At 42.0% G+C, this 122,205-nt stretch overlaps 1 protein-coding gene across 6 annotated transcripts; it reads left to right on the top strand.

The window, feature by feature from the left end:
• Positions 1 to 366: 366 nt before the first annotated feature.
• On the top strand, positions 367 to 98,161 carry ttc39a (tetratricopeptide repeat domain 39A). Of its 6 annotated transcripts, none has more exons than XM_078561135.1 (19): positions 2,846 to 2,955; positions 3,254 to 3,412; positions 18,328 to 18,432; positions 44,532 to 44,663; positions 49,395 to 49,471; positions 52,149 to 52,216; positions 55,652 to 55,716; positions 57,134 to 57,233; positions 58,348 to 58,413; positions 60,823 to 60,931; positions 72,536 to 72,603; positions 72,699 to 72,758; positions 73,992 to 74,153; positions 76,571 to 76,662; positions 80,855 to 80,975; positions 81,595 to 81,706; positions 85,518 to 85,632; positions 88,467 to 88,583; positions 94,895 to 98,161. In XM_078561135.1, exons 2-19 carry the CDS (start codon positions 3,354 to 3,356, stop codon positions 95,010 to 95,012), a joined length of 1,746 nt encoding a protein of 581 aa, XP_078417261.1. In that variant the 5' UTR covers positions 2,846 to 2,955; positions 3,254 to 3,353; the 3' UTR covers positions 95,013 to 98,161. The 6 variants fall into 6 exon arrangements, with proteins under 6 accessions (XP_078417256.1, XP_078417261.1, XP_078417257.1 ...); XM_078561134.1 differs by lacking the exons at positions 2,846 to 2,955; positions 3,254 to 3,412 and adding exons at positions 15,610 to 15,796; positions 26,199 to 26,288; XM_078561130.1 differs by lacking the exons at positions 2,846 to 2,955; positions 3,254 to 3,412 and adding an exon at positions 367 to 2,441.
• The last annotated feature ends 24,044 nt before the right edge of the window (positions 98,162 to 122,205 follow it).

A 122,205-nucleotide genomic window follows, 5' to 3' on the forward strand; every position in this document is an offset into this window, starting at 1 on the left:
GTACAATTTACAAGATGCACTGCAGCAACCCACCAAGACTTCTTCAACAGCGCCTCTCAAACTCATGACCTTTACCACCTAGAAGAACAAGGGGAGTAGGGATTGGGAAAACCACCAACTGCAATGTCCCCTGCAGTTATGTTTCTGGACAATGGTGTCCTATTATGGCACAGCTGATGGTAAATGCTGAGTTGCTCAAAACTTGAAACAAATGCCACAACTGTTTTGCAATTCGTATAAATTTTGAGATGCATGCCTTGAATTTAGTAGTAATAAGACTACCAAGTTTTATAGGTTTCTTTCAAAACTAAATTATACCTTTATTAATAGAAGAAATTATTTTAGATCTACAAATATGAAAACTTCTAAATCCACTAATCTAATTCCCAGTTACACTTTCATTGAGGCAACAGTAAGACACATAGATTTCAAAAGACCCAGGCAAAGAAACACAATACCCTGAACAAACGAATTCAAAATGAGTTTTCTTAACTTCAGTTCTTTGTAGACAGCAGCTTGAGGCTTAGATGCTGAAGGCTTTTGACACTTATTTAGATCTTAGAATGCTTGCCCTTTCACACAACCTTCACTCCTTTATACATATTTCCCCCTTTGAATGCAAATTCCCATTGTTTCACTATGTCTTTGGACTTTACCTCTCTGATAATAAAAATCTCTCATAGTACCTATTTTACCAGTAATCTTGGGAAAAATAAACACACTGTTTCTGAGCTTCACCTGGCTAGGTGACACATTTTACCCCTCCTTTGAAATCAATCTAGCCTGGTTTATTTAAAAATGCAAATTTTCCCTTTACACTTATGTCTACCTACTTAACATTCAAACCTAGCTTATCTTCTAATACATCAAAGTCTTCAGAACAGCTGCCTTTAATTCAATCAAGTCACACAAACACACACATACAGCCATAGGCCCCACTATTACTCTACTTTACAATAAATTCCAATAACATTATGACAATTATTATCTCTTCCTGACATGTCCCCAGAATGTTAATGGTAGGAGATTCCATGATGATAACGCCATTGAATGTCAAGGGGAGGTATTTGGATCTTCTCTTGTTGGAGATGTTCACTTTCTGGCACTTGTGCAGCACAGATGATACTTGCCACTTATCAGCCCAATGGTAATTGGGATGTTGTCCTAGCCTTGCTGTACTGATTCACAAGATGATGGATGGTTGTAGATGGTAATCAGCAGTAGGATGTTTGATAATAAAATTCCATTGGAGTCCAGAACAATGTTCCACTCTGCAATTCAGAATTACCATGTAGGGATAAACAGTCAATGCAGAAGAAGTGATCCCTTTAAGGTATGCACATGTGTGTCTGCACGGCAATCTTAAAGGCACCAAAAAGTATACAATGAACGGAAACTGGAGGGAACACTGCTCCAGAGCTAATGTTGAGAACTCCCAGGCCCACTACCTCCCAAATGTATACTGAAGTGCCACCACCTCTGGTAAGTCTGTAATGCTTACCAATGGTTGGTTGAAAGGTATGTTTTGGTGAGTATGACTATGTCAGGCTGTTGCTCTGAGGGTTTTTGCACAAGATGGATTTCTTCCCTAAAGGACCTTGGGGAACCAGATGGGTTTTCACGACATTCTGATGGTTTCTTATTCACCATTACTTCTGCTAGCTTTTTAAAAAAGTTCACATTTATTTAATTAACTGGATTCAGATTCTCTGACTGCCATGGTGGGACTTGAATCTCTCTCTCTGGATCATTAATTCAGGCCTCTGAATAGCTAGTCCAGGAACATCACTACTATGTTACAGCTGTGCGCTCATGGGGTTGGGGTAACAGAGAATGAGCAGGTGAATCACACTAATATACCACCTAATGGTTAGTTCAACAGCAACACTAACCAAAACCTAGGAAGAGGTTGGCTAGTGAAGTATGTAATCCATCAAGAAAATGTTAAAATATGACTTTTGAAAAAAGGCATAATTGTGTGGACTACTTTTAATTTTGATAGAGTGAGAGGATCCTTAAGGACACACAGGCAGGCCTGGGCATAGGTGATTGAGATGATCAGGGTCAGTGCTAACCCTTAGGACCTGACTTCAGTGTAGAAAGAGGTTCAATGACCTCTGTATGAATGAGTACAGGATGCCACCTCCCTAGGTTATACCGAACAAGTGTTGTTTTATTTTTTAAATTATAGAACTGGTTAGACCACTAGGCAGTAGGAAATCTGCCCTGATGCCATTCCCTCTGAAATAGTGGCACGTGCCTGCAGGGAAATAGCTGGGGTGGGGATCGTCAGCAGTTGCAGTGCAAGTGATGTCTGATGAAATAAATACAGCTTTAATAAGTCATCCAGAAATACTGAAACGTAAACAGAAAATGCTGGAAAAACTCAACAGGTTTGACAGCATCTGTGGAGAGAAAAACAGAGTTAACGTTTCGAGTCCGTATGACTCTTCTTCGGAGTTCTGTTCAGCCGCAAGTGTGAAGATATTTGTCAATAATCTGAGGTTGACATTTAGGATGTAACAAATCAAATACAGACCATCTTTCATGATAATTAATTCAGGCCCTTTGTTGGATTTGAGCAATGGTTTTCAACTTGTGAAACTTCTGAGCATTTATATTTCTATATATCTTACCTAAGCATCTGAAAGGCAGGATTTATCTGTTTTTTTGTTGGTGTACAGCAACAGAGCTAATGTACTGCTGAATCAACAACAGTTAAAAAAAAGCATGATGCCTGATCATTGATGGCCAAGTATTATATTACATAGCATTTAAGTGCAAAAACAGGTCTATGCCTATAATTATATAACTCATTAACTTCCTCCTACCCTGTTTCATTGAACCCCATAGCCGACTCCTTTCTCGTGTGGTTACTCAACTTGCCCTGAAAGACATCGCTCTTCACCCCAACCCCTCCTTGTGGCAGCAAGCTCCACATTTTATCCACTCTGGGTAAATAGGTTTCTCCTGAATTCTTCATTTTTATCATTAAACAAAAGGAATTGTTGGTCTCATCACGGAAGTGGGGCGATTTAAATGTGCAGCAGGCTCAGAAAACCTCTGAATTTTGATTTATATTCATTTAAGCCATCACCCAGAGAGATTTTATATCGCGAAAGTTTTCAGCTCATGAATAAACTAGTTCGTATGGCCGAGATAATGAGCGAGGGTGGGATCTGAGTGGAAGGCGGCTGCTGGGAGTGGCGCATCTGTGGAATGAAGACAACATTTCTCACGTCATTCACTTCAGACAAAGAAGTCACAGGGGCAAGAAATCATTCAGAGCTTTAAAACAACTCCATATCACTTTCGTGCTCCGTTCGCAGAAATTGGATCCGTTTTCTAAATCGATGTCCGCACTCATGAACTTCACATCGCTTTGGAAACAGAAGAGTAAGGCTGACATGAGGTTAGTGGCTGAACAGGATCTCGGCGTGTCCAAGCACATCATTAATATCTGTGCGTCCACTCGTACCATATCCCATTCGGTGTGAGGGTGCATTCGTTTAAAATAAAGCTGTTCGTTAAATCATTTATATTTATCCGCACACGCGGGAAACAAATGTAAATTGTAGAACCGAGTTTTTAATGTCTCTATTTCCGCTCTAATTTTCGTCGACATTCTGGAATGTAAACTATCAGGGCATGTTGCCTTTCCACTGTTTGAGTTTTAGTGACCCTCCTTCGCTGCTTCTGGTCCTTCATTCCCACCTGCACACTTCTGTAAAAAAAAGAAATTCAGGCAGTGTAGTCATTTAATATCTCCTATCCTTTTGTCGTCCTTTAACAATGATTTTACCCACTGTGTGTTTTATAGATTCCTTTGCAATTTCCCTTTATATTACCTATCATGCATATTTCCTTTAGTCCATGTGATTTTTCTAGCCTCCGGTATTTTCTTGATTTTCTATTAGGTTTAGATTTGTTAATGTCCTTTTTCTTAAGTCTTACTTTAATGTCCCGACTCATCAAGAAATTCTGCTTTGCTGCACTCATTCTTTTGGGATTAAGTCCAGTTTATAAACCTAGTATCTCCTGTTTAACAGTTTCCCATTGTTTGTCCACTCTTAGTTGCCAGCTTTCTTCCCAATTTATCTCTATTAGTTCCTTTTTCATGTTATTAGAATTTACTGTTTTTCTACTCAAGTGTCTTTGTTTTGATTGCTTCTTTTCGTTTTTTTTAACAGTAAATCTAACTGTTACAGTTGCTGTTCCATAGATATTCCCCTATTATTACCTTCGTACATCAGTTTATTTCCTAAAGCTAGATTCAGTGCTTAATCATGGAATTATACAAAGGGGTTCCAAAAACATTTTATCTTTTAGTTTTAGCTAAGAATCACTTGGTTAAAACCATCAATCTTCATTAACTTCAGTTAGCTTTAACATCGATGTCATCATTATGCAATAGTTAACAACAGCAACTTGGTTATATGTAGCATCTTTAAAGTATTAGAACATCCCAAGGCACTTCACAGGGACACTGAGCCACATGAGAGACCTTAGGGCAGCTGACCAAAAGTTTGGTCAAAGAGGTACTGTTGAAGGAGGAGTGCCTTAAAGGAGGAAAGTGGGATGGAGAAATTTGAGGAGAGAATTTCAGAGTTTAGGGACTCAGTAGCTGAAGGCATGGCTGTTAATGGTGAAGCAATTAAAATTTGAGATGGTCAAAAGATCAGAATTAGAGGAGCACAAATATCTTGGAGGATTGCTGGGCTGAAAGAGATTACATCGACAGGAAGGGGCAAGGCCAGAGAGAGATTTGGAAACAAGGATGACACCTACTTAAATGGGTGCCAGTGTAGGTTGGTGAGCACAGATGTAATGGACAAATGGTTCTTAGTGCAAGTGAGGACATAGGCAGCAGAGTTTTAGATAACATTAAGTTTATAGAAAGTGGAATGTGGGAGGCTGGCAAGGAGTACATTAGAATAGTCAAGACTACAGGTAACAAGGACATGGATGAGAATTTCAGCAGCAGATGAGCTGAGATGGGGTGGAGTTGTCTGATGTTATGGAGATGGTACTAGACAGATTTAGTGATGGCCAGGGTGTACAATGGGTGTGGAGAGGATGTGTATCCAAGAATCTGTCAGATTTTGACATTTAGGATCTGCTGAAGGATGCGTAATTATTTCCAGTCAGTCTTGTACTTATACAAAGCCTGCAGATTCACAAGTGTTAGGAACATAATTTTTCTTAGTCTAAGAATTCCTAAGATCTCTTCTACTTGGCCTTCTACTATATGGGTAGTCACATGTTAGAACAATAATGGAGGTTCGACAAATAATAGCAATGAATCTCTACCATTTAGTTAACAAAAGATCCAAACATAATGTGTGGAGCACCCTTGGTGGAAAGCTTTGGGAACCAGAGGCCCAAAGTCACATTATCCTTCTAAGCATATCACACTTAACCATATATCATTATTTATGTACTGTATTACCAATAGAATCTATCCCAAAATAACATTTTCTGAAATAAATTATCCAGTTTCTACTTAATGAATCAACATTATATACCTCTACCGTCCCCCTAGGGAGCCTGTTCAATAGTTACCTTTGGTTTGATGAAATAATGCTTCTATCTTCATGTTAGAAGTTTACAACTGTGTTGCATCAATTCACTTACTGTAAATTGCAAAGGATTTGATGATCCACTGGACTGAGACTGGTGTGTTTCACAAAGGCTCGATTATGGTGGTTGCTGTGGGCTGAGGAGTCAATGAGTGTAGTTAATAGTTTAAATATTAGGTTGGATGCATTGTTGTCACCAGTCTTAATTAGTGCACTGGTGCCAATTTGCCACAGGAAACATTACACTTAAGCCAATAAATTATAATGTTGTGCAATATTCCTAATTTATCACCTCAAGTTGGTAGCATCACAAGTGATTGACACGTAAGCATCAGTGTTTCACCTTCATGTAACACAGCTTAAAATATTCTATCCAGCTTAATTTCAGGTTCTGGGGGGTTAAAATCTATTGGGTTGCTGGGTGATTTTCAAAGTTCAAGTAGACATAGTGGGAAAATTTCTTACACCTGCCACAACAATTTACATTATCCTTATGACAACATGGAAATGCTTGCATTAGACTGATAACTTAGTACCATCTCATGCACAAACCTAACCCTGCTCCCTTACTGTAAGGATGTTAGATTAGATTCATTCAACAGTGGCTTTCAATATAGTGAGTGCAATTTAAAGTAACTTTCAAAAGGAAATTGGATGTATCCTTGAAGCCGAAACATTTGTAGGATTTTGGGGAAAGAGCAGGGGAGTAGTAGTAATTGGAAAGCTAGTTCAAAGAGCTGACAGTAGCAAGACAGGCCAAATGGCCGTCTTCTGTGCTGCAAGACTCTATGTTTCATCTTGATTTGTACTGGGTATAATCTCTGTGTAGGTAGTGATGAAATCGGTACATGCAACGTGTTTAGACCTGCTTTCTGCATTTCTGTTTCAAAATCAGCATGCAGCTGGTTCAAAGCCACCCAGTTAAAAGTTCCATGTTCAACATTTCTCTGTAAGAAAGGGAGTAGGCCATGAAGTCCTCAGTCTGTTCCGCTGTTCAATTAGGCCATGGCTGGTGTGTAGAAAGAATCCTAAGTGGCAGGTTTTGATGGTGAAAGAAGGGAATACATAACCTACGCAGGAGAGTGTGTGCTGAAGGTATGATGTCAAAATTAAAATGGGGGCAAAAACTGAGTGAGAGTGGGTGCCAGATATGAGGAGGAGTTTAAACCTGGAGAATGGAGACCTTTATGTCTAATGGACCCAGAGCATCAATAGTACTAGGGAGAAAGGAACTTTTTCCTACTACTTTCAAAAGCTCTGAGTACCTGTCCAATTTTCAGTGGAAGCTCCAGGTTCTGCCCATTTTCTGATGAGTGATGGAATCTATATACTCTGTTTCATATTCATAATCCAGAAGCTCTCAACTGAGGCTCACTTTCCTTGCTGAATCGGAAGGTTATGGGCTCAAGTTCCACTCCCGAGAATGAGCATAAAGTCTAGGTTGATGCTTCAGTATAGTACTGAGGAAGTGTTGCACAGTTGGAGTTCCATCTTTTGGATGAGACGTTAAACAGAGACCCCATCTACCTTCTGTGATGGAAACAAAATATGCCATGGCATATTTCTGAGAGCAGGGGAGTTATCCCTGGTGGCCTGGCCAATATTTATCCCTCAACCAAATACATTATCTGGCCACAATCATATTACTGTTTAAAGGAGCTTGCTGTGTACAAATTGGCTGTCGCATTTCCTGCATTACAACAGTGACTACATTTCAAAAGCACTTCATTGGTTGTAAAGCTTTCTGGGATGTCCTGAGCCCATGAAAGATGCTATATAAATGCAAGTAATTTTTTTAATTGATCTGAACCTGGTGGTGATAACTAATGTCTGCAAGAAGTTCATCTGTGAAACACTGAATATCAATTGGCAGCAATTTACCTGGACAAGCTAGCATTTAAAACCAAATACTTTCTTGTCTGTGTTATGTGTTGAAAATCAGACACCCCTATTGTGTCAATCTGGAATTACTTTTAATCAGTAGGTATCTGCATTATTGCATGACTATCCCACCAGCAGCCCCCATGTTTACTATTGAGCAACCATGTTATCATTGATTGGACCACATCAGCCTTATATTCCAGGCCCCAAAATATTTCCTGCTTAATGTGGACCAAAAGCTTATGGCTGGATTCAAACTGAATAAGGTTTGGGAATTTTCACAATCAAAACCCTACAAGATGCTAGTCATGGATTTGCTGTAATTGTATTATTTGCATTACTGAAATTCATTGAATTTTAAGATTCAAAAGAATACGTAAGAAATGGTGAGAAACAACACATTAAAGAAGTTGCTAGGAGATTTAATTTGCACACAGTAATGATGTTTTTGCAGTAATGCTTATTGTCAGGTCCAGCATTGTGAGGCAAATAGAAAGTTTAATCTGCAACTGTTCCAGATAACATTTTGACCTTCCAGGTACCAGGGGCACATGAGAAAATCAATATTTGCATTTGTTACAGAGAGGAAAAGAGAATGCAAAGACAGAGGGTTCCCATAGTCCATATCTGTAAAATATTTAAATTTAATAATGTCTGTTGAAACAATAGTGTAGATACTGGGGTAATAGTTGCTGTAAAGCTTATTTAAAATCTGATACACTTACCATACTCACCTTGTACTGAAGGCCTCAGAACTTTAACTGGTAGTGTGCCACATGTTCTGTCCTGCTACAGCATACTTGAACCTAACCCTACCATGCCTTTCTTCTTGCTGAATCGGAAGGTTATGGGCTCAAGTTCCACTCCCGAGAATGAGCAGTCACAGATTGCAACTCTTTTTGAGTACAATCACAGTTCTTGGTTTCCGGGAGTGGGACATGAACCCACAACCCTCTGATTCAAAGGCGAGGGTGCTATGAACTGAGCCACAGCTGACACCTCCCACCCCTCTCTTCAAACTCTTTCGAGTTATCAACAGTCACAGATTGCAACTCTTTCGAGTACAATCACAGTTCTTGGTTTTCCGGGAGTGGGACATGAACCCACAACCCTCTGATTCAAAGGCGAGGGTGCTATGAACTGAGCCACAGCTGACACCTCCTAAAATTCTTTCGAGTTATCAACAGTCACAGATTGCAACTCTTTTTGAGTACAATCACAGTTCTTGGTTTCCGGGAGTGGGACATGAACCCACAACCCTCTGGTTCAAAGGCGAGGGTGCTATGAACTGAGCTACAGCTGACACCTCACCCCTCTCTTCAAGCTGTACCTACCCAACAGAGTGGCAAATTGCCCAAGTATTCCCTGTCCTTAACAAGCAGAACAAATCCTATGTGATCAATTACTGGCCCATTAGTCTACTCTCAGTTATCAGCAAAGTGATGGAAGTTATTGTCGACACTGCTGTCATGTGGCACTTACTCAGAAATAACCTGCTTACTGGTGCTCAGCTTGGGTTATGCCAGAACCATATGCCTCCAGATTACATTACAGATTGCATTTGTCCAAATGTGAGCAAAAAAATTGAAACCCGGAGCTGAGGTCAGGGTGACTGCCCTTGACAACAAGGCAACATTTGCCTGAGTGTGGCATCAAGGAGCCCTAGTAAAATTGAAGTCAGTGGGAATCGGCAGGGGGTGGAATCTCCACAAGTTGGAGTCATATCTAGTTGGATGATTGTTGGACCCCAATCATCTCAGCTGCAGGATATTACTGCAGGAGTTCTTTAGAGTAGTGTCCTAGGCCCAGCCATCTTAGCTGCTTCATCAATGGCCTTTCCTCCATCATAAAGTCAGAAGTGGGGATGTTCACTGATGATTGCAAAATTTTCACAAGGTAATGAATCAGTCCGTGCCTCTCTGCAGCAAGACCTTAAGCTGATAAGTGGCAAATAACATGCACAGCACACATGTGCTAGGAAATGATCATATTTAACAAGAGTTTAACTACCTCGCCTTGACTTTCAATGGTATATTCCCTTTGCTGATCTCCACAATCAACAAACATCTTGAGGGTTTCCATGGATCAGCCACATCAATAATGTGGCTATAAGAGCAGGTCAGAGGCTGGATATTCTATGGTGAGTAATTCCTGACTCTAAAATCCTTTCCACCATGTACAAGGCACAAGGGGAGGCAATGGCTTAGTGGTACTGTCGCTGGACAAGTAATCCAGAGACCCAGCGTAATGCTCGGGGGACCTGGGTTTGAATCCCACCACAGCAGATGGTGGAATTTGAATTCAATAAAAATCTGGAATTAAAAGTCTAATGATGACCATGAAACCATTGTCAATTGTTGTAAAAACCCCATCTAGTTCACTAATATTCTTTAGGGAAGGAAATCTGTTGTCCTTACTTGGTCTGGCCTACATGTTACTCCAGACCGACAGCAATGTGGTTGACTCTTAAACGCCCTCTGAACAAAGGCAATTAGGGGTGAGCAATAGACGCCCACATCCTATGAACGAATAATATTTAAAAAGTTCAATATTCTCCACTTTCCTGGATGAGTGCAGCTTCAACAATACTCAAGAAGCCAAGAAGCTCACACACCATCTACAAGGCAACAGACTGCTTGATTGGCACCCCACCCAGCAGCTTTAACATTCCTTCTCTCCACTACCACTAGTGTGTAGCATCTACAAAATGCACTGCAGCAACACACCTGCAACTTCTACTGCCCTAGAAAAACAAGGGCAGCAGATGCATGACAACACCATTACCTGCGTTTTCCCTCCAAGTCATACATCATCCTGACTTGGAACTATGTAGTCTTTCTTTTACTGTCACTGAGTCAAAATCCTGGAACTCCCTCCTGATCAGCACTGTGGGTGTATCTACAGGACACAGACTGCAGCAGTTCAACAAGGCAGCTCACCACTGCCTTATCAAAGGCAATTAGGGATGGGCATTAACAACAACACCCATATCCCACAAATGAATCTAAATGCCAGCCATAACCTCAGACCTCCTTGAAGTATGAAATTCATACCTTCAGCATTGAGATTTCTCTTTAGAATTGTTTATCTTCAAAACCTAGTGATTTTGCCTTTTCCCATCTGGCACACATGATGGCATGTTAAAAATACCTGCTTCTAAACTCAGCAAGCCCATCTTCCAATGCACTTTTCAGCTGCCATTCAAGTTGTTTATTACACCAGTTAGTGTTGGTCATTTACCTTTATTGAAGCTATTTGTCAGTTAGTTTTTAAGGTTGGCATGTAGTGTAAATTGGATAGGAATCAACTGTTCACAGTAATTTAAACTGATTTGTTAAAATCTCAGTTAACTGTTTTTCCTCCAAATTTCCATCAGGGACAATTTTCCGTGGCTACTTGAGGTGCTAAAGAGCCTCTAAAGTAAGCAAGATAAGATCTTAAGCTGCAATGCCAGTTTAGGAACAGGAATAGGCTATTTAGTCCATGGAGCCTGTTTTCCCCATTCAATGAGATCATGACTGACCTGTGTTCCAACTCCATATATTTGCCTTTTTCCCCCCCCCTATCCCTTCATATCTTTGATAACAAAAATCTATCAATCTCAGCTTTAAATTTAACAATTAATATAGTGGCAATTGTTGTTTGCAGAAAAAGTTCTAAACTTCTACACTCTTTTGTGTGTCTGGCTCTAATTTTTAGACTATACCTCCTGGACTCTCAAAGCAGCAGAAATGGCTTCTCTCTATCTTACCAATTCAATTTAGTATCCTGGAAACTTTGATCAAACCACCCCTTAAACTTATAAATTCCAGGAAATGCAACACTAGTTGGTTTAATATCTCCCTGTAATTTAAACCTTAAAGTCAAGGGATCACTCTGGTAAACCTACACTGCATTCCCTCCTTCCTAAGGTGTGGTGCCCAGAACTACAAACAATACTCCAAGTGTGGCCTACCCAGGGCTTTGTATATCTGGGGCATGCTTTCTACCTCAATATAATATAAAAGCAAAAAACTGCGGATGCTGGAAATCCAGAACAAAAATAAAAATACCTGGAAAAACTCAGCAGGTCTGACAGCATCTGCGGAGAGGAACACAGTTAACGTTTCGGGTCCGAATGACTCTTCATCAGAACTAAGGAAAAATAGAAAAGAGGTGAAATATAAGCTGGTTTAAGGTGGGGGGGTGGGACAGGTAGAGCTGGATAGAGGACCAGTGATAGGTGGAGATAGCCAAAAGATGGCATAGACGAAAGGACAAAGAGGTGTTGATGGTGGTGATATTATCTAAGGAATGTGCTAATAGGTGACATTAAGGGTAGAAAGCAGGACGAGCAAGGCACAGATAGCCCCGGTGGGGAGAAGGGATCGAAATAGGCTAAAAGGTAGAGATAAAACAATGGATGGAAATACATTTAAAAATAATGGAAATAGGTGGGAAAAGAAAAATCTATATAAATTATTGGAAAAAAAAAGGAGGATCGGAAAGGGGGTGGGGATGGAGGAGAGAGTTCATGATCTAAAATTGTTGAACTCAATATTCAGTCTGGAAGGCTGTAAAGTGCCTAGTCGGAAGATGAGGTGCCGTTCCTCCAGTTTGCGCTGAGCTTCACTGGAACAATGCAGCAGGCCAAGGACGGACATGTGGGCATGAGAGCAGGGTGGAGTCTTGAATTGGCAAGCGACAGGGAGAGAGGCTTTCTACCTCCTTGTATTTCAGTCCTACACAAATAAAGGCCAGTATTCCATTAGCTTATTACCTGTAACTGTTCATGACATTTTAATGATCTATGTGCCTGGGCCCCCAAGTCTCTTTAGTCCTCCACTGTTCTTATCTTTTCAACATTTAGAAAGTATCCTGATCTATCCTTTTTAGGTCCAAAGTGGATGACTTCAGATTTGCCTACGTTGAAACCCATATACCACAGTTTTGCTGATTCAATTAATCAATCAATTTCTCCTTGTAATTTTGCACTGCCATCTATACTGCTTACAATGCCACCTATTTTCGTGTCATTGGCAAATTTGGATATGTGGCCTGCTGTTCCATCATCTAATTCATTAAAATATATGGGGAATAGTTGAGGCCCCAACACAGATACTTGCAGGACACCACTAGTCACATTCTGCCAATTAGAGTTCCTGCCCATTATCTTTACTCTCTGTCTCTTGATGCTCAGCCATTTTCCTAACAAGGTCAATAATAAGCCTTCAAACCCATGGGCCTGAATTTTTCAGGCGGTGGGCAGCCTCGCTGGGGCGGGGGCGGCTGCGGAGACGATCACCGCCTGGGATCAGCTCCGCGCCGCCATTTTATGCACGCGTGCGAAAGAACGCTTCAATCTCCCTGAGGCATGGAGCTGCCTCGGGGAGATTGAATCGCTAATGTAAATAGTGAATAAATGGTTTAAAAATTTATTTAAACATGCCCCCTCATGTGACTATGTCACATGAGATGGGAGATGTTTTAATATTTATGAAATTTTTAAAATTTAATTAATAAAAACTTTAGAAAACCTCATCCCGCTCGTGGATGAGGTTTCCTAAAAAACGCAAAAGCCTGCCCGCCAAGCTTAAGGTTGGACGGGCAGCGTTGACAATTATCTTAATCAGTTCCTTAATGGCCTTAATATACCGTTTACATATCAGCGGGCGCGCAGCCGACTCTGGACGAAACCTCACGAGACAGCGCGATAACGTCGGGACTCTTGCCCGATGCTCTCGCACTTCATTTTACGTGTCGGCGTGTTGGGCCCGCACACGCACACTGACTGAAAAATCCTGCAGATGAGGTTCAATTTTAATTATGCGCCTTGAATGATGGACTTTATCAAATGTGCTCGGGAAGACCGTACTTCTTATTTGTTCTTGGGATGTGAGTGTCGCTGGCAAGGCCAGCATTTTAGCCATTGCATATTTGCTGTTGAACAGGTGCTGGTGAACTGCCTTCTTGAATTGCTGCAGTCCATGCCGTGTGCTGTTGTGAGGGAGATCCAGCATTTTGACCCAGTGATAGTGAAGGAACGGTGATATAGTTCCAAGTCAGGATGATATGTGACTTGGAGGGGAACTTGGAGGTGGTGGTGTTCCCAAGCATCTGCTGCCCTTGTCCATCTAGGTTGTAGAGGTCAGGATTTGGAAGGTGTTGTTGCAGGAGCCTTGGTAAGTTGCTGTAGTGCATCTTGTAGATGGTAAGGAATGGAATGTAAGATGGAATGTTTAAGGTGGTAGTTGGTCAAATGGGCTACTTTGTCTTGAATGTGTCGACCCTCTTGACTGTTGTAGTTGCACTCATCCAGGAAAGTGGAAATTATTCCATCACGCTCCTGACTTGTACCTTCCAGATGGTAGACAGGCTTTGAGGAATCAAAAAGTCAGCTACTCACTGCAGAATTCCCTGCCTCTGGCCTGTTCTTGTAGCTACAGTATTTATATGGCACAGTAAGGTTTCTGATCAATGGTAACACCCAAGATGTTGATGGTGGGGGATTCAGCAATGGTAGTGCCATTGAATGTCAGTGGGAGATGGTTAGATTCTCTTTTGATGGAGATGGTTATTGCCTGGCACTTGTGCACCACGAATGTTACTTGCCACTTATCAACCCGAGCCTGAATGTTGCCCAGGTCCTACTGTATGTGGACATGGACTGCTTCAGTATCTGAAGAGTGCTGAATGGTATTGAACAACAACTTATATTTGTAAAGTTCCGTTAACATGATAAAACGTGCCTATATGCTTCATAGCAGCTTAATAAAACAAATTATGACGTTGAGCTACACGAGATATTAGGTCAGATGACCAAAAGATTGGCCAAAGAGATAGGTTTTAAAAGTGTCTCATAGGACGAAAGTGAGGTACAGATGCAGAAAGGTGTAGGGAGGGTATTCCAGAGCTTGGGGCCTAGGCAGTTGAAGGCATGGCTGCCAGTGGTGGCATGATTAAAATCGGGGATGCAGAAGAAGCTAGAATTAGAGGAGTGCAGATATCTTAGAGGATTGTAAGGCTGGAGGAGATTACAGAGATGGGGAGGGCGAGGCTATGGAGGGATTTGACTTAGTGTGTGTTAAGTCACAGGCTGAAAAGTTTTAGATGACCTGCAGAAGGTAGATTTGGGGAGACCAGCCAAGAGTGCATAGTCAAGTCTAGAGGTAACGAAGGCAGAATAAGGGTTTCAGCAGCAGATGGACTGAGGCAGGAGCAAGTCGGGCGATGTTATGGGGGTGGAAATAGGTGGTCTTTGCAATGTCACGAGTATGATGTCACTGTGCAATCATCAGCAAACATCCGACTTCTGCCCTTATATTGGAAGTAATGTCACTGAAGCAGCTGAAAATGGTTGAGCCTAGCTTACTATCCTACAGCATTGTCCTGGGGCTGAGAGAATCGTCCTTCATCAGCCACGATCACCTTCCTTTGTGCTCCCTCCCTAACAGCACTGTGGGTGTACCTACACCACATGGCCTGCAGCGGTTCAAAAAGGTGGCTCACCACCACCTTCTCAAGGGCAATTAGAGATGGGCAATAAGTGCTGGCATAGCCAGCGACGCCCACACCCTGTGAAAGAATAAAAAAAGAGGTATGTGTTAGGAAATAGAGACAATTTAAGTAAGTAATATTTGTATTTGTGGGTGCTAGGAGTGAGTTTTAGTGTTAAAGTTTAAGTTTGATTTGTATTTCTGTACATGTGTGTTAAGAAAAGGTCAAGTTGAGTTTTAGTTTCACTTTAAAAGGTGCCTGCATTTCCAATGAGTTTAATGACTCCAAGAGAAGTTAAGCAAACACAAGAGTAGAAAAAAATTGTGCTGTTGTCTGGCAACAGGGGTCCAGAGAGGCAGGCCCCACACACATGCATACACAGGAAAAAACTAAAGAAACAGCAGTTTTGAGTTCAGTTATTTTGAAGACAGCTGCTAGGAGAGTCTGGATGTTGGGAGGGGAACTACAGAGAGAGTAGATTTCCCGAAGGAACCAAAAGGTCCCAAGGCCAAAGGGGTGAGACAGAAATAGGAGAAAGTTCCAAGAAGACCATCCAGTGAAAGGAAGGACAGGAACCTGGAAAAGGCCCTGTTAAGTGAAGTTAATAGTGAGGAGCAGGGGAAGGCTCCAACCTTCAAGTTAAAGAGACAACAGAAGGTCTGTAACTCTTTGCTATGGGCATATGAAGCAGTGGTGTACTGTTGACAGCTAAGTCAGTGAGAGAGAGTGCGTGGAGAAAAGCTTCAATGCATGTGGTGACCCAGGGGAGAGGAACATTGGAAGGAGAGTTTGAAACCGTGGAGGCGAATCTTTGCGGAAGGCGTCTGAGAGAAAACATTGATTTGGGAGAAAATTCCAAGGTGAGTTCTTGGAGAGTGGAGATTGGAAACCCTTGTGTGAAAGATGGAGTGCAGTCACGCTCATGGTGCGACAAGCATCTGGGGGAAATTGATGAGAAATCCAAAGCATCTAGTTGAGATGGCATCTGTCACTTGGTTTCAGAGTGCGGTGTGTCTGACCACAGGTCGCCTATTGGTTTTAGACTATGCACTTACTGAGGACATTAGAGTATAAAAGAGCTTTTGTAACTTGCGTTAGCCTTACAAATCTGTATATATCTGTAAAGGTATAGTTATGGGTGAAGGAGTATTGTAATATAACTCATCTTTTTTTTGTTGAATAAATGTTAAGTTAATCAGCTGACTCCTGTGACTATTCAGTAGCTACTCTCCATGTGTCGAAACAAACAAAAATAAAAGTTAGGATCTATCAAGCTGGGCTCCAACCTGGAATCAGGCTTGTCCAGTAGTAACATCAGCTGGGATCATAACATATGACTCCAACAATTGCAGTACTCAGCCAAGAAGGTCTCAAGATTCGTGATGATTTGCTACATGTTCCACAGTCTGGTGATCATGAGAGACCAGCAGTTCCCATCAGCAATTGTGTCAGAGGTTCAAGCACAGGAGCCACAAGAGGAGGGGTACAAGGGGAGCACCAGAGGCTTCCAGCTAGACAGGATGCGCTGTGGAGAGACACTCGTCACCATCTAATTGAGCACTTTTGAGACACATGCTCCACCCTCAGACTCCGGATCACCTTTGCTACATGATATACCTTCCAGGAGGAAAGATCCACCAGGCAGCCCAGCATCTGCAGTCAATGATTTCAACCCTTTTCCCATGAAGATCACAATAAAAAAGACCATTGTTTCCCTCACTACCCAATGACCATCACACTGCATCAAAAGCAGTGGAAACATGACACAAACAGTACATACAAGTATTAAACTATTCACCCCAGTGTTTACTGTTAGTATTTATTAAATGCTATTGCATTATCTAGTGTTTCTATGAAATGTAACCCCACTGACAGCAGCTAGCGAGATGGATGGCTGCTGAGAATCTGTTCAGTTCAGATGTCCTCTGGACACCTTTGAGAGGCTGTGGGCCAAGATAGCCCATCTCGGCATTCTAGGATGCATGGCTGGCAGGTAACGACAAGAGCAGTGGTGAAGGGGGTGGCAGGGGTGGGGAGGGTAGGTAGCGGGGATGCTCAATGCGAACATCCAGAGATAGTCCAATAAGTTCCTGTTCCATGATTCCCACACCCACCACCTCGGGGCCTGTGCTCAGCCTGCCCAGTATTCTGGTGGGGAACAGACCTCTGGCCATCAATAACACAGAGGAGCTCAGAGTCACCCTGAGCTTCCATTACAGCAGGTTAATATTCCATGGAATACACAAGTGGTGTAGTGGAAGCTTTAGTAATTACATTGGAAGCTGCAACCTCGGTCATCAGATACTGCATAAAGTTGGGTTCCACAGTTTACAGGCTGGAATTGACCAGCTTCTTCATGCTGGAGAGAATAGGTTCAGACTTAGCATCAAGCTACAGACCAAATTGTCACCTGGAAGTGAGGTTGGCTTTGGGGGGCAGGTTTGGAATCAGCTTACTTGTGTATCTGTAAGTTAGTTGGCATGACCAGCTGTAGATGATACACCACCTGCTCTGCCTTTAGACACAGCATTTCCCATTAGTGTTAGCCCTGTTAGTGCTATCTTTTCCTGAAAGAGAGAGATTGGTGACAGATGTGTTTGTGTGTAATGCCTCACATGGTTGAAGAGCTGTAAGATGCATCTGAGGTGTGAGTAGTGCCTGTGTAGTGTGAAGTATGGGAATATCAGTCTATTGTTAGATGGTGGATGTGATGTGTGAGTGGTGATGGTGCAGTTATTGAGAAGTGTGTTTGCGATCTTACCTTGAACACTCATGTCAAGTCACTAAATTTCTTGTGACACTAAGCGATGTCCTGTTGCCAGGCTCCTGCTGTCACCTCCTGTGCTATCTCCTTGATTGTGCATCGCATTAGCTGCTTCCGTGGCCTCTTTCCACCCTGTGAATAGAGGACATCCTTCCTCCTCCGTACCTCCTCCACCAAGACCTCCAATGCCAGTTGGGAGAACCTGGGTGCCCTCTCTTTAGGCCCTTGAGAGATCCTTCCACGTTGGCTTCTCTTACAGCCAGTACATTCCCACCTTCAGTGAAAGTGGTTGAATGTCAGTTAACATATACAGTTCCAATTATGTTCAATCTGTGCTTGAGTGACATTTTTAGGGAAACTTTCAGGAGCAAATTGGAAAGCTGACTCACTTTTTCAGAATAACTCCAATGCGATGGATTGAGCAAATTTTGAATATTTCAGCACATAATAAAGTAGCAGCAGATATCAAGGGATGTTTTATGTTGTCATTTAATTGCAAGCTTTAGTGTTCAAATATCAAACATGGCAGCATTTTTTTCATATCTGAGATTCTCAAATAGATATGATTGTGTACATAGATTGTATTGTTTGTGTTTTCATTTATTTCTCAAAATTCCTTTTATGCAGGTCACCTAAGCCAGACTTGAAGGTGTCTTTGGATGAATGTGTGGCAGCCCTAGACCTGTTTCTTAGCAACAGATTTGAAGAAGCTCTGACCAAACTTCGCTCAAAGTGAGTAACGTTTACAACTTTGATCAAATTATTTTTCTGAATTGTTTTATAAAAGAAGTTGAGAAATCAAGTTCAAGTTTCCCCTGATGTCTCATGCATCAGTTGAGAAGTGCATTGCCCAGTTTCTGACTCATACACACCAAGACAGCAACACAACGTACATTTATATAGCATAGTAAAACGTACCAAGGCACTTCATAGGAGTGCCAGGATACAACAAAGCGGCAGTTTTTAATAAAGGTCTTAAAGGAAAAAAGAGGTGACGAGGCTTGAGAAGGAAATTTCAGGGTCCACACAGGTGAAGGCAAAGCTTGAAGGGTTGTAGGACTGGCAAGGTTTACAGCAATAGGGCTGAGGTCATGGAGGGATTTGAAAACAAAGATGAGAATTTTAAAATCGAGGTATTACTGGAACCAGGATAGGCCAATAAGCACAGGGGTGGTGTGAGTAATTAGGAGTTGATTGAGTTAAGATATGGGCAGCAAAGGTTTTGGATGAGCTCAGGTTTATGGAGGGTGAAGATGGGAGGCAGGCAAGGAGCACATTAGGATAGTCTAGAGGTAATAAAGGCATGGATGAAAGTTTCAGCAGCAAATGACTCATGGCAAGTGCGGAGATGGACAATGTTACGGTGATGGAGGTAGGCAGTCTTGTCAGTGGAGCTGATATGTGGTTGGAAGCTCAGTTCAGTGTCAGTTAGGACGCTGAGATTGTTAAATGTATGGTCCAGCCTCAGACAGTTGCAGTGGAGAGGGATGAAGTCGGTGGCTAGATAACGGAGTTTGTGGCAGGGAACTAAGATAGTAGGGATATGGAGATCGAGTGGGGAAGTGGGACTAACTGGATTTCTCTGAGGAGAGCTGGCATGGACTTGATGGGCCAGATGGCCTCCTTCTCTGCCATGAATGACTGTATGACAATGGCTTCTGTCTTCCCTATATTTAGTTGGATTTCTGCTCATTCAGTACTGGATGTCAGATAATTATAGGCAGAGGAGGGGTAAAGAGAGGTGATGGCCAGGTAGAGTTGGGTGTCGTCAGTGTACATGTGGTACCTGACATTACATTTTTGTTGGAGGGGCAGCATGTAGATGAGAAATAGAAGGGAGCCAAGGATAGATCCTAGGGGAAATTCGAGAGATAACTGTGCGGCAGTTGGGTGAGAAGCCATTATAGGTGATTGTCTGGTTATGACTGGATAGGTAGGAATGAAACCAGTTGAATGCAGTTCCACCTAGTTGAACAAAAGAGAGGCATTGGAGAAAAGGGTGTGGTGAAATGTGTCATTGGCTACAGACAGGTCAAGAAGGATAAAGAGGGATTGCTTATTCTGGTAATTGTCACATTGGATGTCATTTGTGACGCTGGGAATGGAAATTTCATGCTGTGGCAAGAGTGGGAACCTGATTGCAGGGGTACAAACAGTTAAGATGGGCAAGCATTCGGGAGGCAAAAACCCAGTCAAGAACTTTGGAGATGAAAGGAAGGTTGGAGTGATGACAGCAGTTGCCAGGAGGCAGGGTCAAGGATGAGTTTTCTGAGGAGAGTGGTGATGATGGCAGATTTGAAAGGGCAGAAAGGTAGGTGGAGCCTGAGGAGAAGTTTGGCTTGGTGGGCTAGGATAGGGGAGAGAAGCAATGTAAGTAGCTGAACACATGGTGTCATAATAACAAAGAAGTCCATGGCAACTGCAGGTTCAATCCCTGGTTTTGTGAAGCTAGCTGTCCTGACCTGTCTACATTAAGAGATCTACATTTGTTCTCATTGCAGTTTGGACTAGTGAGGGAAAAAAAAGCTAGTTGTTTTGCTTCTGTTTGCTACTCAGCGATTCCTACTGAAAAATATAGATGTTTGATGAGGGCAGGACCAGTTTTAGCTGTGATTTCCCCTCAGGGTTTAATAGCTTGTTTAATTCATCTGAAGAACAACCACTTTATTAAAGTATCAAAGAGTTATTGGCACCCTTAGAGCTGGGCCTCAGCATGAGTCTATGTTCTCAGGGAAAAATAAAGAAAAAAATCTGAAAAACCAGATATTTACTGCTCAGAGGTGAAAAACTACCATTTTATGATAGTGCCACTAATTGTCTTGTGTACTTTAGTGTGGTTTGCTTTTGATAAATCAAAGTTTAAGGGGTCTACCTGTGTATACACAGTTCAACAATTACTTCGTTTCATAGTAAATATCTTTTAAACCTTGAATTGACATTCAACATTGAAGCTCATTATTAATTGAATGAAAAATCAGGCATATTTATAGATGTATGAATATTCATGCCACCATTGTTGTGCACTCAGATTTAAAATTCACCAATTTTACTCTGTTTAATGAACAGACCACAACTTTTAATGAGAAAAAAACATTCCAGTGTAATTTTGGGGTCCAATGGATCAACGTTGCGGCAAATAGTTAGTTAGCAGAATTAAAAATAAATTTGTGCACTTGACATTTCATTCAGTAGCACTGAAGATAAATTTTCTTAAAGGTGTGAAGGAAAAATTGCAGTTGCTAAACCACCAACTGTTAAATTACTAGTGTTGTTTAAGCTGTTGTGATACTGTGGCAATTTAATTGTTCGCTGATTAATCCCTATACAATATTCCTTTTGTTTCTTTTTATAAAAGTTGTATTTTTATGTGAAAATTTAAGAATTACTTTACTGAACGAGACTGCTGGTAACATGGTTATTGGAAACACCACCATCACTATCCGTGGGTATGTCCTGTCCAACTGGCAAGATAGACCCAGCAGAGGTGGCGGCACAGTGGTATACAGACGGGAGGGAGTTGCCCTCGGAGCCCTCATTGATTCCAGCCCCCATGAAGTCTCATGGCATCAGGTCAAACATGGGCAAGTAAACCTCCTGCTGATTACCACGTACCACCGCCCCCCACCCCTTCAGCTGATGAATCAGTGCTCCTCCATCTTGGAGGAAGTGTTGAGGGTGGAAAGGCTGCAGAATGTACCCTGGGTCAGGGACTTCAATATCCATCATCAAGAGTGGCTCGGTAGCGCTACCATTGACCGGGCTGGACGAGTCCTAAAGGAGATAGCTGCTAGACTGAGTCTGCGACAGGTGGTGAGGGAACCGACAAGAAGGATAAACATACTTGACCTCATCCCCACCAGCCTGCCTGCTGCAGATGCACCCATCCATGACAGTATCGGTTGGAGTGACCACTGCACAGTCCTTGTGGAGCTGAAGTTCCATCTTCACTTTGCGGACACTCTCCATTGCGTTGTGTGGTACTACCACTGTGCTAAATGGGACGGATTTTAAACAGATCTAGCAACTCAAGACTGGGCATCCATGAAGCGCTGTGGGTCAGCAGCAGCAGAATTGTACTCAAACGCAATTTGTAATCTCATGGCCTGGCATATCCCCCACTCTACAATTACCACCAGGCCAGGGGATCAACCCTGGTTCAATGAAGAGTGCAGGAGGGCATGTCAGGAGCAGCACCAGGCAAACCGAAAAATGAGGTGTCAACTTGGCAAAGCTATAAGACAGGACTACTTGCATGCCAAATCACATAAACAGCAAGTGATAGACAGAGCTAAGCAATCCCACAACCAATGGATCAGATCTAAGCTCTGCAGTCCTACCACATCCAGTGGTGAATGGTGGTGGACAATTAAACAACTCACTGGAGGAGGAGGCTTCACAAATATCCCTATCCTTAATGAAGGAGCAGCCTAGCACATCAGTGAAAAGATAAGGCTGAAGCATTTGCTACAATCTTTGGCCAGAAGTGCCAAGTGGATGATCCATCTCGGCCTCCTACATGGTTCCCAGCATCACAGATGCCAGTCTTCAGCCAACTCGATTCACTCCACGTGATATCAAGAAACGGCTGGAGGCACTGGATACTGCAAAGGCTATGGGCCCTGACGACATTCTGGCAATAGTACTGAAGCCTTGTGCTCCAGAACTTGCCGCGCCCCTAGCCAAGCTGTTCCAGTACAGCTACAACACTGGTATCTACCTGGCTATGTGGAAAATTTGCCCAGGTATGTCCTGTACACAAAAAGCAGGACAAAATCAACTCAACCAATTACCCTCGCCCCATCTGTCTACTTTCGATCATCAGTAAAGTAATGGAATGGGTCACCAACTGTGCTATCAAATGGCCCTTGCTTAGCAATAACCTGCTCACTGACACCCAGTTTAGGTTCCGCCAGGGTTGCTCAGTTTTTGACCTCATTACAGCCTTGGTTCAAACATGAATAAAAGAGCTGAACTCCCGAGGTGCGGAGAGAGTGACTGCCCTTGACATCAAGGTAGCATTTGACCGAGTGTGACATCAAGGATCCCTAGCAAAACTGGAGTCAATGGGAATCAGGGAGAAAACTCACCGATGATTGGAGTCATACCTTGTGGTTGTTGGCAGTCAATCATCTCCGCTCCAGGACATCACTGCAGGAGTTCCTCAGGGTAGTGTCCTCCACCCAACTATCTTCAACTGCTTCATCAATGACCTTCCTTCCATCATAATGTCAGAAGTGGGGATGTTCGCTGATGATTGCACAAAATTCAACACCGTTCATAACTCCTCAGATACTGAAGCAGTCCGTGTCCAAGTGCAGCAAGACCTGGATAATATCCAGGCTTGGGCTGACGAGTGGCAAGTAGCATTTAGGCCACATAAGTGTCAGGCAATAACCAACAACAATCTCCAACAAGAGAGATTCAAACCATCGATCGTTCAAATTCAATAGCATTACCATCATTGAATCCTCCACTGTCAACATCCTGAGGGTTACCATTGACCAGAAACTGAACTGGACCAGCCATATAAATACTGTGTCTACAAAAGCAGGTCAGAGGCTTGGAATCCTGTGGCGAGTAACTAACCTCCTGACTCCCCAAAGCCTGCCCACTATCTACAAGGCACAAGTCAGGAATGTGATCGAATACTCTCCACTTGCCTGGATGAGTGCAGCTCCAACAACACTCAAGAAGCTTGACACTATCCAGGACAAAGCAGCCCACTTGATTAGCACCCCTTCCACAAATATTCACTCCTTCCACCACCGACGAACAGTGGCAGCAGTGTGTACCATCTACAAGATGCACTGCGGAAACTCACCAAGGCTCCTTAGGCAGCACCTTCCAAACCAATGACTGCTACTATCTAGAAGGACAAGGGCAGCAGATACATGGGAACATCACCACCTGGAAGCTCCCCTCCAAGACACTCGCCATCCTGACTTGGAAATATTCTGTTCCTCCACTATTGCTGGGTCAAAATCCTGGAACTCCCTCCCTTACATCACTGTGGGTGTACCTACAAGTGGACTGCAGCGGTTCAAGAAGGCGGTTCACCACCATCTTCTCAAGGGCAATTAGAGATGAGTAATAATGCTGGCCTAGACACCAATGCCACATCCCGTAAATGAATAAAAAAAAAGTTTGAATCCCAACCCACATCACTACTGATGGTGATTTTAACTCCTTGGGAACTAATTTTGGCTCAATGGTAGGATTGTATCACTGTAATTGTGTGGTGACTTGGTCAAAATTCTTGTAATGGTTGATGGTTGTGAGGTGTACATGCTCCGTAAAATTCATTATATAACATTATATGACCTTCACTTGTGGCTTTAAGCATGAGTTTCTTGGGTTTCATGTTATAGCCTAATCCAGCCATGGGAAGTGGACCCACTTGAGATTTGGGGCTGTTCTCTCCCCTCTGATGTGACCGTGTTATCCCAGTTTCCTTACAAGTGGAAGGATCCTTTTAAAACAAATTAAGAGAGCTATTGGTCCTTCCATTTTCTTTCTTAGTTCCATTGGGCAAATTGTTGGTTTCCACTGGATAATTGCCCAAGGTGTGAAAATAACTTTAGAATCTCCCTGTATGGGAGTTTGTAGGCACTGCCCTGTATCCTATCACTCAGTAATTCGGTATGCAGTGATATTTCAGAATTCCTTCTAAGCCAGATGTTGGTTGGGATTTTGCCTCTTAAGAAGAAAGACTTGCATTTATGTAGCATTTTTCAGAATCACTGGACATTTCAAAGCACTTTATAGCCAAATAAGTATTTTTGAAGTGTAGTCACTGTGCTAATGTAGGAAAAGTGACAGCCAAAATGAGCACATCAAACTTCCGCAAACTGGAATGTGATAATCACCTGATAATCTGTTTTCGTGATGTTGACTGAGGGATAAATATTGGACAGAAAACTGGGGATTACTCCCCTGCTCTTCTTCAAAATTGTGCCGTGGGATCTTGTACATCCACCCAAGCAGGCAGATGGTGTCGTAGTTTAGGGGGCGGAAGTGTCCCAGATTTGCACTAAGTGCCGGAGCGAGTGGGTAATACAATGTTTTACCTGCCAGCTGCGATGGCGGGTTTTCATGCCGTATCGTCCCAAACCCACCACATTAATTATGCATTCCTGGGAAATACACCATTTCCATGGCGGCGAGGCTCTCATTCACCTGCCCACCATCACCTCGCTGCTTCATTACGCCGGGCGCCATATTTAAAGTCCAACCATGCGCACATATCTCAGCGCTTCCAGCCCACAACTACTGCAGGGAAGATGTCCACGAAAGGCAAAATGACTGCAGCCCTCAGGTGTAATGACGATCACTGGAATGCCATTTGGACATCATGAAGGCCCGCCGTGATGTCCTCTACTACCGCTTCGGCTGCAGGACGGGCAGCGGCATTGCCAATTCAGCATGGTAGGCGATGGCAGTGATGGTCAGTGCCAATGCTGCACAGAAGAGGTTGGCCATCCAATGCAGAAAGAGGATGAATGATCTCATCCATGCAGCCAGGATATGGCAACCACCTCATCACTCTAAACTCACACACTCAAACCTATCACACATTCACTGGCCTCACTCACTACCAGCTCAAGGGACATCACCACCTATTCTCACACACATACCCTCACATGTCCATCTGGCCTCACCACCTCTGGAGACTGCCTCCTCAGCCCTCACCATCTTGAGGCCTCTTGCACAGATCAACATGTGACCCCACACACACCCTGGGATACCCTCCTTCCCCAGTACAGCTCTTGCTCTGCAGCCTCTTCCTTTGCCTGAGGCCACTTCTCCCCCTTCACCAAGCAAGCCCTAGCCCTGCAGCCATTGAAAAGCCACCCACATAAGCCTGATCTGGTAGGTAGAGACCTACCCGTGAGCCCCCCTAAAAGTGATGTCGGGCTGTCTGTGAAGCCTGGCACTGATGACTGTGAGTGCTGACCGAAGCAAGGTAGACAAACAAACCTTGAAGTCCCAAGTGAAGTGAAGCCTGCCAGATGCATGCCACTTATGTGCTGTTGTGAAACGCATTGGCGTGTTTTCCTGCTGATGTGGGCGGATGATCCAGAGGGAGGGAGGGATGAATCCAGCGGGCTGGCCTTATAATAATATGCTGATGTATTACAATAAGGTTCCCGACATCCGATGGTGGGAAATGTGGCCTGCCATCGGCGGGCTGAGCAGACGAGTGCAAACTGGTTTCACACCATCGTGAAACCAATCACACCATATTGTCTGCTCATGCCACCGAACATGCCCGATGCTGGCCAACAGCTCATCTGAAATATGGCATCTCCGACAGTGCAGCCCTCCCTCAGTACAGTACTGGAGGTTCAGCCTCGATTTTTATGCACAAGCCCTGGAATTGGACTTGAAACTATGACTCAGAGGCACGGAGGCTACCAACTAAGCCATGGCTGACACTCTTAAACAAAAGTGAGTAATTGTACCCCATATCACCTCAATTAGCTTGGAGATAAACATAGATAGGAATGAAGGCGGTGGAGATGGTTACAGAAGAGAAAGGCACGGAGAAGAAACTGTAAGCAGCAGGAAGATATCAATGGACTGGTCAGGTGGGCAGCAAGTGGTAAATGGAATTCAATCTAGATAAGTGTGAGGTAATGTATTTGGAGAAGGCAAACAAAGCAAGGGAATACACAATAAATTGCAGGTTACTAAGAAGTCTAGAGGAACAGAGAAACCTTGGAATTCATGTCCACAGATCCCTGAAAGTAACAGGACCGGTAAATAAGGTAGTTAAAAAGGCATGAAGGATATTTTCCTTCACTAGCCAAAGCATAGAATATAAGAGCAGGGAGGTAATGCTAAAATTGTAGAAAACGCTCATTAAACCAAACACTGGTTAAGCCACAGCTGGAATACTGTGTACAGTCGCAGTCACTGCATTACATAGAAGAATGTGATTGCTCTACAGAGGGTATAAATAAAGATTAAAGAAGTCTTGCTACAGTTGTACAGGATTTTGGTGGGATTGCATCTGGAGTACTATGTGCAGTTTTGATCTCCACATTTAAGAAAAGATATACTTGCATTGGGGGCAGTACAACAAAGGTTCATTAGATTGGTTCCTGGGACGAGGGGATTGTCATATGATGAGAGGCCAAGTAAATTGGGTTTATATTCTCTGGAATTTATAAGCATGAGAGGAGACCTCATTGAACCCTACAAAATTCTGAGGGGTTTGACAGGGTAGATGCTGAGAGATCATTTCTGCTGGTTAGGAACACTAAAACATAGGGGCGCATCCTAGGATAAGAGACCAATCATTTAGGACTTAAATAAGGAAAAATTACTTCACTCAGAGGGTTGTGAATCTTCTCTGCCCCGGAGGGTTGTATGCTCCATTGTTGAATACATTTAAGGCTGGGATAGACAGATGTTTGATCTCTCAGGGAATTAAGGGATATGGGAGCGGGCAGGAAAATAGAGTTGAAGCCCAAGATCAGCCATGATCATATTGAATGGTGGAGCAATCTACTCCTGCTCCCATTTCTTGTGTTCTTGTGGTACAGAGAAGATTTATGAGAATGTTGCCAGGAATGGAGAGTTTTAGCTATCAGGAAAGATTGGGTAGGCTGGGGCTATTTTCCTCTGAGCACAGGAGGCTGAAGTCAGATTTCATTGAAATGTACAAAATTCTGAGGGGCCTAGAGAGAGAAGACAGGAAGAACATATTTCCCTTGGCAGAGAGGTCAATAAACAGGGGGGATAAATTTTAATTGTCATAAGGATTAGAGACAGGCTGAAGAGAATTTTTTTTTCATTGAGGAGATCTGGAACTCACTGCCAGAAAAGGTAATAGAGGCAGAAACCCTCACTGCATTTAAAAAACAACTTGAATATAGGCTTAAAATGCTGTAACTTACAGGGCCATGAACCAAGAGCTGGAAAGTGGGATTTATCAGCTGGCACAAACATGATCGGCAGAATGACCCCCTTCTGTGCCAGAAATCTTATGTTTCATGTTTTCTGTGCTTTCATGTTTAAGTTGCAGCAATTTGGCTCTAAACCAATATATCTATAATCGACTATTTGCACAAAATAGAAAGGAATGCATGTTACATAAAAGCAGTTGTTAAGAATGCAGTGACGCAATTTTTAATATTTGTTTTGTGTGTTTCTGTACTTCACTAAAGGGTGGAGATATCAGTCATTGTGTTGAGCTCCTTTCTTTTTTCTTCCATGAAGAAATTTCCACTAGGTCGGGCAAGTGAATGATTTATGAATTTTAATTCCCGTCTCATGAAATCATTTTATCTAGCTAAAGAAACAAAACACTTCCTGTAATAAGTAAGGTTCACTTCTCAAGGACGATTAGTGATGGGCAACAAATGCTAGGCTTGCCAGTGACACTTACATCACATGAACGCATAAAACAAATGCATTGTCATTTGCAACAGGAAAAAAATAGCTGCATCCTTTAAAGAAATGTTGTGATGTATACCATTGGATTGTACTTTACAATACATTCTCTTCCATTTGTTAAACATCCTTGGTATTTGAGAAGATTTTTATGCATATTTTGTCTAGCTCCCAAAAAAAATAAAGATTTGTAATGCATACAGGGTAGTGGAATTTGCTGTGACTTAAAACCTAACTGCAGTGTGAATCAAGTATCATTTCAGCTTTTACTCATGACAATTACATCAACCTGCTTGAAATTGTTTTCTGATTCTTTTTTGAGTTTATTCCCCTTATTTAAAATGAGCTAAAACAATATATTTCAGCTGAAACAAACTGCGGAAAGGAAAATATGGGCAAAAATTGTAAAACAAATTAAAATAAATTAAGATGCATGTAAGAAAATAACAATAATGAAAAACTGTGTAATTGTGAAAGACTTTGTAGTCAATTCCTATAGCTACATGCACACTTGTCTTATTGAAGGGTGTGCCAGCTTCCCACTCAATTGGCATATTCTGGGAACTTGCACTTCAGACCTTGAACCACCTACGCAGGCCTTTGAGAACAAAGTGTAACATTAACTAAGTATCATATTACAGAAAGTCACTTCCATTGCTATCAGTTGGTTAGCAAAACAATAAGGACCAGTGTCATTGTTAAACTGTATCCTCTCATAAATTTAATTACTGAGTTACCTGCCCAGTAACAGTCAGCCTCACCTATCAAAAAGCTTCTTTGTTATTATTTCTTTAAATATCAAAACAGTGCGTGGTGCACAGAGAAGTTAACTGAGGCATAAATAAGATTAATTGAGATTGTTGGAGAATAAATTTACAATCAGGATATTTGTCAGGATGCAAATCTGTCTTGTTTTGTTACATATGTTAACAGAGTTTGCTACCATATAAAGCATTATAATGTAAGTGAGGGCAATGTTTCAGGAATGGAGAGATCCAGAATAGGTTCCTTTTCTTAAAGGTAGGAGAATGTAAAAGAACAGGAGCAAGAGAGACAATCAATATTAATCTCAAGCTTATTAGCCTACAGCTATGATTAATGTTTCTCATTGTGTACTCAATTATACAGCAAAACTGTATCTTTCACCACCTTTGGTCAGTAGCAATAAAACGGCTGCTAATACTTCAAGTAACCACCACAACTGTAGCATGACTCCATACAATTGGTTGCGGTGCTCTTGGGACATGACAAAGCAAACTTGGTTGAGCTGTGATGTCAGGGTTTATTCCGAAAACAATCATTTAGAATTGGGATAAATGCATTGAATCTTTCAGCATGAGGGTCAGTCTTTAACATATTTCTTTACAGTAATTAGTTTAGTATTATTATGTTATATAATTGATTACTACGGAAATAACAGCAAAAGATAAGTAACTGTATTCACAAACTGTGGAGAATGTATATTAAAAGATAAGATAAACGGAATGATTACAAGGCATTGATTTCCTGTGGAGAATTGCAGTTATAATTGTCATCTGAGCCCCTCCATGAGATTACTTCATGCTACATTATAATTCTCAGTATCATGGGTGTTGAGAGTCAACTTCAGCATTTTCTTAAAAAATATGAAATTAAATATCATAGTTAATATTGTAGCATGAATGGCACCATGCCTTGATATTTACTCAGTGCCAGGAATAGAGTGGGGGTGAATAAGCAAAATTCACTTCTCAAGCGTGATTAGCGATGGGCAACAAGCACTGGCCTTCTCAGCGATACTTCCATCCATGAACGCATTAAGAAAAAAGTGAATGTATTATAATTTCTAACAGGGGAAAAAAAGGTTGCATCCTTTTAAGAAACCTTGTGATGTATACCTTAGGTTGCACTTTACAATACATCCTCCACATTTGTCAGACATCCTTGGTATTTGAGAAGATTTTTATGCATATTTGCCTAGCTCCCAGAGAAATAGAAATGTGTAACATGGGAAGATTTACCAGCAGGATGTCTTTTAAATTTTTTTCAGCAGTTTCCTGCCTGTCAACCAGCCAGCTTGACAGACTGTGTTAGGCTGGAAAGCAGCCAGGTAACAGGTATCAGGTAAGCTTGACATTGGTGGGGCATGGAAGGAATCTGACTTCATGGATGGGTCGGACATCACATGGATACAGACATTGTTCGGCGGGGACATGGACCTGGGGGTTGGAATGAATCCGATATCGCTGGTGGGGGTGGGGATGGCAGGAGATCTGACATAGTTGTGGATTGAGGATGCTCATCTGATTCCTAGGGCCTGATTGTGGGGCAGTAAAGTTGTTGGGCCTGGGATAACACCCCTGCACCTCTTGGCTTACAGGTAATGTAATGAAGGAACTTACTTTCTAGACCTGGCTCTTCTCACTTCCTTTAACATGGTTTGGGAATCCTTCTATTAAAAATAAAAAATTGAATTGAAATGCAAGCACGCAGCCTGTTTAAACAATTTTAGTGACTGATCTGCCTCCAGAGAGCAGGTTGGTCACTCACCTCTCTTAAAACCAAAAGTGGGTGGGTTGAGTTTGGGGTTGAGAATTTCAAAATTTTACCTTCAGACCTATCCACAACCTAACTATCCCATGGGCTAAAATTCCCTATGTATCAAATATGGAAGGGACAGATTTTAGACCACATAGGATAGTAGTTAACAATAAGTATTATGACTGAAAAAAGTAGTCCAAAATAGGAAGTTAAAGGAAGCAAGCAGATGTGATGTGCCTGAAAGTAGATAGAAGTGACGCTGCTGTGAAACACAATGAAGGAAGCAAAAGAAGAAGAAAAATGGGAAAAGGCTACTGGGGAGTATGAATGTGTCAGAATTTCAATATTTCTATGTAAATATAAAATAAAGTTTTGGTAGCCAGAAGCATTTGTTTAGAATAGCGGGATATGATGTTATAGAATCATAGAGTCATAGAGGTCTACAGCACAGAAAAAGGCTCTTCGGCCCATCGGGTCTGCGCCGGTCAAACAAGTACCTAACTATTCTAATCCCATTTTCCAGCACTAGGCCATGGCATTGCAAGTGCACATCCAAATATTTCTTAAATGTTATGAGGGTTTCTGCCTCTACCACCCTTTCAGGCAGAAAGTTCCAGATTCCCACCACCAGGAAAAAATTCTTCCTCACATCCCCTCTAATTCTCCTGCCCCTTACTTTAAATCTATGCCCCCTGGTTATTGATCCCTCCACCAAGGGGAAAAGTTCCTTCCTGTCTGCCCTATCTATGCCCCTCATTATTGTAGCCTTCACAAAAACTTGGCTTCAATCACTGTACAGAATTTTCAGGAGAGATAAGGAAAGAAAAATAGGATTGGTGGCCTTATTAAGCAAAGGCAACATTTTAACCATGGAAAAAATAGTGATGGTGTACGGATGGAATCTGGCAGGATAGTGCTAGGACATAATAGAACTTCTGTGTTATTGGGAATATGGTATTTGAGAGATCACTGAATAGTATGGAAGAAGTTACAGATGAGACTTTTAAGGTCTTTGCAGTAGTAACAGTGTTGTAAGTATAGGGAACTTTAATGGAAACTAAACTGGGATAAAACAATAGTTTGTAGGCAAAATGAAAAGAGACTGCAAGAATTCATCCAGGATGGTTTCCAGTTGTGATACAAGCACTAAAGTTTGCTTGTTATTCCTTTTGATCTTTCTGGACTAATCATGTTTAATAAAGTGCTAGAATAATTGAACTCTTTGAGTAAATTGGAGCATAGATGAAAAGAAGCTGAGGGATTTATATACATGCGATTTTCAGAAGGCACAGGTTAAAGTGCCTAAGAGACATCAAAAATTAAGGTGCATGGTAATTGAGGAAATACACAGCTGCATGGCTCAGGGGCAGAAGGCAAAGAGCAAAAAGACAGGAGTGATTTCAGATTGACAGGTCATAGTTGGTGGCGTGTCCAGAAACTTGTTCAGAACCTCTTTTCTTTCCCAGTTATGTTAAAGATTTGGGCATAAGTATGAGGAAGGATATTGAAATTTGTTCATGAGACTGCATTGGAGTGCATGACAAGCTGTGAAGAAGAATGCAGTAAATTATAGGGAGATATAGATTAATATAGATATAGGACACTGCGAAGACTATGGGCCTTGACAACATTCCGACAATAGTATTGAAGACTTGTGCTCCAGAACTTGCCACGCCACTAGCCAAGCTGTCCCAGTACAGCTACAACACTGACATCAACCCATCAATGTGGCAAATTGCCCAGGTATGTTAAGTCCACAAAAAGCAGGACAAATCCAACCCAGCCAGAGTCTACTCTCAATCATCAGCAAAGTGATGGAAGTTGAGCAGAACTTACTCGGCAATAACCAGCTCACTGACGTTCAGTTTGGGTTCCACCAGCGCCACTTTAGATCCTGATCTCATTACAGCCTTGGCCCAAACATTGACAAAAGAGCTGAACTCAAGAGGTGAGGTGAGAGTGACTGCCCTTGCCATCAAGGCAGCATTTGACCAGAAAGTGGCATCAAGGAGCCCTACTCCTTATGAAGCTCTCCACTGGTTGGAGTCATACCTAGCACAAAGGGAGGTGGCCGTGGTTGTTGGAGATCAGTGATCTCAATCCAAATATATCACTGCAGGAGTTCCTCAGGGTAGTGTCATCGATCCAACTATCTTCAGCTGCTTCATCAATGACCTTCCTTCCATCATAAGGTCAGAATGGGGATGTTTGCTGATGATTGCACAATGTTCAGCACCATTCATGACTCCTCAGATACTGAAGCAGTCGATGTCCAAATGCAGCAACACCTGGACAATATCCAAGCTTGGGCTGACAAGTGGCAAGTAACATTTGCACCACACAAGTGCCAGGCAATGACCATCTCCAACAAGAGAGAATCTAACCATTGCCCCTTGACATTCAATGGTATCACCATCGCTGAATCCCTCATTATCAACATCCTGAGGTTTACCATTGACCAGAAACTGGACTAGCCATATAAATACTGTGACTACAAGAGCAGGTCAGAGGCTGGGAATTCTGCAGTGAGTAACTCACTTCCTGTCTCCCCAAAGCCTGTCCACCATCTACAAGGCACAAGTTAGGAGTGTGATGGAATACTCTCCACTTGTCTAGATGAGTGCAGCTCCAACAACACTCAAGAAGCTTGACACCATCCAGGACAAAGCAGTCCGCTTGATCGGCACCCAATCCACCACATTCAACATTCACTCCCTCCACTACCAATGCACAGCGGCAGCAGTGTGTACCATTGACAAGATGCACTGCCGCAACTCACCAAGGCTCCTTTGACAGCACCTTCCAAACCCGCGACCTCTACCACTTAGAAGGACAAGGGCAGCAGATGCAAGGGCAATTGCAAATTCACCTCCAAGCCACATACCATCCTGACTTGGAACCATATTATCGTTCCTTCACTGTTGCTAGCTAAAAATCCTGGAGCTCCCTCCCTAACAGCACTTTGGGTGTACCTACACCACAAGGACTGCCGAGGTTCAAGAAGGTGGCTCGCCACCACCTTCTCAAGGGCAATTAGGGATGGGCAATAAATGCTGGCCAAACCAGGGGCACCCACATCCCGTGAAAGAATTAAAAAAAAGGGTTCTTTGAGGCAGATGAATGGCAGATGTGGTTCAATATAGAGAAATGTAAGGTAGTTACAAACTTTTAATGCATTTTTATTTTGCTATGTACCCTGTTTGGGCTACTAAGCTTTGAAACTACTGCGATATTTTCCCCCATGTTCACAGTTGGACGTTCTGGGTATTAGGTAAAGGACCCCAATGAGAATTTCATTGTTGGTCATGTTAATAGTGATAAATAAAAGGAGCAGTGCAGGTAGCAGGAAAGGAAAACTGGGCTCTCAATCCATAGTGACCAACTCCAATAAAGGAGAGTCTAACCACCTCCCCATAACATTCAATCGCATCGCCATCATCAAGCATCCCCACCATCAACATCCTAGGGTCACCATTGGCCAGAACTTAACTGGACCAAATAACTACTGTGACTAATAGAGCAAGTTAGAAGCTGGGAATTCTGTGGTGAGTAACTCACCTCCTGACTCCCCGAAGCTTGTCCACCATCTACAAGACACGAGTCAGAAGTGAGATGGAAAACTCTCCACTTGCCTGAATGGGTGCAGCTACAACAACACTCAAGGAGCTCGACACCACCCAGGACAAAGCAGCACACTTGATCTGCACCCCATCCACCACCACAGACATTGTGTACTAGATCCCTGATGCACAGTGGCAGCAGTGTGTACCATCTATATGATGCACTGCAGCAACTTACCAAGGCTCCTTCAATAGCACCCTCCAAAGGGGTGACCTTTACTACCTAGAAGGACAAGGACAGCAGGGCACATGGTAACACCATCACCTGCTGGTTCCCCTCCACATCACACACTATCCTGACTTGGAAATGGATCACCATACCTTTGTTGGTGAATCGAAACCCTGGAACTCCCTACCTAACAGCACTGTGAGAATTATCACAGAGACTGCAGTGATTTTCTCTCTTCAGGCACTGTCCCCCTTTTCTTTAAATTTACCATCATTACCCCTCTCTTCAAAATACCAATCATTGATGCCACCATCTTTGCAAACTACTGTCCCATCTCCAACCTCCTTTTCCTCTAAGTCCTTGAATGTTGAACATGTTGCTTGCTACCCAAACCTGTTTCCATAATTTCTGGAATGCCTTGTTTGAATCCCTCCGATCAGGTTTCTGTCCCTGCCACAGAACTGAAACAGCTCTTATCAAAGTCATGAGTGACATCACGTGTGTCTGTGACAAAGGTAAACTTTCCTTCCTCATCCTTCTTGACCTACCTGCAGCCTTTGACACAGTTGACCACACTTTCCTCCTCCATTGTCATCCAGCTCAGTGAGACTGCTCTCACATGGTTTCATTCTTATCCTGTTTAATTGTAGCCAGAGAATCATAGCCACCTTCTCAAGGGCAATTAGTGATGGGCAATAAAAATGCTGGCCCAGCCAGTGACACCCACATGCCGTGAAAGAATTAAAAAAATTACTTGCAGTGGGTTCTTTTCCTTCTCCCACACCATTACCTCTTGTTTCCTATCTTGGCCCCATCCTATTACGAGCTGCCCCTTGGCGACATCATCCAAAAGCACAGCATTAATTTTCACATGCTCACTGATGACACCCAACTCTATCTCACCACTGCCTCTCTCAACTCCTCCACTGTCACTAAATTATCAGACTTTTATCCAACATCCAGTACTGGGTGAGCAGAAATTTCCTCCAATTAAATGTTGGGAAGAATGAAGCCAATGTTTTCAGTCCCCGCTCCAAATCCTGTTCCCTAGCTACTGACTCCATTCCTCTTCCTGGCAACAGTCTGAGATTAAGCCAGTCTATTGCAATCTTGGTGTCTCATTTGACCCTGAGATAGCTTCCAACCTCATATTCATGCCATCACTAAAACAGTCTATTTCTACCCCCATAACTTAACCTGACTTCACCCCTGTCTCAGCTCACCTGCTACTGAAATCCTCAGTCATGCCTTCATTACCTCTAGACTTGACTATTCCAGTGTACTCCTGGCCGGTCTTCCACATTCTACTATCTGTAAACTTGAGCTCATCACAGGTGCTGAAGAGATGCGGGGGGCGTCCCCACCTTAAAGGTGCTGAGAGCACACCGAGAGAATGAGAGAACTCTGTGGGGCCTGCCCACTACATTCTGGCAGCAATGACAAGCACCGCTGAGGTGTAGGCATCAGTAATGTGTCCAGGGTGTGTGAGGCCGGACCATCACTTGGGCCTGAAGGCTGCACAAAGCACAGGGAAGAGGCCCTGGACTGAGACACCTGTCTTTATCTTGTGCAGAAAGCTTTCACATCTGAGTGACAAGAGCACTGCTCATCAGAACAAGGAGTCATAGACAGGGAGACATTCTTGGGAGTTTATTGACAATAGTGAACAGAATGTGCAAGAGATTGATGCCCGTTCCCAGGCTGTGCAACTAATTCTCCTTAACTTTCCTAACCCTGCTGTTACATCTTGGTGCTCCCTGGATATCCATAGCCAAGGTGGAGGCAGCCTGCTGACTGCAACGCTCTGTCTGTGATGACCTTGGCAGGCATCCTCTGGAGGGCCGAGACTTGGATGGCCCCGGCCTGCTTTTGGGGTCCTGGTGTGTGGCAGTGGCACCCTCCTCGGCCTGTGGAGCTGGAGCTGCTGAGGTCACAGGAGGAGAGTCGGATGGGCCAGACACTCTTGGAGTTACCTAGATGGATGGGACCTGCTGACCCTCCTCCCTATGGGTGCCCAGAGGCCCCGGGCTGACTCCTTGAGGAGAAGGGGTAGCTGGAGTGAGATCGAGCTGCCCAGCACCCCTCTCACATACACACTGTTGGAAGCCAACTATGGCATCAGCGATGGAGTTGAGCATGTGCAGCAGCACTGGTCTCCATGGCGGCCACCATCCTACCAGTGTTGACCTCGGTGCATTAGCATACTGGCGCTATCACCTCAGAGTGAAGGCGGACGGACTCTTCCATCGTGCCTTGCAATCTGAGGAGAGCAGTGGACATCCCTTCCTGATGTTCCTGAGCCTGCCTTTGCAGCTCCAGCAACTGTGACATGACTCGTCATCTGACTTGGACTCAGCAAAGTTCTGGCCTCCAGCAGTCCTCCGAGTGCCAGAAACCTGGGAAGCCTCTGCCTTCACCTGCTGTGGATCGGATGGTGCAATGTGCTCACTAGATTGCGATCCCGGGGCTATTCTAAAGCTATGTCCCACCAAGGTGTGTGTCTCTGCACTGGTGGAGGGTGTGGATGAGCGCTGTGATGGGACTTCAAGGAGGGTGCCTCCAGATTCCTCTTCAGAGGTTTCTTTGGGGCTTGCTTCGAGGCCCAGGGTCGTGGACTTTATCGGTTGTTTGGCAGATGTGCCTGTGAAAGCAAGGGGAGATAATTAGCGTATGGCAGTGGCCTGTGAAACAGGACACATCACTCATGGCATGGTTGTCTGATGGATGTTGCACTGCTGGATCCTCACTTGGTAGAGCACCAACGACCTCACTGCCAGCACAGAACTGGTCCAGATCCTTGCCGGCCAGCTGGATGGCTCTGTTTTCAAAGTCCATGAGGACCTTGATATCGGGCATTCTGCCACTGGCCTGCAACTTCTCCCTCTTGTGTGCCAGCTTGTCCTGCACAGATAGAGATGTGTAAGCAGGATGCCTGCCAGGCCAGATGATAAGTATGCCTGGCCTGTGTGGGTGATGAGCGGTCCCATGGACGGGATGAGGACAATGACGGTGAGTGTGAGAGAGTGATTGGTGATGTCCCTTGAACTGACAGTGAATGAGGACTCTGTAGATGTGTGATCGGTTTGAGTGTGTGAGAGTTGAGAGTGATGAGAAGAGTGACTTACCCTGGCAGAACGGAAGAGATCATTCATCCTCTTGCAGCATTGGATGGCTGTCCTCTTTTGCAGGGTGTTGGCACTGACCACCCTGCCGCTGCCACCCAGGCCGGGTTAGTGCTGTTGCTGCCCATCTTGCAACCAAAGCGGGATTAGAGGGCACCCCAGCAGGCCTCCACGGCATCCAAAAGGTGCACGAGGGACATGTCGCTGAACCTGGGGGCTGCAGTCTTCCTCAGATTCAGGGCCAAGTCTTCTGTGCAGCAGTGGTGGTTTGGAAGCACTGAGATGTGTGCTTGCGGTTGGACTTTAAATATGGCGCCTGGTATGATGAAGCGGCAGGGTGATTGCAGTTGGGTAAATGAGAGCCCGCCTGCCATGGAAATGGTGTGTTTCCTAGGACTGCATAAATAATGTGGTGGGTTTTGGACGATAGGGCATGAAAACTCGCCATCGTGGTTGGCGGGTAAAATGATGTGCAAATCTGGGACAATTCTGCCCATCATTTGTAACACTTAAGCAAAGATGAAAAGGCCCATCTATCCTCTGAACACAAGTTTTGATAATGGTATTTTGAAAACTAGCATCTTTCCTTCTTAGTTTCACATAATTTTGAATAGTAATCTTGAAATGCTCATTTGCAAAGTTCAATATGGTGAGTTGAGATGTTTCGGCTACCACCCTATCGGGTTGTTTGTTCATGAATTGTTAAAATAAAGGCTCGCTTCGGCAAGTAGAGTGTTACATTATGCAACATTTGGCAGCCTGGTTGTTCCTACTTTGATAGGCCCAAACATATTATCCTGAATACAGTAATTAGTGAGCTCTCTTTAAAAGGCAATGCCAATTTTTGTACCCCATCATAGCTAATGCTTTACTTGAATCCAGTTTAAGATGTGATGAATATTGTATTGGCAATCTAAAAGCTGTCATTTGTTAAGACAACCTGGTGAAAATGTAGGACAATCGGAGAGAGTAGACAAGAATCCAAGGCCGTCAATCTACTGTTTACTCAGATGTTGGATAATTAAGATTTTGTCTTTGCCAAAGACCATCTTCAAAGAGATTCTTCTTTAACAAAGGAATCCAGTGTATACATGCGAGGTTTGGTGGCCATTCATTTGGTTCCATTTATTATTCCTTTGAGCATTTGGTATGTATGAAATTCTGCAACAGCTGCTTACATATTAGCATAGAGACTGTTTAAACAAGTCTGCTGTTGTCACTGTTTCTTCTTCAAAATTCTTGGAAAAATAAGAAATCCAAGTTGTATATACAATATTGCAAATTATGAAGGCAAAATGCTGCAGATGCTGGAAATCTGAAATATAAAAAGAAAATGCTGGAAATGCCCAACAGGTCGGGCAACATTTTTGGAGAGAAACAGGTATTATTTCAGTCATTGACCTTTCTTGAGAACTTATGGCCCAATATCTGAGTAAACAGTAGATCGAGGGCCTTAGATTCTTGCCTACTCTCTCTGAATATCTTCATCTTGTCTTAATACATGACAGTGATTGGGAAAGATATTTTAGTTTGCCAATACAATATACCTACCTGTCATCAAATCTTAATGAAAGGTCTTCATCTTGAAAAGTTAACTTTGCCTCCAACTCCGCCAATACTGTCAGACCTGCTGATTGTTTCCAGTGTTTTCTGGTTTTTTATCATAACTCACAACTTGTTCTGTATAGAATTTTGCTTATATGTTTGTTTCTGTGAAATATTGTTACAAGTACAGTAAACCAGGTTCATAGTTTATTCTGTGAAAAGTGTTTGTACCTTTCAGGCTGACATCTAATGTAGAAGGAAGCCAGAGTGATCTCCAATTCATCAGTACAGGGAACGATTGCTGAACTCAGACTGGACTAACATAGTACACCAGAGAATAAAACATGCAGAGCTCAGTTCATAAGAGATGCTGTCTGCTTATGAAAACTGTAAACAAACTATTCATACAGGGACAAGTTGTTGGAGAAAGCCCAAGCTGCTATCTGCATGTTTTGAAGAATAGATTTTAGGCTGATTGCTCTTCGATTTCTAAAGACCAGTTTCAAAAGGATTAATTTAATTGTCCAAAATATTGTTAGTTTGAGGCATCATGACATGTGTCAGCTTGTTTAAATTGAGCTCCAACCAGGACTTGACCATACGCGTGGACCTTACACTGAGTCACATTCTTCTGATACGAATTATAACCCTTCACTGTAAAATGACTTTGAACTATTTCATCTCTGAAGCAGGAAAGGACAGTCCCACTCATCTGGACAACAGAGGAGAGGCATTAGAAGAAGCTGGCATGGTTGACTATGTCAAAGGCTGCAGAGAAGTTGAGAAGGATGAAGAAAATTAAAGTGTAGTATGGTCACAGTCACACATGATGTTGTCTGTGACTTTGACTGGGGCTGTTTCAGTTTTGGCGTAGGCTTATATTCTTACATGTAAAATATTAATTTGAGTTTGGTTTCTTACAAATATGTGCATTCCTCCGGATCACATGAGGAAACTGCAGACCCCCGATGCCATAAGTTTATCCCCACTTCCTGACCGCTATTGCTTCCAGAGCGCCACAGACCCTTGACTGACTGTCAGGGACCATTCCACCGAATCCCCCGCGTGGCCTATTGCTACTTGCAGTCCCTTTCTTGCTTGTCAGTCAGGACGTGACTCCTGCTGGGTTCAGGGAGGAGCTTCAATTAAAACATAGAGAAGAGTTAAATTGGCCCAAGGTTCATGCCGGTATGGGATGTTTCCACACCCTCATCTTCCCCAACGACACACGCCACACTCTAGTCCTGAATTAAAATTAGCAGTCTTGTCACCATACTCATTCTGTTATTGGGTAGCAGATTGTGGAGTTCTTTTGAGTCACCACTGTGCTCAACGTGCCAGGTATGAAAAATTTCTCTTTGTGAAATGTAACCATACTAATTACATGTTGCTCCTCAAAGATGCAAGAACAGTGAAGATGGCATTTAAACAGCTTATGCTAAATTCTATGTTTGCAAGAAAACTGTGTTGTCAGATGGTCTACCATTTGTCATTCCTTGGAGTAGTTTCCTCTCAGAAGTTCATATGCATTAATTTAGACAATATTTGTGCAGATAGGTGAGTCAAAGTCCTTCCACATTTATAGCCTTTGAACAATTTTTAAATAAAATCCCATTCTAGCAACCTTCTTTCTCGCAGGACAATTCATCTTCATATTAGACTGTTAAGGTCATGAGCATGGGGTACCATTACCCCAACGATTTCAGATAGAAAAGCTGCAAACTGCCCCCACTCTACAGTGACAGGGGAGAAACGTTCAAACATACCTGTAAGCTGCTATAGATTGTCCTCTTCCTTCTCAAACTAATAACAAAATATTCCAAAGAGATTAAAAATCTAAAATGAGAAGAAAGGAGTAAGTGATTTTAAACTGTCTTTTTTAATATTCAACTTTTTGCCCCATAAATTTGTTATTTTAAAAATCTCATTATTACACTTGGAGTCTCAAACTAGACTTTGTGACAATAATTGAGTGTTTTTTCTACAGCTTATAGATTTTCTGCAGCTAATGTGCTTCATCACCCTCAGCCACCTTAACCCTTCACTCCCTCCACCTCCATCACACCACCGCTGCAATGCACTATTCTGCACCAACTCACCAAGATTTCTTAATTAGCACCTTCCAAATCCATGAACTCTACCACTGAGAAGGACAAGGCCAGCCAGCATGGGAACACCACTACCTGCAGGCTCCCCTCCAAATTACACACTATCCTGATTTAGAACTTTGGCCAGAATCTTCAGCTTGGTGAGCGGGGGCGGGGCCCACTCGCCGATGCGTAAAATGACGCGCCCGACGTCAAGATTTTCAGTTCGGCAGGCATGCACCGACGTCGGCTGTGCACCTGCCGAACCGTCAAAAGCCTATTAAGGCCATTTTAAAAACTAATTAAACCACATAACATAGCTGCCCGTCCAACGGTCGGGATGAGGTTTCATGAATGATTTATAAGTGAAATAAAGATTTTCATTAAAATTCATAGACATGTCCCAGCTCATGTGACACTTTCACATGAGGGGACATGTCCTAAATTTTTTTTCCTGTGCCTCAGGGAGATTTCTCAGGCCCCAACTCGGCCTACTCCCCTCGCCTGCACCGGGAGCACTCAATGCTTCTGGGTGCGCATCACGCTGGGCAGGCCTTAATTGGCCCACCCACATAAAATGGCTGTGCGCAGCCGATCGCGGGTGGTGACCGGTTGTGCACCCACCTGCACCCGCTCCCGGCCAACAGGGAGAAAATTCTCCCCTTTATTATTGTTCTTCATTGTTGCTGGGTCCAAATGCTGGAACTCCCTCCTTAACAGCACTGTGGGTGTACCTACACCAAATGGACTGCAGAGGCTCAAGAACGCGGCTGCACATCCACCTTCTCAAGAGTAATTACGGATGGGCGACAAATGCTTGTCTTGCCATCAGTGCCCACATCCCATGAATGAACTTCTTTAAAATAACTCTCAATTGTACATTGAACAATGGCTTCTATTCTTTCAGCTTCACAGGAAGTATAACCGGAAAAAAATCAGTCAAATCAACTGACAAGTGTGTTTGGTGAACAGCCGCCAAGCATGCATGTACTAGAAATGATTAACATGCATTTAAGGAAAGCTAGATAAAGACATGAGGGAGAAAGGTATATAAAGTTATGCTGATAGGGCTAGATGAAGAGGGGTGGAATGAGACTCATGTAGTGCAGAAACACCAGCAAGGACTAGTTGTGCCAAATGGCCTGTGTTTGTGTTGTACACTTTTCTATGTATTTCTATGTATCATCAGGCTATTTATCAATTACCTAATCCAGTCATGGTCGAATTAAGACTCATTACTTATTAAAGTAATTAAAGTAATAAAGTGACCATCAGCATTGCATTTGTTGCTGTGCTGTGGAACTTGCACTTCATTGTCTGAGTGATGTGTCTCCACTGCACAGACTTCTCAACAGTGACTGTGTTAATTGCAGCTTTCACTTAGCTGCAACAAATATAGAAGTGAGATGTGGCTTTGTAGGTAGGATGTCAACATAATTCAGAGAAAGGCTGACTCCAGTAGGGATTAAGGATACCACAGCCCTTCTGAGAAGCATTTGTCCATCTTTTGTCGAAAGATCTGCAAAGAAACTGATTATAAAAACTTATCTGTTGGAGTCTGAGACCCTAAATACATGGATGTAAAAGATCTCATGACATTATTTGAAGGAGAACAGGGAGTTCTCATGGTCAATATTCATCCTTCCGACAAACTAAATTTGCTGGTTGTTCCCCTCATTGCTCTTTGTGGGATGTTACTGTTTGCAAATTGGCTGCCATACCAGTTGTTAATTGTTTGAGGTGCCTCAAGTATATGAATGGTGCTATATAGATGTCAGCCCTTTGTAAGTCATGGGTTAAAGCCCTTTTCTTTACCAACTATGAAATCAGACTGATCAGATGTGCTTCCAGAGTGTGATTTATAAACTATATCTTGCAGTTAATTGCTATTTCTCATATTCTTTAAATAGACTTCAGACTTCTCCACTACATGCAATAGTTGTACTCAAGACTGACTAAGAGAAATGCATCAATTTCAATAAATGTTTGACTGAAATATTGATGACTAACCATAGGCGTAGTCAGTTGTACTGATGCACTGGCTTAGTACTGGGGGCTGAATGCTATGTTTCCTTTTCATAGAATCACAGAATTCTTACAGCACAGAGGAAGGCCTTTTGACCTATCATGTCTGTGCTGGCTCTCTAAAGGAGCAATTCACCTAGAGACAATCTCCTGTCTTCTCCCTATAGCCCTGCATGTTCTTTACAGATAATAATCCAATTCCCTCTTGAATGCCTCAATTGATCCTGCCTCCACCACGCTCCGAGGCAGGACGTTCTAGATCCTAACCACTCATTGTGTGAAAAAAGTTTTCCTCATGTTGCCATTGCTTCTTTTGCCAATTACCTTAAATCTGTGCCCTCTGGTTCTCGATTCTTCCACTAATGAAAATAATTTCTCCCTATCTAATCTATCTAAACCCTTCATGATTTTGAATACCCCTATCAAATCTCCTCCAAGCCTTCTGTTCAAACTCTTTCGAGTTATCAACAGTCACAGATTGCAACTCTTTCGAGTACAATCACAGTTCTTGGTTTTTCAGGGAGTGGGACATGAACCCACAACCCTCTGATTCAAAGGCGAGGGTGCTATGAACTGAGCCACAGCTGACACCTCAGCCTTCTGTTCAAGGAGAACAGTCCCAACTTCTCCAATCTATTATGTAAATTGTTTGGTTTCTTTGTACAATTCTATGGGATTATAAGGGGATATTATCAATATCTGTTTATGGTTTTGTGCTATGCATATCAGTGGCTCAACCAAATAGAAGAAACCTTTACCAGGCATGTACAAGGAATAAAATTTAAACCATATAATGAAGCAGAAATCTTCATGTGACTCTATATAAATATGTAGCCAATTCTTCAGATATGGGGAAGCATGATGACTCCTGTACATAATCCTGTGTACAGCTCTGATATACACACAGCAGTAAACGGAATATTAAATCAAGGTTTTTTGGAGAGCTGGACAGGTGATCCCATTAATTTTATGGTTCTGGATTTATTTAAATTCTGTAATAAAAGATCTTTATTGGCACCTTTAGGCAGACAAACTTTGTAAGCCCATGGTTACTTGTAGAAATGATTATTGCACCTTTTTTATAAAGTAATTATTTTTAGTATTAAATAGTCTTCTACTAATTTAGAATTTCTCAATTAGAATTATGTCAAATCAGTTTTTTTCTCTGGCAAAATGTTCTATGTCATGTTAATTACATTGCTTAATTCAAGCTACTGCATAATTCAGTTTTTTTTCTTCTAGCGTAAATGACATTGAATTAACAGAAATGAGCTGCAATTTATTGATTAAAAAATTAATATTTACTGTATCCATTTCCTTGTTTTTTTTCACTATTATTTTGCAGAGCTAAAGACAGCATGTACCATTCTCTGACTTATGCTACAATATTGGAAATGCAAGCTATGATGACCTTTGAACCTGAGGATATTATTAATGCTGGGAACACAATGAAAGAAGCCCAAACAATCTGCCAAAAGCAAGTTTTTTTAATGTAGAAATATGTGGAAGAAAGTAAAATTGTAAAGTTCAGTAACAATGCAATTGAACAATTGCTACTCAGCAACATCTAATAGTTTTGACTCCAAGTAGACATATAGGATTCACATATCAATTTATGCAGCATAATAAAGTTAAATATAGCAAAGGATAACTTTTTAAAGTCTGCTTTTTATGAAAATTATATGAAATGTACGTTTGTAGGTCTGAACTGGCAAAATGTGTTTTATAGAATATGCAAAATTGCATTATGATACAATTTCCAGTTTTATTATAGATGCAGTGTACACCAAGGCTTCAGCTTTGGGAGCAAGGGCACAGAGGGGAGCTGGTGTTTTCTCTGGGTGAAGTTGCTATGAGAGTTAGATGCTGGATTTACTCTCCAGCTGGAGCTGTATACTCAAATCCTATTTCCCTGGTCTTTCACCCATCGTTTTTATATTACTCCTTTGTCAAATATGACTGATTTCCTTTTAAATGATGTTTTATAGTCTCTGCCTCAACAGCCACTTGGGGCGAACCATCCATGTTCTAATGGCTGTCTGTATGTAATCATGTCTTCCAGACTCCACTGCATCTTCTGATAATTCTCAGTTTCTGTTCTCTGGTCACTGATTTGCCAACTAGTGAAAACTGTCACCAGGAATTTCCTGGAGGCTTCCCCTGCTCTGCACTCACAACATCCATCAAAGACACAGTGGTGGAGCAGGCAAAGCACTGAGTAAATTACTGATGAATATTGCTTTATTTAACCTCCCGAATTCTGAAGGCTTTTAAGAACTCATTGTGTAGGAGACTTACAATAATGAGCATTAACCTTTTTCACAAATGGAGATAAATAAAATAGTTTATGTAATATAGCAATTTTTCCTATGAAACTATGGCTTTTTGTAATTGCTTACATAGGGGAATAGAATGCCTCATTGATATTTGGGCTTCTAAATGTCTGAATACAGTAAGTAGAACTGAATACCAACTACACAGACATTCATCCCAACCACCTGTTATATATGGTAAACTTCCATTCAATTTATGAGCTCAGTTTGGGAGTCCTAAAACTAACATAGTGCAAGCATCAAATGTAGTATTCACCAAAAAAGATCAATGGAGAAAGAAATATTTGAAATGTTTATATTAAGTAAACATACAGAAACGTGATTGAGCAGTGGCATTGTGGAAGGTAGTGTCTGCATTTGGGTCCTATCTTACCCAGTGCATCAGGAGGCGCAATCTCTTTTATCCCTGATTCCTCCAGCTTATTAGGGAACAGATTGCATACCAGGGATTATTATGAGATTTAGGAAATTTAAATATGAATATAGCTAGATGGAACAGGAGGAGATGGGAAAGAGGAGGAAAGGAGAAAATGAAAGTGATAATATAAACTTCCTGCTCCAGGTTGCATTGCTAAAAACGGTATTTTATTGCAAATGTTTTAAATATCATGAAAGTGTTTCATAGTGCAGTGATTGATCAGCTGGCTGACTGATCAAGAAATAGGGACAAGGGGTGATGGTGAATTTACACCTTTTTCCCTAGGTTTCTGAAGTTATAGTGAAGGGGCAGAAGAAACCCTGTGAAACTGTAACCCCATTGTATTTAACACAGTTCAGGGAGGAAGCAATACGTTTATTACAGTTGAATACCAACCTTTTCATTGTTAATCTGCAAATAAGATATAGGGCATGATGTTCGGATCAGTAGCGCTGCAAGCTCTTGTGGAGCTACAGAAACCAAATGCTCCCCTGGGGGTGCGCGCTGCACTTCCGGAGTGGCCCTCATGGCACATCATTCTCAGAATGCTCATGCTGGCGTATCCTGTGTGTACAGCAAGCAACTGAGCTGGCTGTGTCCTGATGCCTCACAATCCTACTGGCTGATGTGATGCTCATTTACTAAATTTGGACCATTTTAGTCCATTCAATGAATTTGCACATCAGCCAACAAAGATTAAGTGTTAAGCTGTAAGAAAGCCCCAAGGATAGCGTTATTTAAAGGGCCTAGCACACAACTTACAGGTAAGGTAATTTTTAAGAACTTCTCCTATGTCAACATGTATGAAAGTATTTTGCAGTGTTTTTGGAGGTGATGTGGTGAGTTCTTGGATTAAGCAGGAAGTGTTATTGCATTCTCATAGGGAGGGCAGAGGAGAAAGTGACCTGCCTATACAAAGGCTGTAACAGGTATGGGTGCTGCAATGTCAGTGCCTCTGGGTAGGCAGCATGACAAGGAAATGGAGCAGAGGCTATGGAGAGGGCATACTCTGCATGATATCCTCTATCAACTTGGAGCCAGACTCCTCTATGCTTCTTGATAATGACGAGAGGCTGCTTGGCAGGCCAGGCAATGCACTCAGCATCTTTATGTGCAACCTCATAAGCGTTCTCCTGTATGCTACCCTCATTGTCATCATCTAAATCCCTTGTAGTAGAACTCATCTGTGACCTCGCCCTATAGTGAGCCAGGGCATAAACTATTAACCCTGGCTCTGACTGCATGCCATTCACCATGCACTGATCTCAACTCTGTCCTTGGATACTCCTGTTCTTGGAGTATGGTATAAATTTCTAGATCAAATTAGTGTAGTGTCAAAATTTGAGCTGGTGGTTATGAGTGCCAGGTCAAGTGAAGGGGCCTCTTTATCAGTGCTGTGGTGTTGCTCTGTCTTCCTCTGGGATATGCTGTGGCTGGGCAGGTGGCATTTCTTAGGTGTTTAAGAGCAGAAAATCAGAAAGAGGAAAGTTGGGTGAGGGAATGGGGTGGGGTGGACAGTAAGTTGTCCATGGTTACACCATCAGCAGCTTGCTCATCATTCCAGAAAACAGGATGAGGGTGAACTGGGAGTTGAGAAGGGACCTAAGGCAGGAACATACCATAATCCTCAATGTTCTCAGTGATGCAAAATGCCATGGGCTTTGTTGCAGCTGGCCCCATGATGTGGAGGACCATCTCCTCTATAGGGCTCAGGAGGTCCAGGTTTTAATCTGCTCCCTAATGTTATGGACCACCTTATCCTGCAAGACTGAGGGATGAATGACACTTTGTTTGGGGGATGTGTGTGCCATGGAGGTATGTGGCGGCAATGAGAAGTAGGTGTGAGGCTGTCAGTATTGGTAGATGTGTGAAGGTGAGATAGAGTATCTGGAAATTAAGCGTGAGTCCTAAGTGCCAGGTACTTGTGCTGGATGAGTGATGGGGTGTTGTGCATTGAACAGCATGCGAAACTGCGTGGAGTTTGATGGATAGTGTGGTAAAGTGAGGTACCCTGTCCCTTTAAGAGAATGCAAGTGTACTGATCATGTGACGAATCACTATACAGTGCTGGCAACTGGGAACTGTAAGTCTAGTTCTGGAGGTTTCTGAGTGAGCGCATATAATATGGTACTCTGCCCTATGTCTCAATAAACTATCACTGTTTATTCTTACATCAGTCTCTCCTCATTATTTATTGCAAGCAGCAATTGAGGAGAACATAGGAAGGCTTGCAGTTAGAGTTCGGTTGGCCAACAAACTCATTTACCCAAGACATAAAAGGTAGCAAATGGCATGTGAAGATACATTCATTAGCCTTGACCACTGGGGGAGCTTATTAGATGTCTTGCGGCACTGCTGCTAGTCCTTGCGTCCAGACACCAGGAATTGACCTCCCTATCCACCAGTTCCCAATTTCTTCTGTGGATTATCCTTGAGGGCCTCCTGGCTCCCTGCGGAAGCACGGCGTTGCTTCTTCTGTCACACCTCTACTGTCTCTGTCACTGGAACCCTCTCTCTGCCTTGGTACTCTTTCTTTAGAATCACAGCAATCGTATTCAGCAGCAGCCTCCTGTAATTCATTGCCGCTTTTGGAGGGACAGAGTGCCTTTAAGAATACAATGTGCCATCTGAGCAGAGGCAGCCAGCAGCAAGCCAGTTGCTTGGTCCAATGCTACAATCATGGAAATAAGGTAGTCGCATCAAATTTGCATGCAGCCTACCTCCACTGGAACTGGTGTGGACAGTTTGCGAATGGTGATCCCTGTGCTCGGATAATGGTGCAATTCAATGTTTATCCCCTAAACTTGTTCTTCCCGCAATAATTACTTTGTATGACTTAAAATTACTTTCCTGGCAGAAGATTTTTAAAAAATCTTTCAGTGTTGGACTGCACTGCTGTTGTACCAGAATAAAGAAGAACACTTTTATAACTCAGCATGTACTCTAATTATGAAATCTATTCTATGCCTCGATCTTTTTTCAGTTTGACCCATAGTCTACACTAGAATTAATTTAGCATTTTAAAGACCTATCAGTGGCATATGACAAATGACAGCCCAAACTCTTAGTGTTTACCTATTAAATTGCAAAAAGATGACTCAATGAACCTATAATCAATTCATTTGTGAGTGTATCAGAACCATCAAGATGTAAGGTTAAAGGAGTTACGTTGAAGGAGTTATGTTGCTCAGACTTGAGGCAGCGTGGCAGAAATCAGACCAAAATATTAAGCATCAGTAATTTAAGAAAACATATAACTTAGTATTGCAATGTGTCAAATACAGGTACAGATATACTCATTTTGCTTTTAGTGCTTAACGTTTTAGCCAAGCCCATAGAACTGTATCCCAACACAAACCTTCAGTATAATTAGAGAGTGAAGGGGACTTGTAAGCTCACCTTCATTGTCATATCCACAGGCTAGTAATATGGGTTCGTTATTCTCTCTTACTGTTAGATTTAGGAAGAAGACCACTGTTGCAGACTCAATCAACAGCCTGATGAATAAACATGCTGCAGAACAGTTTACGGAAGGTTAGTATAGCGTATTGTAATTTATGGTTTTATCCTCACTAGTTCCTAAAACTTCTTTCTTTCATGCCACTTTTAAAAAGGGTACACAAATTATTTCAACTGCTGTCTTGCAGCAGTTTTTTGTAATGTTTTCCTTTCCCTCAAACCTGCCATCATTGTCTCACATAAAACATAGCTGTTATTAATGTGAGAGCTTTGATGGTGAGTGCTGCAGGCTATTAGTTTTCATATGGCCTTAGCCACTTTAGGTGCTGCTTTTATTGACTTTTGAACCTGAACCCCAAATCCCTCTGCTCTTCCAGGTCACCTAGCTTTTCCCTATTCCAAGTATAACTGTTATACATAGGGTGCGATGTCTACTCTAAACTTCTGAAGCTATCAGGGAGCATTTAAGTTTCTCTTGTTAAAAGAGCAAACAATTCATGTTCATTTTGATCCAATGGTTCACTGAGCTGCCTTCTTTTTGGCTTCTTCCATTTTACTTGGGGTCGCCACACAATGCTGGTTCATCACCCTTCTCCACCTCCTCCTGTCAGTTACCTATTCCTCCTTCAGTCGTGCTGTATTTAAGCCTCTTGCCACAGCATCTTTCTACCTGGTCTTAGGCATTCCCCATCCACTTCCTGGCAGTCCAATCTCCATTACTTTCCTCACCACATTTCCTCTCTCTCTCCGCAACAGATAATCATACCATTTGAATTGCTTCCTGGCTACTTTCTTCGATGCTCTCTCAATCTTCATTGACCCCCTGATGTGCTGGTTCCTGATTTTGTCTTTTCTCATAACTCCACACATCCATCTCAGCATCTGCATCTCATTGATATCCAGTTGTTTTTCCTCTCTTCTTGATGTTGCTTAAGTTTCTGCACTATCTAACAAAGCCACTCTCAGAACTGCTTTGTAGATTTTTCCTTTCCGTTTCAGCAATACCAGTGATGGTAGGCTTGCGATAGACAGTAGTAGAGAATCCATGAGTGGATTTCTCAACTAGCACATCAAGGAAAGGGAGCTCATTAGAGGGCTTCATTTCAAACATGAATTTGACCTGGGACGGGGCGTTTTAAGTTATGTAAGGAAAATGTTGCAGAAGCCTCCCATTACTGGTCAATATGCGATTTCCACAGCCCCCCCATGCTTATTGGCAATGTTGTAATTAGGGACTGAGTTATTTGCTCACCGTGCAAGCTTGATGCTGAAATAGAGTGCATCAAAACTATCCTGTGGGATAATGGCTACCCAATCAGATCATTGCTTGCTATGTATTGTGCATACTCACTATTGGGCCTAAGCATCACATTTGGGCCTGAAAAGTGCCCAGTCTACCTCAAATTACTCTTGAAGGATAAACTATCTCAAAAATTTGAGCAACAGGTGAAGCTAGCTATTTTACACTGCTACTATGCAGTAGCAACATGAGTTTCCACTGACCAAATGCTGCTATTAAGCTAAAAACATGTCTGCCTACCAAATACATCTGTAATGTGATATATGAATTTCAGTGCTGGTGTGATGCCAGATATGTAGGCCGTACATCCCAATGGTTGGTGGATCATATCAAACTGCACGTCCCTTTGGCTATTCACAATAGGCAGAGTACTGACTACTCAACCAGAATGTGCTTGCAAAACTCAGAACAAAATGTCAAATGTGAGATGAGATTCTGTGATTGGACAGCAATTGCTGAATAATCCCAAGTGTGCTAAGAATTACACTAACAACCAATTTAAGATTATCAATTGGGCTCTCAATGTGGCTCACTCACGCTTGCTAGAAGCTACACTTATTCATACTCAGGGATCTATGCTCTACAGGCGAAAAGGCCTTTTTTGAATTAAACTAAACTGTGGGGGTCAATAGTTCCCTGGTGCATTCTCCATGGCAATGCCTCAACCAATCAGAGTCGACTTGCCAACCTATCGACACCCTTTGATCATGCAGTATAAATTGTTGTTCTCTTTGAAATTTGGCATTCTTGCATCTGTCCTGAAGAGTGCAAGACGAAAGTTTTGACAATACCTTTTCAGCAATACTCAACCTTAACCCCTTACCCACCAAGTCATTCCTACACAAGTAAAAATATTTTCCAGGTAAGGATGATGGGAAGGTCTTGTGACGCAGTGGGTAGTGCCCCTATCTCTGAGCCAGAAGCGCTGGGTTCGAATCCCACCCCAGGACTGATGGCCACGGAAGTCTGTTCATAACGTGAACAAACACATTCATTATCAACCTATAAATACTTCCACTATGCCGATGGCAGGCGGTAAGAGTGGGAGAGTTTCCTGGTCAGCCATCTACAGAAGGCAGTGGCAAACCACTGCAGTATCTTCCCAGCATTACCATGGACCAAACATAGAAATCCATGGTTGCCAGCACCCTTTCAGGGCATGGTACCTGGAGAGAGAGAAATATGATGAAAAAAGTAACTTTTTGCTTTGAATTATTTTGGTTCATATGTACAAATGGTTTAAATGAATTACAGCAGAAGAGTCAGTGAATATCATTTCTTTAATATTTAAGTTTGTTTCATTGGAATTTGTTAAATAAACCTTGATTAACTTCTGAGTATGTTAACATGTCTCATATTAAGTATTGACCGTTCTTCAAAAAAATATGAGTGGTGTTTTGTTGCAGTATTTAAGTAACAAAAGCTTATCTGCAATGTTTGATTTGCACACAGAGGAGATGCATGCTGAAGTCTGCTACGCTGAGTGTTTGTTACAGAGGGCTGCTCTCACTTTCTTACAGGTAACAGTATTTTGGTCTGGGGAAGGGGAATGAAAAGTTGTAGCTAATGCTTGCAAATCAATTCATATTAAATTGTGTATGATTGCTGAAATGATGATTTCAGTTGAAGTAGTTTTGTTTTCTTTGCACAATCATTCCCTGGAATTAAATTCACTTTTAAACTGTATCTATTCCTCAGTTAAAACACCATTGAATATACAAAATGAAGAATCAGGAGAAATAACCTGGGGCCATCAAACTTGCCTGGTCCAGTAAACTGCATAATCTTGCATGCTGATCATGCATCCTGTAGCAAAACAAAAAGAAAGGTTGCAAGAAACAGCAACAATTCAAGAAAAACTGAGAAATTCCTTCCCTGCCCTCGAAGGCAAACAAGCCAGCTCCAGGGGGAGGCAGATGCCCGTGGTGCAACACAGTATGAACTAACTAACCATTTAAACTCCTAGAATTGTCAATCCCCTCCTTTTTTAGAAACTTGTCAGGTTCCCTTTTAAAAATCCATAGCAATAACATATTTGTTACACAGCTTGTTTCTTCTGGAAAACACATTGTAAAAAGAAATACTTCCTAGAATCTAAGCTCTTTGCCTATGAATTCTATAACATGACCTTCAGCCCTTACATCCCTATCCATTGCAAATAACCTTGTAAATAAACTGCATCCAACCTTACATTGTTTTATGAAATCTCAGTCACATATAAGCCTGCATTTCTGTCAAATAGATAACCCTAACCCCCATAGCCTATTCTCATACTCAAGGGCTCTAAATTTGGCATCAATTTGATTGCTTGCCTCTGCACATTCTTCAGAGCCTTAATATCTTTCATCATGTGTGGAAACCAATGTTAGTGTGGCAGGATCTGTGCTTCCTAAATGTTTGGTATCACTAATCATCATACTGTAATCATTCTATGATTCTGTGATTCTATCACATTTTCCAAGTGATGACTTATCACTTTATGCAAAATGTTTTCCAACAGTTTCCCTGCTGCCATGGTCCAATTTCTTTTCCCTTTCTGCAATAAAAGGAGAACGCTTAGTTCTCAGGAAGCAATGAGCTCAAATGTAAATTCCCCAAGCTCCTTAAACAATTTAGGATGAATGGTACTTTGCCCTGCAGCATGATCAGTTTTAATCTTTGCTAAAATCTTTTTTGGGGGGTTACTGTTGCTTCCATTGAAAAAAACTTTTGCTAAACATCCTGTCCTGTAGCATCACCTTTGTCAGGGAAAGCAATGCGAGAAACCATTCAAAGGGCCAATCCTTGATTCCTTGATTCTTTGATTCCCTGTCTTCAAAGACAACTGAAAAAAAATTCCTGCCACACATCCAGCTGTTGAATCTTACGTGTACGGAAATACATTTTTGAGGGGTCATATTCTCTAGACACTCTAGTTAACTGCTGAGGCTTCACCTTCTCTTAAGCTCTTCCTTTTCCCATTCAGAACATATGTGGCTTTCTTGTCCTTCAGCATCAATTTAAGACTATAGGCCCATCTTTTCTTTGTTGACTTATCCCATTACCAGCTCCTTTTGTTTTACGCCATTGTGCCTTTTATCATTTAATCTTTCCTGCTTCCACCCTGTAACAGACCTTTTCTTTTGTTCTCCTCCCACCCTTTCCCTGTTTCTCTACTTGCTTAAAACATGTTTCATCTCAAACTTTTTCCAATTCTTACAAAAGGTCATTGATCTGAAACGTTAACTGTTTCTCTCTCTGCAGATGCTGCTGAGTATTTCCAGCATTTTCTGTTTAATTTTGACTGAAATCGTTTAAACACTTTGCTCAGTATCATAGTTATTTTATCTAGAACCATATCCCAATATGCCATTCCCAAATCTTTCTTAAGTGAAAATTTTGCTATCCTGAAATTAGACGCTAAAATAAATCAATTATTTGTACTGTCAATACAGCAGCTGATATGTAGCGGAGGCGATGGTGTAGTGGTATTGTTGTGGGACTAGTAATCCAGAGACCCAGGGTAATGCTCTGGGGACCCGGGCTTGAATCCTGCCATGGCAGATGGTAGAATTTAAATTCATAAAAATTGTTAATTGTTGTAAAAACTCATCTGGTTCATTAATTCCCTTTAGGGAAGGAAATCTGCTGCCCTTACCTGGTCTGGTCTATATGTGACTCCAGACCCTGAGCAATGTGGTTGGCTCTGAAATGGTCTAGCAAGCCATTCAGCTGTATCAAACTGCTACAAAGTCACAAAAAAGGAATGAAACCAGACAGACTGCCTGGCATTGACCTAGACACCAGAAATGACAACTGATCTCAGCCCTGTCGATCCTGCAAAGTCCTCCTTACTAACATCTGGGGGCTAGTGCCAAAATTGGGAGAGCTGTCTCACAGTCTTGTCAAGCAACAGCCTGACATAATCATCCTCACGGAATCATACCTTATTGATAATGTCCCAAACACCACCATCACCATCCCTGGGCCATCCTGTCCCACCGGAAGAAAAGACCCAGCAGAGGTGGCGGCGTAGTGGTATACAGGCGGCAGGGAGTTGCCCTGGGAGTCCTCAACATCGACTCCGGTCCTCATGAAGTCACATGATATCAGGTCAAACGTGGGCAAGGAAACCTCCTGCTGATTACCACGTATCTCCCTCCCACAGCTGTTGAATTACTGCTTCTTCATGTTGAACATCACTTGGAGGAAGCACTGAGGGTTTCAGGGGCGCAGAATGTACTCTGGGTCGGGGGACTTCAATGTCCATCACAAGAGTGGCTCGGTAACACCACTACTGATCGAGCTGGCCAGGTCCTAAATTACATAGCTGCTAGACTGGGTCTGCGGCAGGTGGTGAGGGAAAAACATACTTGACCTCATCCTCATCAATCTGCCTGCTGCAGTTGCATCTGTCCAAGACAGTATCGCTAGGAGTGACCACCGCACAGTCCTTGTGGAGACGAAGCCCCATGTTCACATTGAGGATAACCTCCATCGTGTTGTGTGACACTACCACCATGCTAAATGGGATAGATTTTGAACAGATCTAGCAACTCAAGACTAGGCATCCATGAGGCGCTGTGGGCCATCAGCAGCAGCAGAATTGTACTCAAATGCAACCTGGAACCTCATGGCCTGGCATATCCAGCACTCTACCATTATCATCAAGCCAGGAGATCAACCCTGGTTCAATGAAGAGTGCAGGGTGCTTGCCAAGAGCAACACCAGACATACACCACCTGGTCTTGTGATTTTATATTATCAGTAAGCTCTATAATATGTATTGATGGAAATATCCTTCTTGAAGTTTCTAATACTCCTACTGACTGTTCTTACCTCAATGCACAACATCATCCACTATTCAAAATAAAAGTCATTTTTGCTTTCCAGGTTGAGAAGCCAATGTAATCTTTCTTGACAACCATATCAAGTACAATACTTCAAATTCACTTCAATTAACATTTTCATTACAGGATGAGAACATGATTAGCTTTATCAAAGGCAGCATCAAAATAAGAAACAGTTACCAGACATATAAGTAAGTTGGGCTGGACTCTGGTATTTGGTGGTTGATAATTGTTGGTGTGGTTTTTATGCTTTGTCACATTGTAAGAATAACTAATAGAACTGATTAAAGGGGAAGGTGGCTGCCTGATTGGTTATTACAATTATAGTTCCTGCCCTGTTTCAGATCATCTTTTGAGATATTTACTTTGAATCAAGTACAAGGGGATGGGAATCAAGAATGAGGGATAACAGCTTCAAGTTAGACCCAGGTCATTTAGGAGTGCAATCAGGAAGCCCATTTTCTCACAAAGAGTCACAGAAATCTGGAATTTTCTCCCTAAAAGGCTGTGGATGCCAGGTCAATTCAAGACTGAGATCAGTAGATTTTTGTTAAGGATCAAGCTAAGGGAGTTAAATGGAGTTGAGCTACAGATCAGCCATGGTATTAAATGACCGGGGGTGGGGGAGATGGTGGTTGAGGAACCGAATGACCTCCTCCAATTCCTATGTAACTATTCACATTTAAAGGGCCCTTCAGTGGGGTCCTGCAAATTTCTATTTTATGCAGCTTGTATGGAGGGTGTGCTGGAGTGATGACAGCCCAGGCATCCCCAAATAAGGAATACTGCTCCCCTGCCTCAAATAATGCTGGCCTGGTCACCAAGATTCATGCGATAATAGCAGCCTGGTGCCGACATATCCTTTCTCCCTCTCTTGTGGGGAATTGATTGGTCTTCAGTTAGTTTATCCCACAGCGGCCCAGCGGGGAATAAAACCCACATCCCCACCTTCCCATTCACCGTATTATTAAGCTGGATTGGTAAACTGGGCACTTGGGCTTGTAAAGTTTGTCGATCACTTTCAAGAAAGATCTCTGCTGAAAAACTAATATAAAAAACAATCCAAAATGATCAGCTCAAGCCACTGTAAAATCTGTTAACAATCCCCTCCATTGTCTCAAATTTAAATTGTATTGAGTAAATGCAACTCTGCTCATTTCTTTACCTAATATTCTAGTTATAGGTTTAATAAACATGCCAGATATCTTGTGAGTTTCTGGAAACCTTTTGTTCTGGCTTTAATTTCTCAGCAACATGAATATGAAATCTTCCTAATCCTGAAATGTAATAGCCTCTATTAAACAAGCAAACATCCTCTGTTCTGTCGAGAGGGCTTGATGAAGGGAATCTCCAGGCTACATCATTCTAAAATGTGCACCCAATACTAGATCCTTAAAATGAATGTTGGTGGATCTCCAGTGATGAGCGTTATCAATGCAAATAATTACAACATTAAATCTGGAAAACATAAGATCAGATATAAATTTTAAGGGTAAGCAATTAACAATGGAGAGTACTTGATTATTGCATTATTTTCTGTTTTAAAAAAAATTAAGTTGTTATTTTCTTCAACTCTATGCTCTAATCACTTTGTTTTATTTCTGAAAGGGAACTTCTTAATATTGTGCAGTCATCCAAATACAAAAAAGGAGAGAACTACAGCCATTTTGAAGGAGGTGTTCAACTCGGAATTGGAGCTTTTAACCTAGTGAGTAAAAACATATGCTTTATTACTATTAATTTATTTCCCTTCACCCCCTCCTCCACCTCAAGCAGATTACATCGTTGTTTTAGCTCTGCTCCCACTGTCGCCATGTTATGAATTATTCTCTACTGAAGAGCAGACAACCTGCATCTTTTGTTAGTGGTGCGACTGTAGGTGACAACTGAGAAATGAAAGATCAACCTAGAGGTGGGCTGGGGTGAAATTGGTCTTTGCCAAGTATTGCAAAATTGACTCATAGTGAATGGGCAACCCATTGTACACTATATGAGTGATTGTTTTGTGATACAGCTGAAAACCAATTTCATCCTACTATTTTGCAGAATTTTTTCTCAGCAGCCTGTAGAGGTGCCTAAATTCCAATCAGATCTGGCTGAGATCAGAGGTTTTGTTGAGTTGTAAACTCACAACAATGGTCACTTCAAGTCAGTCTGAAGCATGAAGGGATTCTTTACTAAATTGAAATCCGATGAGACCACGTCACTGAACAAAATAAAGTAATTAAATCAGTTTGATTGAAAGAACAAATTCCTAATAAGTTTGTTGCAATAAATATTTTTTTTCTTTGAAATAATTTTTAAGGAAACAAGAATTCGCTTTTTTTAGTGCAGAAAATTCTAATGTTAATAGATATTCCCTATTAAACCTTAAACAAAAAATCTCGTTCAAAACCAAAATACTGTGAATGCTGGATATCTGAAATAAAAACAGAAAATTCTGGAAGTACTCAGCAGGTCTGGCAACATCTGTAGAGAGAGAAACAGAATTAACGTATCAGGTTGATGATCTTTCTGCATCTCGATCAATTATGCTAAAAGGCAAAATCTCTGGGCAAGTTTTTCTTATGTTAGTTGTCAATTAAAATTAGGGAGAAGGATTCCTGTTGCAAAATTTAGAGTTTTCCATCTTCTCAGCATGCACCATGGGCCAGCAAAGCCCTGTTTATACCAAACTTGCAAAATTGGAACATATATGTAGAGATTTTTATCAGTCTTTGATTGCATCCTAATTCTTTCCTTTTTTTTGGTGAAAACTGAATATCAATTCAACAGAAAAGTTCCTAAATATTTTTGCTTTCTCCTTTCCTTAATTTTCTTAGACTATATCCCTGTTGCCGACAAGGATTCTCCGACTTTTAGAATTTGTTGGATTTTCTGGAAACAAGGTAAATATAATTACACAAAAGTTGAAATCTCAATGGTGGAATCATTTTTTCACTTTCCAGGGTAACATTGCTTTTCCCTGTTCAGTACATATAACTTGTCCAGCAGTTGAATATTGTAGCTCTCTTTGGCAGAATGCCGAGAAAATTCATGTTTTGCTTTTGGGCTCAGTACTGTCCAATGCAGTATACATCAGTAGATTGAATAACAATGGCTGGTCCAAATCAATGTTTGCATATTCAGAGATGTGTCAAACCACTAGCTCTCTGCAAGTTTATGATCGGATCATCACCACAAAGTTTCTGATATGTAGTCCAGACTTCAATATTTATGTTCAACATTCTATGAATCACAGGAGCCATTACAGTATACCAGCAATGAAGCTTGGCAAAGTACTTCTCTTGTCAGTGGGATTCGTTCTCAGCTAGAAATTTGACCCTTCCATGTGTACAAGTTCAAATATAAACTTAGAAACATAAGAATTCCTAGACACAGTTATAGGCCACATGGTGCAACAACCCTATCCCCATTTTTGTTTGCGATCAATCCTACTTGCCTATCTCTTTCAAATCTCACCATATACTTCAAAACATTTTCTTTTCAACAACACAATAATACTGCCTTTCACTTGCTGAACCAAGGCTGCTGGTGCATGAATTTGGTGGTTAGAAATCTGATTCACCCATTGATCGTCACTGTATAATCCTCCAATTCTGACAACTTGTGCCAGAGGATGTAACATTTTTGTCCATGATTTATAAACTGAAAAATGTAAGTGATCATGGCATACAAAACATTTGATCAGCTGTTCTTTTCATAGTTTTGATTATCAGGGCAGAAAAAATGATGTGAGATTGAGTAATCATTTATACTATCACAATACAACTGCCAGTCACTCTGAACTTTAGGACAAAGCACATAAGTTTCTCTTGTACATTCCCAGGTAACAATAGTTATTCCATGCTGGTTATGCAAGGGTGAATTTAGAATTGATATGCATTTTGACACATATATATGAATTGAAATAGGACTATTATATGACCCAAGAAACTGCTTTTCTCAGCTAAAAATAATTTAATGAAAGCCACAAGATCAGTGTCAATTCAGTTTATTTGCTTGTAGTCAGCTGCTTCTCCATTTAATGATTTGCTAACGTCTCTTATATGTATGTCTCTGTGAGATTTAATTCTTTAAACATTTTTCAAACATTTTGTCCTGTGAATTCTAAGGACTCATTGTTCAATCACCATGTATTATGGGAAAGTTGAATATCTATCACAGTTTACAAATTAAATTAACCAGGGTTCACTGGTGGGTTGTCCTTGTGGCATTTGATGGTTAACTTGTTAACGACACTTGTTGAGCAGGGCCTGGGAGAGTGGGGTGCACAAGATGCAAAACACCAGGGCCCATGCCCTACTGGGGCCTGGGCTCAAGTAAATATTTTCCAAGCATCTGTTTGCTTCATGACTTGGGCAGCTCTATAATTCTCTGAATACTGGAGCTGTGGAGGAAGTTTGGAAGGAAGGGACCTGTCAATCAAATGGATTTTTTTGGCGGGGGGCTTTGATCCAAATGGATCAAGATGGGGTGGAGTTGACTACAATCCTCAGAGTTCTGCAGGCCTCCACTCTGATGATAGATGAACATGGGTACGGGGTGGTCCAATGAGATGCGGAGGTCCAGCTGAGACTTCAGTTTAGTGAGGCTCCAACCATTAGTGCAATTTCTCCCTCAGTGCGAGCATCCTGATCTTTAAGGTAAGGCAAATAAATATATCCAAAAAAGATGGATTTCAATTGAAGGGAGAGCGAAATAAAGATATTTGGCTTCTTATTGATAAACATTACAACGAGGTTCCAGAATTCAGTATGACCGTTAACTGCCTGATCTGTCGAGTAGTTAAATTCAAAACTTTTATATTAACAGCTCTCTCATGAATTTTTCATCAGCCAGCTCATTTCGAGAGTAATAGTGAAGGACTTAAACGTGGATGTTGGGATTATTGTAACCCTGACACTCTAATTAATGGGCAGATTTAATGAATTTTCTCTCACACTCACATATTACAATATTAAATGCAGACATGATAAATGATGAAAAAGCATTGTAAAAGCTGCTCAGATTAGGATCATCAATATATAATTGTGTTGGACAACTAATGATGGCTCGTTCAAAAAGCAAGATTGACTCACATTTTAATACCACCTTTAACAACCAATGAATTGCATTTGAAGTGTAGTCGCTGTTCAATTCAATATTATTGGAATGATGACCAATAAATCCTGTTAAATATGAAGGAAATATTGCATTAGAGAAACCATTTTAAGTAATGCTTTTTTAGCATTTTAACAAAACAGCAATGCACTGAGAATGTAATCTCCTCTACTGATGAGATTCTTTGTCTTTAGGAATATGGTTTGGAACAACTACAGGAAGGAGCATCCACTGAAAACTTTCGGGCTCTGCTTTGTACCATGCTGCTTCTGTGTTATCACACATTCATGAGTTTTGTGTTAGGTGAGTACTTTTTACACCTGAATTACAAACGTCAGTCATTTTGCTGTTTTTTAAAAACTTAATACAGATTTTCAATTTTGCTAACAAGGGTGGAATCTGTGGCATCACTGGGAGCCTCAGCTGCCAGCTAGAGAGACTGCGAGACTCCTGTGTCGTGTCCGGTCCTTTGGGAAAGGTTCGCCGTAATAAGTGCCAATCAGGCACTTAACAAGTCAACAGTGGGCCTTTCCCTGGGATCAAGGAAACCAGAGGGGGCGTAAGTACTACCCGTCAAGAGCTGCTGGCCAATCAGTGGTGATGACGGGAAGGGAATCAGTGGCACAGGCAAGGGGGTGGTTTTTAGCGCCCCCCGCCCTCCCCCCCCTCCCCAACCTCAATTTCCCACCCCCTGCTTTCTGATGCCGGGTCTCTCAATCAGGCACTGAGTGTCTTTGAACAAGTGACCTCCTTGGGAGCCCGCAAGCAAACATGCCAGGGTCAAAGCACAGAAGAGCAATTGTTATAGGGGACTCTATAGTCAGGGGCTCAGATAGGCGCTTCTGTGGTTGTGAAAGAGACACCAGGATGGTATGTTGCCTCCCTGGTGCCAGGGTCCATGATGTCTCTGATCGGGTACGGGACATTCTGAAGGGGGAGGGAGAACAGCCAGAGGTCGTGGTACACTTTGGTACTAACGACATAGGCAGGAAGAGTGATGAGGTCCTGCAGCGGGAGTTCAGGGAGTTAGGCAGAAAGTTAAAAAACAGGACCTTTAGGGTTGTAATCTCAGGATTACTCCCTGTGCCACGTGCCAGTGACGCTAGAAATAGGAAGATAGTGCAGCTGAATACGTGGCTGAACAGATGGTGTAGGAGGGAGGGTTTCCGATATCTGGATCAGTGGGATCTCTTCCGGGGCAGGTGGGACCTGTACAAGAAGGACGGGTTGCATCTAAACTGGAGGGGCACCAATATCCTGGCTGCGAGGTTTGCTAGTGTCACTCGGGAGGGTTTAAACTAGTATGGCAGGGGGGTGGGAACCAGAGCAATAGGTCAGCAGGTGAAATAAATGACTGGGAACCAGTGAATATGGCCAGTAGGACTAAGAGGAAGGGCAGGCAGGGAGAAATTACTGAACACAGTGGGACTGGTGGTCTGAAATGCATTTGTTTCAATGCGAGAAGTATAACAGGCAAGGCAGATGAGCTTAGAGCTTGGATTAGTACTTGGGACAATGATGATATTGCTACTACAGAGACTTGGTTGAAGGATGGACAGGATTGGCAGATAAACGTTCCAGGATTTAGATGTTTCAAGCAGGATAGAGAGGGATGTAGAAGAGGTGGGGGAGCTGCACTGCTGGTTAAGGGGAATATCACAGCTGTACGACAGGAGGACACCTCGGTGGGCTCATGCAGCGAGGCAATATGGGTAGAGCTCCGGAATAGGAAGGGTGCAGTCACAATGTTGTGGGTTTACTATAGGCCTCCCAATTGCTGGCGGAAGATTGAGGAACAGTTATGTAGGCAGATTTTGGAAAGATGTAAAAGCAATAGGGTTGTTGTGGTGGGTGATTTTAACTTTCCTTATATTGACTGGGAATCACTTAGTGCTAGGGGTTTGGATGGTGCAGAATTTGTAAGGTGCATCCAGGAGGGCTTCCTGAGACAATATGTAGATAGTCCAACTAGGGAAGGGGCAATACTGGACCTGGTATTAGGGAATGAACCCGGCCAGGTGGTCGAAGTGTCAGTAGGAGAGCATTTCGGGAAAAGTGACCATAATTCAGTAAGTTTCAAGGGACTGGTGGATAAGGATAACAGGAGTCCTTGGGTTAAGGTGCTTAATTGGGAGAAGGCTAATTATAACAATATTAGGCAGGAACTGAGGAATCTAGACTGGAGGTGGATGTTTGAGGGCAAATCAACAACTGACATGTGGGGGGCTTTCAAACGTCAGTTGATAAGAATTCAGGACCGGCATGTTCCTGCTAGGATGAAGGATAAGCATGGCAAGTTTCAGGAACCTTGGATAACGAAGGATATTGTGAGTTTAGTCAAAAAGAAAAGGGAAGCATTCGTAAGGGCTCGAAGGCTGGGAACAGATGAAGCCCGTGGAGAATACAAAGAAAGTAGGAAGAAACTTAAGCAAGGAGTCAGGAGGGCTAAAAGGGGTCATGAAAAGTCACTGGCAACCAGGATTAAGGAAAATCCCAAGGCCTTTTATACATATGTAAAAAGCAAGAGGGTAGCCAGGGAAAGGGTAGGCCCACTCAGGGACAGAGGTGGGAATCTGTGTGTGGAGCCAGAAGAAATGGGAGACATACTAAATGAGTACTTATCATCAGTATTCACCAAAGAGAAGGACTTAGCGGTTGATTTGTCTAGGGAAGAGTGTGTAGGTAGCCTGGATCATGTTGAGATCAAAAAAGAGGAGGTGTTAGGCATCTTGAAGAATATTAAGATGGATAAGTCCCCAGGGCCAGATGGGATCTACTCCAGAGTACTGAGGGAGGCAAGGGAGGAGATTCCTAGGGCCTTAACAGAAATCTTTGTATCCTTACTGGCTACGGGTGAGGTCCCAGAGGACTGGAGAATGGCCAGTGTTGTTCCATTGTTTAAGAAGTGTAGCAGGGATAATCCAGGAAATTACAGGCCGGTGAGGCTTACGTCAGTGGTAGGGAAATTATTGGAGAAGATTCTTCGTAACAGGATTTACTACCATTTGGAAGCAAATGGGTGTATTAGTGAGAGGCAGCATGGTTTTGTGAAGGGGAGGTCGTGTCTCACTAACTTGATCAAGTTTTTCGAGGAAGTGACAAAGATGATCGACGATGGGAGGGCAGTGGATGTTATATACATGGATTTCAGTAAGGCCTTTGACAAGGTCCCTCATGGCAGACTGATACAGAAGGTAAAGTCGCACGGGATCAGAGGTGAGCTGGCAAGATGGATACAGAATTGGCTTGGTCATAGAAGACAGAGGGTAGCAGTGGAAGGGTGCTTTTCTGAATGGAGAGCTGTGACTAGTGGAGTTCCACAGGGATCAGTGCTGGGACCTTTGTTGTTTGTAGTATACATAAATGATTTGGAGGAAAATGTAACTGGGCTAATTAGTAAGTTTGCAGACGACACTAAGGTTGGAGGAGTTGCAGATAGTGAAGAGGATTGTCAAAGGATACAATGGGATATAGATCAGTTGGAGACTTGGGCAGAGAAATGGCAGATGGAGTTTAATCCGGACAAATGCGAAGTAATGCATTTTGGAAGGTCTAATACAGGCAGGAATTATACAGTAAATGGCAGAACCCTTAAGTGCATCGACGGGCAGAGGGATCTGGGTGTACAGTTCCACAGGTCACTAAAAGTGGCAACGCAGGTGGATAAGGTAGTCAGGAAGGCATATGGCATGCTTGCCTTCATTGGCAGGGGTATTGAGTATAAAAGCTGGGAAGTCATACTGCAGCTGTATAGAACCTTGGTTAGGTCACACTTGGAATATTCTGTGCAATTCTGGTCACCACATTACCAGAAGGATATGGAGGCGTTGGAGAGGGTGCAGAGGAGGTTTACCAGGATGCTGCCTGGTCTGGAGGTTATTAGCTATGAGGAGGGGCTGAAGAAATTCGGATTGTTTTCACTAGAGCAACGGAGATTGAGGGGCGACTTGATAGAAGTTTACAAAATTATGAGTGGCATGGACAGAGTAGATAGTCAGAAGCTTTTTCCCAGGGTAGAAGAGTCAATTACTAGGGGACATAGATTTAAGGTGAGAGGAGAAAACTATAGAGGAGATGTGCGGGGCAAGTTTTTTACGCAAAGGGTAGTGAGTGTCTGGAATTCGCTGCCAGAAGAGGTGGTGGAAGCAAGTACGATAGTGGTGTTTAAGAGGCAGCTTGACAAATACATGAATAGAATGGGAATAGAGAGATACGGACCCAGGAAGTGCAAAATGTTTTAGTTGACGGGCAATATGATCGGCGCAGGCTTGGAGGGCCGAAGGGCCTGTTCCTGTGCTGTACTTTTCTTTGTTGTTCCTCTTTGTTCTTTGATTTGCTTATTATGTTCTCCACGTGGCAACCCCCCACTCCCCCATTCCCACTCTTTCCCCGCCCCCCCCACCCTCACCTCAACACCACCACCACCACCCGCCACACTGGGTTAATACCGGTGGTGATGGGTTGAGGCCCTTAAGTGCATATTATTACCCAAATTTAGGCAGGACAGGAAGGCCATCCATGAGTCCCCACCTACCTGATTAAATGAACTCCTGCCACCAAACATGCCATGGAGGAGGGCACAAGGGAGATCAAAATTCTGGGATCGCCACGTAGCTCAGAAAATTTATGTTAGTGCCAAACGATATTTCCATAAGTTTGACATTTTTCTATAAAAAATGAGAGATATTGAATAAAAATACTAAGCTTTCTTTTAAAATAAAAATGAAAATTCAGTTTATTTGGTTTCCAGTGGAAATACTCCACAGCTTGACAAGGGTGCATTTATCATGTACTGCACAAAAATCTTAAAATTGCAACCGTCTGAGCATGGGGATGGTGTCTATGAAGAACAAACTCGCATTAATCTAGCAGCTTTCACATTCTCAGGATATCCCGAAGCACTTCACATCCAATCCATTGTTTTTAAAGTTTTGTTGGCATATGCCAATTTGCACACAGACAATTTCACAAGAAGCTATGAAATAAATGACCGTGTATTCAATTTTTCAAGATGTTGTTTAAGGGACTAGTGTTGGCTAATATATCAGGAAACTCCTTTGTTGTTTTCTTGGTAGTGCCTTGGGAGTTTCTATGTCATCTGAATAGGTGGAAGAATACTCGGTTTCAAAAAATGAAAACATTTAAAAGTAGCCCCTTCATCAATGCAGGTCTCCCACAGTTTTGGCATTGAAGGGGTAACTGAGATTATGCAGTCAAGTCCCTGAAGTCAGGTTTGAATACACGATCTTCTGACTGAGATGCAAGGATACTACCCAATATCAAACTGCAGGACTCTGAAGACTGTTAAATATCTGAGTATTCCAGTAGTAGTACATGTGCTGTGTATGGCGGCCTTGCTGTGCTCAAGAAGACTATGTATTTCCTTACATGTCAACAGTGAAAATAATTCATTGGTTGTGAAATACTCTGGCATGTGACAAGGATGTGATAAATTAGTATGTTGATGCAAATTCAATTTATCTTCTTCATTCCTTGATAAAGGAGATGTAAAACACTTGCATTTATATAGTGCCTTTCATGACCTCTAGATGCCCCAAAGCATTTCACAGCCAATGAAGCACTTTTGAAGTTTAGAAAAAAGTGTAATGTAGGAACCACGGCAGCCAATTTGCGCATAAATTCCCACAAACAACAACAATGTGATAAATGACCAGCTAATCTGTTTTGTTGATATTGAGGGATAAATATTGGCTAGGACACTGGGGATAACTCCCTCGCTTTTCTTTGAAATAGTGCCTTGAGTTCTTTTACTTTCAACTGAAAATGCAAATTGGGCCTCAGTTTAGTGTCTCTTTTGAAAGACAGCAGTTCTGACAGTGCAGCACTCAGGACTATAACGTCAGCCTTGCATGTTGCAATTGAGTCCTGGAGCAGGACTTGAACCCACAACCTTCTGACTCAGTGAAGAGTGCTACTGCTGAGTCACAACTGACACCCTGCTGTTATTTTCCTCAATCCATTTGGTCTTTTGCAGACTGAAATACAGCAGCATGTGGAAAAAAATTTGAGAATGCTGTCCAAAGCTAAATTTTCATACAGAATTGTGATACTCCAGCTTTAAAATACTGTGGGATAAAGTTACTAAATGGGGATATTAACAGCTGAGGCCCTAAATTTGGTCACCCATAATCTAAGCTTTGTGCTTAGTTACAAAGGAAAGCTTGAAGTTATCTCTAAATCATATCATGTGTAACTGCAGCATTAGAGGAAAGATGTTCCAATGATCCTAAAAGCATAATTAAATAAACTGTAACAAAGCAAAGTCTCTATTCATAGTCCCTTTGCTTAAACATATTTTCTGACTGTATGTTATAACTACTTGAAAATGGGAATGGGAAGTAGAAAATATCAAATAGAATCCCAGGAACCTATAGTGTTTGTTCAAAACATTTTTGCAGGCTTTTCTTTTTCTGGTTGTGAATTGTTTCATCGTGCACAAAGAACATATACTACCCATCTCCGACAATATCTTAGCCCGTTAGCCACTGAAACCCTGATAGATACTTTAATTTCTTGCAAAATCAACTACTTCCAGCTCTCCTTAATGGCTTAACATCCCTATCCTTCATTAACTCCAACTTGTCGAGAACTCTGTAATGTGTAACATGTCTCATCTTGTTCTCATTGACTTACGAAGGTGATGTTGATGATGGTTCTTACCCTTTCTTAAATAGTATCCATCCTCCAACAAATTTTAAACCATTTGTTCTTGTCTTTAAATCTTTTCATGGCCTTGCTCAACCATATCTTTGGAACCTCCTCCAGTTCTATTTCTCCTCCAACCCTCCTGCCTTAACATTCCATTGATGCCAGAGCCTTTACTCTTTTGGATCCCACTGTCTGAACTTTCCTCCCTAAATCACTCTGTCTCTTCACCATCTTCCTTTACAAAAATTCTCAAAACCCATGTCTTTGACCAGCTTTCAAGCACCTTTCCTAATTCCTCCCCATTGGTTCAGCGTCCGTTATTTTTAATGTGAAGTGCCTTGGGATGTTTATTAGTTAAAGGTGTTAGAAATGTTCTACAGGGAAAAAATTTTATTACCCCTATTTTTGGGCATGGGCATCATGAACCGAGATTAGCCTGCAATTAGTCCCATTGAGACAGGCAGCATGCAAACTCCGCACTGCCTCTTCATTTGAATCACTCCATCATTTCAATGTGCAGCCCAGCATCAGACACACTGTTGGCTGCTACGTGCTCAACAGGGGGCCAACAGCATGCGTGGTTGGCGCATGTTTCAGCTAGCGCACAAGTCTCATAGGCAGCTTGTCCCACTTAAAGGGGAGTTGCACTAATTGTGAAGTGAAAGCCACAGATGGTGTGACTGTGGACCTCATGCTTTCCATTCACATCCTTTGCCCTCGCCACACCCTTCCATTTATAATTTCAGATACCAAAGAGCTGCCATCAGGCCTGTCACTGCAGCCTCATAAGTAAGGGTGAGAGCTACTGGAGACCTCTGAGGAAGAAGTGTCATCACTTGATCTGACAGTCACAGCCACCAGCTTAGATATGAGCACTACTCATACCTTAGAGGGTAGTATAGAGTTGGGTTCTGTATGCAGTGAGTCACCAGGCACAAGTGGCTGCTGCCAGGCCAGGGTGAAAAGACAGTTTGTGTATCAGCTCCCTGGAGTGAGAGGTTGCAGGTGATTTCTGTTACAGAGGACTCACTTGAGGACTTTGATGCGGAGGGCCCTGATGAGGATGCACGCCAAGATGTTTGGCGCATTGACTGGCTTGCCAGACAGTCTGTTGTTACTGTCAAGGAGCATGGAGGAACCCAGCTCCACTTTGGCACGGGGCTTTGCATAGAGCTTGGAGCCTATTCTTTCCAGTGTGGCAGTAGTGACAGGACTTGGTGGCCAAAGTCTTAGCTTCCATTGCAGCATAGGTAGAAGCGACCCAGCATCGTAGTGCTGCAGTGGAAGCTCAGACTGAGATCATGAGATCCATACTCGGTGCCATGCAGACTCAAACTGCTGACATCATGGCTGTGGATCTCAAAGGGGCAAGCAGATTCTCACTGCAGCCCAGCAACCTCCCAACAGATTACTAGGATTGCTGAGGTGTTACCACAGGGAAGTGCTGGTGGCACCATGATAACAGCATTCAATGTCCCACTTCTACCACTCACCCAGTGTCCTTGGTGTTACCTGTCAGTCAGTCAGCCAGCCCACACAGCTGCTGTCCATGCTGAGGGGTGTGGTCCAGAGCCAGACCCTTAATAAAGCCCTGAACTACTCAAGGCTGTTCTGTGAGGCCATCTGCAGTCTCTTCCATTGGAAGTCCCCAGCTATACTGTAGCCACTGGGTTGGCATTGTATAGGACCATTAAGTTAATCAAAGCAACCTGCAAGTCAGGCTCTAAGGGAATGCATAGAGTATGGGCCTCAGCAGCAACAGCAGAAGGAACAGTGGCGGCAGCAGTAAAAAGAGTGGGAGACAGGGCCCCTGACACATGGAACACAGAGCTGAGTAGTGGCAGCAGCAACATATAGAGTGGGAGGCAGTGGCATAGTGGTATTGTTACTGGACTAGTAATCCAGAGACCCAGGGTAATGCTCTGGGGACCTGGGTTTGAATCCCACTGTGAATTTGAATTTGAATTCAATAAACATCTGGAATTAAAAGTCTAATGATGACCATGAAACCATTGTTGTAAAAACCCATCTGGTTCACTAATGCCCTTTAGGCAAGGAAATCTGCTGTCTTTACCTGGTCTGGCCTACATATGACTTCTGGCCCACAGCAATGTGGTTGACTCTTAAATTCCTTCATTAGGGCTGCCTAGCCAGTGACGCCCACATCCCATGAACAAATAAAAAAAAGACAAGGCCCTGGACACACACACACAGCATGGAGCTGAGTGGCTGCAGTATATATATTCATCAAAAAAAAAATCAAGGATTAAGGTCACAGGGTAACAGGTTGGTGATTGATTAGTATCTATTATCGCTGTCTTCATTTTACTCTAATTGAGGACAGTGGGTCAAACAAAGAAATTTAGTTAATTGCCTGTTGGGTTTCTATGTTTGGTAAGTTTTAAATTTGGTGTGTTCAAGTACATTTAAGTTTTATGTTTTCTTTAAATTAACTTCTCTATAAAATAAGGGAATTAGCTGATTGGTGATTGTTTATTTATATAAGTTTTAAGTTTATTTCTGTTGAGTCAGTTGAAGGTCTAAATGGAGGCCTGGCAGGGCACCTCAGTCCCATTCGATGCACATCCTGTTCCATGTGGGAACGTCAGCAGTCATTCATGTCCTGGACAACCACATATGCAGGAAGTATCATCAGCTGGAGGAGCTTGAGTTCCAGACTTCAGAGCTTGAGCAGCAGCTGGTGCCACGGTGCATCTGTGAGGCTGAGAACTATGTGGATAGTACATTTCTGGATGTGGTCATTCCACAGCTTAAGGTTATGCAGTCAGAGTGGGAATGGGTGACTGCATCATGGTTAAGGAGGACCAGGCAGGTAGTGCAGGAGTCCTAATCATTATTCAGTTCTGAATACTAATGAGAGTGATAGTTCCTTTCGGGAGTGCAAACAGAGCCATGACCATGGCACCACAAATGTCTTGGCTGTACAGGAGGCAGGAGAAAGATTGGGAAAACAATAGTGGTGGGAGTTTTTACGAATAGGGGAACAGACAGGTGCTTCTGAGCCTGCAGAATTCATGATGGTGAGCACTGGATGGTATTTTGCTTCCCTGGTGTTGGGGTCTGAATGCTGTTGTTTCAACAAAACCCTTTTGTTTCTTTGTACATTTCTAAGGGATTGCAGTGCATATATTATCAATTACCTCATTGTGGATATCTGTTTATTTCCTTGTACTGTGGAAGTCAGCAGCTTTTGCTCACAACCGACAATCCAAATGCAAGAAACCTTTGCCAGGCGTGTACAAGGATAAAATGTAAAAGAGTGACATTTCTGTGCAACAACCATATAATGAAGCAGAAATCTTCATGTGACTCTATATAATCATGTAGCCATTTCTCAGACATGGGGAAACATGATGACTCATGCAGCTAGTGATGTCATTAGATAGTCCTGTGTACAGCTCTGATATGCACACATCAGTGAACATAAAATTAAATCAAGGTTTTTATTTGGAGAGCTAGGCACATGCTCTCGTCAATTTTATGGTTCTGGATTTATTTAAATACTGTAATGAAAGTTTTTTTTGGCACGCTTAGGAATACAAACCTTTGCGGGGCTACGGTTACTGGTAGGAATCACTATTGCACCTTTTTTATATTGTCATTGTTTTCAGTATTAAATAGCCTTCTATTAATTCAGAGTGCTTTGATAGTGAGGTTGTGGAATACACAGCAGGCAATCAGAGACTTGGAGACCCACACTGGTTAGTATTGGAGGGCTCCCCTCGAGCTGTCCAAGCAGCTGAACAATTGCTTCAGGATGTCGATGGTTTGCTCCATAATGTTCCTTGTGATTGTATGGCTCTTGTTATAAGTGCATTGTCCTCACATGGTTGGGGACGGAGGGAAGATGTGAGTCAAGTATATAGAGGTTACCCCTTGTCACTAAGCAACCAGCCCTGGCCCAAAGATAGTGGGAATGGCTGACTGCTTCAGGCTGAAAGCACTGTGGCTGCTTCCAGGATAGTAGGCATTCACTGACATCATGTTCTGTGCATGGTTGCACATGAACTGCATGTTAATGCAGTAGTAGACTTTGTGCTTCTGGTATGACTTGCTGTTTACACGTGGTACCCACAGAGCCACATGCATGCTCTTTTCACCATTGAGAATCCTGCCATTGTGTGCCTGCTACTTCTTCTCTCTGGTAAGATAGATGATCAGTGATGAATGGCGCTCTGGTAAATGTTGGCTATGCAGCTTGCTCCTGCTTGGAAGAATTCACTTACTTAGAATGAGTGCAGCAGTGATCTTGATGATCAAAGGTAGTGTGATCCTTGCCTTGCTGTGTGGCAATAGGTCTTGTTGAAGTAAATGGTACAGTTTAGTGACCTCCTCCTTGGTGAATTGTGGGGCCCTCACACATTACGCCTGGTTGAGGTGAAGCTGGAAGTACTCCGAGTACCTTTGGTGGCTAGGGCCTTGTGTGGAGAGCCATCCTCTCTCTCCCTCAGCATAGAGCTTTCCCTCTCTGCTAGTTGTGCTTCGCATGTCTGTTATGAAGCACTTCCATAAATTTTGCATGAGCAAGAGTAACTCAGAAGCTTGCATATGCAAATTGAATGGCTGGCCCTTTAACCCTATTATGACAGTTCCCCAAGCAACTGAATACACATTCAGCTGTGAGCAAATAGGAAATGGCATTAACTGGACCTTCGCGGTCCAAATTGTCAAAACATGCATCAAGTCAGCCGAAAATATTGATTGACATCACAATCGGTCCACTCTGCATGCTTTCGGCATGCACAGCATGCCTACACTTGCACCCTGGCAGTGGGGCTCGCCTTACATACTATTTTCAGCTTCTCTGGCTTCATAGCACCGGCTCCAGAGGCTGATGGAAGTGAATTTTGCGGCCAAGGTATTTTTGTTCTTGTAGTAGTGGATACAGAAGGAATTCTGCAGTTTTTGCAAAATATTAATTAGACAGTTGTACAGAACCACTTGAAGCTTTCTTTATACAATATCTTCTGAGTAAAAGTATGTTACATTTTTGATTTAAGTCGTTAGACCTCTACAGTTACCTGTAGAAAAGAAAGATAAAGGATGATGGGGAGTATGGGAGATTTTAAAAATAAAAAAACTGACAATAGAAACAAATTACATACTAACCTGTTGCATTTAAAAAATGTAAGAAATGGTGCAGTTTTAACAAATTTTGTCATAGTTATAACTTCTGTAATATTAATATCTTGAATTGAATTTTGCAATTCTGAACAGGGACAGGCGAAGGTGATGTTGATGATGCGGAACAACTACTACTACCCTTTCTTAAACGCTATCCCAAGGTATTTTATGGAAGACTTATAAATATTTTATTTTAAACATTGCAATTAAATAGTAACAAATAGATTTTAATTTGAAATTCTCTGTGTTCCTACAGGGTGCCATCTTCTTGTTTTTTGCAGGAAGAATTGAAGAAATCAGAGGAAATATTGATGCAGTAAGTAAAGTTAGGCTTGAAATGGGCAAAATCTCATTTTGATTACGAGGGGGTAATCTGGCAGAATAGATTGCCCATGTGTTATAGAGCCTGGCTCATTTACATACCATTGACAAACCAACAGATTTTATTCCCAATTATTCTAAAGGAGCATAACTGTCAGCAATTTCTATCTTGTAAAGATAGAAATTACTACTTGTCGTTAATGGAGCCTAAATGGTCTTGACAATGCAATATTAGTGCAACAATCTTTATTTGACTAATTTGTAAAACACAAAACCGTATTATCCTAAGGACTGCGGTATATTTGTTTTTTGCAACCATATTCATTGGCGTTCTGTCAACAGTACCAGAAGTGTAATTCTGGCATTTTTAATCAGCTACATTATCATGCTGTCTCTCTCCCTCGCCAGTGGAGCAACAACGATATAACACAGCATCTGTTTTGCTTTGTATAACTTATTTATTTGACTATGTATAAGCCGACAGAGTTCATTATAAATTGGCCTTAGTAGATTGGGATGTTTTGCCTTATCTTGTTTTTACTTTAGCAGAAAATATTACTTGAGGACTTGTGAAGTCATCTGTCTTTGTTCTTCTGAAAACCATAATTGGAAAACAATTTTTCATTTAAATTACACCCCTGCTTCTGCTGAAACCAAGCAAGTTAAAATAATGAGACGGAAATGTATGATGGGCATTCCGCATCCTCTCCCTCCACCCCCCCTCCCATCCCCTGATGATTTGAACTGCCCGGTCCCACAATTTCTGTTGGGTAAAGAGGAGGATGTTAAAATAGTCCCTTTCTATAGAATCATAGAATGTTTACAACACACGAGGAGGTTACTCAGCCCATCATTTTCTGCTAACTCTCCACAACAGCAACTCAGTAGTCCCACTCCCCCACCCTCCATAGCCCTGCAATTTTTTCTCTTCAGATAATTATCCAATTCCCCTTTGAAGGCCTGTTTGAATCTGCCTTGACCACACTTTCAGGTAGTGTATTCCAGATCTTAACTACTCGCTGTGTAAATAAGTTTTTCCTTTCTCTGCATTTACTAAAAAGCATTTAATACCTAGATTCTTTAAAGAGTGGCTATAAATTTTGAACAAAAAAAAAAGCATTTTAGTATAGGAAATAGAATGCAGAATATCTGATTTTCTAGTTTACCTCAAATTCAAGTTGATCTTCATTTTGATCAATTTATTTATGCTTGTTCAAAAATGCTCTAGGCTATTCTACGCTTTGAAGAGTGCTGTGAGGCCCAGCAACACTGGAAGCAGTTTCATCATATGTGCTACTGGGAGCTAATGTGGTGCTTTACTTTCAAACGTCAGTGGAAAATGGCATATTTCTACGCTGATCTATTGTGTAAAGAAAACTCGTGGTCCAAGGTGAGGGTAACTCCGCATGTGGTATTGGTTTTCTTTTTTTGCAAAAATATACTTTATTTATAAAATATCTGAAACAACATTACAAAACAGCCATCACAGAAAGTGCAATAATATTCAAGTCTTCTACATAGATCATATTGCACTCTGAAGTGCTTCAATACAATAAAGGAACATTACCGACATTTCAAAATGGTCATTACAGAAAGAGCAATGATATTAAGTTTTTTATATTGCATTCTGAGGTGCTTCAGTACTATCAAAGGAACATTACAAGTACCTCTTCCCCCACCCCATCCACCTACCCACCTCATCCAGCTACTCCCCAGGGCTCCCTCCACTCCTAGATGCTGTGACTTGCTTTTAGGTGAATGTAGCACAGTTGTTTGTTGTCTGAGATTTGGATTCAAACATTGCTCACACAAATAAAATACAGATTCATGGACCACAGTTATTGCTCAAGAATGAAATTTTTTTTTTCACATTATTCAAAGTTTCCCAATATGTAATACATGGTCTACCTAGATAAAGTACCCTGTAATTGTTGTAAGAATCACATTTGCAATTTGATCCACTGATTCAGTCAGTAAGCCCGTGGCATTCCCAGTGTCCTTGAGTTCATGAAAAATGTTCAAATTTGACACTAATAATGCTGGACTGGCTACTTTGACACAGTAAAGAATGAATTGTAATGTGGTTGAAGTGCATTGTGAGAGAAATATGGAGATACTCCTTAATGTAGCTTTTTGATACTTTACTAACTCATGGGTCAAAATGTGGAGAGACTTTTGCAGACAATGTTACTAACATTGACTGAATTTTATATTTTCAAGATTTGTAGAATTCTGATAATAATTACAGGCACGTTTGATAGTGGAATAATACATTCCACATGTACAATGTTGATAAAAACTAAAGACCTAACTACAGTGAGTCATGTAAATATTAGGCAGTAACAATATCCATTGGAAATTAAAAGCAAAGTCAGCTGAGTTCCAGCTTGCTGCAGCTAAAATAAAAGCTGTCTGACTCCAGCAATATTTTCTGGCGTTTGTATTGAGCACATTGTTATTCACTGAATTGAGCTTTCATCATTTTAGCTTTTCCATTTTGTTATTTTCTGATGTAAAGTAAGGAAAGGGGAGGGGAGAGGTAAGGAATTTTTTAAGCAGGTGCCTTGGCTGATCCAAAACCAGCCCCATAGAACTGACTGAAAATCACATTGCGCATCTACTTAATTTTAAGATCTGTAGCTCTTATTTACACTTGGAGAAATGTTTACTATATTTTATATTGGCCATTGTATATAAGTGTTTTGTGTTTTTTGAAATGTTCCCTGAATAGATATTTATTTATAATGTGCCCAATTGCAAAGAATGACATTACTGGAAAGGTTCAAGATTGAAGGAAAGATAAATGATGATTTGAAGCTGGGTTTCAGAACATTATTCTGAGTAATTTACTCCTTGGTGTTTCCAGTAGAGACACAATGGAAAAAATAACCTGCCACTGGGTTCTAAACATTGCTGAATACAGTGCAAAAATCCTAGTCAGTAAAATGTTTTCTTCGTGCAGGCTGGGTTACTTGCTCCCTGGAATAGTGAATATGTCTTTGGCACTTTTGAGATTAACATCACCCCAACAGCTAGCTAGAAGCCTCTGATCCTAAACTGAAATTATGCACTCTTAGTTTGGCTGCATTAGGGCAGGGAAGAATTGTGTTCAAATAAGCTGTGTTCCCTTTTAAAATGAACTAAAAGCACAGTTCTTCAATATTTATCATTCCATTGCTTAGTGGCAGAAACAATGGTAAACCAGAGGGACACGAGATAAAAAATGTTGCTTCCAAATTACTAGCATGGCAAACCTAGAATCTATTAAAAATGAGCCCAATAGTTACCAGATTAAGATGACCAGGATGGCAAATGCCTTGATCTAGTGATGATCAGTGTTTACAAGTTTGAATGTTAATCTAATGGTGTTTAAATTCAGAGTGGCATCTGTAGCATCAATTCAATCTGTATGTCCTTATTTGGCATTTAATGATTCATAGACATGGCAGGCTACAGTGGAAAAGATGTTTTTGACTTGTAGAACTTGGTTTGAACGTAACTCAGACAGATGCAATGAAATTCTCCCTACTTTGATTGGAAAACATTGATATTGCAAAGATGACATGGAAACTAATTTCTACCCATATATTAATGTTATAAATTGACTATTTGTTTTTAATCTGATTATAAATAGAAGAAAGATCAGGCAGGTCGTTCCTATTACTGGAATTAAATAATGTATGTAATATTTATAATGTAAAAAAATCACAATAAGCTAAAGATACTGAAAAGGTTGAAACAAACAAGAAAAAAATTAAAATGACTAGGTTTGACTGTTGCCCTAATCTTTTCCTTTCCCTTTAACAGTCAACATATATGTACATGAAAGCAGCCTATCTTGGCATGCTTAAGGATGAGGACTACAAACCTTTTGGAGATGATGAAATTGAACTATTTAGGTCAGTTGTTTAATGAATTAATATGCTTGTCTTCATTTGTTTTGATTGTAGTTTAATGATATTTTCATTCTTGAAAATATAAATGTTTTTGACATTGTATGTTTTTAACTTTATGTATTATCATCAAGATTTAGATCATTCAAGCTCAGAAAAGTCACATTAGTGTCTTTGAGTTTCACATTTCAGTGCATATATTTCCTTTTATAAAATAACCTTTTTGTAAAGGAGGGGAAACACTCTACAACAGAACAGAAATGTTGCAATCTTGCATGCTACAAGACTCTGCTCTGCCTGCTGACTGGCTGAATAAGTTTTCTACATACTGATTACTATTGACACGAATGATTTCCAGAAATAATTCTAGGTAATCACATTTTACACACATGTATACCTTTAGAACATTTCTAAATTGTTACACCATATTCGCCATTAACATACAAACCTGAAGTATTGTTAGAAATAGATTACACCAATGTATTTGATGTGGTAATTGAAAATATATTAATAGTTATGCGAAAGCATCAGCTTGAGAAGCCTGTTTTGCCCATTTCCAACTCTGCTGAGGGTGTTAACTCCTCCTTTGGGATATGGATTATAGGTAGCAAGTGCTTGCTGTTACCCCAACCACGTAGCATTCTTCATGGGTGAGCAGAACATGCAATCATATTGGGCATCTCTGAACAAAAGCCTGACCTCACCCCATGTCACATAAACCCATAATTATATTGCCAATAGGGAATGGAGGATAATGATAAACCTTAGCTGATTTCCCACTTCATTAGTCACCAACTGATACAAGTTGTAGCACCCCTGTTACTGCTCTGCCTGAGTTCAGGTGACTGAGCATAGGCTGGGAATCACTTGGGACCTCGCTTTCTGTTTAGTGTGAACCCACTGAGTCATTAGGGAGCTGTTAGGAAAAGTTTGCAAAAACGTCTCGGGCAAGTCGTGAGCCAAATGTGGAATATTTGACTCTGTTTCCTGGAAGTTTGTTCTACAATGGCCTTTGGATGAATGTACTGTCTAGAGGATCCAATCTTGTGTGGTGAGGTTGAAAATCCTAGCGGTTTAGGTGCATATTTAGCTTCTCAATATGCCACAACTGCCCACATTTAACCAGTAGGCCAAATTGCAATCCATTGTGTTGTAAAGATATTTAGAGTATATGAAAAATTGAAGTATGTGTGCCTTATTTTAAAAGATTCTAGCATCTTTGAGTTTTAAATGCTGTTGGTTTAAAGCAAAATTGACGTACTTGCAAATAAATCCTTGAACAGTATATTTGGACCATAGTTCCTTATTGCCTTGCATCTTAAATTCTGATTCTATTATACTAATATAACAGAAATCCCAGAAGACAGTCATATATAGGGATTAAATAATTAATTCTGGCTGTTTCAATTAATGTAAACCATACCACTGTGGGGAGTAACAGTCCTGCAGTGCAGTGCTACCCCCTGGTGGCAACATTTTAATGGATCTTTACACCAACACATCAAAAAAGCTCAGATTCTTGCTTAAATAATCTCTTCAATATCAGGACAACAAAGTAAGAGATATAGTTTTTGCAGCAATTGCGTCTAGAATTGCATATCAATGATGGCAAAAGAAATATCAAGTTAAGGGCTCTATGAAAATTTAGATGCATTAATCCAATTTCAATTTAAAAATGGGAGCCAAATATTTTGGTTTTAATCAACTGTTAGTTTAACTACTTTACACAGACTTAAGCTCGGATTGTCCTCCCAGACACCCCTGACCTGTAATATGCTGAGTCTAGGTATATTTCCTGGGTCTGTATCATTGAATAATATGGGAGAGCAGCTGATGTGCAAAAGACCTGTGATTAGGAGCTCACCCAGTGGTGACATTTTAAGTGTTAGGAATTCCATAAGACCATAAGAATAATAAGTTTTAAAAAAATACATAAGACCATAAGACATAGGAGCAGAAATTAGGCCATTCGGCCCATCGAGTCTGCTCCGCCACTCAATCATGGCTGATAAGTTTCTCAACCCCATTCTCCCTTACCAATTAAGAATCTATCTATCTCGTTCTTAAATACACTCAATGACCTGGCCTCCACAGCCTTCTGTGGCAATGAATTCCATAGATTCACCACTCTCTGGCTAAAGAAGTTTCTCCTCATCTCTGTTCTAAAAGGTCTTACCTTTACTCTGAGGCTGTGCCCTCGGGTCCTAGTCTCTCCTACTAATGAAAACATCTTCCCCACGTCCACTCTATCCAGGCCTTTCAGTATTCTGTAAGTTTCAATCAGATCCCCCCTCATTCTTCTAAACTCCATTGAGTATAGACCCAGAGTCCTCAAACGTTCCTCATATGTTAAGCCTTTCATTCCTTGGGAAGGTTGGCAGAATCTCTGGAGAAATGACAGAAGGGCCCTTAGCACTGTTTCTTAGGCTTCCACTGATCTTCGGCTAAAGGTGCAGTTGGAGATGAAATGATTGACTGACTGAGAAGAGGATAGCGAAGATTTTCAGAGTATGCTCAATAAGGTGGTTCATGAAGCTTGTTAGGAGAATTCAGCAGCAGGTTTAAAATGGAGAAGCTTGGCCAGGTTTACATATATAATAGGAAGTGGCATATTTTCATTTTATCATCCTGTTGACAGGAATAACAGTTAAAATTACAAGAGAAAACAACAATTTACAGCTGAAAGTATGCCCGTTCCAATATTTAGATGGCCAGCAGTCTCACCAGAAGGAGACCTAACTTAAATATTGAATGGCGGCAATTAATCATTTAAAATCTCAATGCAATTGTCTTGTTGAAGCTCAACGTAATCGGGCAGAGTCAGCATGTGGAAGGGAAATCATATTTAACCAATTTATTGGAAATTCTTTGAAGGAGTAATATGTGCTGTGGATAAAGGGGAACCTGTAGGCTTGGACATGTGCTGTACTTGGATTTCCAGAAGGCATTTGATAAGGTGCCACATCAAAGGTTATTGCGGAAAATAAAAGCTCATGATGTAGGGAGCAACATGGATAGAAGATTGGCTGGCTGGCAGAAAAGAGAGAGTATGCATAAATGGGTCTTTTTCTGATTGGCAGGACATGACAAGTGGAGTCCTGCAGGGGTTTATGCTGGGGCCTCTACTTTTTTTTACAATTTATGTCAATGACTTAGATGAGGGGAGTAAAGATATGGTAGCTAAATTTGCAGATGACTCAAAGCTCAGTCGGAAAGAGGAAGTTGCAGACGGATATAGATAGGTTGAGGGAGTGGGCAAAAATCTGGCAGATGGAATAAAATATAGGAAAATGTGAATTTGTTCACTTTGGCAGGAAGAATAAGAAATCAGAATATTACTTGAACAGAGAATGGCTGCAGGATTCTGAGGTACCAGAGCGATCTAGCTTATAGTGCACGAATCACAAACAGTTAGTATTCAGGTACAGAAGTAATTAAGAAGGATAATGGTATGCTATCCTTTATTACAAGAGGAATTGAACATAAAAGTAAGGATGTTATGCTTCAGTTATACAGGGCATTGGTGAGACTGCATCTCGAATAGTGTGTGCAGTTTTGGTCTCCTTTTTTAAGGAAGGATGTAAATGAGTTGGAGACAGTTCAGAGGAGGTTTACTAGATTGATACCTGGAATGAGCGGGTTGTCTTGTGAGGAAAGGTTGGACAGACTGGGCTTGTTTCCATTGGCGTTTAGAAGAGTGAGGGGTAACTTGATTGAAATATACAAGATCCTGAATGGTATTGACAAGGTAGATGTGGAAAGGATGTTTTCTCTTGTAGGTGAGTCCAGAACTAGGGGGCATTGTTTTAAAATTAGGGTTTGTCCTTTTGGGACAGAGATGAGGTGGAATTTTTTTCTCAGAGGGTTGTGCAACTTTGGAACTCTCTGCCTCCAAAGGCAGTGGAGGCAGGGTCATTGAATATTTTTAAGGCAGAGATAGATAGATAGATTCTTGTTAGAAAAGGCAATCAAAGGTTATCGGGGGTAGATGGGAATGTAGAACTCGAAGCATAAACAGATCAGCCATGATCTTATTGAATGGCGGAGCAGGCTCGAGGGGCTGAATGGCCTACTTCTGCTCCTATTTTGTATGTTCTATGTTGCTTTGAGAATTCTGATTTTGCTGTGTGAATATTGTATGTGAGAAAATGTTGGAGAATATTAAACATATCTATATCTCACATGATTTTGACACCAGAAAAGTGCCAAGTATGAAACAGAAAATTGCTGGGAAGTCTCTGCCAACAGAAAAGTTTGCAATCAGAAAGGCTCGAAGGTATCTTACACAGAATCCCATAAAACTCCCCGTACCTGCTCTGGTGAGTATATTGTATAGCAATGTACCTTACTTTCAGAAAAGGTTGCCATTCTCAGTGCTTTTTTTTTTGTTTTCACCTTTGTTCATTTTTGTCATGAAATTTTATCATAAGGTGCAATCATTTGGTGAAAAAAAACTACACTTTCTATTGGTTAAATCCCACTGTAATTTATTCTCTCCCTTCCTTTTTTTCTTTCATGGGATATGAGCATCGCTAGCATCCCTAATTGCCCTTGAGAAGATGGTGCTGAGCTGCCTTCTTCAACTGCTGCAGTCCATTGTTCTCTACTTCCCCTGTTCCCTTCCTTATATGTTGTGCATTTTCTGCAGTTCAGATTCTCCATGATGCTGGTACCAAATCTACAACAACCAACAGAACAGAATTGAAGTATTAAAATGTATGCATGCAGCAACCAATAGCAAATTTGAAAATGTTTCATTTTTGCATGTAATCATTCATTCCACTTGTGACAGATTATGAAAGTTACTTTAGAGTAACGAATTTTTTCAAATAAGCCTAATCACGTAATTTATTTTTTGTTAAAAATCTTTCATAAGAACCACCTGCATAGAGTGTAAAAAGGAGCAAAAGAGATGTAATTTAGTAAATATATTTTCAGGAAATGATGTATATTTGGAATGGCTATACAGTGATTGGGAAACATCAAGATCTAACTGAGGGTATACTTGAAACACTTAATGAAGCGGAGAGGATACTTGAAAGTGCCCCAGGTTAGTCCAATCTAAAGCTTCTGTTGAATTTAACATTAAGCAGTAATAAACTGTAGAATTATGGAAAAATAGGAGGGAGTTAGGGGAGATCTTGTGGCGCATTGGGTAGCGTCCCTGCCTCTGAGCCAGATGCACCGGGTTCAAGTTTTAGCTGGGATTTGATGGGCAAGGAAGGTGAGTTTATAATGTAGACCAACTGGTTGAGTGAGAACTTGTAAATCCTTCCAATACGCTATGGGAGGTGATAAGGGTGGGAGAGTCTACAGAAGGCAACAGCAAACCATTGCAGTACCTTGCCAAGCATAACCACAAATCAACACGTATGGTTACCAACACAGGCCATGGTACCTGAAGAGAGAGAAGAGGGAGTTGCCAAATGGTTATACAGCTGAGGATTTCAGATATTCCATGAGTAAATACATGAGATTCTTCTAATGACTTTAAAAATATTGTTAAAATCCAGTTAGGGACCAGTAACTTTTTATTTAAAGTAGACAAAATTTGAAATCCAGGTATTTACTAAAAGAATAAAGCCACAGGATTCCATGGTTTTAAACAAACAGAAGATTTTTTACTATACAAGAGTCAACAAGCAAACAATCAGTGCTATCCATCTTATACTCCAACATCCAGAATTAACAATTAACTGTAGTTGAACACAAACCGCACACCAAATGACAGACACAACCAAGACGGATCCCATGAATTTTCTCAGCAACCTACCCAGACATTAGTGTTCACAGTCTCAAAAATCCTTCAAACTGTCTTCCTCATGAAGGATTTCAGCCCCTCCTTTGAGAATTTAGCCTCCAATTTCCCTTCAACAGCAGCTGCTGTTCAACCTGGAGGCCCTCCTTGTCTGCAAGTAGCTGTCAGGCAACAGAACTGCTCAGCAACAAAATGCCCAGCAACTGCTCACCTTCAAGCTGCTCAGTCTCTTCTGAGACTGCGTCCCACTGGGTTTACATGGCTGCACCCCAGCATCTAATTACTGGCACAATCCAAGCTTCCAAGCTGCACTGAGCAGACAGCCACTGCTCACAGGCTTTCCTTTGCCCCAACTCCCAGCTTCGGATCTTACAACTACTCCTCATTGCTGCTTGAACTAATCTATGTCTTGTTAAATCTTACAACATAGATCAGTCTCTGTTCTGAGGCAGAGTCTGATGTACCAAAACTTGGTGCACTCTGTCACTCCCACAGGCGCTAACTTACCATGGCTCAATATCTTCACAACATACAATGTTGAAAGAGAGTTTTGTTCTCTGGGGACTGAATGACACAATGCCCAAGAACACTGTGCTTTCAACTTTGGGAATTTGTTTGAAACCTCCTTAGACAGGTTGTGGAAATGATTGTTTTCTAATACTGTAATGGCTATACTACTGGACTCATCCCGAGGGTTAGACTAATAATCCAGAGAATACAAATTCAAACTCCACCTTGGCAGTTTAAAAATTTGAATTTGGCTGTAAAAATCTGGAAATATAACAGTAAAGAGGGTTACAAAACAGTCATGTGGTTGCAAAACTCAACCTGAAACCTTCCCTCATCAGATCTAACCTACAAGGAACTGCCCTCTAAGGTGGCTAGCAAGCCATTGAGTTGTATTAACCCACTACAAAATGGGAAACTAGTGATGGCCAAAAAATGCTGCCTCTGTCAGCAAGGTCCACACCCAAAGAATGAATTAAAACCTCTATCCTTGCCAGCTGTTATGGCTCGACTGTCCTAACCCAGTTGCCAGTAGGTGTGGGCAGCATAAGCACAAAATCACCAGTAATTCAGCACAAAACATCATCAAATTAGCAATTTCATAGAGCCGTATGGCTGGTTGGTTTGGAAAATGAAAAAAAAAATTACTGGTGCACTGGAGGGGATGAATGCATAAACTTTGAACTGCCATTAGACGTCTGACACTTAGTGTACAATTGATATCTACGGGGTTCTCCTTAACTTCGGTGGAAAATCCGTAGAAACCCTGAAGTCACATTTAAACCATTTTGACCAGGGTTTCTGTGGATTGTCTGCCAAAGATAATGTGGGCAATTGGAGAGGTCCCCAATGAAATTTATATAAAAATGCATCAGGAAAATCACAAAGGTGATACATAACGGGCTGTAAATTCCTTGGAGTGGCAATCCTTGGAGTGGATTTAGTGTCAGATTGCCACTGCGTGGCTAATTACTCACTCTAAATTTCCTCCGTGTCTGTCTCGCCCGATCTTCCGTCTCAGCCCAGGCAAGATCCAGGCAATGCAGCTGTCCTCGAGGCCCAGCATTGCAGTCCAGCAGAGTTGGATTGAAGGAGGTGCCCCCTTTTTTACAGCACAAGCACAAGGGTCGGAGCTCAAGGGGGGGGGCAGGGGGTCTTGGAGGGGCAGGGGATTGAACCCTGGGTGGGTGGGGTTAGTCAGGGTGAAGTCCCCATTGTTGGAGGGGGGGCAGCGGCGGTGGTTGTGGAGGGTCGGTCTGGGTCTTTACAATAGTCACCCAGAAGTTAGAAGAGGTTTTAATTCTTCTAACTTTCTCTGGGTAACTATTTGTGTAACACAGCCGGAACCATCCAAAGTTTGCGATTTAAGTCACATTTTCGGATGGTTCCCAGCATAGTATAATTGCCCAGAGGAAGTTTGCACTTCTGGGCAATTGCTGTGCAAACCTTTACCCGTGAAGTTCTGAGAGGGATTCCCCAGCACATCTTTGGGGTACCTCCGTAATCCGACACTGGGGTACTCAGAAGTTACAGCCCAATGTTTTAAAGTGAGGCTGTTATAACAACACTCGAAACCAATATCAGTGTATTTGTTTCACATGTTTCAGTATATACCATCTACAATCAAAGCTCATTGTACCCAGAAATCATGCATTATTTTAGCACTTTCAAAAACAGAATGGTACACAAGGAGAACAAGACTGATGAACACCAGTAAGCTGTGTAAAATGAAGTTTTACCAGAGGAAACAAACGATCAACACGCATTCAAAAAAATTTTGCAACACTATGTTAATAATTTGGTTTTTGAATCAGTCACATGATTTGTTTAACATATATACTGGATGAAATTGTCATTTTCTTTGTTGTCTTTGCTTGTGCCAGAAATGCTCATGATTCATGTTCATTTTTCTTATTAGATATGCAATGGCAGAGCTGATTGGCTTTTAGACTTTTACTCTCTTGGAAAGAACCTGCTCTCTGTTGCACAACTCTCAACAGCAGCACAATTGAGGTTCAGAATGTGATGGCATCCTGCATTCTCCCTCAATGCAAAACAGCAAGAGTGCTGCACTGGCAGAGTTACCATCTTTCAGGAGATACTAAGTTCAGACCCAATCTGCCCCTTCAGACAGATGTAAAAATTCCATGACATTATTTGAAAAGGAGCATCAGAGTTCTCCTGGTGTCCGAGCCAACATGAATTCTTCAACCAATGCCCCCATTAAAAGCAGATTATCTAATCCTTTATCTCATTTTCTGTTTGTAAGACCTTGCTCTGCAGAAATTGGATTGCGGATTTTCCTACATCACAAAAGCCATTGCACTTCAGAAAGTACTTAACTAGCTACGAAGCACTTCAGGACATTCCGAGGATCCTAAAGGTCCTATAAATAAATAGTTATACAAATCTTTAGGATACACAAGATAGCGTAATCCTTCCTGGATGTCATAACACTGTCTTTATTTAATACCAATGAGGTATCAGAAAGAGGATGCGCACATCTTTCTCAGAAGATAAACCAGGTTAAATAATGAGAGATCTATTTGTGACTTCTTAAAAAAAAAACTTTTCTGATTACTTCTCTCATTTTCAGCAACTGAGTTCCTGGTGGATGACCAGTGTTTGGTGAAGCTGCTCAAAGGTCTTTGTCTGAAGCACTTGGGCAAACTTTTGGAAGCAGAACAATCCTTCCGTTGGATTCATACAAAGTAAGTACAACTGACTGACAGCCTAATTTAGAATCTACATGTTTTCCCTAATATTGTTAGGGAAGCTTATGACAAGGACTGAGGACTCAATACTGCAGAAAACCTTGGAGTATAAAAATTGTAGGGATGAAGTTAAAAAGGAAATTAGGAAAGCAGAGAGAGGGCATGAAAAATATTGGCATGTAAAATCAAGAAAAACATGAAGATATTTTCTAAAAATACTTAAAGAACAGGAGGATAACTAAAAGAATCAGGCCTATTAGGGGCCATAAGGGTATTGTGTGTGGAGGCAGAAGACATCAGTGTAATTCTTAATGAATGCTTTGCATCACTTTTCACAAAAGAAAGGGACAAAACAGACATTACAACTGAGGAAGTGCATAAAATATTAGATAAAATTAACAGAGTAAAAGTATTAAGACGTTTAACATATTTGGTAGTGGATAAGCCTTCAGGCCTGGATGAAATGTATCTTAGGCTGTCGAGGGAAGCGAGAAAAGAATAGGAGGCTCTGAAAATCATTTTCCAAACCTCTTTGGCTACAGGCATGTGCTGAAGAACAGTTAACATTGTACTATCGTCTAGAAAGGAATAGATTAAATAATTACAGGCCAATGAGCCAAACCTTGGCTGTGGGAAAATAATTTGAAAAGTTCTAAGGGACAGGATAAATCTTCATTTAGAAAGACACAGAATAATCAAAGCAAGCATTGAATTGTTCAGTGAAGGTTGTGTCCGATGAACATGGTTGAATTTTTTGAAGAGGTAACAAGGAGGGTCAATGAGGTACATTTGATGTAGTCTGTATGGATTTCAGCAAGGCTTTTGATAAGATCTGACAGACTGATCACAAAAGTAAACACCCATGGGATCCAAGGCCAAGTTGGATGCAAAATTGACTCAAGAGGTTCAAAGCAAACGTTAATAGCCGATGGGTGTTTTTCGACGACTGGAAAACTGTTTCCAGGCAGTTCTTCAGGGTTAGGACTTGGTCCCTTGCTTTTTGTGGTATATAATCAGATTTAGACTTGAAAGTAGTCGCTATGATTAAGAAGTTTGCAGATAATGCAAATATTGTCCATGTGGTTGATGATGAAGAAAGTTATGCAATGCAGGCATTTTTAATTCATTCATGGGATGTGGGTATTGCTGGCTAGGCCGGCATTAATTGCCCATTCCTAATTGCCCTCGAGGTGGTGGTGAGCTGCCTTCTTGAACCACTGCAGTCCATTTGTGGAGGTACACCCATAGTGCTGTTAGGGAGGGAGTTTCAGGATTTTGACCCAGTGACAGTGAGGGAATAGCCATATATTTCCAAATCAGGATGGTGTGTGGCTTGGAGGGGAACTTCCAGGTGGTGGTATTCCCACGTCAGCTGTCCTTGTCCCTCTAGATGGTAGCGGTCATGGGTTTGGAAGGTGCTGTCTAAGGAGCCTTGGTGAGTTCCTGCAGTGCATCTTGCAGACACACTGCTTCCATTGTGCGTCAACGGTGGGGGGGAGTGAATGTTTCTGGATGTGGTGCCAATCAATTGGGCTCCTTTGTCCTGGATGGTGTCAAGCTTCTTAAGTGCTGTTGGAGCTGCACTCATCCAGGCAAGTGGAGACTATTCTATCACACTCCTGACTTGTGCCTTGTAGATGGTGGATAGGCTTTGGGGAGTCAGATGAGTTACCACAGGATTCCTAGCCTCTGACCTGTTTTTGTAGCCACAGCATTCATATGCTTAGTCAATGGACTAATCAGCTGGGAGGAACAGTGATAAATGGAGTTAAGTCTGGAAAAGTATGAGGTAATGCATTTGGGGAAGACGAACAAGGTAAGGGAATACACAAGAAATGGTAGGATACTGAGAAGTAAAGAGGAACAGAGGGACCTTGGAGTGCCTGCCCACAGATCCCTGAATGTGGCTGGACAAGAAGATAAGGTGGTCAAGAAGGGAAACAGGATACCTTCCTTTATTGGAAGAAGCATAGAATATAGGAGCAGGGAGGGTAAGCTAGAGTGGTCTAAAACACTGGCTAGGCCACAGCTGGAGTACCATATGCATTTCTGGTCACTTGCTCCAAAGATGTGATTGCACTGGAGAGGGTACAGAGGGCACTTACAAGGATGTTGCCTAGGCTGGAGAATTTTAGTTATGAGGAAAGATTGGGTAAGCTAGGGTTGTTTTCTTTGGAACAGAGGAGGACGAGGGGAGAGCTAACTGAAGTGTATACAATTCTATGGAGTCTAGATACAATGGATAGGAGGGAAAGAAATGGATGGGGTTTCAAGGGGAAATTTTTTTCACCCAGAGAGTGTGTGGTGGGGATCTGGGACTCACTGTCTGAAAGGGCAGTAGATGCAGAAACCCTCATAACATTTAAAAAGTACTTGCAGGTTACAGCATTTCAAGTGCACATCCAAGGCTACAGACCAAGTGCAGGAAAGTGGGATTAGATTACTTGGCTCCTTGATGGTCGGTGTGGATACAATTGGCCGGATGCCTCCTGTGCTGTAAATTTCACTGATTCGTTGCCAGAATTCTGCATTCCCTTAGCTGTGAATGGATGTGAAAATCTCACTATTTGATGGCACTATTTGAAAAGTAGCTGTTGCAAGAGACATCTCTGGATTTACCACAGATTAGCACTGATCGTGAATGTGGTGTCCTTGTGAATGTGGTGTCAAGACTGTTCTGTCCTCCTTCCTTAAAAAGTGTAGAGAACCTAAAAAGGAAAGCAATATTGGAGTTATTGCTAATTATAGCTGATTTTAATCCCAGATCAGCAAATATCTTTTTCCATTCTTCTTTAAATTAACAAGTCTTTTGCTGTCACTTTCTATTTCAGAGGGCAGATGATCCAATATGACCATTACTTGATTCCAAATGCTTTGCTTGAACATGGTCTCCTCTGCATGCAAACAGGAAGAAATGAGGAGGCAATAAAATTGCTGGAAAGTGCAAAGTAAGAAAATCTAACAGTTGTTTTTCTACTAATAAAAGTAAAACATCTCCATTGTTCCTTTGTCCAGAAAATATTGCTGAAAGACCTGCTATTCTTCATTTCACACCGTCCACGCATTCTAGGAGAACAGTCTAACTCAAGGGGTTCTCGGGTAACCATACCTCAGAATGCATATGAATATATTGGCATGAGATTGCAAGTAGACAGGTCTCCTATTCTCACACTGTATAAAGTCCAGAACCTGTGCCTTTGTAGAAGTTTATTCTTCCAAAGTTATGTTATTCATGACTTTGAAAAAGTTCCAGTGGTAGAACCTTTGGCTCTGAATCAGAATGTTGTAAGTTCAAGCTCTACCCCAGAATTCAATGTAGTACTGAGTGTGTGCAACATTGTCAAAGGTGGGATGTTAAACTGGGGCTCCATTTACATGATCAGGCATAAAAGATACAGTGAGACTTCTTTTTAAAATCGATTCATGGGATGTGAGTGCTGCTAGTATTTATTGTCCATCCTTAATTGACCTCGAGTATGTGACCGTGAGCCACTTTTCTTGAATACAACTGTGTGGCTGGGCTGTTTCAGAGAACAGTTAAGAATCAACCATATTTGTTGTGGGTCTGGAGTCACATATATGCCAAGCCAGGAAAGTATGGTAGATTATCTTCCCTAAAGGACATTGTGAATCAGATGGTTTTATTTTGATAATCTGGTAGTTTCATAGTTCCATTACCGAAGCAAGCTTTTCATTATTACATATTTAATTAAACTTAAATTCCCCAGATGCCATAGTAGTATTTGAATTCATGTCTCTGGATCATTAATCCAGGCCTGTGGATTACTAGTCAACAGACATAACTATTATGCTATCAGATCCTTGACGAGCAGGGAGTCTTTTGACCAATATTCCTCATGAAACAGATTAACCAGCTATTTCTCTCATTCATGTTTGTGGAATTTGTTAGAGTCCTAAACACCAGAAAATGAAATCTCAGTATCAGCTGCCTTCAGACAGTATATAAACTCTGTTTTTTAAGATAAGCTACAAAAGGAAATTAACTCATTCCTCATTGTTCTTTAGCTCATATGCTAAAATCTGTAACCAGTCCTTTACTCTGTTACATGGCTATATTAAGAGCAAATAAGTAGATAAAAACCAAACTAGTATGAGCAGATAAAGGATAAAGCACAAATATTAAATATTGAAATCTTACACCCAGCACATGAGAATACCAGAAATTGTTATAATACAGCACACAGCCCTTCACAGATTCGGAGGTTCATTGCCTAAGTTGCAAGCAAATTAGATGTTTACAGAGTTAGAACAGATGATGTACCCAAGCTTTATATAGCATACAGAAGACAATAACATTCACCATTGCTGACTTGCTTGATTGCGTACACAAGATACTATAGCTTACTAAAATGACCTTGGGTTCACAAAACTTGCTGGTAAGGAGTTACTACACTGTGCTTCCTATATCGCTCTGAACTTAGACAAACCAGTAAGCCTAAAAATTCAACCACATTCATTCAGGGACCATTGAGTACATATTGATATTAATTACTGCAAATACCAGCTGGCACCATGGGCTTGCTAACACAAGGCAGCAGCAACATGGCACACAAACCAACCAGCACTGAGGACTCTTTCACATCCCTACATGCCAAGGGTTCACTGGCATCAAGAAAATACTAGCACTGACTGGCACCAAAGGAATCTCAAACAGAAACTTGAGTTGGTGCCAATGTATGTAAACTCTATTAAACTTGCTCACTTCAGAAAGAGGAAACTATCAATTTGGTAACATATACATCCTTCAACTAGGACCTTCTTAGCTTAGAAGCCCTTCTGTCATTATTTTTACTCTTTCATGGATGTGGGCGTCGCTGGCTAGGCCAGCATTTGTCACCAACCCCTAATTGCCCTTGAGAAGGTGGTAGTGAACTGCCTTTTTGATTTGCTGCAATCCATGTAGTGTAGGTACATTCACACTGCAGTTAGGAAGAGAGTTCATGGATTTTGGTCCAGTGACTTTGAAGGAACAGTGATTATAGTTCCAAGTCAAGGGTGATGTGTGGCTTGGAGGGGAACTTGTGAAAGCATCACTGAAGCTGGTTGACCCTGCATACTGTCCTCTCTTTGTTCACAAGGAACAAAGAACAAAGAAAAGTACAGCACAGGAACAGGCCCTTCGGCCCTCCAAGCCTGCGCCATCATATTGTCTGTCAAACTAAAACATTTTGCACTTCCGGGGTCCGTATCCCTCTATTCCCATTCTATTCAAGTATTTGTCAAGCTGCTTCTTAAACACCACTATCGTACCTGCTTCCACCACCTCCTCTGACTGCGAATTCCAGACACTCACTACCCTCTGCATAAAAAACTTGCCCCGCACATCTCCTCTAAAGTTTTCTCCTCTCACCTTAAATCTATGTTCCCATGTAATTGACTCTTCCACCCTTCTATCAAGTTGCCCCTCAATCTCCGTTGCTCTAGTGAGAACAATCTGAGTTTCTCCAACCTCTCCTCATAGCTAATAACCTCCATAGCTAATAACCAGGCGGCATCCTGGTAAACCTCCTCTGCACCCTCTCCAACGCCTCCATATCGTTCTGGTAATGTGGTGACCAGAATTGCACGCAATATTCCAAGTGTGGCCTAACCAAGGTTGTATACAATGAAATAATGAAACATTGCAAATCTTGCCCTTAAATAGTTTAGTGATGTACAGGGTGCCCAAGGAGCACAAGGATAAATCAAAGCCCAAATTCATTGAGGTTGCCTAATCCCAAAGTATCAGCCAATGTTTAAGCTCTAGGGTCTCCATTGCTGGAATGGTACCATTCTTCTGGCTCTCAACCCACATTCAGTACTTCGGACATAATTCCCATGACTATGTCCCTACGGACCACAGTCATTAAGGTAACCATCAGCTTCCAATTCTAGTCTATCAAGGCTGTGGAGTGCTTGAAAATGACATCAATAACAGACCCTATGAACGTAGATGATTGATTAAAGGCAAAGTCTAAACAGATTTGAAAAGGCTGACACACTTGAGCAAAGATTATAGTCACATGGATTTGCCCTCGTTGGTATGGGACATCATCAGGACTTTTTTTTGCACGAAAGGCCATGCAATTCAAACAGTTGCTAAAACTGCTCATGGTATTTTCTATTTTGAGTTACTTCCCCTGTAAGTTGTTACAAGCATAACAAAGTGTGGTGTTAAAATTGTGCAAAACCTTTGGGTTACATTGCCTTGGCCATCCATCTTAAAATACACAATGAATAAGATTTGGTGGGATTCAGTAGCTTGGCGCTGGGTTGAAGAATTGCAATCAGAGGGACTTCAGAAGTTTTGGGCTTTTTTCTTTGAAAAAAATAAAGCTGAGAAAGTCAAGAGGTGACCTGATTAAGCTTTCAAAGTCATAAGGGAAATAGTAATAGGTTGTTTATCACTATGATTAAGATAGTGACAAAAGCAATTAAAGGAGAGAATAGAAAACATGCCTTTAGACTGAGTGATTAGAATCTAGAATTCTTTGCCATATACCTTTGACGCAAAGTCTTCTAAAAGGGAATGGGATGGTTTCTTTACAGAATGCAATGTTAAAAGGTTTGGGGAATAAGCAAGATATAGTGGGATTAGTCTAGGTGGCTAATGTGGGGGAAAACGGAATTCCATGTGCCAAACGGAGGCTACTGGATGCATTAGGAAGCAGCAGTTAGGAGGTTTAACTGCACCAGCCACACACATACTGTAACTACAAGAGGTCAGAAGCTAGATATTCTTTGGCAAGTAACTCACCTCCTGACTCCCCAAAGCCTGTCCATCATCTACAAAGCACAAGTCAAGAGTACGATAGAACACTCTCCACTTGCCTGGATTAGGGCAGCACTAACATTACTGCAGAAGCTTGACATCATCCAGGATAAAGAAGCCCGCTTGACTGATACTTCCTCCACCATTGGCACACCAAAGCTACACTGTGTAGTATATACAAGATGCACTGCAGCAACTTGTCAAGATTTCAACAGCGCCTCCCAAATCCATACCCTCTATAATTTGGGAGAACAGCGAGGACATGGGAACACCATCTCCTGCAAGTTTGCATCCAAGCCAGACACCATCCCAGCTTAGAAATACATCACCTCATCATCACTGAGTCAGTTTCCTGGAACTCACTCCCTAGCAGCACTGTGGGTATACTTATGCCACAAGGACTGCAATAGTTCAAGGTGGCAGCTTACCACCACCTTCTTGGGGGCAATTAGAGATGGGCAATAAATGCTGGCCTTGCCAGCGATGCCTGCATCGTGTGAACAGATCAAAGAGAAACCCGAATTGTATTGAACACAATTTGCACTTAAAATGCAGTGATCAGCAGTTATGCTGGTACCAGCTGAAATAAAAGCTAGACAACTGAGCGGAAACTGTAGGTTTATGTCAGCAATCCACACGTTAACATTTCAAAACAATGCCATTCCAAATACCAAACACTTTTTTCTATTGACTTCAACGGCCTTGGTTTGATTGGTAAATAGATTCAAATATCTACACGAGAAAACAGAGATCTTCTTCAGATAATAGTTGGCTGAAGTCATTTAGAAGTTGGCATTAACTTACCTGCCATCATATAAAACATAGAAAGATCTCAATTTGTTACAAGAGGTTGAATTGTGTGCTGAGACATTTGGAAGATATTATTTCCTTATGACAAGACAAAGGTGAACAACAAAGATAATTCTGTACGTCCCACATTTGTTCTGAGTAAGGCCAGGAAGCATGTTTTATTCAAAAGAAGTGGAAGAAAATTGAAGTTTGAGTGTCAAATGAATTATATTATTTATATCTACAAATGTGTTCAAATAGCATCACTTGAAGGATGATTATACCACAGAATTTGCATTAGGGTAAAGTGGTTTTGCATTAACTAAAACTGCGTAGCCTAATTCAAACACAAAGTCACCCAAATTATGACAAATGGTATAAGAGCACATCCAAGAGGTTGTCTCACATTACAGCCACATCAACATGACTGTAAATCTATGTTTAAATGGATCCCTGGGGGAGCCATGAACTTTTAAAGCTGGTAACTTTAAAGCTTATGCTCCAAATGCAACGGAGTATTCTTTTATGTTCCAAATGCAACTCTTCTATGGTCCTTGTAGCACCTAGTTAAAAACTGGACAAATTTGTAGTGAACAAAGGAGTCTGACTTACAGTTCAGCTTAGGATTCATGAAGTTGACATCACACCAAGAATAAAGGAAATGCACCTACTGTCCACATTCCATGATGCCAGAAGTTGTTGGAAAAAAATGCTCAACACAAATGTCTGCTTCTCAGTTGCCTCTATGTTACAGTTCTAAGGCATAATACAGAGCAATGACTGAGCCACCAAAATGGGTACAGATAAAGAGGAGGCAATGTAAAGATTAAAGCAAATTTTGGGTAGGAGGTAGAAGCAGGGATTGTTCCCTCCGGGACATCCTGGTCCACTCCTCTATCACCCCCTACACCTCAACCCCCTCCCACGGCACCTTCCCATGCAACCGCAGAAGGTGCAACACCTCCCTCACCGTCCAAGGGCCCAAACACTGCTGCATTGTTCCAGTGAAGCTCAACACAAACCAGAGGAACAGCACCTCATCTTCCAACTAGGCACTTTACAGCCTTCCAGACTGAATATTGAGTTCAACAATTTTAGATCATGAACTCTCTCCTCCATCCCCACCCCCTTTCCGATCCCCCTTTTTTCCAATAATTTATATAGATTTTTCTTTTCCCACCTATTTCCATTATTTTTAAATGTATTTCCATCCATTGTTTTATCTCTTGCCTTTTAGCCTATTTCAATCCCTTCCCCCCACCCCACCCCCACTAGGGCTATCTGTACCTTTATTATCACATTCCTTAGATAATATCACCAGCTGCAACACCTCTTTGTCCTTTTGTCTCTGACAGCTTTTGGCTATCTCCACCTATCACTGGCTCTCTATCCAGCTCTACCTGTCCCACCGCCCCCTTAAACCAGCTTATATTTCACCTCTTTTCTATTTTTCCTTAGTTCTGTTGAAGAGTCATACGGACTCAAAACGTTAACTGTTTTCCTCTCTGCAGATGCTGTCAGACCTGCTAAGTTTTTTCAGGCAATGTAAAGAAATGTTTTTGATCCAAAATGTTTCAAGTCATTTTGTGCATGTTCATCAATGCATATCTTTTAAACTGTAACCCTTTGAGTAAATGCATCCAGATTGTACAGGTAATCTCTCGGAGAATTCATACTGGGTTACTTATTCTCTTTCAGACAAAACTACAAGAATTATTCTATGGAGTCAAGAACTCATTTTCGAATTCAAGCTGCTCTTCTCAAAGTGAAATCTCACACACAAAATGGAAGTCAATCATTGCGTTCTACACCTTAAGACGTTTAAATTATTGATACAAACGAACTACAAGAGCTGCAATGCCATGAGCAAAAGTTTCTCTCTGGGGAATGGTATACCTATAGCCATATCCACCAGTAATCTAAAATAAAAGCAAAATGCTGTGGATGCTGGAAATCTAAAATTAAAAACAATGTGATGGAAATACTCAGCAGATCTGCCAGCATCTAGAGAGTGTGAAACAGAGTTAATATTTTCAGTTGAATACAACTTATTCAAAACTGGATTTCTGAAGAGTCATATTCAACTCAAAATGTCAACAAAATTTCTCACTGCACAGATGCTGCCAGACCTGAGTGTTTTCAATAGTAACCTGTTGCTACTTACTGTGGTACAGAATCACTGCAAGCAGGATCACAGGGTTTATATACACCACTGTGCCTTACACAATCTCAGGGAAACGTAATTATTGTATTGGGGATCTACAGCACAACTATTGAGAAACTTGCTTTTGTTGTAAAAATGTAAATACATAACTCCATCTGCAATACGTGGAAGCTACAACCATCTGCACCTCCCCACCACCCCACGTTCCCCACCCAATTTATTGATCACCCTCACCATAAACTGCCCTTGTTTGAATTGAGAAAATAGCATACAGCAGTTTCCATTATCATTATTGCCAAGTACCAAGACACTGGTTATGGCACGGTAAGCTTCATGCAGAAATAACTGTTAAGCAAACAGTTCATGTCTAGTTAAGGTGCAATTACCTATTATATTATTTTCCTTTAAGTAGTGCTAGCTACTGAACGTATTTTAAGAAATTGTGAACATAGTGATTGACAAATGCATGAACAGGGACAGCTTTCAGTTTTTAAAAAAAATAGTTGCTAATAGAATATTTCACATGCTATGTGCTATTTAAAAGCCAGGTTCACTTTTGGTATTTCCTGATTTACATAATTTGTCAGGCGTTTACCTATTACAGTTTGCAATTAAATCTATACTTTCAGTCCTTCTCATAAGCAATATAGATTTATATAAAATCAGCCAATTGTACAGCAGGTAATTTTGGTTAATATAGCCACTAAGCGGTGGCGACTGCATTCAGAAAGGCTAATGCATTCAGTGACTTCGCTGCCCACTTGGTGGAAGGGTCAGTGGGAGAGGTGAGGCAATGTGGGAAAAGTTAAACATGAAAGTCATACCATCAGTTTCATGCTCAGAATTACCTACTCTCAAAATATGGGATGTTAACAAAATAAAGCACTAAAATCTGCTACCTATCATATGCTTCATATCAGCATTCTGGAAATGACAGAGGGGCACTGCAGTAAATGTTATTTTTCTTCTTTTATTCCTGAGTATGTGAAGGTTTTCAGCTAAGTTTCCGCTACCATTTATTCCACAGTCTGATGGATAAATAAGGCATGTTTTCTCACTTTTCCAAGCCCTGCAGTAAGTAATATCCCAGGAGAGTTAAAAAAAAATACAAAAAAGGGCCAACATCTGGAAATTAATTTCTGTCTATGTTAATTATAAATCTACTTAACTTTTATATGATATGGTCTCTGCCCCAGTCAAAAATTGGACCAACTCCCTCTTGAAGGTTAAAAAAGAGTTAACACACACTGCACCAGCCCGCAATACACTCCAGAGGCTCAATAGGCTCTGGGAAAAGAACCACCCCCTTAACATCCAATCTGTTCCTCCTTCTGCATAACTTAAACACATGCTCCTGGTTTTCTCAAGCTGAAAAACTGAAATAGTCTATCAATAGGCACACGATCCAGTCTTTTCATTTTGAAATCTCTATCTAAATTTTCTAAGCCTACACTGCTAAAGTAAATAGTTACTCAGGCTCAACTCTGGGCCTGAGTAACAAAGGTTTTATGGCTCATTTTTGTTTCAAATAGGAATATGCCTATGTTATGAATAAAATTAAAGTATGGAGCTTTTGTATTTGTCAAAGTGAGGGATGTCAGTCCTGGCAAAGACAATTTTTCCATTTTATTTTCCAGTTTCAGCAACAAACACTCCCAGGCCAGGTATAATGTAGTCAGATGGAAAGTAAAGCATTTTTTCTATGTCGAAACACTAGTGCCGTCACAGTCTCAAAAAAGTTTTCTTCTACCATACCTTGATACCATGATTTTTTCCACGCTCAATAAGCCTTTTGGTCCCTCTGAACAAGATTGCCACCTTAAGAGGAATTTTGTAATCTAACAATCCCTTGGGTTGCCAACTCTGGTTCAACATATTCCTGGAGATTACATCACACAACCCACACCTCCAATTGCCCCATTCAAACAGCCTGAATTTTCCCCCATCACCAACATTTTTATAAATAAAATTAAAACTTTTTTAGAAAAGATCAAATAACATTTTCTCCTGGACTGCTCGCATAAATGTCCTGGAAATTCTAAAACAATTCCGGGGCGGGGTTGGCAACCATTAAAATTTTACTTGTATCGCATCATCTGTTTGGTCGAGTATTTGCCTTAAATACAAATACACTGAACGTAAATAATTGGCTTTTCGCCTTTAGTTGAAGACCCCTGCTAACTGCATGGTACATGTTTTGTTTTCGGCTATGAATAGTCTAACAAGTGTTTCTTTTAAAATGTACATCTAGATTGTGTGTGAAATGAATTCTTGCCTTCAGCAATTTAGTCAAAAAGTAACAATGTGCGCTGAGAAATGGCAACAAATTAATTGAAACATTCTATCCATCACCTCTACCTTCAACCACTCAGGTTTTCCTCTGCTCTCCTGCATAGTACACATGCATCTCTTCATATTTCTGTTTTCACCTTATGCCCCAACTTACGTGTGAACACAGAAAAGTTTGCATTTAGCCAAAACATTAGTCTGAAATGTGAGTTCACGCAGACGACAAAGTGGAGTTGAGACCACAACCAGATCAGCCATGATCTTATTGAATGGCAGAGCAGGCTTGTAGTGCTAAATGGCTTTCTCTTGTTCCTAAGTATTCTTGCTGTAATTTGTTTAAAACTTGAAATATTTGAATTTTGACTCTTGAGTCAATGTTCTGCTGGATTCAGAACTAAGTAAATTAAGACTATATTCATTTTGTTTAATGATTAAACGTTTTAGAATGCTAGATGTATAGCTATGTCTTTTCTGATTTTTATCTTCATAAAATAATATAGCTTACATGTAAAGTTGTTACAAATACTTGCATTTTTATAGCACCTTTAACATGGGATAATGCCCCAAGGTGCTTCACAGGAGTGTAATCAGCCAACAATTGACAATGAGCCAAAGATGATATTGGGAGGGGTCACTAAAGGATTGGTCATTTAGGTTTTAAGTAAGGTTTTAAAGGAGTGAAAAGTGGAGAGGTGGAGAGGTATAGGGAGGGAATTCCAGAACATAGGGCCCAGACTGCTGAAGGCACAGTTGCCAATAGTGGGGTAAAGAGAGTTGGAGGAATGCAGAATTTTCAAGGCAGGCGGTGGTTACCGGGATAGGGAGGAGCAAGGCCAGGAACAGGAGGATGATAAATTAAAAAATTTGTGGACCAGCAACCAATTGAAGTTGGCAAGCACAGGCGCGGTGGGGGAGTGGGGCTTGAGAAGGCGTAGAGTATGGGCAGCAGAATTTGATAGAGGGTGGAAAAGGGGAGGTTGGCCCAGAGAGTATTGGAAGAGGTGAGTCTGGAAGTAACAAAAGCACAAATGAGAATTTCAGCAACAAATGGACTAAGGCAATGTTAGTGGAGAGGCTATGATGACATCGCTCCATCCCCCTGACAGGTACCCCATGCAAGTGAACAATATGGAACTCCTCTTGTTGGAACTGTTTATCTACAAGTCCCTCTGCATTTATTTCATTTACCATCAAAGCATTGAACAGCATAGATGAATAAACTGCCATTTCCATGATCCCTATATAACTTAAGTATTCCAGCTAAAACTGGTCATAGGCACTTCTGTAATCACCCACAGTCCCCACATGTGGACAACTTTCCTTTTTATGTGATGGCAGTCCATCAGAGAATCATGTACTTTCATGAATAGATCGCACATACATCTCAAGTCCTTAAATATGCCCTCATTCACAGTGAGTGGGTGAAGCCAAGAGGCCAACAAGAATTTATAAAGGGCAGGTCATGTTTAACAAATGTAATTATTTGAGGACATAACTGAGGTAGCTGAGCAGGGATTATCTTTGGGTGGACTTTTATAGGTAAAATTAAACTTCATGGAATTGATGACAAATTATTAACCTGGTTAGGAGATTGTTTAAGTGGCAGAAGACATAGTTGGGATAACGATTATGTACGGAGGCCAGGAGGAGCGGGAGTTGAGCGAGACCGGTGGGGAGGGGGGGATATAAAAGGGCGGTGACAAATGAGGCCAGAGGCCAGGAGAAGTGGGAGCTGAACGAGACCAAAGTGGGATATAAAAGCGCTAGTTGGGAGCATTGTGTTCGAATCAAGATTTTGAAAATTTTATAAGTGTGAAATCAGAGGAAATTAGGTAAGTGATTAATTGATATGTCTTTTTTTTCTTCTCTAAACTAGAGCATTGGTTCAAACAAAGAGCGACCAAGAAATTAAAGATTTCAGAGCAAGAAGTGAATAAATAATGAGTATTAGCACAGAGCAGCTGCACCAGAGTACAGATTTCACCAGAGCTCTAGGGAGTTTGGCAAGCGTAGGAATTCAGTGAGGCGGGAGTAAAAGGTGTTGCTTAATATATTAAAAAAGGAATATAAACAAGTAGGGTTAAATTAGAACTGTGGGTTAAGTTACAATAAGGACCTAAAGTCTATAGCCAAATTTAATTAACCAAGGTTATTAGAACCATAGAAAAGTTACAGCACAGGAGGCCATTCGGCCTAACTTGTCCATGCCAGCCCGAGGACACCCAGGTGCCCTTTCTAATCCCACCTTCCTGCACCCGGCCCATAGCCCTGCAGCTTACAGCACTTGAGGTGCAGATCCAGGTACTTTTTAAAAGAGATTAAAGTTTCTGCCTCTACCACCAGCTTGGGCAGCGAATTCCAGACACCCACTACCTTCTGCATAAAAAAGTTCCTCCTCATGTCCCCCCTACACCTTCTGCCACTTATCTTGATTCAATGTCCCCTGGTTCTAGGATTCTCCACCAAGGGAAACAATTTTATCCTGTCCGCTCTATCTATTCCCCTCAATTTTGTACACCTCAATCAAGTCACCTCTCAGCCTTGTTTGTTCTAAGGAAAATAACCCCAACCTATCCAATCTCTCCTCGTAGCTACACTTTTCTAACCCTGGCAACATTCTTGTAAACCTCCTCCGCACTCTCTCTAGAGCTATTACGTCCTTCCTGTAATGTGGTGACCAGAACTGCACACAATACTCCAGTTGTGGCCTCATCAGTGTTTTATACAATTCCAACATTATATCCTTACTTTTATATTCTAATCCTCTGCCAATGAAGGAGAGCATTCCATATGCCTTCTTTACAACCTTGTCTACTTGAACTGCTGCCTTCAGTGACCTGTGTACTTGTACGCCAAGATCTCTCACTTCATCTACCCCTCTCAATATATTCCCATTTATTGTGTAATCCCTGTAACTGGTTGACCTCCCTAAATGTATGACCTCACACTTCTCTATGTTAAAATCCATCTGCCACTTTACCGCCCACTCCACCAACTGATCTATATCGTTTTTTCCTTCCTGTTACAAAGCCAGCCTTTTATCCAGTTTGCCACATTACCCTGAATCCCATGGGCTTTTACTTTCCTGACCAATCTGCCATGTGGGACCTTGTCAAATGCCTTGCTAAAATCCATGTACACAACATCCACTGCACTACCTTCATCAACCCTTCTTGTCACTTCCTCAAATAATTTATTACCTCGGTTAAAAACTATAAATTGGCAATATTTCATAACCTGTAAACCTAATTAGTTAAATGAAATACAGAGGTGGCAAGAAGGGTGATGTGTTTGAGTTGGAGCATTTTGAAATTGGTGTACACCAGTAAGGCCCACAACAACCACATCTGCAGTAAGTGTCTGCAGCTTGAGGAACTCTGGCTCAGAGTTAATAAGCTGCATTCCAAGCTTTGGATACTGCAATAATGCATCAGCAAGGAAGTTATCTGGGCACTTTGTTCCAGGAGGCAGTCACACCCCTTAGGTTAAATACTTCAGATATTGTCAGGGACAGGAGGCTGTGACAGTGAGGCAGGTATGCGGGTCATGAAGGAGCCTTAGGCCTTGCACTTGCCCAGTTGGTACAAGGTTCTTACAGCCTGTGTGGATGAGGACAGGGACTACAGGGAGCATGAGAAAACTCACCGCAGCAGCAATGGTACAGAACATAGGATCATAAGAAAAAGATAGATGAGCAGCAACCAACATACACGATTAGTTACATCAAGCTACCATCAATCAGGCCTTTGTACACGTATGTAAATGTTTTGAACTGCCTTAGTCCAAAAAAACACAATGATCATGGGGAACTCTTCTTTTTGAGGTCCAGGGCAGCATACAGCCAGATACAGAATAGTACAGTATAGCTCTGTTGTGGTTTGTCTCAAGGTTCCTTAGTTTCTTACTCCAGAAGAGATCTTGCTGGAGGCAATAGTCTTTCTCTCAAAATACCTTTATTTATATCACTAATTATTTACAAGGGGGTTATAGAACATTAGGGCACAGCTACAGTTCTGAAGAAGCTTCTCACACGTTGCACACTCTGCAAAGCCTGTGAGTCCTTCTCGGCAGTCTCCATTACTAGCGCTATCTCTATGGCGCGCTTCAGGTCTATATCAACTTCTGCAAGTAAATGGCGCTGAATGGTGTCGTCATTTATGCCGCAAACCAAACGATCTGGCAACGTCTTTTAGAGTATCACCGAGTCAGTGTTCTCTTAACTGTTTTAACTCCGCAATGCATGTTGTGATCGACTCACCTTACTGGAGAGTTGAACTTGAATCTTTGCATGATCACCAAAAGTTTAGGCTGAAAATGTGCCTTCATGAGGCCTACTAGCTTGGTGAAGGATCTGGAATTTAGTGCATTCGGAGCCGCCAGATTACAGATTAGGTTGTATGTTTTGCTCCTGCAGACGCTTGGGAGAATTGCCTTCCGTTTCTCCTCCGCTATTATTTTGTTCGCCACAAAGTAGAAACCTAGGCACTCTATGTACTGACTCCAGTCCTCAATGGATGGGTCCTATGGGTCAATTCTACCGAAGAGAGGCATTGCTGGTGAGTATGCTTTCCTTTCTCCCCCTAAAATTGAAATACTCTCATTCAAGAAGCGAGGTGCGGCATTGGAGCTATTTATCCTCGTCGCCAATTGTAATAAACTTGTAGTGCAGGGCAGGTTTTTTGTAAGAAACAGTAAACTTTATTTACAGAGCTCCTGATGAAGCTACATACTTTTACCAAGAACAAGGCTAGAAAGCTCTATCCCTAAGATTACCCGCTTAAGGCTTATTTGTCTGTACAGTCACATGATCCTCATAACAGTATGATAGGTTTAACTTACAATTACTACAACTAGTGAAGGAACAGAACCCTGCCTAAGCATCAGCAGGTAAAGAATTTGGGTTGGCCTTTACTCCTCTATTTGAGGAACCAAACTAGGTTTTCGCTATAGATTCGACTGCATCTCAGCTGGAGTGCAAGCAATAGACCACAGCAAATTCATCTTCCTAAACTTCCAGACTCCTCTTCAGTGGATCAAAAAGGAATCTTATGCCTGCAATATTTGAAGACTTCTCCAGGAAAGCAAGGGTGACCGAGCTCTTTCAAGCTTTTAAGACCTAAAGCATACTATCATCTTATAATCATGTCTCTTCTGAAAAGAGTGAGTGTATAGGTGTGGTTGCAAATACATTTGTGTTGAATAATAAATATTTATCTTTTTTAAAACTTGGGAAATCCTGTCAGTTGTCTATTCTTGAGTTACATGTGGGGTAGGGTAGAAAACCTTTTCCTTTTAAAACACATCTGTCTTCAGTCAGTCAAGAGGTGGAAAAAGAGGGAACCATCCCCATCTCTTCCCTGTCTGTAACACCCCAGCCAGGTCCTGTGTTCTCAATCTTCAAATGGGCGAAGAAAATCCTTCAAAGATACAGTGAAGCTCTCCTTGAAGTGAAGTGATATTGACCTTAATGACTAGGAGGAACTTGCTACCAATCATGCAGAATGGTGATAACTTGTCTATCAACCTGCATCACGCTTTGAGTCCCAACATCCTAATGATGAGACAGAACGATTGCAGAGAAGGGAATAAAAGGAAGCATGTCCTGCCCTCCGGATCCTACTACCTATGGAAGATCCTGCCCCATGTGCCCAAAGATATACGGGTCGAGAATTGGCCTGTTCAATCACGAGACCCATGGTAGAAATTCACAACCCCGAGTAGAGGCTGTTCTCGAATTGAAGTCAGGCAGCGATGATGAATAGTAGGTACATTTCATTTGTTGGTGCAAAGTGAGGGAATGGGGGCACATACTAAATTATGTGGTGGATAATGGATATACAAGTATTATAGATTTCTGAGAGAAGTGTATGCAAACTTAAAGTAGATAAGAGACTGGAATCTGAAGATTTTCATCATAGAATCCAGAAGATATAACAAGGTTAGGACCCTTTCTTCCCCCCAAAAATTCTATGGATAAGAAAATTGTGCCAGAAGACCTAGGGGGGTATGGTAGCATAGTGGTTATGCTACTGGTTGAGTAATCTTGAGATCTGGACTAATGATCTGGAGACACAAGTTCAAATCCCACCACAGAAGATGGGGCATTTAAAATTCTGTTAATAAATCTGGAATGAAAGGGCAGTATCAGTGATGTTAACCATGTAAAATGTAAAATCATAAAAACCCATCTGATTCACTAATGGCCTTAAGGACAGCAGATTTCCTTCCTGGTCTTTCCTATATGTGACTCCAGACACACAGTATTGTTAACTGTTCTCTGAAGTGGCCTTGCAAACTTCTCATTTGTATTCAAGATGGCAACTCACCACCACCTTCTCTAGGGAATTTGAGGATGGGCACATCCTGTGACTGGAAAGGACTGAAGATGGAGCATTTATAACTTCCTTCTTCAAAAAAGGGAGGGAAAGCAACTACTGAAATAAGGCTTTCTAGAGTTCTGATGAAAGGTAATTGACCTGAAAGGTTAACCCTGGTCAAGCAGCATCTGTGGAGAGAGAAACAGTATTTCCAGCATTTTCTCTCTCTACTTCAGATTTCCCACATTTGTGGTAATTTGCTTTTCTAGATTTTCCCCTCTGGGTATTGTTTAGTCCTACATAGTTATTTGTGTATTTTAGACTTTAGAAATGAAATTATTATGCTGCGTTCGGTTTTCCTAGGTTAACACATGACCATGGTTTCAGCTGCAGAATTTGAAAAGTATAGGAAGCACATCAGTGGTGCGAGTGTAAAATTGGGTATAAGTAAAATCCAAATAAATGGGGATAATTAAAAGGACATAAGTTCTGCATGCCTTTGAAGATGATCAAAAAGCATCCCAGCCCATTAACTATCTTTGCCAAGGCTGAAAAGGGGTATTAATAGTTTTCTGTGCCATTCCATGGCAGCATCCCAATAGGTCAGCATTCCTTCAAAGTTTCAGATAACAGCTGACCATTACTGTCATGGATGTACTGGCCTGGCACTTCATGGTCAGTGACAACTATCCTTGCAATAACTGGTGTAGAGTAAAGGGTTAAATATAATAGCTACTGAGCATGTGCATAAGCAAACATGTAACAATGATGTCACTTGAGAAGATGGGTGAGAAGTTAGGGTGGGAACTGCCGTTGGGCATGGCGCGAAGACTAGGGAGGCAACCGCAAAGTGGGACACTGTCCCTACTGCTCGAAAATTAAAAAGAAATACTGGAAGCAGCTCACCAGTAACCCAGAAGTTAAAAAGTGTCACCAAAGTGGGGGTAAATCATGTACCCGAAACCTGCATATTTGAAGGGGCAGAATGCCACTACTGTCACAAAAAGGGCAGAGTGCAAAACAGTGCAAGATCAAGACAACCATTGAGACTGCAGGCAAAGTTGAATGAAGTGCACAATATAAACAAACCAGAAGCTGATCTTGATATTTATTCCCTATACAATCTCAAGGCCAGGAAAACTGAATCAATCACTGTTACCCTTCAAGAAATGGAAAGCCTCCAGTAATGGAGGTTGACACAGAAGCATTGACCACAGTGGTGGGAGAACACATCTTTAAGTACCTCAGGGAAGGTACCTAGCCATTGAGTTGAGTTTGGAGCAAACCAAAGCTCAGTTAAAACCATATACTGAAGAGGCAATACAGATGAAAGGCATTGCTTCTGTTCCTGCATCCTACAAGCAACAGACAACCCAGCTGCCGGTAATTGTTGTAACAGGTGAAGGACGTAGCCTTCTGGGTTGTGATTGGTTGAAAGAAATTAAACTTAACTTGTCAGAAATTTTTCAAGTCAGAACAGGGAAAAATCCTGAGTTGACAAGAGAATATGGTGGTGTCTTTTGGAATGAGACAAAAGAACCAAAGGGCCTTCACAGGACGCAAGGATCCCTCAGGTCAGCAGTGGCTCCTCAGGAAAATCATGAAAAGAAGCTAAACAAATGAAGTACCACCCTGAACCAACTGAAGAAACTTGGCAGAAAAAACTCAACAACGTTCAATGTTCCAAGAGGAAGCCAAAAGATACAAAAAAGGGACAGAAGAACTGAAGAATCAGTTAATTGAGACAAGCAGTATTAGAAGGAAAAGTCATGGAACTTTCCAAGATGCGAATGGGTAGCTCAACTCCCAAACTGAACCAAGATTTCACCAGAGAGAAATTTGGTCGAATGTGAAATCAAAATGAAGGATGAGGCAAAACCTTGTGGCAAACACATGAAGAAAAAACAGAAATCAAATTTGAAAGGTCAATAGGATATGTTTCCAGAACCATCTCTGCAGCTGAGAAGGGTTATTCAAAAATTGAAAAAGGCGACTTATCTGTCATAGTTGGAGTGAAGAAGCTCCATCAATATTTGCATGGTCGACACCACCATAGTATCAGATCACAAGCCTTTGCTGGGTTTGTTTAGTGAAGATAAGGCAATCCCACAGATAGCCTATGCTAGAATTCAAAGATGGGCTTGACATGTGAATACACTTTTACACACTGTTCAGGTGTTCATATAACAAATGCAGACACCCTCAGTCATCTTCCTTTGCCAGATAGCATCACACACGCTCGAGGTTGTACTTGTGTTGAATTTCCTGGACTCACCTGTCTGTGCAAAACAGATAAAGAATTGGACAAACCAGGATCCAATTTTATCAAGAGTCTGAGAACAGGTATTGCAAGGGTGGTCAAATGCACATATCTGAGAATTTAAAACCATTCTATGCTCATAAATATGAACCGAGTTGTCAAGATGGTATCTTATGGGGAGCAAGAGTCGTCATCCCTTTGCAAGGAAGGGAACCAAGCTTCATAGTGCGCATCCCGGTATTTCGAAAATGAAGCTGCTCACACAAAGTTATATCTGGTGACCAGGGATAGATAGTGATATAGAAAAAATGGTTAAACACTGTCTCCAGTGTCAGCAACAGCAGAAGTTGCCCGTTTCCGCTCCACTGCATCCGTGGGAGTGTCCTGGTCAACCTGGAGTTAGACTACACATAGACTATGTAGGTCCATTTTTAGGCACCATGTTTTTAGTGATCATCGACGCACATTCAAAGCGGATGGACGTGTATGAAGTGAGATCACCTACATAGTGTGCAACTATTGAAAAGCTGCACCAATGTTTTAGTATACATGGTCTACAGGAGTTATTGTGTTGGATAATGATACTTATTTCACTAGTTCGGAATTCCGGAGATTTATGAACCTAAATGGGATTAAACACATCAGAACAGCACATTCCTCATCCAATGGGTTAGCGGAAAGAGCAGTACAAACCTTTTAAAACAGGTATGAAGAAATTATCCGAGGGAACGTCAGAAACACGAATTTCAAGATTTCTGTTCCACCATCGTATGACTCCTCATGCAACCACGGGTTCAACACCTTCTGAATTGATAATGAAACACTGGCTTTGTACAAGATTTAGTCTCGAATTCCCTAACTTAGATGGGAAGGTGGAAACCAGAGTAGTCAGAAAGTGAATCATGATATTCACAGTAAAGGGCTGTGAATTTACTGTGGAGAAGAATGTTTGTGTGTGAAATTTTGCAACTGGACCGAGATGGGTTCCTGGTACAATTGTCTCTGAAACAAGACCTTTGTCATATCAAATGGAAGTGAAAAACAGGATTGTTAGGAAACACATGGATCATCTCAGAAAGCGAGACACACTCCCAACAACCAGTTACTCCACCTTAAATTGAAGTCGAACCTTTGATCCGAGGTGCCAGATCAACAAAGCATAGACATGCCCGATGTCTTTGATGTAAATAATTCTGAACTGCCTTTGTCTAAGGATGTCCTTGATGCTGCAGTTCCTGGTCAAGTCAATCCAATGGAAGAATCACAAGCTGTAGAGCTGCATAGCTCTACCCGAATCAGAAAACCTGCTTAAAGACTAAATTTATAATTGTATGAACTGTATATAATTGCATACGATGCGAGTTAAAATATTTTTGTAAATAAGAGTAGTAAAACAAAATTAAAGGGGGAGGAAGGGATAATTGTAATAAACTTGAGTGCAGGGCAGGTTCCTTGTAAGGAACAGTAAACTTTATTTACAGAGCTCCTCATGAAGCTGCATGTTTGTACCGAGACCAAGGCTAGAAAGCTCTGCCCCCAAGGTTACCTGTGCTTAGGGCTGATTCATCTGTATAATCACATGATCCCCATAACGATATGATAGGTTTAACCTACAATTACAACACTAGTCTGGACTTTTCTCCTTTGCTGCTCCAAAAGTGTGCCTTATTAAAATGTCCTTATCAAATTCATGTGACAAGGGTTTCTATTGTCCTCACAAATGGTTTCTGATGACTAGGCTGTTGTCAAAGGGGTCTGAGTTTCACCCATTCATATACCATTGTGATAGAACAGGGTTGTTTCACATCCATTCTCAGATTTCAACTCCGAAACTGAAAAGTTTGCAAGCGGTATTGAGAAAACAGTTTCTTGGGAGAAGGGCAGCTATTGACTACAGGAAAGGTCTGTTGTATTTTAATGACTTCTCAAAGATATGACCTGGAAGTTAGTTTGCATTTTAATGACTTGTTCAGACAAGGAGGTTAGCCCAGGGGTTTTGTGTAGTTTCATGTGTATTGCCAGAAAAGAAAAAGGTCACCTAACCTCAGCTCCATTTTGTTTTAAAGTGTCTATTTCGAATTTATACTCCATAATTCCATATCGCGTGAGCGTGACAGGGAGAGAGAGTTTTCAGCCATCCAAACAGTTATTAGTCTATCGAAGTTGATTTTGCAGGAATTTTGCCTGAATGCTTGCAGAGCTGGCTTCAAGGAGGACACTAGTGTTTGCTTGATGGTCTTCCCACTGAATCCAGAGGGTGTGGTGGATGCATTGCTGATGGAATTTCTCTAGCATTCCACAGTCCAGGTCTCACTGAAGTACTGTGTATGGTAACAACAACTGCTCTGTATACTAGGGCTTGTAGGTCTTTGTTGTCAAACACCCACTGCTGTAATATGTAGAAGGCTAAACTGGCACAGCTGATCGAGTGTTGGATCTAGTCAATAGTGGCCTTTTGTGAGGGGTGGCTGCCAAGGTCTGGGAAGAGCCCAACATATTCTAAAGTCTATCCTTCAACATAAATGGGAGGTGGAATATTTGGCTGACCAGGTCTGGGTTGACATTTGAATTGTGTTTTAGCAACATTCAACAACAGGCCAGACTTTCTTCTATGCAGAATTGAAGCAACTTCGAGTGGTTTTCAAATCTGGTGCAGAGTGGGCAACAGCACTGCAGTCATTCACAAACTGTAGATCATGTCTATGGTGGTCAGTTTAGTTTCCTTTTTTAAAAAAAATTCGGCATGGAATCAACCAAGGTTAAGAGTTTTCCAACCAGCTGGTATTTAATACACATCCCAGGGGAGAGTTGATCTTTAATGGGGGTGAATAGCCACTGTCAGGTAGATTGTAAATAGTATGGGGGCTATCACACACACTTATTTGACATCAGTTGGATTTTGCAGGTGTCTGTTTCAGATACCCCACTCCTAGTAGTCATGTCATGAAGCTGTGGCAAGATTGTATCATGGGCATCCAAATCATTGGAGAACAGTCCACAGAGCATCCTGAAATTTTTAAAAATTCATCACAGGATGTGGGTATTGCTGGCTAGGCCAGCATTTATTGCCCATCCCCAATTGCCCTTGAGAAGGTGGAGGTGAACTGTTTTCTTGAACCGCTGTATTCCATGTGGTGTAGATGCACCCAGAGTGCTGTTAGGGAAGGAGTTTCAGGATTTTGACCTAGTAACAGTGAAGGAGAGCAAGTGAGTCTGGAAGGCATAGAAATTATAGGCCAGTTAAGGCACAAGGGAGTTTGGCAAGGTTGGATGGTATTTGTTTTAATGCAAGGAGTCTGATGAATAAGGCAGATGAGTTGAGGGCACAAATTAACACATGGAAACATGATGTCATTGCTGTCACAGAGACATGATTGGGAGAGGGGCAGGATTGGCAGCTCAATGTTCCAGGATATAGGGTCTTCAGGCGAGACAGGGAAGGAAGTAAAATAGGAGGGGCTATTGCAATATTGATCAAGGATACAGCAGTAAGGAGGGATGACATCTTAGAAGACTCCTCAAATAAAGTCATATGGGTAGAACTTAAAAACAAAAAAGGAGCAATCACATTGCTGGGAGTGTACTACAGGCCCCCAAACAGTCAGAGAGAAATAGAAGAGCAGATTATGTAGGCAAATTTCAGAGCAGTGTAAAAATAATAGGGTAGTAATGGTGGGGGATTTCCACTTCCCCAACATTAACTGGGTTAGTCATAGTGTGATAAGTTTAGAGGGAACAGAATTCTTAAAATGCATCCAGGAGCACTTTTTAAGCCAGTACGTAGAAGGTCCTACAAGAGAGGGGCCTGGACTTAATTTTAAGGAATGAATCCGGGCAAGTAGTAGAGGTATCAGTGGGGGAGTATTTTGCAGATAGTGATCATAACTCCGTTAGATTCAAGGTTGTCATGGAAAAGGACAAAGATGGGCCAGAAATCAGAGTTCTAAATTGGGGGAAGGCTGATTTTAATAAGATCAGATATGATTTGGCCAGAGTGGACTGGGAGCAGCTACTTTTAGGTAAATCTATGTCAGAGCAGTGGGACTCATTCAAGAAGGAAATAGGAAGGGTACAGGGCCAACATATTCCAGTAAAGATAAAGGGTGGAACCAACAAATCCAGGGAACCCTGGATGTTGAGGGATATACAGGATTGGATAAAGAGAAAAAGGGAGGCTTATGGCAGATACCAAGGGCTCAAAACAGCAGAAGGCCTAGAGTATAGAATGCGTAGGGAGGAGAACTTAAAAAAGAAATTAGGAGAGCAAAAAGGGGGCATGAAAAAACATTGGCAGGTAAAATAAAGGAAAATCCAAAGTTATTTTACAAGTACATTAAGAGTAAGAGGGTAACTAGGGAAAGAGTAAGGCCCATTAAGGATCATAGTGGTAATTTGTGTGTGGAGCCGGAAGACGTAGGTAGGGTTCTAAATGAATACTGTGTGTCAGTGTTCACAAGGGAGAGGGACGAGGGAGTGGGTATGGAAATCAGGCAGAAGGACTGTGATATAATTAAAGAAATTAGCATAGAAAGGGAAGTGGTTCTAAGTGGTCTGGCAGGCTTAAAAGTAGATAAATCTTCAGACCTGGATGAAATGTATCCCAGGCTGTTGAGTGAGGCATGGGAGGAGATAGCAGGGGTGCTGGCAATACTTTTCACTACCTCTCTGGCTACAGGAGAGATGCCAGAGGACTGGAGAACAGTCAATGTGGTACCGTTATTCAAGAAGGGAGGAAGGGATAAACCAGGGAACTACAGGCTAGTGGTGGGGAAACTATTGGAAGCAATTCTAATGGACAAAATTAATCTACACTTGGAGAGGCAGGGATTAATCAAGGACAGTCAGCATGTTTTTAAGGGGATGTCATGTCTGACCAATTTGATTGAATTTTTCGAAGAGGTGACCAGGTATGTAGATGATGGCAATGCATTTGACGTAGTCTACTTGGACTTCAGCAAGGCTTTTGATAAGGTCCCACATGGGAGACTGATCATAAAGGAAAGAGCCCATGGGATCTAAGGTAATTTGGCAAATTGGATCCAGAATTGGCTGAGTGGCAGGAAGCAGAAAGTGATGATCGAAGGGTATTTTTGTGACTGGATGCCTGTGTCCAGTGGGGTTCCACAGGGATCGGTGTTGAGTCAATTGCCGTTTGTAGTATATATAAACAATTTAGACTTGAATGTAGGAGGGTTGATCAGTAAGTTTGTGGATGACACAAAAATCGGCAGGGTGGCAAATGAGGAGGATAGCCTTAGATTACAGGAGGATGTAGACGGGCTGGTCAGATGGGCTGATCAGTGGCAAATGGAATTTAATCCAGATAAGTGTGAGGTGATGCACTTGGGCAGGATAAACAAGGCACGGGAATACATGAATGGTAGGACCCTGGGAAGCACCGAGGATCAGAGGGACCTTGGTGTGCATGTCTACCGGTCTCTTAAGGTAGCGGGACAGGTAGATAAGGTGTTTAAGAAAGCATATGGGATACTTGCCTTTATTAGCCGAGGCATAGAATATAAAAAACTGTATAAAACATTGGTTAGGCCACAGTTAGAGTATTGCGTGCAGTTCTGAAATTCGCATTAAAGGAAGGATGTGATTGCACTAGAGAGAGTGCAGAGGATATTTATGAGGATGTTGCCTGGGCTGGAGAGTTTTAGTTATGAGGAGAGATTGGATAGACTGGGTTTATTTTCCTTGGAGCAGAGGAGATTGAGAGTGGACATGATTGAGGTGTATAAAATTATGAGGGGCATAGATAGGGTAGACAGGAGGGAATTTTTCCCCTTGGTGGAGGGATCAATAACCTGGGGGCATAGATTTAAGGGGCAGGAGGTTTAGAGGGGATGTGAGGAAGAATCTTTTCACCCAGAGGGTGGTGGGCATCTGGAACTCACTGCCTGAAAGGGTGGTAGAGGCAGAAACCCTCATAGCATTTAAGAAGTATTTGGATGCGCACTTGAGATGCCATGGCATACAAGGCTATGGGCCTCGTGCTGGAAAATGGGATTAGAATAGTTAGGTACTTGACTGGTGCAGAATTGATGGGCTGAAGGACCTTTTTCTGTGCTGTGGACCTCTATGACTGGCAATATATTTCCAAGTCAGGATGGCGAGTGGCTTGAAAGGAAACTTCCAGGCGGTGGTGTTTCCATGTCTGTGCTGCCCTTGTCCTTCTAGATGGTAATGATCATGGGTTTAGAAGGTGCTGTCTAAGGAGGCTTGGTGAGTTCCTGTGTGCATCTTGTAAATGCTATACACTGCTGCTACTGTGCTTTGGTGGTGGAGGGAGCAAATGTTTGTTGATTGGGTGCCAATGAAACAGCTTTGTCCTGGATGGTGTCAAGCTCCTTGAGTGTTGTTGGAGCTGCACTCATCCAGGTAAGCGGAAAGTATTCTGTCACACTCTTGACTTGTCCATTTCGAACACTCCTTACTGAGTAAAATGCTTTGGTCAGGTCAATGAATGCAATGAGCAGTTCTGGTGTCCTTGAGATTTTTCTTCCAATTGTCTGGCAACAAAGACCATGTCAGAAGTTCCTATGGGAGGTCTAAAGCCACACTGTCTTTGGGAGGGTTTCCTCACCCACAGGAAGTAGGCGATTCAGGAGAATTCATGTCAGGAATTTTCCTGCGATAGACAAGAGGGAAATACCACACTTGTACAGTACGTTTTAGATTCATCTCCCTTCTTGAAGGCAGTTACAATTGTTGCATTCTTGAAGTTGACTGGGAGGGGGAGTTCTTTTCCCTCCCAAATCTTTAGGGTTAATACAAGGAGTCTTGATGTAAGCAAAACTCCACCAGCTTTGAAGATCACAGCTGGAATACAATCAGGGCCACAGACTTTGTTATTTTTCATTTGTTTGATTGCTTTTGGCAGCTCTCCCATCGATGGTGGTTCATCCACGGATTCTACCACAGGGTACTGGGGGATAGCCTGGTGAGCATAAGCTGCCACTGTGGATTCACGGTTGAGGAGTTGTTGAAAATGTGCGCTCCAGCATTGACAGATGGCATTGTCATCCTTAACAGGACAAACACCATCTTGTGAATGAAAGAGATTTTGTTCATTTGACCTCTGTCTATAGATGGCCTTGCTGGCTTCAAAAAGCTTTATATGTCATGATGGTCAGCATATTGTTGAATCTCTCAGGGTTTTTTTATTCATTCTCGGATGTGGGCTGCGCTGGCTGGGCCAGCATTTATCGCCCATCCCTAGTTGCCTTTGAGAAGGTGGTGGTGAGCTGCCTTCTTGAACCGCTGCATCCATGTGGTGTAGGTGCACCCACAGTGCTGTTAGGAAGGGAGTTCCAGGATTTTGGCCCAGCAACAGTGAAGGAACGGTGATATATTTCCAAGTCAGGATGGTGAGTGACTTGGAGGGGAACTTCCAGATGGTGGTGTTCCCATCTATCTGCTGCCCTCTTCCCACATGTCCTTTATCTTCTGAATTAATCTTTGGCATCAGGCTTGAGTTGATGGAATGCTGCCTTCTTGATTTGCAACCTTGGGATGTTGTGCCAAGCAATGAAGATTGTTTGTTTTTGTTCCAGATTTGAGCATCATTTTTACCAAACCAGTTCTAGTGACAGCGATGCTCAAACCCAAAAGTCTGAGCACAGGACTCTACTACATCTGACTTAATTCCAGAACAGTGGGATCTAACAAAGTGGAATGTGTGAAGATTTTTCAGATTACTTGTGAGCTGTATGTGGAACTCCTCTCTTTGATCGAGCTGATTTAGGGCTGATTTGGACTTTTGCACCTTGCAATGTCTTGGTGCTAGTTCATCACCGATTGAACAAGTTAATTATCTGTCCAGCAGGCATCAGTCCCCCACATGGACTGAATGATACAGATATCACTTGGATCTTTGACCTGAAAAATGACATAAGTTCTTCTCAGTGGATTGCCCCCTTGACGTGGTGGGGAGGCCTGAGAGTTCTGATGATCCCTTGAATGATCCTATCAGGAGCTCCTTGCTCCTGGTAGGGCCACCCATGATAGCAACGTTCAGGGGAAGGTGCCAGACAAAGTGCATTTCAAAGAGTCCTTAACTGCAGAACAGGTAAAGGAAGACTGTCCATCTCATCGGCTGCAAAGGCAGAAGGCGTTATGATTGAGGGAGACCACTAACTTTTTAAAAGAACTTCAAACTCACAATTATTAACGGAAACAATCATGCCACAAGATTTCATGCCGTAAACAAAAACTTATACTGTACAAGAATTAAACAAAGTACTACTAACACTATATTTTGTAAATCCTTATTATTTAAGCCTGAAAATCTCAACAGGACACTCCCAGTTCTATTTTATTTCCACCAAAGAGTCCCCCTACACATTAGAGGATCAAGGGTTCCTTCACTCTTCTAGGACCAAATCAAAGTGTGCCACAGTTCCCAGGTATTCACTAACTCCTCAGTTTCACATTCTGGCACTTAGACTTCCAGAGCGTGCACGCTCTCTTTACGAGAATCCACTGCCAATCTCTTCCACTAACTTTACCAGATCTGACAATTTTAATTCCTCATGCACTTGGACTTTTCATTCCGAGCATGGGCCCCACTCAATTCCTGCTTAGTGACTCCAGATCAGGAAACCCCCGATTCCTCACGGCCTCCATGCTCTGGCTGCTGGAAGATACACAACTGCCTTCTCATAGTTCATCAGCTTGGAAAGCTGTTTCTGTGAGAAAAACACACTGATAAATCCAAACCAAAAGAATATTTCCATACAATCTATGTCCATGACTACAGCACGCCTGGGATATCCCAGATTGAGATTTCAGTTAACTAACTTCAATTCCCAAACTTGTCCTTGAACTGCAAAGTATCTAGATGCTTTCCGACCTTCCCTTGCAAACCTTCCTTTGATCCGGGAGCCAAATGAATAAATTATACCTCTTAGACATATTGGCCAAGGTCTTCCGGTCTCTCAGCAGTTGGAGACCGGACGTACCCCTGAAGATGTGCTACGGGACCCCTCAGAAGCCCCAACACAAGCGCTCTGTGGGAATGGCCTGGGAAGTTTGAACTTCTGATGGGCAATTTTCCTGCTACCTGGGGCCCTCCATAAAAGTCTACAATTCTGAGTTAGAGTCAGAGACTTCACAGTTTTGACTTAACTTGATAGTTATCCAGGAAATGTTAAGACAGGAAAAAACCTGGTCTAACACCTGGTTACAACTGACCCCTCAATCACACACTGACCCCACAACAACCCTCCCTACCCAACCTGACTAAATCCACTACCCAATTCTCCCACAATCTGACCCAACTCTCCCTGACCCGACTCTCCCTGACCCACCTGCTACCCTACCCACCTCACCCACTATGCCACCTTTACCTTCTCTCAGCTTTAGGACATTTAAACTCTTTATGGCAGCTAGTGTCATAAAAATGGGGATGTGGCTTCTGCATGCATTCTCTGTGCTGCTTCCTATGAGATTTGTTGCTCTGGGTCAGGTGTGAGTGATCCTCCAATGGAAGATCATCAGCAAAAATCGGAAGAGATTAAGTTCTTTATTCTTTCATGGGATGTGAGCGTCGCTGGCAAGGCCAGCATTTGTTGCCTATCACTAATTGCCCTTGAACTGACCTTTGCTAGGTCATTTCAGAGGGCAGTTAAGAGTTAGCTATGTTGCTATGGGTCTGGAGTCACATGTTGGCCAGGCAAGGATGGCAGATTTCCTTTCCTAAAGGAATTAGTGAACCAGATGAGTTTTTACAACAATTGATGATAGTTTCATGGTCCCCATCACTGAGGCTAGCTCTATATTCCAGGCTTATTAACTGAATTCAAATTCCACCAGCTGCTGTGGTGGGATTTGAACCCATGTCCCCATGACATCAGCCTGGGTCTCTGGGTTACTAGTCCAGTGGCATTCCCACTATGCCACCATCTCCCATTAAGTGTGCATTTTTCTGTCTGATCAGGATTGGAAATAGGGTTTCTAAATCTAGATCCTTGTCTCTGCCAAGACTAGGGTCACCAACTGTGATTACTTGTATTCCTGAAGGTTTCATCACATTGCCTGTCCCCATGCTCCAGCCATTAATCCGTCAACTCATCCGTCCTTGTCACGTGCACACTTTCCGTGCCAATTGGAAAGCAAAAAGACTAATTACTCCATTAGATGGTGCTCGACTATCAGCCAAACAGCCTTATTTCCCATTTTTCGTATTTTTGTATCTGGTAAAGAGAAACGTTCACAGAAAATATAAAAAAAACTCTTTTTTAATGTCCCAATGATTTTTCTCCAGGGTTGCACAGAGCAGTGTCCTGGAGATTGATCTTCATTTCCTTGCAGGGTTGGCAACCCTAACCAAGACTCAAAGACATTACACATTGCTCAGTGTTTTCACACTTCTAATTCTGACCTTATTAAATAAACACTCCTACCTTTTGAATGACATTTACTTTAGGCTTTGTTTACCAGCCTCCCAAACCAGGTGCTGCCATTATCTTATTTTTAAAACTTTAATCCCAAACTCATGTTTTATTACTAAAACATATGAATCATGAAATTAGACATTTTAATAATACTTTTTATCCTCAGCTTTTAGCCCATTTTCAATCTTTTTTTCCCACCACCGTCCCCTCCCCTACTCCACCCCCCACTAGGGTCATTTGTCACTTTCCAGAGTGCTTAACCTGGTCCGGCCATTCTCACATTCTGCTTTCCACTCAATGTCACCATTAGCACCTCCTTTAGCCACCACCACCATTAACAACCCTTTGAACTTTTGTTTATGACATCTTTTGCAATCTCTCCTTTGCCTCCACCTACCACTGGCCTTCTATCCAGCTTCACCTGTTCCACCCCCTTTAAACAGTATATATTTCACCACATTTCTACTTCCCTTTAGCTCTAAAGAGTCATATGGACTCGAAATGTAAACTCTGTCTTTCCCTCCACAGATGCTGTCGGACCTGCTGAGCTTTTGCAGCATTTTTTGATTTTGTTTCAGATTTCCAGCATCTGCAGTATTTTGCCTTTAATAATACTACCAACCTGTCCAAATCATGTGGACGATGACAGTGTCCCAGGTTCCCCATGTTAAACAAAGTCACACGCAGGCTTCCACCAGAGTCCATCAGTGGCAATGGAAGATTGGCGACAGGGAGAGGGCAGTGAGCCAGGGGGTCCCTCTAGTCAAGAATCTGCACACAGGCGATAGATGCATGAAGGCTTTTGGGTACCTGTTTTGGGACAGGGTGTCTTTGAACAACAGCACCTGTGACTAGCAGTCCTCTTCAGGATACCCTCTGCTCACCCCAAATGGGAAGGGGTGCTAGAAAATGTGCCCTACAAATAGGCTATCCCACCTTCTCCTGGATAGGGAACCACACCCAGCAGGATCACCATCTTGGTGGTAAAAAGTAAAAAAACACAAAATTTTGCAGCTTGGAATGTTAGAACACATGAATAATCTCAAGAGTTTCTGCCTGGAAATAAGAATTGCAATTGTATCACACGAGCTATCAAGACCCCAATTTGGCATCACCGCCCTCAGCAAGATTCACCTTTCCAGGGAGGGGAGCTGAAGGAACAAGCGGGTCACATACCTACTGGAAGGGAAAGGGTTTTTTTTCCTTTATTCTTTCATGGGATGTGGGCATCACTGGCAAGGCCAGCAACTGTTGCCCATCCCTAATTGCCCTTGAGGGCAGTTAAGAGTCAACCAAACTGGATAAGGATGGCAGATTTCATTACCTAAAGGGGATTAGTAAGCCAATTGGGTTTTTACAATAGATGATAGCTTCATGGTCACCATTACTGAGACTAGCTTTATATTCCAGATTTATTTTCCACCAGCTGCCATAGTGGGATTAGAACCTATGTCCCCTGGATTATGAATTCAGTGCCATTACCACTATGCCACCATCTCTTTGTTAACAGAGACCCTCATGGTCATGCTGTTGATTTTACCATCTGGAGCAGGACCTTGGATGCAATGTCAAAATATCCCAATTGTATAAATGAAAGGTTCATGATGCTTCACCTACAGCTCAGCTGTAACCAATATGTCACCGTTAACGATTTTTAAAAAAATTCATTCACGGGGTGTGGGCGTCACTGGCTGAGTCAGCATTTATATTCCACCCCTAGTCGCCCTCGAGAAGGTGGTGGTGAGCTGCCTTCTTAAACCGCTGCAGTCTCTGTGGTGTAGGTGCATCCACAGTGCTGTTAAGAAGGGATCTCCAGGATTTTGACCCAGTGACAGTGAAGGAATGGCGATATATTTCCAAGTCAGGATGGATGAGTTACTTGGAGGCGAACTTCCAGGTGGTGGTGTTCCCTTTTATCTGCCACCCTTGTCCTTCTAGGTGGTAGTGGTCGTGGGTTTGGAAGGTGTTGTCTAAGGAGCCTTGGTGAATTCCTGCAGTGCATCTTGCCGATGGTACATACTGCTGCTACTGTGCGTTGGTGGTGGAGTGAATGTTTGTGGATGTGGTGCCAATCAAGTAGGTTGCTTTGTCCTGGATGGTGTCCAGCTTCTTCAGTGTTGTGGGAGCTGCACTCATCCAGGCAAGTGGGGAATATTCCATCACACTCCTGACTTGTGCCTTGTAGATGTTGGACAGGCTCTGGGGAGTCAGGAGGTGAGTTACTCGTCGCACGATTCCTAGCCTCTGACCTGCTCTTGTAGCCACAGTATTTATATGGCTAGTCCAGTTCAGTTTCTCATCAATGATAAGCCCCAGGATGTTGATAGCGGGGGATTCAGTGATGGTAATGCCATTGAATGTCAAGGGATGATATTTGGATCCTCTCTTGTTGGAGATGGTGATTGCCTGACACTTGTGTGGCACGAATGTTACTTGCCACTTGTCAGCCCAAGCCTGGATATTGCCCAGGTCTTCCGGCATTCGGAAATGGACTGCTTCAGTATCTGAGGAGTTGCGAATGGTGCTGAACATTGTGCAATCACCAGCGAACATCCCCACTTCTGACCTTATGATGGAAGGAAGGTCATTGATGAAGCAGCTGAAGATGGCTGGGCCTAGGACACAACCCTGAGGAACTCCTGCAGTGATGTCCTGGAGCTGAGGTGACTGACCTCCAACAACCACCTTCCTTTGTGCTAGGTATGACTCCAACCAGTGGAGAGTTTTCTCCCTGATTCACATTGACTCCAGTTTTGCTAGGGCTCCTTGATGCCACACTTGGTCAAATGCTGCCTTGATGTCAAGGGCAGTCACTCTCACCTCACTTTGGGAGTTCAGCTCTTTTGTCTATGCTTGAACCAAGGCTGTAATGAGGTAAAGAGCTGAGTGGCACTGGCGAAATCCAAACTAGGCATCAGTGAGCAGGTTATTGCTAAGCAAGTGCCGCTTGATAGCGCTGTTGATGGCCCCTTCCATTACTTTACTGATGATTGAGAGTAGACTGATGGGGCGGTAATTGGCCGGGTTGGATTTGTCCTGCTTTTTGTGTATAGGACATAGCTGGGCAATCTTCCACATAGCCAGGTACTGGAACAGCTTGGCTAGGGGCGCGGCAAGTTCTGGAGCACAAGTCTTCAGTACTATTTGCCAGAATATTGTCAGGGCACATAGCCTTTGCACTGTCCAATGCCTTCAGCCGTTTTTTGATATCACGTGGAGTGAATCTAATTGGCTGAAGACTGGCATGTGTGATGCTGGGGTTCTCCAGAGGAGGCTGAGATGGATCATCCACTTGGCACTTCTGGCTGAAGATTGTTGCGAATGTTTCAGCCTTATCATTTGCACTGCTGTGCTGGTCTTCTCCATCATTGAGGATGGGGATACTTGTGGAGCCTCCTCCTCCAGTTGAAGTTGTTTAATTGCCTACCACCATTCACAACTGCAGAGCTTAGATCTGATCCGCTGTTTGTGGGATCGCTTAGCTCTATCACTTGCCGCTTATGCTGTTTGGCATGCAAGTAGTCCTGTGTTATAGCTTCACCAGGTTGACACCTCATTTTTAGGTATGCCTGGTGCTGCTCCTGGCATGCCCTCCTGCACTCAGGGTTGATCCCCTGGCTTGATGGTAATGGTAGAGTTACAGATTGTGTTTGAGTACAATTCTGCTGTTGATGGCCCACAGTACCTCATGGATGTCCAGTCTTGAGTTGCTAGATCTGTTCAAAATCTATCCCATTTAGCATGGTGGTAGTTCCACACAACATGATGGAGAGTATCCTCAATGTGAAGGCGAGACTTTGTCTCCACAATGACTGTGCGGTGGTCACTCCTATAAACACTGTCATGGACAGATGCATCTGCAGCAGGCAGGTTGGTGAGGATGGGGTCAAATATGTTTTTCCCTCTTGCTGATTCCCTCACCACCTGCCGCAGACCCAGTCAAGCAGCTATGACATTTAGGACTTGGCCAGCTCAGTCAGTAGTGGTGCTACCGAGCCACTCTTGGTGATGGATGTTGAAGTTCCCCACCCAAAGTACATTCTGCACCCTTGCCACCCTCAGTGCTTCCTCCAAGTGATGTTCAACATGGAGGTGCACTGATTCATCAGCTGAGGGAGGGTGGTTCATGGAAATCAGCAGGAGGTTTCTTCACCCATGTTTGACCTGATGCTGTGAGACTTCATGGGGTCTGGAGTCGATGTTGAGGACTCCCAGGGCAACTCCCTCCCGACTGTATACCACTGTGCCACCACCTCTGTTGGTGGGACTGAACATACCCAGGGATGCTGATGGTGGTGTCTGGGACATTATCTGTAAAGGTATAATTCCATGAGGATGACTATGTCAGGTGCCCCTAGTTATTAGTCAGGAGGACCTTGCAGGGTCGACAGGACTGGGATTGCTGTTGCCGTTTCTGGTGTCTAGGTCTGTCCGGTTTCATTCCTTTTTTGTGACTTTGTAGTGGTTTGTTACAACTGAGTGGCTGCCATTTCAGAGGGCATTTAAGAGTCAACCACATTGCTTTAGGTCTATAGTCACATGTAGGCCAGACCAGGCAAGGGCGATAGATTTTCTTTCCTAAAGGACATTTATGAACAAGATGGGTTTTTACAACAATCGACAATGGTTTCATGGTCATCGTTGGACTTATAATTCCAGATTTTTTATTGAATTCGAATTCTACCATCTGCTGTGGCAGAATTCGAACCTGGGTCCCCAGAGCCAGTCTCTGGATTACTAGTCCAGCGACAGTACCACAACGCCATCGCCTCCCCCATCAAGGGTAGGGCCATAAGCTCTGACAAAAACGTCAAGTAAAAGCTCTACTCTGACCTTAATGATTTCCTCACCATCATCCAAAGAAAGAAAAAAAATCATCCTTCTAGTGGACTTTAATACCAGGGCTGGCTGTGACTCTGACATCCAGCGCAGAACCATTGCAGAAAACAGGGTGGGAAAAGTCAATGCAAATGGCGTCCTCCTGCTGACAAAGTTTTCTTAGCATGACCTCATTATAATAAACACCCTCTTCCGCCAGGAGGACAAATACAAAACCACGTGGGAGGTATTCTGTCCCTCCCATTACTACACATTTAAAAAGTCAGTTGTATTCTGCATTGCAAGGCTAGGATAATTTCTTCTACTCTCCAGAAATGTTGCTCTCCTCTTTATATACTAAGAATTCACATTGCCAGTTTTGAGGTTTCTAACTTGGGAGTTAGAACCAGACTTTTGCTTCTTTCCTTCAATTCTAATTATAATCATTTTCCCTCCCCCATAAAAGGTTTCCACAAAAAATTAAGCTGAAATACCTTAAATTGCACATTTAAAATTTCATCGGCAACAAATTAAGTTACTTCCACAACAGTGATAACCACAGCAAATTTACAGGGAAATTACTAAGATGAGAAACTATAGAGTAGTTATAATTGGGGACTGTGATTAACCTAATACAGGCTGGATAGCAATAATGTAAGGGTAGAGAAGGGGAAGAGTTTCTGAAGTTCATGCAGAATTGTCTTGATCAGTAGGTTTCCTGCCTAATGAGGAAGAAAGCATTGCTGGATCTGGTTCTGGGG

The sequence above is a fragment of the Cetorhinus maximus genome, chromosome 17 (genome assembly GCF_964194155.1).
Source record: "Cetorhinus maximus chromosome 17, sCetMax3.hap1.1, whole genome shotgun sequence".
NCBI lineage: Eukaryota > Metazoa > Chordata > Chondrichthyes > Lamniformes > Cetorhinidae > Cetorhinus > Cetorhinus maximus.

Excerpts from the sequence above, each read along its gene's own strand:
- ttc39a (XM_078561130.1), top strand. The coding sequence starts at position 2,311 with ATGTCTGATGAAATAAATACAGCTTTAATAAGTCATCCAGAAATACTG. Across the intron at positions 72,759-73,991 it reads TCAGAGGAAATATTGATGCA|GCTATTCTACGCTTTGAAGA; the intron begins GTAAGTAAAGTT and ends AAAATGCTCTAG. Across the intron at positions 88,584-94,894 it reads AAATTGCTGGAAAGTGCAAA|ACAAAACTACAAGAATTATT; the intron begins GTAAGAAAATCT and ends ATTCTCTTTCAG.